Below are 144,179 nucleotides of genomic sequence, written 5' to 3'. Positions count from 1 at the left end.
CTATAAGATCATAGAATCTTCTCTTGCTTGATCACATTTGAATAGTAATTGATGCACTTCTGATCACTGGAGATATGCCCTTTAAATGTGCAAGAGGGTCAGCTTGAAATGAACTAAAATGTTTGCCTTTTATAGTGAGATTCAAAAAATAGCCGTTGACACACGGTTCCCAGCACGGTCGACCGTGGTGCGACCATGCGTGCTCCAGTCTAAAATTGGTATCCGTTGTATAGCCGTTTGACTCAGATTTGAACACCACTTTTTGGCACCTTTACTCCTTCTAGCACCTTCAAAAGAAATCAAACATCCTATACAAGTACTATATGCATTAAGTGTGTGAGATTTGGTCTTATTGCATGAAAGTGACTAATCATTCCAAAAGTGGCAAACCCAACATTCTTGGAGAAGTGTCTTGATTGATATTTAGGGAAATTTCAGATTGATCAAGACTTAGTTAGTCACTTTAATGCTCTTGGTTCAATTCTAAAGGCTAGTTACTATATCATTAACTTCCTAGTTTCAATTAATCTCAAGTCATGTTTTATTTGAGTTTAGTTATGGATTAATTGAATAATGTCTCTATAGGATAATCATGAAGTATGTAGAGGCATTAAGGTTAAGTTATTTTTGAACAAGCAATCATACTTAGTTACTTAGACTAGACCAAATAGACAATTAACTATTGTAAACCATTTTACACTTAATCTATTGGAGTAAGTTAGTTACTTAAATTCTAACTAGTGAGCACATGGCAAACATATTAAGTTGACAAGTTTATGAGTATTAAGCATATTAGCAAGTAGCAAGTAATACTCACATAGCAAGAGATAGTTATTCTAAGATCAATCATATAGATACTTGTACAACTTATAATTCAAGCACTTAATAAGTATAATGTGCAATATAACACATTTCATGATTAATGTGTAAGCACACATTAATATCCAACACATGAACAAGGGAAGAGCAATCTCTAGTTGGGACTTGGTGACCATCCTAAATGTATCTAAGTGTGTTTTAGGATTACAAGTCATTTCTAGTTTAAACTTGAGATCATTGTTCTTCATTTAGCCTTAATTAATCACTAAGTCCTTTTTAATAGCAATCATTGTTCTAGTGATATTGGCTTGCGTGTGTTGATACTTGATGATCATAATAAAAATATCTAGATAAGAATTAAGATCAAAAGTTGTTGATTAACACTTATGTGTTATGCCTAATCTTGGTTAACTTGTCATTAAGATGTCATTAGGCGTAATTAATCACAGTTAGTGTTTTTATGACCAAGACTCAATTGAGTATAGAGAGAGCATCTATCCTAAGTATGTTTAGAAAGGTTTCATGAATTATAGATGCCAGGAACTAGTTAAACTTTATTTGGTCAAAATTTGAGACAGAAGAAACTGCGGTCGCACTGCGATTGACCGTGGTGGCGACCGTGCAACTTGTTTTCACAAAACTTCGTTGCAATTCAGTTTGGGGTATCACGGTTGACTATGCAGTCAACCGTACCTCGACTGTGTGTTTGCCTTAATTTTTAATTTCATTCTTTAACCTATGTTTGACTTGGTCGTTTGCAAGATAAAGTATGGATTAGTGACCTTGCGTGTTTTATGTTAAGATGTCAGTCATCACTTATGTGTATGTGTGTGTGTTATCATCAAAACATATTCTTTGGTTAATTACACTTTGGTTAATCATACTTAAGTTTATCGTTTAGTGTATTAACCCACATTCAACCAACACACTCTGTTGATATTATCGATCAACTATGTTTACTACATTTGTGATACTTTGATCCTCCCTTGGATCACTTGTGAAGCGACCCGTCCTAATCTAAAAGGACGAATACGATAACATATGATTCCATTGCGAGGTATTTGACCTCTATATGATACATTTTACAAACATTGCATTCGTTTTTAAAAGACAAACTTTCATTACATCGAAAGTTGACGGCATGCATACCATTTCATAATATACCCAACTATAATTGACTTAATAATAATCTTGATGAACTCAACGAATCGAATGCAACGTCTTTTGAAATATGTCATGAATGACTCCAAGTAATATCTCTAAAATGAGCAAATGCACAGCGAAAGATTTCTTTCGTACATGAGAATAAACATGCTTTCAAGTGTCAACCAAAAAGTTGGTGAGTTCATTTGTTTAACATAAATAATCATTTCCATCATTTTAATAGACCACAAGATTTTCATTTTTAATTTCTCATAAATATACGTCCCATGCATAGAGACAAAAATAATCATTCATATGGATTGAACACCTGGTAACCGACATTAACAAGATGCATATAGAATATCCCCATCATTCCGGGACACCCATCGGACATGATAATTTCGAAGTACTAAAGCATTCCAAATTCCAGAATGGGGCTTGTTGGGCCCAATAGATCTATCTTTAGGATTCGCGTCAATTAGGGGGTATGTTCCCTAATTCTTAGGCTACCAAGCTAAAAGGGGCATATTCAGCTTCGATCCATTCAACCATATAATGTAGTTTCAATTACTTGTGTCTATTTCTTAAAACAGTTATAAAAATAGCGCATGTATTCTCAGTCCCAAAAATATATATTGCAAAAGCATTTAAAAAGTGAGCAAATGAAACTCACAATACTGTATTTTGTAGTAAAAATACATATGACGATATTGAACAACTGAACAATGCAGGGTTGGCCTCGGATTCACGAACCTATATCATTTATTTATATTAAAACATATAATCGTAATCGAACAAGTTTATATATTGTTATTAGTGATATATTTGTTATATTTAATAATTTATAGGTGTCATAAATAATTTAATTAAATATATCTATTTTATATACTTTAGATAAATAATTAGTAAGAATATTAATATAGTTATGTTACATGTATTAAATGTAGTTATTTATAGATAAAAATATTTGTTTGTCGTAATAATAATATAATAATGGTAGTAATAATAAAATTAATAATTTTGTTTAATTTGTAACTTAATTGTTTCTATAATAATATTTATATCTATACTCATAATAATAATAAGAATGTTACTAATATTTAAATGAAAATAATGATAATAATAATAATAATAATGATAAAAATTAATAATAATAATAATGTTAATAATAATTTTACTAAAAATGATAATTTTAACAATCTTGCTAATATTTATATTCCTAATAATGATAATATTGATGATAATAATAATAATAATAACAATAATAATAATAATAATAATAATAATAATAATAATAATAATAATAATAATAATAATAATAATAATAATAATAATAATAATAATAATAATAAGATAATAATAGTAAGATAATAATAGTAAGATAATAATATTAATAAATGAATGAATAGATAAGTAACTACCTCAAAGGAGTAATCCTAAAAAAATGCCCAAGTCCGGGTTTGAACCCGCGACGTCCCGCTAACCCGATAATATCCTTAACCATTACTCCGTATCAGTTTTCTATTATTATTATTAAGATTTTAATATCTTTTAACTTCGTTTTCTGTTTTATCATAATCATAATCATCTAAACGCTTCACCATCATCTTCATCATTCATTTACAACTTCAAATCATAATCATGCGGAAATCATCTTTGACCTCCATCATCACTAACACAACCATCTAATATCATTATCATGAAGTATCACCATCATACTCGTCATCATGCACCATCATACTCCTCATCATGCACCATCATGTTCATCCTAACTTATATCATCATCTAACCCTCATCGTTATGATTTTAACATCATCATCGTCTCATTCCTTGTCTTAACATAATCCCATGTCAGGTAATATTTTATCATGATCATCCAACATCTTACGTAATTCAATCAGAGTCTCAACATTAAGAATATCAATATCATATACCTTATCACCATCTAATCACTAACACCATTGAGTTTTTAAAAAAAAAAATGTACGGCCCAAACCCCAATTACAAGGAATTGGGCTCATGACTAAACTGATCCATCAACAACTTCTCAAGCCCGATATACCTAAGCCTAATAACATGTTACTTTGATTTGAACGAGATATTAGTGGAGTAGTTACAGTAGGACACTTCTTACTCTTTTAATTATTCCCTTTATCATGTTTCCATGAATCACTAATCACAGTTTAATAGAGTTCCGATTCCTTTTTCTTTTTATCATCAAGTGGGGTTTTTCTATATTGTAATTGTCGGCCAAAGGAAAAAGATAACTCGAATCATTGTTTTACGTAAAGTTGTCACTAGTTCCAAGCCTTTATTTATATAAATCATCATCATCGTAGTTGTTTTAGAGAAACCGAAATTAACAAACAGCAGCAGGTTTCGAGCAGTAATAATCGAAGTGGAACAACAACTCAAACAAGGAGGCCGTTTAACTTATGACTCGATCGAAACAGAAAGAAGCAAGGGTTGGTTCTTACAGTAAGGGAACACGTAGCAGCAGTAGTCTGCTCGATCATCAATCCTTAACAGATAAAATCGAAGCAACAACAAAAATGATTGGTTTATGTTCCAATTGCAGCGATGAGGATCATATGATTACTATTACGCACAGAAACATCACCACTTGTAAAAAAACACCCACGAACAGAGTGTTTTTGCAACTTGTACTCCAATTATTGAAATTGGAATTCAATAAGTTTCAGGTTTTAATTTCTTCATGAAAACTTCATAAAATCAAATTTATAATACTCGTAAAGCATCATCTCAACCTGAATCAACAGCATACGATCCAATTTTGATGATTACAAATGCGTTTGACTTTTTGCATATAGCTTTGACCATCAAATTAGTAATCGATTTGATAAATCAAAGCTTGAAAATTCACATAGAGTTTCACTAGATGATACATAACAATTCTGTGTTATTAATTTTTGATGATTGATTCGAAGTTTAGCTCTTGGCTAAACAGATCGTGAACAACTAACCGAATGTATTTTTTTTTTCTCTGGTTGATTCTTCGAATAACATCAGAGATTTAGAGAGTGAAATTGATTGATCGATTGTAACAAATAGATTAGGTTGAGAGTTGTTTTGTAGTGAAAAAAAAATTTTGGGACCGACATATAATCACGGGGAGAGAGGAAGAACGAATCAGGAGAAGCTAGTAAAAAAAATATATCTGATGGTGATAGGGAGCAGTTTATTCGCGTAATTATATATCTGTATATTTATTTAACTTTAATAAATATAAATATATTATAAATAATAATACTTTTACAATAATAATAAGGATAATGATAATTATTAATAATACTGTTTATAATGACATTTATAATAATAATATTACTGATAATAATAAGTTGTATTATATTAGTATTAACAAATATTATAATAATTTTAAATATTTTAGTAATAATGATATTACTAATAATATTAATAATAATATTGAATGAATAAATTAATATTTACACATAATTATTTATATAGAATATATTATTATAAATTTCTATTTTTCCTAAATTACTTGTATTACAATATTTATATAAATATCTATGTATAGAATAATACATATTACATACCTCACTTAAGAATTGTTAATATATATATTCGTTATTAACTTTGTTTAGAATAAAACGAGTATTTCTAAATAATGTGATCAAGTTAGAATATATATATATATACATATATATACATTTTCATATCCAATTAAATAATGGTTCGTGAATCGTCGGAATAGTCAAAAAGGTCAATTGAATATATGAACATAGTTCCAAAGTTTTCGAGACTTAACATTATAGACTTTGCTTATCGTATCGAAATTATATAAAGATTAAGTTTAAATTTGGTCAAAAATTTCTGGGTCGTCACAGTTCCTACCCGTTAAAGAAATTTCGTCCCGAAATTTGATCGAGGTCGTCATGGCTAACGATAAAAATGTTTTCGTGACAAATATGAGTCGATAAATAGAGTTTCATCATTATTGATTAATACAGATAAAATAATTCGATTATTCAAAGAGTTAGAATGAAGCTATCACAAAAGAGTGAAATGAGTAAATAAAGTTTCGTCATAACTTTTGACGTAAATAGGGTTGATTTCCAGAGTTCAAGGAATTTGAAGAAAATCTTTGAAATCTAAATGATTTGATTCTTCGGCTAGTAAGGAAATTAGGATCTCTATAATTAATTGTGATCATCTGCCTCGATTGCTTTGTCGGATACCTCCATTATAAATTCACCTTTTCCGTTCCAATAATTTTCACCACCTCAATACTTTCTTTCATAGTTCATACATCCAAAAGATTTTGAAAATGCTTAATCCCATTCTAATCTTTGATATTTTTCCTAATTATCATTTCTCTCATTCTTCTTTTCAATCTTCCACCAGAAAACTCTGTTTACTTCTACTATTACCTTGGGGGTGATACTATTATTAATTCTACCGTGTCTTTATATTGCTATCTATATTAATATCCACGGTTTTGTAACCTCCGTGTTATTATTGGGCTTTATATTTTCTCTTATATTTTGGATCTCTTTGCCTTTTTATTATCTTCTCATCCTCTAGTAAAGCGAGTAACGGTCCAGAATTTGTAAGTATGGAACTTCGAATGAGCTTAATGTTCTAAACAAGAAGAATGTAATCGCACGATTTGATTTGTCAAATTACCTGAATACCTCAGAAAAGGCCGAATTATCAAAAAAAAATTTCTTGATATGTTAAGAGGTTAAGTAGAATACAAGAGTCGTGTAACATGGCAAATGATGACGTTATGATCTGTGAATCATCACGTTCCATTTAGAAACTCAGCATGACTTACTGTAATATAATCACGTTGATCAAATGTCATTATATTATATTAACTCATGTATCAATTTCCAACACTACTTCAAAATCATTCATAATTCAAACTCGAATTTTAAATAAATTTAGAAACTAAAGTAGTTTCCTTTATAATGTAATATAGATAACACGAAGAGATAATTAATTTCGGACGAGAATATTTATGAAAATATCTTCAGAAATATCGAAGATATTTAGGATGATATTTTGGAATTTCTAAGTTCGATGGTTGATGAAGAAAATCCTTTCGCATGGATTTAGAATAAATAAGGAGCAAGATGTTCGCTGAAGAGTTCATCAGATATAGAATTATCTGAATTCGTTAAGTACAGGTTTAATCCTTGTGATTTGTCCACAGTCTCCTTTATAGTTTGCTCAATCTGTTTCCAGTTCCAACGTTTTTGAGCTTTGCTAACATACTATCCTTTATCATTAAACTTCCGACGATTAAGCTCGTTTATAGTTTTTGTTGCTTCATTCAACTTTTAAAAATTCAGATTATTGATTCGCAGATTGAGTATTTTTCAGAATTTTAGAATGGAAGATCATAATTATAAGAGATAAATGTTTTAGGTATACATATAACTGTTGATGTAGGCATGCTGCGAGTTTTTGAAGTACTGATTGCTGATTCTCGATAATTGGTATGGCAATTCTCATTACCAGATACGGATGAGTATACAATAGGGTTTTAATGAACAATTAATGGTTTTTCGGAGAGATTTAAGCCAATGAGTAATGAAGTTGCTGGTAAGTTTTCTGCTAATGTGGTGGAATATAAACTGTTCCCTGATAACAATGACGAAAAGGGTAATCGTATACATCAATATTATAATAAGACTAGTCCGACTGAAAAGTCGAAATTGACTTGCTGAAGCTGTGACAAAATTGGCTAATTTGAAAAGTGATTGCAAAGTTATTTTTGGTAATAGTAACACTAAAGGAATTTGCACAGCAACTCATTAAACGTTTACTCAGTTTCTGAGAGTTTTTCAGGTGCAATACTATATGCATAAATCTTTCATTCCGTAGATGAAGTACGGTTGGTTCATCCTCTCGATTGAGGTGTTTTCAAGAATCATGAAAGGTTTGAACGCGGATTGTAATCGTCAAGATACCAATGAGGTTTAAGATGAAATCAAGTGGCAAGCTTGAAGAATTGTTTAGTTTCATATGTTATAATCAATATTTTAATTCATTTTAATTGTCCAATATTTTTAGTCCACAGTTAGCAGTCCATAATTGGTAATTCAACAATTTATATATAGTTTAATATATTATATTCGAATTAATTAATACATGTCGTGACCCGTTATATACATGTCTCAGACTCGATCACAACTCCAAGTATATATATTATTTGAGAATCAACCTCAACCCTGTATAGCTAACTCCCGCATTACTGCATATAGAGTGTCTGTGGTTATTCCAAATAATATATATAGATGCGTCGATATGATATGTCAAAACTTGTATACGTGTCCCGATATTTAAAGTGCGTAAAATAAGTAACAGAAATTAAATGACGATAAATAAAATTGCGAGAATATAAATTGCGATAAATAAAATGTAATCAGTTAGCTAGGAATAGTTAGCTAGGAATAGTTAGCATAGATTCTTAACAAAATTTCTCGTAGTTAATTTGTTTGTTTCTAACAAATTTTATTTTGTCCAATGTTTTCTTCATTATGCCACTTGTTGGATTTCTGTAAGTCACAATCCAAATATGAAATTGAATGAAAATGGTTATTCTACGGTGAATGAATACGTATATCTGTGGATGTAAGTAGGATAGTAAATGACTGTTGAATCAGATTCGAAGAATGTACTGTGTAACTTTTTAATGTGAAATTTAAATATTCCTCGAGTATTACCTACCCGTTAAAATATTTTCACCATTAACAGTTTGTACAAAAGAATTTTAAATTACAATCTTTATGAAAATATATTTACATATATATTTTCTTCAGATATAATCATGGATTTAGTGAGTTAATATGATATTAAACTCATTTTGTTTTCGGTTGGAATTAGAATGAATAATATCTAAAACTTTAGAGATTACATAATCGCCATGTCGAACGAAGATAAATGAGGTGGAACGATACGTAGAACGAAGATCATACTCGAAGTACAGATGGTGATATTGAGACGTGTGATGCGGATGTTGCTGTTGATGGTGGTGATGGTACTGTTGGTGTTGCTGATGGTGGTACTGTTTATGCTGTTGGTGCTGCTGGTGGTGTTTGTAGCCTTTGCACCATATTCTCCAAAGCCACCACCCGGGCGCGAAGCTCGTTGACTTCTTCTATTACACCAGGGTGATTGTCGGTTCGGACGAGCGGATAAATAAAATCTAGAATTTGATGTAGTATATAATCGTGACGAGATACTCTGGAAATGAGAGAGAAAATAGTGTTTCGGACAGGTTCGCCGGTAAGTGTTTCAGGTTCTTCGCCAAGAGGGCAATGTGGTGGATGGAAGGGATCACCTTCTTTTTGTCTCTAACGATTGAGGAGGCTACGAACCCATTCCCAATTCACCCAGAATAGATGATGGCTGATTGGTTGATCCATTCCGGTCACACTGCTTTCGGAGCTTGATTGGGATTCCATTTCGAAATCCGAAGGACTTGTACTTATGACGAATTCCATTTCGTACGATTGAATAAAGGATTTTTCAATATAAAATGATTTTCGAATGTCGGATGATATTCTAATTACATAGAATACCTGTATTTAGTACAGAAGATGCCGTAGATTACGGAGGAAATTAAGGAAACGTGTCAGGCAAAGTTTACAGTAATAGATACGATAAGATATGATTTAGCAGATACGCTAAGATATGAATTTTTGTCTATACACTATTCATGCAATCAATGTAGCAAGACGTGTCTAGACTAAGAATGATAAGCAGGTAATTTCTGACAAAAAATGATAAGCAAAACTTTTGACATGCAAACACGGTCGAAGTCCAGACTCACTAATGCATCTAAGCAACTATCAGTCAGACACACTAATGCAAGACCTGGTTCGCTAAGACCACCGCTCTGATACCACATGAAGCGACCCGTCCTAATCCATACGGACGAATACTGAAAGGACCCGTCCTAATCCACCTGGACGAAGTCATCAACATTTGGTCCCATTGCGATGATCGGCTCCAAGTAATGTCCTTATATTGAGCAAATGCATAGCGGAAGACTTAATTCGTACCTGAGAATAAACATGCTTTAAAGTGTCAACCAAAAGGTTGGTGAGTTCATAGGTTTATCATAACAATCATTTCAATATGTTAATAGACCACAAGATTTCATAATCATAAACATAATACACTCGCAAGTGTATGTAAAGCATTCTAAGTGGTTGAGCACTTGGTAACCATACTTAACATTTAATCAACGTCGCATATTCCCTTTATTATGAAATCTCACTACATCGTACCAAGTGTAGTCACCAAAACGAAGTACTGTGCAACCGTTGAATACTGGTCGTCCAGTCCGGTTGGGGTTGTCAGGCCCGATAGATCTATCAACAGGATTCACGTTTACAATACCCATGTAAATAGTAGTTACCAAGCTACATGGAAGTATGCCGGTGGTATAACTCAACGTAGAATATATTTTAAGTACTTGTGTCAATTTCGTAAACATTTATAAAAGCAGCGCATGTATTCTCAGCCCAAAAATATATATTGCAAAAGCAATTAAAAAAGGAGCAAATGAAACTCACTTTTGCCTTGAAGGAATTTAATTCGGCTTGGTCTCCGATAGATATCACGAACCTAACCATATATATAATATATCAACATATTTTCTTTTTAAGTAATCGTTACATATATATATATACTTTTAATATTTTCTTAGTCCGTAGTTAGCAGTCCAATGTTAGTAGTCCACAATTAGTTGTTTAAATAAAATAAATAAAGACCCCATCGTATTCGTATTGATCAGAATTAATCTCGACCCATGGTACCATGTTGTCAAATGACGTGTTGCGTACATAAAGTACCGTGTTGTCAAATGACGTGTTGCGTACAATCATGAGGTCTTATGATTAATCTTCTCTTGTTGTTTACGGGTGGTCCTGAAATATATAAAATCAAATCATAAGTAATTATATATAAAATATCATATTAATTATAAAAGATATGATTAATTTACTTTTTCTCCAAATATTTTCGTAGCTAAACTAGCTTCGGATACCCAATCTTGTTTTAGTCGTAGTTTCTTCATTACAACTCCGTTTTTGTTGGTTCAACTTGCCACTTCCTTGGATCGATCAAATTTTAAGAATATGAACTGAAAATACTTTAGTTTGTATTTGAAATCATAGGTTATAGGTCAAACTTTGGTAAAACTTATGAAAGTGATCATTTTCCATCATAAAAACAACATTTAATGATCATTTTTCTAAAAATACTTACACTTTGAGTTAAACCATGAAATTTTTATGTGTTAACATATTCATAAGAAATATCATTTTTCCAGAACATGAACTTCCAATTCAAAGTTCAAGATGGTTTTTAATTATCCAACCCAAAACAGCCCCCGGTTGCACTCTGACGACGTAGATTCAGTTTTTAAGATGTTCTTTGTAAAACCAAGTTATATTTTGTTAGGTTAGCATATCATTATGATATATTACAGGTCTTGAAGTGTTTTAAAAGTCAAGTTAGAAGGATCTATTTAGTTTGCGAACAAGTTTGAAATCATTCAAACCATGTTCTTGTTGTTAAAATTTTATACCACAAAATAAGATAGCTATATGAATATGAATTGAATAAGATTATGAATAAGGTTACTACCTCAAGTTACTTGGACAAAGTTACTGCAAAAGATAAGAAATAATCTTAGAATCAAAGAGTGGTGGAGTTAGATCAAAAGGTTGGAAGTAAACTTCTTCAAATGGGTGGTTATTTTGATATGTTCTTGAAAGAGTTTTCTTATGGTGTTTAAGGCTTGTAATTGAAGCTAAATGATGGGGAAAATGCTTGGAGATGATCAAGTATGAAGTTAGGAGTATTTTGAGAGAGAAATGAGGGTGTAGGTATGAGAAAATGGAGTGAAGAAATGGTGTTCATTTATAAAAAAGTTTTTAGTTTATAAAGAAAGAAAAGGATTCCTAATTTTGTTTTCTTACTAATAATTCATACTACTTGACAAATCCTAGTTACCTCATATCTAGGGCAGTAATAATGTTGATTAGGATGTTGATTTGATGTGTATATACCAATAGTAAATACGTATAGAAGCTGGGTATGATACGGGTACATATACCCTAGATATACGTATAGAAATCTTGAGGAAACGGAACGAGAATTCAAATATAGCTATCTTTTGTGAATATACTTATATTGTTTTATGTATTTAAGTCCTTAAAAAGTGATTAAATACATTATATATACGATACATGTATAAGCATTATAGATTATAAGTATATATATCAAAGAATGTTACGTATAGTTATCGTTTTGAAAACTTAAGTTAGTAGTTTCAAAATATACTTATAACTCATTGTCATTAGTACACAATGAGATGTTAAACCATCCTTGAATCATGTTAAATATATATAAATACATATATATACACAAACGTATAATTATCGTATGTTATATAGTTCGTGATATCATCGGTCATATTGGACGGTCAAACGTTGTGTAAAACTCTTTTCAAAAACACAAGTCTCAACAATTTGAATTGCTTATCATGTTGGTATGGTTTAATTTATGTAAATATTAATCTCATAAGTATAATTTGGTCAGAAAATTCCGGGTCATTACAAATACGATAACATATGATTTCATTGCGAGGTATTTGACCTCTATATGATACATTTTACAAACATTGCATTCGTTTTTAAAAGACAAACTTTCATTACATCGAAAGTTGATGGCATGCATACCATTTCATAATATACCCAACTATAATTGACTTAATAATAATCTTGATGAACTCAATGACTCGAATGCAACGTCTTTTGAAATATGTCATGAATGACTCCAAATAATATCTCTAAAATGAGCAAATGCACAGCGGAAGATTTTTTTCGTACCTGAGAATAAACATGCTTTCAAGTGTCAACCAAAAGGTTGGTGAGTTCATTAGTTTAACATAAATAATCATTTCCATCATTTTAATAGACCACAAGATTTTCATTTTTCATTTCTCATAAATATACGTCGAATGCATAGAGACAAAAAAAATCATTCATATGGATTGAACACCTGGTAACCGACATTAACAAGATGCATATAGAATATCCCCATCATTCCGGGACACCCATCGGACATGATAATTTCAAAGTACTAAAGCATTTCAAATTCCAGAATGGGGCTTGTTGGGCCCAATAGATCTATCTTTAGGATTCGCGTCAATTAGGGGGTATGTTCCCTAATTCTTAGGATACCAGGCTAAAAGGGGCATATTCGGCTTCGATCCATTCAACCATATAATGTAGTTTCAATTACTTATGTCTATTTCGTAAAACAGTTATAAAAATAGCGCATTATTCTCAGTCCCAAAAATATATATTGCAAAAACATTTAAAAAGGGAGCAAATGAAACTCACAATACTGTATTTTGTAGTAAAAATACATATGACGATATTGAACAACTGAACAATGCAGGGTTGGCCTCGAATTCACGAACCTATATCATTTATTTATATTAAAACACATAATCATAATCGAACAAGTTTATATATTGTTATTAGTGATATATTTGTTATATTTAATAATTTATAGGTGTCATAAATAATTTAATTAAATATATCTATTTTATATACTTTAGATAAATAATTAGTAAGAATATTAATATAGTTATGTTACATGTATTAAATGTAGTTATTTATAGATAAAAATATTTGTTTGTCATAATAATAATATAGTAATGGTAGTAATAATAAAATTAATAATTTTGTTTAATTTGTAACTTAATTGTTTCTATAATTATATTTATATCTATACTCATAATAATAATAATAAGAATGTTACTAATATTAAAAATGAAAATAATGATAATAATAATAATAATAATAATGATAAAAATTAATAATAATAATGTTAATAATAATTTTACTAAAAATGATAATTTTAACAATCATGCTAATATTTATATTCCTAATAATGATAATATTGATAATAATAATAATAATAATAATAATAATAATAATAATAATAATAATAATAATAATAATAATAATAATAATAATAATAATAATAATAATAATAATAATAATAATAATAATAATAATAATAATAATAATAATAATAATAAGATAATAATAGTAAGATAATAATATTAATAAATAAATGAATAGATAAGTAACTACCTCAAAGGAGTAATCCTAAAAAAATGCCCAAGTCCGGGTTTGAACCCACGACGTCCCGCTAACCCGATAATATCCTTAACCATTACTCCGTATCAGTTTTGTATTATTATGATTAAGATTTTAATATCTTTTAACTTCGTTTTCTGTTTTATCATAATCATAATCATCTAAACGCTTCACCATCATCTTCATCATTCATTTACAACTTCAAATCATAATCATGCGAAAATCATCTTCGACCTCCATCATCACTAACACAACCATCTAATATCATTATCATGAAGTATCACCATCATACTCGTCATCATGCACCATCATACTTATCCTAACTTATATCATCATCTAACCCTCATCGTTATGATTTTAACATCATCATCGTCTCATTCCTTGTCTTAACATAATCCCATGTCAGGTAATATTTTATCATGATCATCCAACATCCTACGTAATTCAATCAGAGTCTCAACATTAAGAATATCAATATCATATACCTTATCACCATCTAATCACTAACACCATTGAGTTTTAAAAAAAAAAAAAAAAAACGTACGGCCCAAACCCCAATTACAAGGAATTGGGCTCATGACTAAACTGATCCATCAACAACTTCTCAAGCACGATATACCTAAGCCTAATAACATGTTACTTTGATTTGAACGAGATATTAGTGGAGTAGTTACAGTAGGACACTTCTTACTCTTTTAATTATTCCCTTTATCATGTTTCCATGAATCACTAATCACAGTTTAATAGAGTTCCGATTCCTTTTTCTTTTTATCATCAAGTGGGGTTTTTCTATATTGTAATTGTCGGCCAAAGGAAAAAGATAACTCGAATCATTGTTTTACGTAAAGTTGTCACTAGTTCCAAGCCTTTATTTATATAAATCATCATCATCGTAGTTGTTTCAGAAAAACAGAAATTAACAAACAGCAGCAGGTTTCGAGCAGTAATAATCGAAGTGGAACAACAACTCAAACAAGGAGGCCGTTTAACTTATGACTCGATCGAAATAGAAAGAAGCAAGGGTTGGTTCTTACAGTAAGGAAACACGTAGCAGCAGTAGTCTGCTCGATCATCAATCCTTAACAGATAAAATCGAAGCAACAACAAAAATGATTGGTTTATGTTCCAATTGCAGCGATGAGGATCATATGATTACTATTACGCACAGAAACATCACCACTTGTAAAAAAACACCCACGAACAGAGTGTTTTTTCAACTTGTACTCCAATTATTGAAATTGGAATTCAATAAGTTTCAGGTTTTAATTTCTTCATGAAAACTTCATAAAATCAAATTTATAATACTCGTAAAGCATCATCTCAACCTGAATCAACAGCATACGATCCAATTTTGATGATTACAAATGTTTTTGACTTTTTGCATATAGCTTTGACCATCAAATTAGTAATCGATTTGATAAATCAAAGCTTGAAAATTCACGGAGAGTTTCACTAGATGATACATAACAACTCTGTGTTATTAATTTTTGATGATTGATTCGAAGTTTAGCTCTTGGCTAAACAGATCGTGAACAACTAACCGAATGTATTTTTTTTTCTCTGGTTGATTCTTCGAATAACATCAGAGATTTAGAGAGTGAAATTGATTGATCGATTGTAACAAACAGATTAGGTTAAGAGTTGTTTTGTAGTGAAAAAAAAAATTTGGGATCGACATATAATCACGGGGAGAGAGGAAGAACGAATCAGGAGAAGCTAGTAAAAAAATATATCTGATGGTGATAGGGAGCAGTTTATCCTCGTAATTATATATCTGTATATTTATTTAACTTTAATAAATATAAATATATTATAAATAATAATATTTTTATAATAATAATAATATTAATAATAAGGATAATGATAATTATTAATAATAATGTTTATAATGACATTTATAATAATAATATTACTGATAATAATAAGTTGTATTATATTAGTATTAAAAAAATTATAATAATTTTAAATATTTTAGTAATAATGATATTACTAATAATATTAATAATAATATTGAATGAATAAATTAATATTTACACATAATTATTTATATAGAATAAATTATTATAAATTTCTATTTTTCCTAAATTACTTGTATTACAATATTTATATAAATATCTATGTATAGAATAATACATATTACATACCTCACTTAAGAATTGTTAATATATATATATATTCGTTATTAACTTCGTTTAGAATAAAACGAGTATTTCTAAATAATGTGATCAAGTTAGAATATATATATACATATATATACATTTTCATATCCAATTAGATAATGGTTCGTGAATCGTCGGAATAGTCAAAAAGGTCAATTGAATATATGAACATAGTTCCAAAGTTTTCGAGACTTAACATTACAGACTTTGCTTATCGTGTCGAAATTATATAAAGATTAAGTTTAAATTTGATCGAAAATTTCTGGGTCGTCACAACTTGATCCCTTTCTCTGGATGATCTTCTTATTCTTCATATTGCCATGTATTTATAGTGAATCATCATCATGTGAATGCTATATATGTGAACAACCCATATATACGGCCATATAATTCACCTACCTCCCTTTTTGAATTTAAGCATGCAGACATTTTACTTAAATAAATTATAGCCACTTGCTCCTTTTCTTTCTTTGACTCTTACGTGTGTAATACCTAACATTTATTCAATAATGATAGGCAACAACTAATATAAAATAGAAACCCATGCAAACATCAATTTGACAACATAAATGTTTGTCAACTAATTGGACCACCGTCCAACATATATGACAAAAAAAATTAATAAATAAATTTGTATTAAGTGTAAGCAAAAATATTGCCTTGGCTTCATTTGCGTTGATTACATTACTTCCTGCCTGTAAGTAACTAGAGGGGGGGTAAATAGTTACTTAGTCGATTTTTAAAAAATTTATTTAGCGTTTTGTTGAACTTGAACTTGATATAGTGTGATTTGAAATGTTTGTTCTCCAATAATACTAACAATACAAATATAAGTTAAATTGTAACTAAAAAGATAAGGAAATAGAGAACAAACACAACGATTTATAGTGGTTCGGAAAGATGTTAACTAATCTTCCTTAATCCACTCCTCAATTCTACGAATTGAGATTTTTCTTCACTATGATACTCCAAACTCGGTGGAGTGTCCGGATACAACACTAGTACTTCAATAAGCCGCTCCTTGTGAACTCTTACGCCCCTTTGAAGACTTCACAAACACCTATAGCTCTTACCACAAGATCCTAATGAACTTTATCCTAGTGAAAACACAACTATCCTCTAGATCCCTTTAAGAAGATAGTTTACAAGTAAACTTACAACTTTAAGCTTACAAGTACTCTTGCTAGAATCACTCTAAAAGATTACAAATTAAGTATAAGAATGATATCAGTAAGTATGAGAAAATATGAGTGCAAGAGGTGAGTCTTCAAATGCTTCAAGGCTTGGCTTTTATAGGAAAGAGAAATCTGCCTGAAAGTCATACGGCTCACTGTACGGTCGACCGTGGTTCGACCGTGTACTCCTGACATCTGATTCTTATGGCCGTTTTTGTCGTTTGAAATTTGTCATTTTGCCTTGTTGAGTAGCTGCAACTAGTGGCCAATTACTTCTGAAATTATCCTCATTACCCTTTATGTTTTGGCCATTAGCTTGGAAGTTGACATGAGCTTCAAAGAGGAAAGTCTTCAATCCTTGACCAATTGTCATTAATTACCAAAAGGGGTAATTGCAGATTTTTGTCTCTTGACAAACCATTAACTTCCAAAAATCTTCATCAACCTTCTTAATCACTTGTCATTTAGTTTATGGGAGTTTCTTGCCCTTTAGAATATTGTTACAACTTAATTGAACTAGTTTGAATCTAGTTTGAACATGATGATTCTTGTTACAACTTGACTAGATTTAACTAATTACATACTTGCACAAATAATGATACATAGAACTAATGGGAGAACAACTCTTTAATTGGGACTTTAATGACCATTATTAGTATGTTTAAATGATACTATGAATTGGGGTAAAGGGATATGACACTTGAGTGTTTTAGCCTAAATCAAGCTTGAAATATCATTAAGATGTCATTAGGTGTGATTAATGAAAATTTACATATTTTGGTTGAAAACTCTTTTAAGATCAAATAAGGCAACTATATTAAGCATGTTTAAAAAGGTTTTATAAATTATAGATGCTGGGAACTAGTCAAACTTTATTTGATCAAGATTGGTGACAGAAGGAACTGCGGTCGGGCTGCGGTCGTCCATGAGGTCAGCCGTGGGTTTTCTGTTTTTGAATAACTTGAACTCGTTGGTGCAGGACACACAAGGTTGATATCACGGTCGACCGTGGTACATCCATGTAGCAATTTTCACAAAATAATTTCTTAATTATTGGTCTTTTGCTAGAGATAGTTTAGGCTCATGAACTCATGTCGTCCTACATATGATTTGACTTCTCAGTTTTTGTGTGTCATCATCAAAACAAAGTAATTATCTTTTGAGTATTATGCTTTGAATCTTAACCAGCATTCTCCCCTTTTTTGATGATGACAAACATATGAGTAAGTGTTTAACTATGTAGGTCAACATAAGTGTTAACATCACTTACCATACACTTTCTCCCCCTTTTGTCGAAGCAAAAAGGTTAGTCCCACATGGAACTAAGCGCGCCCTAGAGTAATGCTCCCCCTTAAATTGTACACACTTATCAAGTGTTCCTACAAACAAGTAAAATGGCTCCCCCTCGAACCAATAGTAAGCATAAAGAGTAACAAACGTGATAAGCATAGTAAGTGCATTTCAACAAAAAATTCATAATAAGTGTCTACCCGCCCTTATACTAGTTCTTAACCAACATTAAGTACTTTTAAGGATAAATTCCATTTGTGCATCCGAGATTGTCGAGCTTTCATTGTCGAACGAGAGAATGATCACTTCATGAGCCTCCCAATAGGTAATAGGAATTGTTGACATGGGTTGAGGGATGTGAGAAGCGTTGATGGCGTTAATAAATCAAAAAAGCCGATTAAGATGAATTGAATATGGGAGTGGACGAGTTCCTAGTTCTCGAAGGTAACCCATTCTTTTAGTAGAGAGATGAGCAAGATTTATGGGTTCATGAGTGAGAAGTGACCACATGATGATGACTTCGGTGCCGGAGATGTGAGTAGCGGTAGGTTCCTGACAATAGACATTGTTTCGAACGACATTAAGAAGAAGTTGAAGATCATGGCGAATGTCGTTATCTTGAATGCGAAGCCGTTGGTTGAGATTTCGTTGTACTCCCGGAGTGGTGAGGAGATCTAAGATGGGTTGCAACAGAAACGTAGGGTTAAGTGATCTTAGATCTGTCGAAGGTGTATAGAAGGAACGCCCATCCGAAGGAATTCCCATAATGGTTCCAAATTGCTCAAGGGACAAAGTGTAGGGTGTATTAAAAAGACGAAATGCTACTTGATCGGGGTTGGAAATATCAAGATTAGCATAGAATTCCCTAATGAGAGTTGGATAAATGGTTTCATCAAGTTCAAGAAATGAGAAACAATTGTTATGGTTAAAAAGTTGAGTTAACTCGGGAAACTCGGTATGATGAACAACACGCTCCTCATGAAGTGTTCTAGTCTACATGTGTTGCCTATTGTTCGTGATACGTTGATTTCTCATGTTGGTCATCTCCTAAAAAAACCACAAATTTAGCAAACTAATCAAGTTGTTAAGGTTGAAAATCTATATGCTAAACTTGTGTAGATTAATCCTTGTCTAGGCTCATTTTGAAAATCATGAATTTGAAATTAAGTTGTACTATTTTTCTTTTGAAAATTTAGACAAGTTTCATCATTTTGCTTTATGTTTGTCAAAAGTAGATACTAGTCATGAGATTGACAAGTATCATGATGATTTGTTCAAACATATGTGTGTGTGCATGAGTGAGTTTAAAAATTTCAAAGCATATATGAGTTTTTATGCAAGAAATCACTATTATGACTCATTTTGATAAAACGAAACCTTTCATGACAATTTTACTCATATATTTAAGTAGTTCATGCAAGAAATAAGTGTTCCTATGATTTTTGAAAGAATATAATCAACTTAGTAAAATTGGAAGTAAGTTTTAGATTTTTACCTTGAATAGATTTGAAAGAGTATGGACCACTTTTTGAAGAACACTTGAAGATAGGACAAAAGTAAAATCATAAATTCAGTGGTTAGGGTTTAAGGAGGAGATGTGGTTGGTGGAAAAGTTGTTTGGATATTAAAGGAGTTGCACAAAAGACAAAGAAATTCGTCAGACATCAGGCGGCTCTCATTACGGTCGACCGTGGTTCGACCGTGCGTGATCAAATTTTTTTTTTATGGAACATGTTCCATCATTCCCAACCCATTCCTAAGCAAATTAAAGGTTTCCTTTTTAAGGGGCTTAGTGAATATGTCAGCTATGTTTTCAGCAGATTCAACCTTATCTATCACAATATTACCATTTTGGGCGTGGTCACTAAGGAAATGGTGCCTAATATCTATGTGTTTAGTCCTAGAGTGTAATATTTGATTTTTCGATAGGTCTATAGCACTTTTATTATCACAATATATAGGTATTTCAGATGAGATGATACCGTAGTCGAGGAAGGTTTGCTTCATCCATAGCACTTGTGCGCACGCTCTTCCCATTGCTACATATTCGACTTCGGTGGTAGACAATGCGATGGATGTTTGCTTCTTTGAGAACCATGACGTTAAACAAAGCCCCACGAACGCGCATACTCCACTTGTGCTTTTTCTATCAATCATAGATCCACCATGATCGGAATCCGCAAAGTATATAATATCAATCCCGGTAAACTTTGGATACCATAACCCAAGATGCATTGTTCCCTTTAAGTATCTAAAGATTCTTTTAACGGCCTCTACGTGTGACGTCTTTGGATTCTCTTGAAATCTTGCACATAAGCACACGCTAAACATGATGTCGGGCCTACTTGCCGTTAAATATAGAAGAGATCCAATCATTCCCCTATATTTAGTACTATCAAATGGTTCTCCTTCCCCTTCTAAAGTAAGTTTCACATTTGTTGCCATTGGAGTCGCCATTGGTTTTAAGTTCTCCATTCCAAATTTCTTGAGCATTTCATGAATGTATTTTTGTTGATTGATGAATGTTCCATCTTCTAGTTGCTTGATTTGTAATCCGAGAAAGAACTTGAGTTTACCCATCATGCTCATTTCAAACTCATCATGCATTAACTTAGAAAACCCATTGCTAAGAGATTCGTTAGTAGATCCAAATACAACATCATCCACATATATTTGAATTATAACTAAATCCTTTTCATTCCTTTTGATAAAGAGTGTATTATCAATTTTTCCCATTTCAAACCCATTGTTTATTAAGAATGTTCTAAGTCTTTCATACCATGCTCTGGGGGCTTGTTTAAGTCCATAGAGAGCCTTTTTAAGTTTATAAACATAATAAGGTTTTTCGAAATCTTCAAATCCCGGAGGTTGTGATACATAGACTTCTTCATTTATGACACCATTTAAAAAGGCACTTTTGACATCCATTTAATAGAGTTTGAAATTGTTAGCACATGCATATGCAAGAAGTATTCTTATTGATTCTAGCCTAGCGACATGAGCAAATGTTTCATCATAATCAATTCCCTCTTGTTGGCTATATCCTTGTGCAACTAGTCTAGCTTTGTTTCTAACTACTTTGCCATCCTCATCTAGTTTATTTCTATAGACCCATTTTGTACCTATGATGTTGGTTTCACTCGGTAAAGGAACCAAATCCCATACTTCACTCCTTTGGAATTGATTTAATTCCTCTTGCATGGCTTCTATCCAACTTTCATCTAGTAGGGATTCCTTAATATTTTTGGGTTCTATTTGTGAGATAAAAGCATAGTTGGCAATTAGATTGAAAGCTTGTGACCTAGTGGTTCTAGTGTTGATGTCTCCTATGACTTGATCTATGGGATGATCTTTTATATGTTTAATATCTATTGAGGATACTAGGTTATCCTTACTTGGTTTCAAGTGAGGTCCGTCCTCATTTGTGTCATTGAACTTGACTTGAGTTGGCATTATTTCTATAGCATCTTGTTCAGTCACATCATCATCCTCTAAAGGTTTAGTCTTAGGTGATGGAGGAGTTTCATCAAATGTAGCATCCAGGGATTCTTCTATGACATTTGTATATTTATTTAGAACCCTATATACCTTACTTTCTAACGAATATCCTAAGAATACTCCTTCGTAAGCTTTAGGCTCAAACTTTGTAAGATATTCCTTTTTGTTTAGGATAAAACATTTGCACTCGAATACTCTAAGATGACTTACGGTTGGTTTTCTACCATTTAAAATTTCATAAGGTGTTTTATCCATAGATGGCCTAATTAAGACTCTATTTTGAATGTAGGTGGAGGTGGCAACGGCTTCACTCCAAAACTTTTGAGGTATTGATTGTTCATTCAACATAGTTCGACTCATTTCTTAAAGAGTTCGGTTTTTTCTTTCAACAACCCCATTGGATTGAGGTGTACGAGGAGCCGAGAAGTTATGAGTGATACCATTTAAATCACAAAAGACTCCAAATTGAGCATCATTATCAAATTCCCTACCATGATCCGTTCTTATTGTTACTATGGTAAAACTAAGCAAATTTTGTATCTTAGTAGCAAAAATTATAAATCTTTCACATGCTTCATTTTTATATTTTAGAAATAGTGTCCATGTATATCTTGAAAAATCATCTACTATTACTAAAGTATAAAAATTTCCTCCATAACTTTGAACGGCCGATGGCCCAAATAAGTCCATGTGCAAAAGTTCTAAACATCTTTTGGTAGAAATAAAATTCTTAGGTTTATGACTTGTTTGAACTTGTTTTCCTACTTTACATGCATCACAAAAATGGCTTTCATATTTTAATTTAGGCAAGTCTCTAACTATGTCTTTTGAGGATATGTTATGAATTAGTTTCATGTTAGCATGCCCTAATCTCCTATGCCACAATGTAGTAGTATCATGTATAGATGCGAGACAAATATCTACATGCTTAAAGTCATTCAATTTACATATATAAAGACCTTTCTTCCTAATTCCATTTATGACACTTTTACCATCCTTTATTATGTGTGATGAATTTTTAGTAAATGTCATGGTATATCCTTTGTCACATATTCTTCCTACACTTAGCAAGTTAAAACTTAGGTTTTTAATACGCAACACATTATCAAGTGTAATCTTTTGATTAGTAATGTTACCTTTACCGACGATTTTTCCTTTCACATCGCCACCAAAGATTACATCGCCTCCATTATGCTCCGAGTACTTTGTGAAGAATTCTTTATTACCCGTCATGTGTGTTGTACATCCACTATCGATTATCCATTCCTCATTTTGTACAACACCATTGAGACAAACCTATATTTGATTAATCAATAACTTTGGTACCCAATGTTTGTTGGGTCCGGGATGATTAGCATTAAAGATTCCTACTCTAACCCATTTCTTAACAATTTTAATTTTGTTGTTCCTTTTAGTTTCGACTCTATTTTTAGGGTTTTGATTAATCATTTTTCTTGAAGAACCTTTTATTTCTCTACCACTCGTCTTAACTTGATTGGTTGTGAGGGCCTTTGGTTTTGGTGCTTCCATTACTTGAGATCTAACAAACACTATTGGCTTATGTTTGGATAATTTTGTTTCAAGAGTATTTTCCTTGTATCCTAGTCCTTGTTTGTCACTTGTTGATTTTTGAATACTCAAAATATATTCTAACACTTTACTACTTCCGTCATATTTTGAGAACTTAATTTTATTTTCAAGTAGTTTGTTAGTTTTGTTCAAGACATAAATTTCATGTTTTAAGTCATCACATGTAAGGCATTCTTGTGAGTTAGATATTCTTTCTTTAAGTTGTAAGATTTCTAACCTAAGCAAGTAATTTTCTTCCTTTAGACTTGTGTTTTTGTCACTTACTTTACTACTCAATGTACACAATTTAGCAAAGTTGTCAATATTAAATTCAAAGGAATTTCGAAGTACCTCATTGTCGGGTTGTCCGACTTGCGATTCTTTGTCGTCATCACTAGGAGTGTCAATGGCCATGAGACATGTTTCCTTTCCTTCTTCTTGAGTGTCGTTTTCTTCATCATCCCACGCACCTCCAAGGAAGGCCTTTTCATTCTTTCTTTTGGGACATTCACTTATCAAATGATTTGGATCGCCACACCCAAAGCATTTTCGTACAAACTTTTTCTTGGGATCGAATGGAGTCTTTCTTTGTTCCATTAGAGGGCGAACTTGGTTTCCCGGCCTTCGATAAAATTTCTTGAATGAGCGAACAATAAATGCGAGTTGCTCATCATCATTGAGAATATCATCATCATCATCAATGTCGTATTCATCATGAATCTTAGCCTTTAGAGCGATTGACTTGTTCTTTTCTCTCTTGGCCTTCTCTAACTCATCATCTTTATCAAGGATGACCTCATGTACTTTGAGATTTCCAATGAGTTCATCTAGAGTTAGCTTTTCCGTATTCTTTGATTCGTCAATTGCCGTCACCTTTGGTCTCCATCTTGATGGTAGAGCCCTTAAGAACTTACGAACATATTGCTTATCCGTATAAGTTGTACCTAGAGCTTTCAAACTTGAACAAATATTGTTAAATCTAGTGTAGGCACTATCTATTTTTTCATAATCCTCGATAGCAAATTGTTCATATTTGGTTATAAGCAATTCTACTTTATTTTCTATGACTTGTGGCTTTCCAAGATGAGTAACCATGATACTATCCCAAATTTCCTTAGCACTACCCATCATAAACACCCTCTCATATTCTTTCCTAGGCAATGCATTAAAAATGGTCATTTTAGCTTCATAATTTTTGCCTACTTCTATTTTATGTTCCTTGGTCCATTCCTCTTCAGGGATATATATTTTAGTTTTCTTATCATCACTAAGCTTAAATGGAGCATGATCACCTTTAGTAATAATGTTTCAATAGTCTATATCTTTGGAACGGGCATACGTTTCAAATCGATGCTTCCAATAGCAAAATCCCTCACTTTTAAGAAGTGGAGGTCTTTGCATGGAACATCCTTCACTATAGTTCAAGTTCTCAAATTTTTGTTCCATGATCTTAAACTCTAAAATTTGCAAAAATTAGTTTTTATTTCGAATTAGTAATTTTTGACAAAACGTTTAGAGCAACCGCTCTGATACCAATTGTAAGTAACTAGAGAGGGTGAATAGTTACTTAGTCGATTTAAAAAAAAATTATTTAGCGTTTTGTTGAACTTGGACTTGATATAGTGTGATTTGAAATGTTTGTTCTCCAATAATACTAACAATACAAATATAAGTTAAATTGTAAGTAAAAAGATAAGAGAAGAGAGAACAAACACAATGTTTTATAGTGATTCGGGAAGATGTTAACTAATCTTCCTTAATCTACTCCTCAATTCTACGAATTGAGATTTTTCTTCATTATGATACTCCAAACTCGGTGGAGTGTCCGGATACAACACTAGTACTTCGATAAGCCGCTCCTTGTGAACTCTTACGTCCCTTTGAAGACTTCACAAATACCTATAGCTCTTACCACAAGATCCTAATGAACTTTATCCTAGTGAAAACACAACTATCCTCTAGATCCCTTTAAGAAGATAGTTTACAAGTAAACTTACAACTTTAAGCTTACAAGTACTCTTGCTAGAATCACTCTAAAAGATTACAAATTAAGTATAAGAATGATATCAGTAAGTATGAGAAAATATGAGTGCAAGAGGTGAGTCTTCAAATGCTTCAAGGCTTGGCTTTTATAGGGAAGAGAAATCTGCCTGGAAGTCATACGGCTCACTGTACGGTCGACCGTGGTTCGACCGTGTACTCCTGACATCTGATTCTTATGGCCGTTTTTGTCGTTTGAAATTTGTCATTTTGCCTTGTTGAGTAGCTGCAACTAGTGGCCAATTACTTCTGAAATTATCCTCATTACCCTTTATGTTTTGGCCATTAGCTTGGAAGTTGACATGAGCTTCAAAGAGGAAAGTCTTCAATCCTTGACCAATTGTCATTAATTACCAAAAGGGATAATTGCAGATTTTTGTCTCTTGACAAACCATTAACTTCCAAAAATCTTCATCAACCTTCTTAATCACTTGTCATTTAGTTTATGGGAGTTTCTTGCCCTTTAGAATATTGTTACAACTTAATTGAACTAGTTTGAATCTAGTTTGAACATGATGATTCTTGTTACAACTTGACTAGATTTAACTAATTACATACTTGCACAAATAATGATACATAGAACTAATGGGAGAGCAACTCTTTAATTGAGACTTTAATGACCATTATTAGTATGTTTAAATGATACTATGAATTGGGGTAAAGGGATATGACACTTGAGTGTTGTAGCCTAAATCAAGCTTGAAATATCATTAAGATGTCATTAGGTGTGATTAATGAAAATTTACATCTTTTGGTTGAAAACTCTTTTAAGATCAAATAAGGCAACTATATTAAGCATGTTTAAAAAGGTTTTATAAATTATAGATGCCGGGAACTAGTCAAACTTTATTTGATCAAGATTGGTGACAGAAGGAACTGCGGTCGGGCTGCGGTCGTCCGTGAGGTCAGCCGTGGGTTTGCAGTTTTTGAATAACTTGGACTCGTTGGTGCAGGACACACACGGTTGATATCACGGTCGACCGTGGTACAGCCGTGTAGCAATTTTCACAAAATAATTTCTTTATTATTGGTCTTTTGCTAGAGATAGTTTAGGCTCATGAACTCATGTCGTCCTACATATGATTTGACTTCTCAGTTTTTGTGTGTCATCATCAAAACAAAGTAATTATCTTTTGAGTATTATGCTTTGAATCTTAACCAACATTGCCATCAATCTCTACCAAGCTTTCAGTAACCAAACACAGTGAAGTTTAAGGTTTGAAATCTGAGCCGTTGATGGAATCTGAGCCGCGACCACCGCCATCTCAGTTTGATTAGAAACCACTACTCGTTGATGGTTCGATTTTAAGTCTTTTTCTTTTTTAGATCTATCAATAACCACCACCGTCACCGCCGATCGGGTCAATTGCAAAATCTCCGCCGTCACGATGATGATTAGACTTTTGCTTGTCAGAGCAAAAATGGTATGACATGAAACTGATGGAGTGTTTGATATTAATTTGAGTTTTTAGATCTATTAGATTTGATCATGATTTGGTAATGGTGAAGGAGATATAGAAGAATGAAATTGGAAATAGATAAAAAAAAAAAAAATGAATGAATGAAATGGGATCTGTAAAAAATACTGTATAAGTTTTAAGAGAAAATTAGAAAATTACATTATTTAAATAAAAATGATTGGAAAGACAAAAATACCCTCACATGTCTCACACATGGGATGGGATAACGGAAAAATTGGACAGATTGTTGACGGAGGGACGACCGGAGTTACAAAGTAAAAGTTCAGGGACGACGCCGACAAAAAAAAGGTTTAAGGATGACCTAAGAAGACTGGATACAAGTTTAGGGACGACGAGAGTAATTTTGTCTTTTCCGTGTGAAAAAGATAATATAAATAAAAAATTTCTTATGATGAAATTTGTTAGTAAACAACCTTACACAAAGATGGGCTTGGTTTAGGGCTTATTATATTTAAATTTAAAGGCCCAAATGTAGTAAGACCTTATCCAAAACTCCAAAATAACGAGCATAATAATAATAATGTGAAAATACTCAAGGGACCATTTCTGCACATTCTAAAAGTGATACAAAAGTTACTAGCTTTGCCGCCAGTTAGGTCCACAAATTTTATCCTTCCATTCTTCGATTGCGGGATACATTTAGGATTACTTGAAATTGGTACAATTAACATCAATGGCGAACCCAAAATTTAAGGTATGCTGATGTTAATGCCTGTAGCCTCTACTAATGACCTTATGACCACTTATCCAGAAATTGGTTAATTGCTAAACCCTAGTTTTTGTTGATTTTGAATATTTAGTTAATTTGTTTTGTTTCAAAAATGTTGAAGGATGCGAAGATAATTTTAGGTTCATCTTCAATGGCTCGTAGGGAAATATTAAAGGAGATGGGATATGATTTTACAATTATGGTGAGTCACCTACTATTAAAATATTCATTTATTTATTCTGCATAAAAATTGATTTAATTTTAATTCAAGTTTTTTTAGACTGCAGATATTGATGAGAAGAGTATTAGGAGGGAAAAACCAGAGGATCTGGTTGTGGCTCTAGCTGATGCTAAGGTCCTTTTTTTTTCTTTTCTTTTAATTTCCAAGTATTTATCTGTTTAAAGTTGAAACAAATGCTATGATGATTTATGCTTCATTCATTCATATGTTACACTGAAAAGAGGTTATCTTTCTTTTAATTTAGCTGCTAATAATCACTTGGGGTCATAATCAAGAGGGAAGCACTTTTTTGGGTGAAAGGGGAAGCAAATTATTTTTTTTTATTTTTTCGTTTTATGAAAAAACTTTGTTCACGAACATTATAGATTAGATGAAAATATGAACATTTAAAAGAGAAACTTTGTGATGAATGTCATTATTTTGACGGGAAAACGCTCGAAGAAAAAAATAAAAACATTCAATGCAATGAATGTTTTGCTGCTGAGTTTATTTGCATCGTTTTGTTTTTATCTTGTGTGAAGTGTTTTTTTGAATTTAGCCCGATTTAGAGTTTAGGGTTTAGGGTTTTGGGTTGAGGGTTTACTCCGTAAACCCTCAACCCAAAACCCTAAACCCTAAACCCTAAACTCTAAATCGTTCGTGTTAAAATATTCAATCTAAACCCTAATTTCTAAACCCTAAACCCTAATTTCTAAACCCAAAACCCTAATTTCTAAACCCTAATAGCTAAACCCTAATTTATAACCCCCTAATTTCTAAACCCTAATTTCTAACCCCTTAAAAAAAACTCAGCAGTAAAACATTCAATGCATTGAATGTTTTTATTTTTTTCTTCGAGTGTTTTCCCGCTAAAATAATGACATTCATCACAAAGTGTCTTTTTTAAATGTTCATATTTTCATCTAATCTATAATGTTCGTGAACAAAGTTTTTTCAAAAAACGAAAAAAAATACTTCCCCCCAAAAAAGTGCTTCCCTCTTGATTAAATCTCTAATGACTTGAATGATTGGATCAATTTTATGAACATTAGAATGATTTGGCTAGTTTATTTGCGCCATTGATGTATTTTGTTTGTGTGTCAAACTTGTAGTCAACTTCTATCTGATAGTGGAGTAATTTGTTAATTGTTCTTATATCAGTAATTTATTTATTACATAATTATCAGGCTGATGCCATCATTGCAAGGCTTGGAATCACTGGTCATAAAGAGGAAAATGCACACCCAACACTGCTCATAACAGCCGATACAGTATGCTTTATTTTCGTCTCTTGTTTCATCAATCTGTGTTTATACAAGGCTTGTGAAGTCTCACAAGAAGCATGGTGCATGTTAAGATGTTAAAAGTATCTGAAGAACAGTAAATACTAAATTGTTCATCATTAATACATTGTGCGGTGTTCCTTAACTACATTTTATTCAATTTGGAGGTGGTGGTGTATGAAGGGATGATTCGAGAAAAACCATCAAGCAAGGAAGAAGCTCGTCATTTTGTCAAAGGTTTGCTCATTTTTCCTGTTAATAAGTACTTAATTTCAGAAAACATTGAATTAAATTTACGTGTTATCTTGTGGTGTGTTACACAGGATATTCAGGTGGTTGTGCAATCGTTGTAGGATCTGTAGTAGTAACTAACCTTACCACAGGGATCAAGAAACGTGGATGGGATAGGTCGGAGGTATTCATTTTCTGCATTTTCTGTCTCTACATTTCCAATAAAAGATCAAAGAACAATCTATTAAAGGTTTTTGAAAAGCCAATTATAATTGAGTTTCTGTCAGAAGAATGCGAGGTCTTAAATTTTCTTAATCTCTATACATTTGGCTGATTCTTGTTGCTGTGATGCAGGTCTATTTTCATGATATACCTGATGAGGTCATCGATAAACTGGTAATGTGAAAGTAAACAATACTTACCTTCAATATTGACTGTTACCTAAATCTTCTAAATACCTTCAATGTTGACAAGTTAAATGAATGCAAATATCTGTATGCTTTGTAGTTATTTTCCATATCAAAACATTCCTTTTTTTTTTGAAAGGCAACTCACACACCCAACACCTATTAATCCATCAATTTGCTTATGACGGGGCTTGAACCCCAACCTCTTTGGTTGAAAGGCTCCGCGAATACTGCTAGTTTATAAGCCCTTTGGTCGTTTCAAAACATTTCTTGAAAAGTAAACATGCCAATTTTTCATGGTAAATGATAGATTTAACCCTTTTGTGCACCAATAGAAATGTTTTTGCTGGAGGATTGATTTTGGTTGGTGTGGTAGGTAGAGGAGGGGGTAACGCTCAATGTTGCTGGAGGACTGATGCTCGAGCATCCACTAACGGCTCCGTTTGTTGATACCGTGGTTAGTTCCTTTAATATCCGACCTCAATCAACATATGTACATGTATATGTACTTCATATAATAGTACAGTACAACTTTTAAAATCCGGTTCCCTTAACTGTAGATTGGAACTGCTGATGGTGTTATGGGACTCTCTAAATCTCTTACCGAGAAGTTACTTGAGGAATCTCTCGAGTCATCATAGCTGCACAAGTGTAACCCTTTCAAAAACCACGAATATGAGCAGTCATATGTATATTAGCTAATGGCTTATTACCATGAAATTTGAATACAGGCTGGTTAACTTTGTCATCTTCCAATGTACTTTCAAAATCCATTTCATTGATACTTAAAAGCACTTGGACATCCTAACTTTTCTTAAATATATCAGAATTTGTAATTCTATTTTAATATATATCAGTAAATACTAAATTAAATTAATAAACATTAAATTCAGATTCAGATGAAATATATAAGAAAATTGTAGCTTAATTAAACAAAGTTTGACGTATGATATAGATTACACATTATCAGAAATTTAATCAAAAAAGTTTGTAGTAAGGAAAGGAATGAAAGTAATCAAGTATGGTTAGATGAATAATTAGTTGCTACGGATACGGAGTATAATATTTTTATTAGCTAATCATTATCTTTATTCACATGTTTGTTATGAACGGACCCAACTTAATTTGGCGACTTTTTTAACAGGGTAAAAAGGTCATTTAAGTAAGTATTTCCGCGTTTAGAAAACGAATTACAATTGGACTAATAACCTGTGGGCAAGGTACCCAGTTTCTGGAAGGGGTAAATTTGGAAACTCCAAACTTCAAACTGCAATAAACAAACAAGTTAAATACAGTATAAATTCAGAATCATCGTAAAAAATGAAATAAAAAAAAATTCAACGATGACTCTAGGATTGATAAATGCGAATCCAATAGTACGTGAAAAGAAAGAAAGAATCAATCGAGTGACAACAACAGATGCTGCTGTGAATCATCATCATCATCATGAAGCAGCCGTTGTTGATGCTCTTGATATTTATGATATCCTTTTTTTTTTTTTTTGTTGAATATATTGATATGTGAATGATTCTGTATCGAGTTGTTTTAGCTCCGTTAGTTGTTCACAATTTTGATTTACTAAATTGCTGGTAATTTGTGAAATTTGAAATATATATGTTATTTGAAGTTATAAAAGTGATCTTTGACGTTTAGATAAATTATGTGAGGGATATAAGAGATCCGGAGCATCCGTATTCGTTGGAGCAGCTCAGTATACTTTCTGAGGAATCTATCACCGTCAATGAGAAGCTCGGCAGAATACTGTGAGTTTTTGTTATATATAAATCAATATTGAATTGAATTTATTGATTGTTTAGCATAGCATGATTGTCGTAGAGTAAATATTTTATAAGTAGAAGTTAAAATATGCATCGGCTAATATTAAATACGGAGTATATTTATCTCTCTCTTTTTTTTTGGTAAATATTTTATAGAAGTTTAAATGTACGGCTAATATTAAATACAGAGTATATTTATCTATGAGTATGTTTGGTAAGGATATTTTTTTGAGCTTCTAATTTTTATGATAAAAAAACTCTTATCTAATGAAAAGGTTTCTTTGGTTAAAAGAGCTTAAAAATTTAAATTGATGGAAAAAGTTAGAAGCTAGAAGCTCCTAAACTAGGTTTTCAGTTTACTTTTTTCTAACAGTTTCAGCTATTCTGTCAAACACCTAAATGTATATAAAAAGCTACCAGCTATTATGTACTCCGTATAAGCTATCAGTTATCAGCTAGATTTACCAAACATACCCTCTATAAGCTCACTAGAAGCACAATTAGGTGGCATGAAAGGGTCCGAAACGATTATATCGAGTATATTTACGTAAATCAGTTTGATTTTCAGTTCTTTTGATTAATTCGGTTCAGTTTGTCCGGTTTTAAATTTCTGAGAGCAAAACTGAAAACCGAATTGAAATTTAAAACTGAGACCGAACCTCAAACTGCATTTGAATTCGGTTTAGTTCCGTTAAAGGCGAAAAACATTGGTAAATCTAGAATCGAAACTCAAATGGGTATGAAATTTGAGTGGTACTTCGTAATTTTATTTTTCAAAAAATGAATATTAGACTCTTAATATTAAAACATATGGGTTCATATCTTTAAATTTAATAGTCCATATTCAATTTAAGTCGTACTTTGTAAAAATATTCAAAACTAGTGTGGTCCTTGAACCCCACACCCTTCTCACTAAATTCGCCCCTATCGCAAAACCAACAAAATCATAATTTATCCCAAAAAAAAAAATCATAAAAATCAATTTTTAATTCGACAGTTGATGATACCGACTTCAAAATTGCAAAACCGAAAACCAGAGTGAAAACCAAATTCAGACTTGTAAACTAAAACGAAACTGAAGTGAAATTCAGTTTAAGTTTATTTTGGGTTTTTAGTTTTCGGGTTAAATGATTTAATCCGAGTATTTAACACTCCTATACTCGCCCTCTCCGAATTGGGATTTCTAAAGTGACCATACTCCATTATTAGATTCTTATTAAACCATGGGGTTTGTGGACAATAGTGTTTTCATTTTAGGATGGCTCTATTTATCGAGTCAACAGCAAACGTCGATTTATTGGCGACTTGACTGTCGCTTAGAACCTAAATTGAATTCCAGACAGGTTTAAAACCCATGAAAATTTGATTCTTCCGCTTTCATGGCGTCTCACACTTTTTTTGTTTTTGTTTTTAACCTACTTATTGGCCGGAGATCCATTCGGAAGCAATATCTCTATTCATAGAACATTGAGATGGAGGACTTTCTCTACTCTTAGGGTGTGTCACTCTGGGTGGAGAAATGACTTCTCTTTATTCTAGGATAGGGGAAGGACCCTCGTACCCCTCTCTTGTGGGATTGGGTTTTGTTGGGGTAGTGTTATCATTTTAGATTTGGATTTTAGGGAAAATAATATTGTAAGCTTAACAGCATGTAAAGTCAGATGCCTTTGAATCACTTAGTTTATATAATTCAGTTTTTTTGACACAGTTTATGAAGGATACTTGATAATGTTGTGGCATATGTTGGTAACAAATTGGGATATAATCTTTTTTGAATGTGGCACATTGTTGATATATACTTTATTTACTTGCTGGTAGGATAAGTTTCACTCCAACAATTCAGCACTGCAGTATGGCAACTGTAATTGGTCTATCCCTCAGAATTAGACTCAAGGATTGTTTCCCTCATTTCAAGGTCAGCCATCTCAAGCTTTTACCCGGCCCGAATTACTCATATTTTAAAATGTTTCTCTTATGTTGAAATAATAAGGTCAAGTATGGGAGGCAATATTAGGTGAGTTCTATAGTCAACAAACACATGCAAAGTTGTGTTTTGAAGACTTTTGTGCACAAATTATTTACCATGATGCCATTCTCTTCTACTATAAATACATGATCTTGCAAGCTTCAAAATGCATCCCAACACATTCTTCCTTCATGTGTTCTAGTAGTCTAATAGAGAGTTTGTGAGATATATCTCCTAATTACAAGAGATATAAAACTTGGTACTTATCCTTGTAATTAGAGCGAAGTGTAATTCCTATTATTCATATTAGTGAAACGTTTCTTTCCTTGCCCGTGGTTTTTACCCTATTGGGGTTTTCCACGTTAAATCTTGGTGTTTCTTTATTGTCATTATTTCAAGTATTACTAGCAGGTTTGCTATAATTCGGTGTCGCTTTTATCAATAAGTGGTATCAAGAGCTAAGGTCTAATATCTAGTGTGTATTAATCTACTTATCGTATGCTCTGTGGTTGCCACGGGAGTGGATCGTCCACATCAGAAAATAAGTAAGATTATTTTCACTCGGTAAAAGTCCTTGGGTGTTATTTCAAGAAAAATAGTATTGTCGAAAAGAAGATTGTAATTATAGCAATGTCTACGAAATTTGAAATTGAAAAATTTAACGGGAGTAATTTCTCGTTATGGAAATTAAAGATGAAAGCTATCCTGAGAAAGGATAAGTGTTTGGCGGCCATCAGTGGACGTTCCGCTGAAGTCACTGATGAAAAATGGGAAGAGATAGACGGCCAGGCTATCGCAAATCTTCATCTGGCACTAGCAGATGGCGTTTTGTCTAGCATAGAAGAAAAGAAGACGGCGAAAGAGATTTGGGATCACCTCGTAAAATTGTACGAGACCAAATCACTCCACAACAAGATATTCCTTAAGAGGAAACTTTATGCGCTACGCATGAATGAATCTACTTCAGTTAATGAGCACATTAATTCTTTGAATACTCTATTTTCTCAACTCGCTTCGTTAAGTTGCAATATAGAGCCAAAAGAACGTGCTGAACTTTTACTTCAGAGTCTACCTGACTCGTATGATCAACTCATTATTAACTTAACCAATAATGTTCTCTCGGAGTATCTAGTCTATGATGAAGTTGCGGCTGCTATTCTAGAAGAAGAAAATCGGCGCAATAACAAGGAGGACAAACATGCCGGTTCACGACAAGTGGAGGCCTTGGTGATGTCAGGAGAGAGATCAACGGAACGTGGCCCAAGTGGGAGTCACAATCATGGTAAACCGAAGTCTAAAAAGAAGAAGACCTATACATGCTACAATTGTGGCAAGAAAGGTCACCTGAAGAAGGATTGCAGGAGTTTAAATAACTCAAATCCTCAAGGAAATATTGTAAGCACTTTAGATGATGGGACTGCTTTGGTTAGTGAAGCAGTGGTAGCAAATGAAGGCAGAAAGACATTTGTTGATGTCTGGTTATTTGACTCGGGAGCTACTTTTCACATGACCCCTAGAAGAGAATGGTTCAAACAATATGAACGTATCTCAGGAGGATCTGTATACAGTTGCAATGATCATGAACTAAAGATCATTGGAATTGGAGATATCATTCTGAAGATGCACGATGGTACAGTTCGTACTATTCAAGGTGTACGACACGTGGAGGGTTTGAAGAAGAACTTATTGTCTTTAGGACAATTGGATGATCTTGGTTGTAAAATGGTGATACATGAGAAGATCATGATAATCAAGAAAGGCGCGGTTGTACTTATGAAAGGAGAAAAGGTGGGTGCTAATTTATACATTCTGAAAGGCGAGACGGTACAGGAATCGGAAGCATCTGTTGCTTCGAATAGTTCAAGTGATAAAGTTGCTATGACATGGCATCAAAAGCTTGGACACATGTCTGAGCAAGGTATGAAGATTCTTGTTGAAAGAAATCTTATTCCTGGTCTTACAAAGGTATCGCTACCTTTCTGTGAGCATTGTGTAATCAGCAAGCAACATCGCCTGAAGTTTAACACATCAAATTCTAGAAGTAAATTGATTCTAGAATTGGTTCATTCTGATGTGTGGCAAGCACCAGTTCAATCCCTAGGAGGAGCAAAGTATTTTGTATCATTTATTGATGATTACACTAGGAGATGTTGGGTGTACCCAATTAAGAGGAAAGCAGATGTGTTTGAAGTTTTTAAAGTTTACAAAGCGCGGGTTGAACTTGATTCTGGTAAAAAGATCAAGTGTTTAAGGACGGATAATGGAGGAGAATACACTGGTGATGAATTTGATAAGTTCTGCAAACAAGAAGGTATCAAAAGACAGTTCACGACGGCATACACTCCTCAACAAAACGGAGTGGCAGAGCGGATGAACAGAACCTTGTTAGATAGAACAAGGGCGATGTTGGCAACTGCAAGCTTGGGGAAATCATTCTGGGCAGAAGCGGTCAATACTGCCTGTTACGTGATAAATCGGTCACCGTCAACTGCAATTGAGTTGAAGTCACCGATGGAGATGTGGACTGGAAAACCAGTTGATTATTCAGACCTTCATATATTTGGAAGTCCTGTGTACGCAATGTACAATTCTCAAGAAACGACAAAGTTGGATCCGAAGTCCAGAAAGTGTTTGTTCTTGGGGTATGCTGATGGAGTTAAGGGGTATCGCTTGTGGGACCCCACTGCCTACAAAGTAGTCATCAGCAGAGATGTTGTCTTTACAGAAGACAAAGATCTTGAAGATGTTAGCACGTCAAAAGAAACTATACCGATACAAGTGAGTAATGAATTTCATAAAGATTCTTCTGAAGCAGTACCAGAGCACGATGAAAATCAAGTAGTCGTTGATGAAGCTCCAGCGACTCGTATTTCTAATCGGGAAAGGAAACGTCCAGGGTGGCACTCGGATTTTATTATGGAAAGCAATGTTGCATATTGTCTTCTAACAGAGGAAGGAGAGCCAACAACTCTTCGCGAGGCACTGAATCATTCAGATGCATCTCAGTGGATGACGGCTATGCAGGAAGAAATTGAAGCTCTTCATAAAAATAAAACATGGGAACTTGTGCCATTGCCAAAAGGTAGAAAACCTATTGGAAATAAATGGGTGTATAAGATCAAGCGAAATGGCGATGATCAAGTGGAGCGGTATCGTGCAAGACTGGTGGTTAAAGGATATGCTCAGAAAGAAGGTACGGACTTTAATGAAATATTTTCTCCTGTGGTTCGACTTACAACAATTCGAGTAGTTCTAGCGATGTGTGCTACATTTGATTTGCATCTAGAGCAGCTAGATGTGAAAACTGCATTTCTTCATGGAAATCTTGAAGAAGAAATTTATATGCTTCAACCAGAAGGTTTTGAACTACAAGGAAAAAAGAACTTGGTTTGCAGGTTAAAGAAATCTCTGTATGGTCTCAAACAGGCGCCGAGATGTTGGTACAAGAGATTTGATTCTTTCATAATAAGCCTTGAATATAACAGACTTTATGCAGACCCTTGTGCATATTTCAAGAGGTTTGGGGACAATGATTTTGTCATTTTGCTGTTATATGTAGACGACATGTTGGTTGCAGGCCCCAACAAAGATCGTATTAATAAGCTGAAGGCTCAATTGGCTAGGGAGTTTGAAATGAAAGACTTGGGTGCCGCAAACAAGATTCTAGGGATGCAAATTCACCGAGACAGAGATAATAGGAAGATTTGGCTTTCTCAAAAGAATTATTTGAAGAAAGTCTTGCAGCGCTTCAATATGCAAGATAGTAAGCCAATCTCAACCCCACTTCCTACTAATCTCAAGTTATCCTCCGTTATGTGTCCTAGCAGTGAATACGAGAGGAAAGAGATGTCTCGCGTACCGTATGCATCAGCAGTGGGAAGTTTAATGTTCGCAATGATATGTACAAGACCAGACATTGCACATGCAGTGGGAGTAGTTAGTCGGTACATGGCGAATCCTGGTAAAGAGCATTGGAATGCGGTAAAAAGGATCCTTAAATATATCAAGGGAACCTTAGATGTTGCATTATGTTATGGGGAACCGAAATTTATTGTCAAAGGGTATGTTGATTCAGATTATGCAGGTGATATCGATAAAAGTAAATCTACCACTGCATATGTTTTCACACTTTGTGGTGGAATAGTAAGCTGGGTTTCAAAACTGCAGTCAGTTGTGGCGACGTCAACAACAGAGGCAGAATATGTAGCAGCTACTCAAGCTACTAAAGAGGCAGTATGGTTGAAGATGTTGTTGGAGGAACTCGGACACAAACAAAAGAATATCACTCTATTTTGTGACAACCAGAGTGCCTTGCATCTTGCAAGGAATCCGGCATTTCATTCAAAGACAAAGCATATACGAGTTCAGTATCACTTCGTTCGTGAGAAAGTGGAAGAAGGAACCGTGGATATGCAGAAAATTCATACTGACGACAATGTGGCCGATTTTCTAACAAAGTCAATCAACCGTGACAAGTTTATTTGGTGTCGTTCCTCATGCGGCCTAGCGGAAACGTAAGCAACATCATTGGCAAGGAAGGATTATCGTGTGAAGATTGATTGAGCTTCAATCAAATCTTCAAGTGGGAGATTGTTGAAATAATAAGGTCAAGTATGGGAGGCAATATTAGGTGAGTTCTATAGTCAACAAACACATGCAAAGTTGTGTTTTGAAGACTTTTGTGCACAAATTATTTACCATGATGCCATTCTCTTCTACTATAAATACATGATCTTGCAAGCTTCAAAATGCATCCCAACACATTCTTCCTTCATGTGTTCTAGTAGTCTAATAGAGAGTTTGTGAGATATATCTCCTAATTACAAGAGATATAAAACTTGGTACTTATCCTTGTAATTAGAGCGAAGTGTAATTCCTATTATTCATATTAGTGAAACGTTTCTTTCCTTGCCCGTGGTTTTTACCCTATTGGGGTTTTCCACGTTAAATCTTGGTGTTTCTTTATTGTCATTATTTCAAGTATTACTAGCAGGTTTGCTATAATTCGGTGTCGCTTTTATCAATATCTTACTCTTCCCTTGTTAACTACATTAAAAGTGTTTTGACTATCACTTCATCTGATGGTCACTAATACGTTGCGGATCTGTTGTTAATCTTTATATCTTTTGATGATGGAATGGAATATTACAGGTAGACATCAAAGTGGCTCCTGGATCTCATGCTGATGAAGAAGCAGGTAAAAGCTTATGCTATTGCTATCAATAGTTATTAATTTTATTAATCATGTGCTCAATTAGAAAACTTGATCTGCATACAACTCTCTTTATTATCCTGTAAATTAAGGATTCGTTTGCAGATCTAAAGAAATAAACTAAATTATGAATGATATTTATGTTACCGCACAGTGAACAAGCAATTGAATGACAAGGAAAGAGTAGCAGCAGCCATGGAGAATCCTAACCTTCGGCAACTTGTTGACGAGTGCCTTAACTCAAGCGAGCTCTGATCACTCTATCTACTCTAGCGTACAGTAAGCTTAGTTTGTGGCACATGTTTCAGATATTAACCAGTATGTTTTTTTGTTTTCATCAATGAAATGTGTCCTTTTTGAAAACTCCTAATTATCTTTTTCATGAGCGTCCAAAATCCTGTAATATTCCATCTGGTATTGAAAGCTCGGTTTTGTTCACAATTAGTGTTTTACAGTATGATTGTACTTTTAGCAATATGTAGCATTTGAGCCATGAGATGAGTACATGTGTTCTGTAACAATTGAAATGTTATTATAACCAATGGTTTTCATACTCTGTCCTTTTGATAGTTAATTAAAATGTTGGTATATTTCAAATTTAACACAAGTTAATTTTTAAGACATGCAACAATTCAAAACTTAGGACAATAATAAAAGAGAAAAACATTGTATAGTTCACCTTCAGATCAGAAACAACTCTTATTATAATGATCAATGGTTTTCATACTGTCTTCAGATTCAAACAAAATCTATCTACTAAAGAAAAAACCTATATTTCTGTTTTTGCTCCATTAACTCTTCAACAGGTAGAAATAACATAACATCAAGGAGGGTGGCACAATCTGATCAATCTTCCCCTGTTACTATTTTTAATAAATTCAACTAATGTTAGAAAATTGGAAACATCAACTGCAGATCAGACTTTTTAGCAAAACTGAGGAATGGTTGCAGAAAGTCAGATATAAACATCAACTGCAGAGCATAAAAAACCAGAGTTACATCAATTTGACCTCCTCAGTCATAATGTAAAATTGTAACGAAAATTGGAACTAACAAACATCACCCACTTACTATGACAAACTGAGAAAAGCAACGAGGAATTAGTCACTCGCTCGGTCTATGTTTGACGCAGAGTTGAGGTGCATAAGTACAAATTGTGGTACCGAAAGCAATGAATATCTCCCATTAAGTCTTCAATGCGCCTATTTATGTAATCGAATTGCTAAATCAACCTATTGTCATTACCAACAAATTTGTAAAGCCGGGGTATTTCAACAAATAAGCAACTACATTCTTTGATGCTTATACACCATTTATCCACCTATAATTAAGATTCATTGAAAGTATGCTACTTCAAATATTCAATTGTAACACAATAAGAACCTGGTGCTACAATCATAACGGTGGACTTGAGCACCTTTCTTTTAAAAGGGGTATGTTATGATAGCACATCCATATGTCCTGAAGGTTAAGAGACTATCATTACTTGTATATGATTAATACTTCACAGTGCAACTTTAAACCATTTGAAATTGACCAAAATAGATCCAAAAATTGGGTAGAATGAGCACCGTACTGCCATTAACACAATTAAGAACTAAATATCCAATACTTGAAAGCTAAAAAGTACAAAGATGGAGTTCCATTCAGAAAATTGTATTATACAATGAATGAACACAAAGCTTTGTAATCAGAAGATGGATAGCATGATAAAATGAAACTATAGACAATGTAATGACTTGCACTTTTCAAAATGTAGTAGTATATAACCTTATTGTAGACAAATGCTAAAATATTGATTAAAAGCGTGCAAACAACATAATTATGTGAAACTATCATAAGAATTGGAGTATATATATCGTAGTAAGACCAAACTGTTAAACGGTGGCATGTCATATTGTGGATTTACAAACAATGACATATAACTATGTAATAAACGTATATGGTAAACAGATTTGGGATTTGTTATATAGAGAAATTTTGTACCTTTTGTTGGAAGCTTCGACGAGCCCAACACACCCACTATAGAGGACCTAGATTATACTTGACTCACTACACCAACACTTTGACGTTGGTTAGCCTTTAATTTTATAAATCCTTAGTGCACAATGTACTTAGGCGACAGTGTCGACCATATATCTTTAGGCGGTATAACCGACCATGTATTACTTAGGCGGCAGAGCCGACCATATAATAAGAACAACAAAAGTGCACTAAGAACTTAAACACAAACTAAGGCTTGATCGGGAAACTTAACAAAAACACTTATATTAAATTTAAATTACAATTACAATATTACTTACAAGCTTTCTCTTCTCTACTTTCGCTAACTCACACTCTTCTTCTCTTCTTCACAACTCACTTCTTATTTCACTCTCACAACTTTCACTTACTCACACTCTACAAATGAAATCCTCACCCTTATTTATACTACTCCATGGAAGTTTCTAGAAACTAGATATTTCCATGGATATATATAAATATCTAGATATTTTTATACATATAAATATCTAGATATTTCTTACACACATAAATATCTAGATTTTTCTTTACATTTTAATATCTAGATATTTTTCATATACATATTAATATCTAGATATTTTACCCATATACATATACTAATTCCATATTATTCTAAATTTGCATTGTATTTTAACACTCCCCCTCAATGCAAATTTTCTTCCAACGATGTCTTGCAGACCATTCCAAGTGCTTCTCTGAATTTTGTAAACTTCGGTTTACTTAGGCTCTTGGTGAATATATCTGCAACCTGTTCATCTGTCTTTGTTGGCATCATCTTGATCTCTCCTTCAAGGACCTTCTCGCGAACATAGTGATAGTGCACTTCTATATGTTTTGTTCTCGCATGAAAGACTGGATTTTCTGCTAGACGAATAGCTGATAGGTTATCGCAGAAAAGCTTTACTTGATAATCTGTTGATTGATGAAGATCTTCCATTAGTTGCTTCAACCACATAATTTCTTGTGTTGCTGATGCTGTCGATCGATATTCTGCTTCAGTGCTTGACAAGGATACTGTTGGTTGTCTCTTGCTGCACCATGATATTACTCCCGATCCAAGACTAAACATGTATCCAGTTGTTGACCGTCGTGTATCATAGTCTCCAGCGTAATCGGCGTCACAATATCCAGTCACGTGACATTCTTTTGTTTTCTTGTACAAAATGCCAAAGTTAATAGTGCCTTTAACATACCTTAAGATGCGTCGTACAACATCAAGGTGAGGCTTCTTCGGATTGCTCATGTATCAACTAACCACTCCAACTGCATAAGATATGTCTGGCCGGCTTAGTGTGAGATAAATAAGACTTTCGACCATCTTTCGATACATGGTAACATCTTGAAGACTTTTTCCTTCATCTGCTCGTAGTTTTGTATTCGGATCCATCGGAGTTGAGATAGGTTTGCAATTAAGCATTCCGTACTTTTGTAAAAGATCTCGCGCATATTTCTGTTGTCCCAGAAATAATCCTTCTCTTTTCTGCTCTATTTCGAGTCCAAGAAAATGTTTGAGTTCTCCAAGCTCCTTCATATGAAATCTGATAGACAGATTCTCTCTTGTTCTTTGAATCTCCTCATAGTGATCTCCTGTGATGATTAAGTCATCCACATATACTAGCACTATGACTAGTTTTCCTTGATCTTGTTTCACAAATAAACTAGAATCTGAAGGAGCAACTGTGAAACCACTTTGTACTAAGAACTCGCCAATCTTCCCGTACCAAGCTCTTGGAGCCTGCTTCAAGCCGTATAGTGCTTTCTTTAATTTGCAGACATGTTCAGGATGGATCTTGTTCTCAAAGCCTCTTGGTTGCTCCATATAAATGTTTTTGTCGAGTTCTCCATGTAAGAAAGCGTTCTTGACATCCATCTGCCATAACTTCCAAGATTTGCTAGCTGCTAAAGCTAGTAGAACTCGAATTGTTGTGATCTTTGCCACCGGACTAAATGTTTCTTCATAATCCAGCCCATATTGTTGAGAAAAACCTCTAGCAACAAGTCGAGCTTTATACCTTTCAATGGAGCCATCTGATCGAGTCTTCACCTTGTAAACCCATTTACAAGATATTGGTTTTACATCTTTTGGCTTTGGAACTAAACTCCATGTCTGGTTTTCTTTTAGTGCATTAATTTCTTCTTCCATCGCTTTCTGCCATTCTTGACTTTGTGCTGCTTCTTCATAAGTGGAAGGCTCAATAGGTATTGATTCATCCACATGAGCAGTATTGGCATACCTCGGATTAGGTTGCCTAGGCCTTGTTGATCTCCGTAATTCTTGCACATGCTCCTCGGCATCCATTTGGCTTGGACGAACCTTTTCGGATGTAGATTGATGTACCCCAGTTTTCCATGGACTCGTTTCCTTAGAGTACGATCCATCTCCTTCTTTAATTGGATCCGATATGTGCTCTTTATGTTCTTCTTTCTCTTCTGGACCTTCTTCTAATCCATGAGATTCTGGAAGCTCTATCTTTTGAGGTGACCACCATGAAGAAGCTTAATCAAATACCACATTTCTTGTAGTATGACACTTTCCAGTATTTGGATCACAACATCTCCATCCTTTTCTTGATTCATCATAACCGACAAAAATGCATCGAATTGCCTTCTTATTAAATTTGCTTCGTAGATGATCTGGTACGAAGACGTAACATACACATCCAAAAACCTTGAGATGGTTGACGGTTGGCTTGATCTTCCATAATTTTTCATAAGGTGAAATATACCCCAACTTTGTTTGTGGGAGTCTGTTAATCACGTACGACGCCGTCCTCATACATTCGGCCCAAAATCTACCTGGTACATTCTTACCATGAAGCATACTTCGACAAGTTTCGGCAAGGTGACGATTCTTGCGTTCCGCCACTCCATTCTGTTGTGGAGTATTGGGGCAAGTTAATTGCCTTCTGATCTTGTGCTTCTCAAGATACATATTGAACTCAGTCGATAAATATTCTCTTCCATTATCTGTGCGTAAGCACCGGATCTTAGTATTGAGCTCACTTTCTACCTTGTTCTTGAACTCTTTAAACTTCAGAAAAGTCTCCGACTTCTCCTTCATGAAGTAAACCCAAACATATCTTGAGAAGTCATCAATGTATGTCACCATATATTTCATACCTCCAAGTGATGTTTGTTTCACTGGGCCGAAGACATCTGAGTGTATGAGCTCTAGTGGTGTCTTGGACTGATGCTCTGACTCCTTGAATGGCAATTGATGAGCTTTGCTAAATTGACATCCAGCACATATTGTATCTGTTCGGATATCAATTTGAGGAAGCCCATTTACTATGCGTTTCACCATCATGTCCTTTAACTTATTGTATCTCACATGCCCAAGACGTTCATGCCACAGATCAGCCGTCTCATTCTTTCGAGTCTTATCCACATATGCTGTTTCAGCAGATAGTACATAAACTGACTCTATTCTTCTTCCTTGCATAATTGGATTGCCAACCACCTTCACTCTCTTGAATACGGACACATCTTCTGGTCCAAAGAGCACATAATTCCCTTCTGCTGTCAATTATGGTACTGACAGTAAATTCTTCTTTAGGCCAGGGACAAGATACACCTTCTCGAGTTGGAGCTTATGAGAGTCGCCTTCATTTGGAATTATTGTCTTTCCAATGTGAGAAATAGACAACCTTGAATTGTCGGCTGTCAACACGACTCTCTTTCCTTTGTAATCCTCCATTTCTTGCAGCTTCGTCTCATCATTGGTCATATGATTTGAGCACCCAGAATCAATGATCCAATCATCTTTGTAGTTTATTTTTGACTTTAAGGTTGCTGCAAGAGCTTGATCATCCATGTCAGCTTCAACGGAGAGTCCTGCTTCTGCATCCCATGTTTCCTCATTAATGGTTGCTTCGAATGTGACCTCTTTCTTCTCATCTCTTGCGGCGGCCACATTTCCTTCGAAAGTTCGCCTTCTGGGGAATCTACATTCTCGAGCAAAATGACCCTTCTTGCCACAATTGAAGCATTCACCATTCTTTCTCTTATCATTTTGCCTGTATTGTTGGCGATGATCTCTTCTTCCTTGTTGAGCTCCCCGAGCTCCCCCTGAAGTGTTGCCTTTTGACTTTGGGTGACTCTTCCATCCATATGTCTGACTTTCTTTCATCGCATCTTGTCTTCGAGATGTTGCTTTCTTCTTATTGGTGAAGAGTGCATCTTCTCCGTCTTTTATGGTTACTTCATTCATCTGCTTGGCTAATGCCTCTTGATTAGCCAATAAATTCTCCAGCTCTATTAATGATGGTTGAGTAGGCCATCCTCTCACAGCGGCTATAAATCTATTATACTCGGATCTTAAGCCATGGATGATAATTCTCTTCATCCTTGCATCACTCACTTTCTCTTCAGGAGCAAGCTGAGATATCTCACGGCAAATAGATTTCACCTTGGTGAAATACTGAGAAATAGATAGACTTCCTTGTGAGATACCTGCGAGCTCATTTTCCAAGAGCTGGAGTCGTGCTTCATTCTTCTTTGAAAATAATTTTTCAAAAGTTTCCCAAGCTGCCTTTGGTGTTTTCTCGTCACGGATGTGCTCCAATAGATCCTCCTCGATTGTAGTCTTCAATATAAATAAAGCCTTTCCGGCCTTGATGTTCCATTTTCTCAAGGCTTCGGCATTTTCTTTCGGTGGAGGCGTTGTGTCACTGCCAGCAACTATTTCCCATAAATCCTGTCCTTGTAGGTAGGATTCTATACAAGTCCGCCAATAACCATAGTTGTGGTTATTGAGACTCTTGATTCCACCGCTCGTACTTGCAAGATCTGCCATCATGACGTCCAACGTCCAATAAGCTTGGTCCCAGACCGATGAGCTTTCACAGTTCCTAACTGTGCTCCGACAGAATCTCCCGTAGAGCCTTGGTGAAAACAAGTCAATGTAAACGTCCAACGTTTACCGATGAGTACCTCCACTAGCAATGGTCCCAAACGACCCGCTCTGATACCAATTGTTAGAAGCTTCGACGAGCCCAACACACCCACTATAGAGGACCTAGATTATACTTGACTCACTACACCAACACTTTGACGTTGGTTAGCCTTTAATTTTATAAATCCTTAGTGCACAATGTACTTAGGCGACAGTGTCGACCATATATCTTTAGGCGGTATAACCGACCATGTATTACTTAGGCGGCAGAGCCGACCATATAATAAGAACAACAAAAGTGCACTAAGAACTTAAACACAAACTAAGGCTTGATCGGGAAACTTAACAAAAACACTTATATTAAATTTAAATTACAATTACAATATTACTTACAAGCTTTCTCTTCTCTACTTTCGCTAACTCACACTCTTCTTCTCTTCTTCACAACTCACTTCTTATTTCACTCTCACAACTTTCACTTACTCACACTCTACAAATGAAATCCTCACCCTTATTTATACTACTCCATGGAAGTTTCTAGAAACTAGATATTTCCATGGATATATATAAATATCTAGATATTTTTATACATATAAATATCTAGATATTTCTTACACACATAAATATCTAGATTTTTCTTTACATTTTAATATCTAGATATTTTTCATATACATATTAATATCTAGATATTTTACCCATATACATATACTAATTCCATATTATTCTAAATTTGCATTGTATTTTAACACCTTTCCATTGTCCGCGATAGTTAATCTTAGTGTTTAGCAGACTGAGTAATACTGTTGCTGCAGATTGCTTGTGGCACACAGGCACATATTCTAACAAAACAATCACAAAGACACACGAACACAAACCACACCTGGGAGGAGAACCCGACCAAGAACAACGTCGTCGTGCGTTCTCCTCCCAAACACCAAAAAATATCTTTTTTATTACGACCAGGTGTGACCTGCCATGTGAGCTCACCCAACATGGCAAAGGCCAATTAACGGACAACTATATACATACTGTTCCTTAGTTAAAATTACATCTACAGTAATAACCTGGTAGCATACTTCGTACTGCAATTCTCACATCATTAACATTAACATCAAGGTTACACAACAAACACATCAAATTCACCTCTGCAATTCAAAATTCGAGAACTTGATTACACGGAACAGAGCTCCGTGTAATGAAGGATTAAAAAACGATTACTATTAAAATTAAAATACTTTCTATCAATAAATGAAGGATTCTATAAACTGATACAAACTTCCGATGATCGTAAAGGCTCGAAAAAGTATACAATCTCAAAAGACCTAAGATCTAACCAGTGGCGGATCCAGGAATATAAAATACTGGGGGAAAAAAATTTGCAACCGTGACTATAAAAAACGAAGTTTACTATTATAATATACGGAGTAAATAAAAAACGGCTTAAATACGACAAACAAAAGTGCCAAAAATAGTGGTAAAACAACCACACAAAACTACCCAAAAAACTGCACGAAAACTACCCAAAAAACTACATTGTTCCTTTATTGAAGCACATCTTTTGAAAACATTGAATCACATCTTCATCTTTAACATTCGCCAGTGCTTCTCCTTCAACCACACAAATGATGTCTAACTGATTAATCATACATCATATATATATATATATACAAAATACACTTGCCTTTAAAAAATATACGGAGTAATAGATAACACAAAAATGAACCATCTAAATAGGTACTCCAGTTCGGAACTATCACTCAAACATAATACATGAACACAAAATCCTACACATTTAAGAACATATCATTCATTCATTCGCAAGTCAGCCTTGTACCTATCTTCGAACATACACACAAAATCACAACTACACAAGTTAATTTTAACCTAGATTTTGAAAACCCTAAATTAATTAAGTGAAAAAATCACCTGATTTAGTTCAAGGAAGTTATTGAGACTAGAAATTTAGTGGTAATTGGTGAATATCTCTCACATGTTTTGCTAAACATATGAACTCTAGAGTCTTGAATTTGAAGAATGGGAGCCAAGTTAGCCAACGACAACGCAAGTTGTTGCAGCTTCCAGGAAGTAAAAAGGTATGGTTTTTTGGGCCTAAAATCTAATATGGATCATCAATCTAATTTTTAATGGTCATGGACTTTTTGGACCTGGGTCAAATAAAAAATTTAAAATTTTTAACACTAAAAATTGATGGGCCATAGGGGTCATCCGACCCACCTTGACCCTACACAAATTCGCCCCTGGATCTAACTAACTCAAACCGAGCCAAAACAAGAGCGGTAATACCAGAGGCGGAGCCAGGAATCTCAATTGAGGGGGGCTACGTATATTTTAAAATAGTATTCAAATATTAAAATACGATATTATATATCTAATTAAATTATCACACGTGATAGCTTAGTGCTTGTGCCCCTCGAAAATTTGTAAGAGGTATCAAATTTAAATTTTAAATATCCAGAAAAGAAATTGAAAACGGTCGCGGATAATCCAGTTTTGTTTAGACCACCTACATGGTAAAATAGTGTCCTCTATTATAATTCTAAAAAACACCATTTATGAAGAAGTATCACAATTTTTAAAAAATCAAATGTCCAAATTTACTTTTATTTAGAATAAATAAAAAAAATTAGTTTGAAACTAAATATGACTTACTGACAAAAATTATTGCTTTAAAGTTGTACATATATACAAATTCACTAACAACTTATTCAATCTATATTCTATAATATGTCTTCTATCTTTAAAAAGCAATTTAATTTACAAATTCGATAAAGAATATATGTTAAACTACTCTAAACAATTTGATTTTCTAAAATCTTTAACCGATATTCGATGTGTTAGATTGGTGTTCGATGTGGTGGTTATTGATTATTGATATTTTGACTATTTAATAAATAAGATTAATGATGAATTGGGGTTAAATTGATATACTATCAATTCAAGAGGCTAAGATAGTATATAGTATAATAGTTTAAGGACTTAAAATGAAAAGTCTAACAAAAGTTCTATCTTCTTCCCGATGACTTTTCACTAAATCCAACTGCGATTCTCAATTAAAATCTCCACAATCGTTTTTTCTCCATTGAAAATACAATTATATATGACATACAGAAACACGATTAGGGGAGGCTTGGCACCCCAAAGCCCCCCTACTAGCTCCGCCGTTGGGTAATACGAGCAAGCACAAGCAACAGGGGCGGACCTATGAAGGGTCAGGGTGGGTCGCCCGCCCCCAGTGGATTTGCAATTTTTAGTATAAATTTTTTCGGTTTTTCGATTTTGACCCCGGTGGAATTTTTTTTTTACCCCAAACCCTTCATATTTTGTCCCAAAACCTTCATATTTTGCCCAAAAACCTTAGTATTTTGCCCAAAAATCTCTGAATTTTGCTCAAAAACCTCTATATTTTGCCCAAAAACCTCCATATTTTGCCCAAAAAAATCTCTACGTTTAGAAAAAAAATTCGCCCCCGGTGAAAAAATTTCCTGGATCCACCACTGACAAGCAAACTAAAAAAACAATCACAACCAGACTAACGACGTGAATACCCTAAAACACAACCCAATAAGTTAACCTCAACAAACTAATAACGCAAGAGATCAAAAAAACGAACACAACTAAGAGGGGCCTTTACCATTCTTTTTGTCGGGACGTGACGTTATTCCCTCGATCTTATTAATATGAACCCCTTTACCGCATCGAGATGGAAATTTGTAGGTAATAACGTTCGACGAGTTACTTCTAATAGTACTAGCACTTGTTAACATTCAACTTGTGTAATAGACACGTTTAGTAATAGTAATATAGTTGAGGGACGTTAAAGCAACTTACTCAAATTAGCACATACAAACAATGCATCATGAATTAATAACTTTTGTTACGTGCAAATGAGAAGAAAAAATTAAATGGGAACCAGATCAGAGAAAGATAGAGATATAGAACGTCTTATACCACTAGCGAGATTAAGTGGTGGCGGCAAAGGATTCAACGATGGCGATTCCAAGTGTTCATCGCCGGCGGAATCTACTCCGGGATCTTCTTCCAGATCTCCGTCTCACCGTTCCGGCAAAGAGGTCTCCCATTTTGTGCTTCTCCCTTCCTGTGGTTTGTATTTTCGTATGATCTGACAATTTGCGTTATCTTGGTTTCATTTCATGCGTGCATGATCTATTTTTTTAGGTTTTAATATTGTTCAGGTTAGAGTGTCATCATTAAGTGTCTTTGGATGGAAATGATATATATGATTAGGTGTAAAAATACCTGATTGCAATATGATTGTGAAATGGGATATGATGATTACATTTTTTTCATAAAAGGCCAATTAGTAAGTAGTTGTTCCTGTCTACATTTTTTTTCTTTTGGCTAAAATAACGATTACTATAAAATATAGGAACTTTCATCGAAAGATGAAAGAACCAGATACAACCGTAAAAGGCGCTCCCTACATTTTCATGGTGTGTTATAGCCCTGTTTTATGAGTATTTAATGGCTCCCTTGATTCCAAAACCATAAGCTGCATGCACTTTAAGAACTCAATAGTAATTCAGTGGTCGAATCTACTTTTTGATTATAACAAGTTGGTGGTAAATGATCAAGATCGATGTAGATTTGATTTAGGGAAATTTCAATGACGAATAAGTTGAACCCAGAGTTTTTATCCTCTTCTTGTATAACAACACTGCATAATATAAAGAACCTTTTGCTCACGTGTTGCAGAATGCTACTTGCCTTCCTACATAAAAAAACACCTTCTTTATGCTGTTAAGGCTTAAATGTGGTATCGAATTTGATGGATTTCTTATACTATGTGCAGGCGTTTGTCAAAGTCATTCGTAGTTGGGCCTCAAAAAAATTCATGACTGGATGGTTTGTTCTCAACTGTTTTCTAATATCATACTCCAATAATAATACTATCATTACAAGTTTCTATAATATGAATTTGATTCCATATGTTTATTATGCAGTGTCATTTTATTTCCGATTGCCATCACATTTTATGTGACTTGGTGGTTCATTGATTTCGTCGATGGATTCTTCTACCCAGTCTATTATATTCTGGGAATTAATACATTTGGTTAGTCCATCTTCTTTAGTTTTAATATTAGCCCATTTTGTTACAACAGAAAAATAACTACTGTATTTTTTTTATTTATTTTGATCTTGTGGCTACTTAACAGGTCTTGGATTCGTGATCTCCATTGCGTTCATCTTTTTGGTTGGCGTGTTCATGTCATCATGGTTAGGCACATCGTTACTGAGTTTAGGGGAGTTTATAATACAAAAGATGCCTTTCATGAGCTATATTTACGCTGCTTCTAAACAAATTAGTTCAGCAATTTCACCAGGTGATGGTTCACAAGCATTTAAAGAAGTGGCAATTATAAGGCATCCAAGTGTTGGAGAATACGCAATCGGGTTCATAACGTCGAGTGTTATCCTGCGTAAAACTACAGGGGTTGAAGAGTTGTACTGCATCTATGTGCCAACAAACCATCTTTATATTGGAGACGTAGTTCTTGTCAATACGAAAGATGTTATGAAGCCTAACATCTCAGTTCGCGAAGGTATAGGTAAGTATATCCTAAATCAGACCGAGTGATTAAAATGCATTAACTTATACTGAATTGAACTACATTTGACATTGATTTTGTGACAAACGGACAGAGATTGTGATATCGGGAGGCATGTCGGTACCACAAATATTAACCACAACAGGATCCCGAACGACTTCGGCTCCAAGAAGTGGGAAGTATGCTGTTCCAGAAGTATGACGTGAAGCGCTTAAGCAAATACTACATCTTCATACTCTTGAAAACACAACTGGATTATATATGGTAATAGAAACAAGGTTAACATAGCCTTGGTAGCTTAGGGATGCTTTTGATGAGTTAATTTGTTGGTTGTAAGTTTTAATTAATGGCATTGTATTGTTTGTAAATCAAAAGAGAAACAATAAATTTAAACAAATAAAAACAATGTTTTGCTTCTCTCATTTTCCTTTTACTGATTTCTTCGATTTGGATTCTGACACTTTGATGATAACAAGAATTGAGGGTTCGCGCGTTGCTGCTCTAAGGTTTATGCGATTTTAACGCAAGCTATCGATTTAGACGACACATTTTACAATCACATGTTCCAAACCATTTATACTCTTCATGATCAATTGTACTCTTACCCTTTCATACGCCCTATCGTTTTCTTTGACGCCTGCCAAGATTTAAAACCATAACACTGTGTAACACAACATAGCAACTAAAAAATGACAAATGACAATCACATGTAGGTCCTTTCAACTACTTGAGAAGATCCTACGATCTTCTTGACATACAAACAACCAACGACAATTGAAACGATTGTACACAACATGGAAACCACTAGTGACTACTCTAACAAAAATACAAAAAACAATATACATCAGTTGTTAAAAAAATTCTGCGATTTTAACGCTAGCTATTGATTATGCACCTGCTATTTATCAAATAACAACCCAAATTCTGGTCTATACTAACATCATATAGCTAAAAGTAGTTTACACTATCAACATGAATCAAAATGAAAAGTAAAGACACACACGTATTCCAAGAGTAACAGGGTTCACTGAAAGGTTCTGATGCATCCAATTCATAATCTTCTTAATAAGCTACAAAAGAATAATCATATAACAAAAGACTTGTATACATATAAACATATACATATATACTCTAAAAATATAATAGAAGAATGATTTTAAAGATACCTCGTGGGAAGCAATAAGTTCTTGCTGCTTGTAGACATTCTCGAGATCAAAGTTTTAAAGAAAAAACTTAAATTCAAAGTTTTAAAGAAAAAACGTAAACCTTCGCTTTCGGTACCAGGTAAGCCATAAGAGATGCATCGTTGCGTGCATTCTTGTCAATCTGGAGGATATCTCTAAAACAATTTCAAATGTAATCAATAAGCAAAATAACATATAGTTCTTCATTTATTTATATTTATGAGATTAAATTGTGTAGATCTTACCCTTCCATTTGTAAGGGCAAGTAGGCACTATAGTATCAGCTTCCATTGCCCATGATAATGGATTCCACATGAGCACTGAAAATATCATTATTTGGCTCTCCTAAAATAATAACCAAATTAAACAATATTTGTTTATAAAACAAATAATTGTCAAATTTACAGGACAATTTAAAAAAATTTACTTTCTTCTTTCAAATACCTTCTTTTATTCAAGCTTGTTATCTACACTTCACAAACTACAGTCTCCAAACTTCCCTATTTGTCCATAATCAATTAAACCATGGATAAAGAAATGAGTAAACACTGTTTAACATTTATAGTATAAATCGAACATAAGATGCTAAGACTGAATAAAAACGCACCAGAATCATACATTCTTTGTTTAGTTTCAGAGATGTCATCCGCTGCAGCAGCACTTTCAGAATCACGGAGATCAACTCTAACCAGTAGTATTTCTCTAGAAGTCAAACAAATTACCTAACAATTCCAAATCGACTCATTTTTTTTTTTTTTTTTTTTTTTTTGTTAAAAAAAGGGTCAAAATTGACAACTATCATGCAGAACTTGTTTACTCTTATATTTTCATGTATATGATCAATTTAAAGGTCCAACAACTTACGAAACCAGCTCATGTACACAATATATCGTATTTTCCCCATAGACGAAAATATAGGTTTAACAGCTTTGTAAGCTTCCTCTAGGCCACCAACCTGAAAACAGTATACAATAGATTAGGTCAGGGGTTATTTAGGTTCTAAAAACGAATATCTTTGATCAAATTGATATTATCGATTTATGGCTTTCTTTTAATAGTAGAAAGTAGAAGTAGATTTCAAAATACATGACCCTTCTGAAAATATCTTTGATCACTGTTTTACCCACTTCGACCCTCTATATTATATTAGTACAAATTAACATGTAATGAATAAAATCTGTAATGGATACACATGTAACCAATAAAATCAGTAATGAATAAATCTAAACAACTGTAAACGATCAAACATTTAAAAATGTAATATGATTGAATTAGTAGATCAAGTATGTGTATCCGATGGTTCACGTACAAGTAGCTGTTATTTTCATGCATATGTTCGTTAATTATAATACATGCAAGTCTCTCACCCAGGTTTACCTTGGTTGAATGCTTCCTGTATGCAGTTACAAATTTCCTGATGCAGTTTACATAAATAGTTAAAATCCCAATTTAGTATTTGCACAAAAAGAAATACATAAATAGGGAAGATAAATTAACTTATATCATTCGAATTATCGAATAGGTTTTAATTCTTATTGCACACAAAGAGCCACTTTGCTCAAACCTACCACTACACCTTTCATCAATGTCAATAAGTTTCAAAGTCAATCAAAGAACTCACCAATCATGTTAGATCCAACTTAATGGTTAGAAACTACATCAGCTTCTTCACGAAGACCCAAGGAACACTGAATGTTAACAGTTATTACAATTATTGTTGATCATGTAAATCATATATTAGTTGACCGTCATCATAAATAAGTAAAACTAATATTTTGGAGTACTGGGGTGTACCAAGAAATGTGGTATAGAATGCAGACATCCTACACTGTACGAACTGTTTGAAAAATAGAATATGTTATACAATGATGGTTACACGAAATATATCTTACCATCTGTACCTCATGTTGAGCCTTTCCGATATGGCCCTTTCCTCCCTTTCTTCAAATTTGGCCTGTAAAATTGTACTAACAGAAGCATCAAGCCAGTATTTGCAATACTGTATCTATAATCATACACCCATATATACAACATCAATATACGCACTACGCCATTATTATTCACAAATTTAACAACAAAATCCATAAAAATGAAAACTTTGTAAATGAAAGTTTTAATTTGAATGTTTATGGAAATGAGAAATCTATTAAAATGATGAAATGAATAATACGAAAAACACTCACCTTTTCTGTTCGAAGTATCAGAAACATATAATAACAGCAGTAATAACAGCAGTAAGAGTATCATACCCTGTTGCAGCTGATGCAAAACTAACTCCTGTTTGTATGTGATTCAAGCTCACTTATGATACTTTGTACAACCTGAAAAACAAAACAGTTAATTTAATAATTAGTATAGAAACCTACTATCTAACTATATTACATTATTACATAAACCAATAAACTAAACTTAAATCACAACAGATAATGCCTTTTGCCAATTCCGTCAATAATCGATTTTTTTTCCAAATCCCAGTAGCAATATTTATTTATTTTACTCATCCTCAATTTCAATTTTTTTACATATCAACAACAGATAATGGCTTTTGCCAATTCCGTCAATAATTTAGGTCAAGATTGCTAGCTCTATGTACACTTCTATTAAGGTATAATCAAATCTAATACTAATAATAATAATACCTTTTCTAGGGATTTTGGTTTTTCCTTTATCCTTTGCTCCATCACACAGATTTGCATTTCTGCCACAATAAATGAATCAATCAATTTGTTCATACAAAAAAAAAAAACCTCCTTCAAACGATTAACTGGGATTTTAATTCATTCAGAGAATTTTTTGGTATATCAATCAATGGTGAAACTGAAAACTTTTAGATCGTTCAAAAAAAAAAAGATAATAATAATTAATAATAATAATAATAAAATCAAGGACAGAATAGATTCAACAGAAAACTCTTTTCGATCGATCCTATAGAAACACACAAAACTTTATAAAGTTTTGGGGATCGATTTCATATGAATTAAAGGAACGTACCAGTAACCTTTCCCGATTTCCATCTGTGAATAGTCTCTAACCAACAGTTCCATAGTGAAGAGTCTTGATCGAACGATCGATTTGAGGTTACGGTTAAGGTTAATGGAAATAAGATAAGATTGAAATTGAAAAGGTAGCGTAAGGCTTACCTGACTGACTTGTAGAATTGTTTGATGAATTAGGACACCCTGCAATGAAATCACAAAAAATCAGGCCAAAATAGTTATAAAATTAGATGAAATCAGGCCAACAAATCAGGCAAAAATATCAAAAAATCTGTATGTAACTAATTAACAATTGAGAAAGAAGGAGAAAGGTGAAATGAGAGTAAGATTAGATGAATGAAGAAAGGAAAGGTGAAATGGTAGTTCCTTTAGGAGTAGAAGGTATGGGTGAGGGGATGGAGACAACTGACATCTGGTTCACAGAAAGTTCGGCTGAGAAGGTGTGGAGTGTGGAGATACCGTGTTTTTTTTTACTTAAAAACCCAAAGTGTATGAAAATGGTGTGTGTAAAGTGTGTGCAAATCGTGAACGGTAAAAAAAGCTGACGTGGACTAATGGGAAGGCAGCAAATTCGGCTGCTATTAATATGTGTATAAATATTATGTTTTGTTAGCAATAGCCATCAAACATCTCATAAGTTCAATTTAATAACATCAGTATATATAGGCAAGGAGCAATAAAATACTTTGAACTTTTCATTTTAAGACACTGCAATAAAAGATACAATAATAATCATACATAACAATTCCTTTCCTGTTTTACCAAATGGTCTATTACATGGTAAAATAAGATCCAAAATTACCATTTCTCGCCAAAAGGTCTAACATAGCATTCCAACAATAGCCCAAAACTTCCAACAAACGGATTGGGTCCATGAAACAGGAAAAACAAAACACTCATTAATCCGATTAGGGATAAGTACCCATACACTATGCTGGCCTTTCACAAGATCGGCCACGATCTGTTGGTAATTTTAGTGTCATCCAACGTACATTTTAGTTAGTTGCGATTTACTTGAATGCAGGTGTTAGCTAGCTATACTTATCAACGGGTTCGGAGAGTGTGGAGTACACGCCCGTAAAAGTTGGCTACTAACTGTCGCGCAAAATGCGGGGGTCCAAGGGGGCAGCGCCCCTGGCTGGGAGTGGGATTGAAGTCCACATAAATCTTCCAACGTGAGACGCCCAATTCCCTTCTAGTACAACGCTAGAAGCTGAATTCAATGAGGTAAGCTTACTTTTTGAAGATTGAAACACATAGAATTTCTGATCCCAAAGTATGTGTTTAGACCTGCAAGTTAAGTTAGGTTGAAGTTATTCTTCTTAATAGTTCTTTTGAAAACTTGCATATGTAGGTGCAAGATGTAAAAAGACTACCTATGTGAACATGAAGTTTTGCCGCTTCAATGGAGCTTTGGACTTATCTGCCAATATGTTCACTGAAGGATTGAGACACATGGCTTATAATAGTGTCAAGATTGTCTTAGGGATATGTAAGAAACTGATGTGTGTAGTATTTTATAGTTTTCATATGAGTTGAAGGGTTCAATTTCTGAAACACCATGATTCTCGAATCCTCGTAAATATTATACTGAGTGAAAATTCAATTTCTGAAACATTTTCATTTATGCATTGGTTTGTTCTGTTTGTTTAATTATTTTAGTAAATCAAGGATTACACTAAATGGGGGGATTTGTTGGTGATTTTAGTGTCATCCAACGTACATTTTAATTAGTTGCGATTTACTTGAATGCAGGTGTTAGCTAGTTATACTTACCAACGGGTTCAGAGAGTGTGAAGTACACACCCGTAAGAGTTGGCTACTAATTGTCGCGCAAAATGCGGGGGTCAAGGGGGTGCCCCCCTTGCGGGGTCCAAGGGGCAGCTCCCCTGGCGGGGTCCAAGGGGCAGCCAAGGGTTATAACAGTTTTTCCCGCCTATTTATGAAGGGTTACATCCCTTCAATATTAACTGTTTTCATATACAGTTTTAGACATCCGTTTTGGATTCATTATGCATTCATCAACAAACACAAAACACACACATACTCCCTAACAATTTGATCAGTGATTTCGTTGCCAAAAACACTGATTGCGTTCTTGTCTTATCTCTGTAAAGATTTCTTGCAACCAAGGCAATCGTAGGGTCGAAATACTTTATAGAGAAAGTGAATACACGATTCAAGAACGAATCTAGGCAGTCAATTCATACCCGATTTCTAACATGATCAAGGTCCACAGGTTCAACATTACCCTCCCGATCCTTGTCACGATGGAGGCCACTACGATCATGACCACGGTCACTGCTGTCTCGGTGTCGGTCCCTATCCTTATCCCTATCTTCCCTATGTCTGACTTCCTGCCCTGATCTCGCTGGTTCCTATCTTCCTGGACCCCCTAGGCTTGTCATGAGATCGCTCATGGGACTTTTCACGTTCCCTCTCCTTTACCCTATCATTCCTTTCCCTGAATAATCGCAAAAATTAACAATCATCATGGTTAACACATTACGAAAGCCCATAATTTGTTAAAAAATCATATATCACTAGGAGTATCACATGTCCCGTTCTTCAAGTGCTTTTGGTTCTGCAGATCGAGCGCTCCCCCCCCCCCAAACCACCCCCCCCCCCCCCCCCCCCCCCCCACACACACACACACACACACACCCCACCGGTGACCACACCACAACTTCTGTACCAGTTTATTTGTATCTCTTGTGCATCTGAACCCACCTACATTCACATAGGTCTGCCCTTGGGTGGATGTGAAACAGATTAATAACGGGGATCCCCCCGGTTGTTGTTGTCTGACAATCATTTATAATCACACTAATAAGTACATTGACTACCACAAGAACTAGCTAGTATGATAAATGCAAAATAATTATTGAATATATTTCTGTTCTTTTTTTTTTACAATCAGAATATTAAAACACAATTTTGACCTAGCTTATTCACATCATGAAATATATTGACAGGCTTCAGGGCATTATTCAAGCGCAGCACAAATGAACTATTATGGTTTATGACAATTAAAACAAAACTTAATTTGACATTATGATTGAACAATGAATGCATTTAATGAAAACAAAAGTTAATATAAAACTTAATAAACCCTTGTAAGAACTCCTGAAAATTAAAAAGACAACTAACTTTTATATACTAATCTATAATGAGAAAGAAAGATGGGGCAATGACTAAACCAGAAAACACCTGATAAAAATAAAGATTCTCAACTTAAATTACTCCCAATTAGACAATGCTTCCTGTTAGTAATATGTTTGATAATAACCATATCGCTAAAATCGTGAAAGCTTCAAAACCCATGTAACAGTCTGCTTCTGAATCGCAGTCCACAAATGCAACTATCTCATGTCCAACATCATAACATGAACCGACTTCTATTATCAAGCCTCCTTCCATCAGCTTGTTTATATGCAGCTACAAATCATGTAATAAACCCATTAAAATAATAACGTTGTGAGAATGTTGAGAGGCAATTTGACACCCTCTGAACACGTTTGGGTTGAAGTTGGTAGATTTTCATTTATAAAGGGCCAAACAAGTTAAACTACAAGAGTTAACCATCAAAGGAAACAAGTCAACCGGAATAGAAGTTATTCAAAGTTTGCCCAAATGCACGAAACCTACTAGGTGTTTTATTAAAATAGTTAATTTATAGCTAGTAATAATATTTGAAAGAAAGCACACTATGCATTCATAAATTTAATAAGGATTATAAAGTGTTCATACATTGGCTGATTATGAAAACAAGCCCATTGTTTTGACCCTTTTGATTTGTTACCCAACCCAGCCCACCCTCTTGCCACCTTTAATATTGAGAAGGGATGCACAAATAATAACTGACAAAATAATACCTTTCATGTCACATGCATGTACTCGATAAATGCATGTCCTCGAGATTTGTTTGTATTTTTATCAGCAATCAAACGAACCTGAAACTCTTAAATGTTGCAATAGCCAAAGGCATAGTAATATAAATTCCAACAGAGTAATATTATATTATGCTTTCTCAAATCAAGCATGTGCAGTGTCAATGAAAAAGTTAGAAAATCAATATAATCCTAAAGCAATATTTCTCAGATGATTGATTTTTGAACTTTACAAATTCATTTAGGTTAAGGCAGACAACAGGAAAAAGATGCAGGAAAAAGATGCCAATATACCACAAAACCAAACCTCTTACCGAACAAAAGGCCATAACTTTGAGCCCCTTTTCAGGGTACTCTAAAAAACCTACCCGTTTGATAGACCCATATGCCTCAAACTCCCTTTTAATTCTGCACTCAGTTGTCTCGTAGTTCTGAAAGTATAATAACATCATGTTAGATAAACAAAGCTGAATAACAGCAGTCAGCAGGTCAAAAAAAACATATAATGCAATATAATGTAGTATTACTTACGAGCCTAGCTACAAACAGTGTCTTGTATGGATCTCCAGATATTTTTTGGGCTCACTGTTAGGATCATCTGCAAATATCAAAAATATTCCACCGATTGTTAAAATAAGGCTACATGCCAACAACTCACTGATCAAATCAATTTCCATAGCATCATTTTATACTTTAAACAAAATAATAGCAATTCATTTAGAGCAGAAAGAATGACCATTTTAGAGATTGCATAAATTTTTTTTTTAATACTTACCTTTACAGCTTCACCGAATCACCACATATGAAAAAACATGAGACAAAAATACAACCAAAAAAAAAAAAAAACCCAATAAATGGTAGCAAGTAGTTTGTGTCACTTTAGTTTTAATGTTACTGTATTTCGGTAACAAGAGAACTCCATTACAAAACAGGTACATCAACCAAAAGACAATCACATATGATGAAATGCTATGCACATATATATAGGGAACTTACTTCAATAGCTTACAGGAGTTTCTCCCTTTTGAATAGGTTGAGCATATTCAGGATCAGTGTGCACAGCAAAGTTGCTCTTAAACTGAAAAATGCCTTACAAACAAAAACACAAACAATTAGAGCCTCCAAATAAAAACTCACCGATTACAAATGTATACAGTATAAAATACAACATATTACATATATAAAATACCTGTATATGGTGAACATTTTGTCTTCTCAAGTGGTGGCTTATACTCCAATCGAGGTTGTGGCTCAAAAAGTTTCGATAGATTATTCGTTAATCCAGTTGGATGACTCTGCCCAATCTGCATGACGCACAATATCGTTTCGAAAACTGAAAAGCATCTCCTATCACCTCCACTTAATAACTAAGCTAAATGATGTAATAACAAATTCTAGATCGGATGCCTAACTACAATCCTACTATTTTTCAATTTTAAATGCATCAAAGTTAAGCTCAAATAGGTTAATCAACTAAACTTAAAGCACGATAAATTATAAAAGCAATTACTTTAACATTTAAACTACAACAAAAATTAGGTCTAACTCATAAAGATACATACCAGCTTCATTTGCATAAGATTAGCACGATTCTGTTGTTTCGTACGAGCCTGAACAGCCGCGTTGTTGTTGCGCATAAACGGATCAAGGTAATCGCCCATATTTACCGTTATCAAATAACAGAGTCTTAGGGCTTCGATGTGAAATCGGTAAAACTACCTGATTGGTAGTTACGGAAGCGGAGAACGATTTCAACTAGTCGCGGCTACCTAATTTATCGATTCAGCTGAATGTTCATTGTACCGTTAATTTAGTCAAACGTCAATCCATCCATTTTTATATTCATTTCGGTATAGTAGATAGAAGGTGCTAAAAAAGCTGGCGCTAAGGTTGAACTTAATTTTCTTTTAAAGGTTTTGTAAGACTTGTATTAGTGCACCGTGATCGGGCTTGTATTGGTGTCATCACGCCCCCATAACCTCGCTATGCGGCGTGATCGGAGCAAAAATAGGGTGGCGCGATGGGTTCATCACTTGCAGGTGATGGTTGAGGTTGCGAATCAGATGTTGCCAAGTGAAAAACCCAAACGGTTACATGATCGTTTGGTACTTTTTTTTTTTTTTTACTTTTATAAATACCTTAACTTGTATACCATTTTTCCACACACATTTCATTCTATGTTATTAAACTTTCTATTCTATACTTTCAAAAAACAAAATGGTAAACGCTTTGTTCAGAATGTTTGATATTTGGGATTTTAATGATGAAGAAGATTTGGAGTTTTTACGAGCAATTGCCGAAGAAATGGATGCTGACGAGGCTGAAGAAGCTGCGAACAGTGAACGTGTTCGACAGACTAGCGCTTATATTCGTAGAGATCGTGAAGAAGCAGGTAAAACTTTACACAAACAATATTTTCAAGATCATCCAGTATATCTTGATCGACAGTTTAGAAGACGTTTTAGAATGAGTAAAGATTTATTTTTACGCATCGTCAATGATATACTTAGTTATGATGTAGAACTTTTACCAAGTTATTTCGAATTTTTTAAACAAAAAAGAGATGCTCTTGTCCGACTAGGTTTTTCTACAATTCCAAAAGTTACATCTGCGTTGCGTCAATTGGCGTATTGTACAACAGCAGACATGTTTGACGAATATTTACAAATGTCGGAAGGTACATCAATAATATGTCTTAATATGTTTTGTAAGTGTATTTTAGAACTTTATGTTGATGAATATTTGAGGAAACCAACGAGTAGCGATATAGCTCGTTTGTATAGCGCTTGGAAAAATTGTCCAATTGCTTCAATAAATTGTGTAATTTCAACATTGAATTCGTTCAAAGATGCTCAACAGAGATGCTCAACGGAGTTCTCTGCATAAAACTGTTGCTTTAATAAAGTTGTATTGAGCATAGATGCTCTGTATAAAGTTGTATTGAACAGAGATGCTTTGTTTAAAGTTGTATTCAACTATTGCTTTATTAAAGCTGTATTCAACATTTGTTTTTAATTCAAACATTGGATTAGTTCAAACAAGTGATTCTACCCCTATAAATACAACTCCTCATTTGTTATCAAACCACACCTCATGCACTTACTTCTCTACTAATTCTAAATTTTATAAGTTCAAAATGTCTCAAATGAATGTTATGCTTCAAGTTAACTATGGTGGGGAATTCGACCGCGAGGTCAAGAATTACTCCACCGTTAATTCTGAACAAAGGGAGTATTGCATGAATGTCCGAAATTATCCGTTGTCCGAAATACTTGATTTTCTCAAAGAGGGCATACCTCTTGCATTCTCACAAGTGTGGTTCTTCAAGAAACCCAATGTTCCAGCCAGTCTTCTTACAGATGAAGAAGACTGGACCATGCTTGTGGGTCGAGCAGTGACCCGCAACGAAATCATCAAGTTGTATATCGAGTTCCGGGATGAGAGCGAAAACATTGTGTCTGATGAAGAGGACTACATACCCTTCGGGCCACAATACGACACAGATGGCAAATTCTATTCGTCTGATTCTCCTAATCTCAATGATTTCTAAATGTTTTGTTGTATTATCGTTGTTTAGCTTTATTATCGTTGTTATTGTGTTTAATCTTTAGTTTAAAAAAATTGTAACCGTGATTTTGTTTTAATAAAAGTGACGTTAAAAAAATTAGTGATTTATATTTATAATAATAATAATAATAATAATAATAATAATAATAATAATAATAATAATAATAATAATAATAATAAAATGAAAAACTAAATTAAAATTAACTCATCACATAACCATCACACCATGACTCCATCACATTTGCCAACTCAGCACTATACCCCACAAAAACTCCATCACCCCCTAACCCCATCACCATTATATATGGTCTAAAGTAGTTGAACGTCTGGAACTACTGAGCCTATCTATAATTTCTATTAAAGTTCTAAAATGATGATGTAATAAATAGTCATTTCTTAAGCATAAAAATAATTCAAAAAAAAAAAAATTTAAAACATCTTTAATGATGTCATTATTTTATATTAATTTAATTAAAAATAATAATACAAAATCTTTTATAAAAGGAAATACTAATCTCTCCTAAATTATATAATTTTTTTACAGATTCTGTATATAATAATTTTATTTTAATTTTCTAAAAAAGTTTCAAAAGTCATTTATTATTACTAATAATTATTATTAAAAATATAAATACTCAAATTTGAGCAGATTTTATTATTATCATTATCTATTTTTATTATAATAATTATATTATTAATATTTAAATATAAATTCTGTTTACGGGATTAATTACGTTACATATGTATGCGAAAAAAATGTCTCTATATATTTATAAAAACAACGACAAGTTTCTTAGTCAAACGGGTCATTAAAATAAATGATTTTAACATTTGCATTCTCTTAATACCTAAAACATGTCATTAAATTTTTTCGTTTAAACAAACCCGTGATTTCACGGGTATTTCACTAGTAATTATATATAGACTTAAATAAAGTACTCAATTACAAAATATAAAACAAGTGATAAAGGGTTATTTCAGTAATTCTATTACCATAAACTCTACTTTTTTTAGAAGATTATAAGTTAGGGTGTTTGAGTTGGTTTGTTTAGCTCAAGAGTTTATGTTAGGGTGTTTGATAAAACTGAATGATTCAACATTGAATGTTCATAATTTGAATGATTTATAAATTTACTTCTTAATGAAAATAAACTGTTTGATAATTGAATGAACATTGTGAATTAGGTAAAATTACCTTATTAACGTGTTACATGAATAAAAAATTCAATATACTTGCTCATTAAGTGTTTCGGATATGATTTGACGAGGATATCATAGAAAATTTAGGTAGTTAATTGTTAAGAGAGCGTTCCAACTATGAATGGTTTAGCAATGAATGATAAACCATTCAACATCACATGTCATTCAGATGTTAGAAACAAATGCGTTGAATGTTAAATGGTTCAGCATTCAGCGCTGAACCATTCAATTAAAAGATAAACAAACACACCCTTAGCTTGAATAGTGGATAATCATTTTAAAAAATGTTTTTGTAGCTTCTTTGAGACAACTAATATGTAAGTTTGATTGTTAAAAATTCGGTAAAATGGTTAGTGTGACAAATGAGCTTATTGTGTTATGAGCATGTCTTGTTAGCTTAACCAAACAACTCGTTAGTTATATTAACACTTAAGGTGCATTTGATTGCGTTTTAATTAAATAGTTCACCATTAAATGATAACTATTTACCATTCAGGGCATTTATTTGTGAATTCTGATGAAAAATGATATTGAACCGTTCAACGATTTGAACTATTCAAAGTTAACCCTTCATCACATTCATTCCCTTTAACATCATTCTTAAATTATATTCATACTCGTAAAACTTATAAAAAAAACATTTATATTCTTCGATTATTTCATTTTGTAATGTTAAATGTTAATACATTAATTTTACATAATTGATAGAGTTTATTCAGAATGATTATCAAACACGTTATTCTCGTTCATTACCAAGTTCAATCAGAATCTTTAAATCATTCAGATTTAACTAATTAGCGGTTAATCATTATATTTTATCGAAAACACCATTGGATTGACGGCTTAGAGTGTTGCCGAGAAAAGTTCACATATACTCCGTACAAAGACGATCATATATGTGTAATGTGTACATGAGGATCCAACTGCTATAAATGGTAGACATTAGTTCCTATGTGCATATCAACCTCACATGTAGCAGTGCAACAACAACAGTTTTGTTAGCCCTTAACAATTTTATAAAACTATAAGTTTATAACGTCTATCCATAGGGTCCAGAACTACCTAACTCACTACTCGAATATTCCTCGCTCGACATCACCATTTTCTTGAATCTCATCATGTCATCATTGTAGGCCCTTGTGTCGTAAGCTCTTGATTCACTCATGTCTAATGTGGACCCTTGTCTTGTTGGCTTCTCATCTAAACCATCTAAAGATGCATTTCCTTCTAATGCTCGTGCAATCTATTAAAATGAAATAGGACATTAGATCATTTATATACATTTGTCTTGTATATATATGTCGAGGACATAGGCTACAATTAACTAAATACCTGGTTCATCTTAGGACGTCTCTTAGCAGAATGACGAACACTAGCTGCAGCACAAGAAGCCATACATGCTATCTCATTACGATCATAGTTATTGTTCAGGCGTGGGTCCACAAGCTCACTGTAATCTCCATCCTCCTTTGCCTTAGCAATTAGTGGCCTCGCCTGTTTTTAAGTTTCACTAATTAGTGAATTAGTCTAGCAGTGACACTTGAATAATAGGTCAAATGGGGTGTATCTCTAACGGGTCAAAATGTAGAAGAAGAAAAAATCGAAAAATGAAACATGTCAAACGGGTCGAATGTAGCCAAATATACAAGTTCTATGCAGTGGCGATTGTAGTATATAACCCGTGGGGTCACGGGACACCACTAGTTTAAATTTTTTATGTATAAAATACTCTTTAAATTGTATTGGACACCACTAAATTTAGCTACAGGACCCCATATATTTTTCGAATCTATAGTTTTTCCTTTATACTAAATTTAACTACTCGGATCACATATAATTTTCGAATTTGTGATTTTTTTAGGTAACAACCACTAAAATAGCATTCAAATATAATTAAAACTGAAAAAAAAAAAAATTAGGACCCCATTGAGTTATGATCCTGGAATCGCCACTGGTTCTATGCATAAAACATCAAAGATCATTATTCGAGATCTGGGATCAATATTGAAGTGATGATAAATTTTGGCTTTAAATTGGGTCAACTAGACCTAACCTGATCCGTATATGAAATTTCTCATTTTTGACCCAAACCTAGTTTGACCCATTACCAAACTCACCCATTTTGCGACCTCAAATAGAATCACTAAAGTCAAGAGCTTGAAAAAAGTTAGCTACTAACCCAATCTACCAAACTTTCTTCCATGTACTCGGTTGTGGGATCAATTGGCTTTCTTCCAGTTAAAATCTCCAGCAACATTACCCCGAATGAGAAAACATCTGACTTATCTGATAGCTTCCCACTTGAAGCATACTCGGGAGCCAAGTACCTAGTAATGATTCAATTAACTTAAACTAAATACTTACGAAAAGTAAAACTATGTTAAAAATTAGGTAGGCAAAAGGTAGAAGGTTTTTCTCTATTCGGGCTACCCTGGAGGGCGAGTAATCCGACCCCATACTCTATGTACGCAGCCCAACAGGATTAATCCCTAGCTGTTTCCAACCTATCCCTTGCCACCACTAAATATTCGTCTTAGACAGGATTTGAACCTGAGACCTCTTGCAAGGAACTCAGAGCCCTAACCACTGGGCTATTTTGTGATGGTTTATGTTCAAAATAGTGAATCATAATATACTTACCCGAAAGTTCCCATCACACGTGTCGATACATGAGTGTCATTTTCAGTTGTTAGTTTAGCCAATCCGAAATCAGCTACCTGAGTTCATTGCATTCATGTTACACCATAAACACTTAAAAGATATCACAAAATATTTTTAGTACTTACCTTTGCTTCATACTCATGGTCAAGTAGAATGTTAGCAGATTTAATATCCCGATGGATGATACGGGGATGACCTGCAAGTTTCCAAGAAATCTTTAGTGAATTTACCAGAAGTGGCAATTTTGACCCATTTGAATTAAATGGGTGAAAAAGCTACTAAAAATGAGTAATTCATGCGTGTTTGTATCGTACAATCTTCATGAAGATAAGCAAGTCCTTTAGCAGATCCAAGAGCAATGCGCATTCTAGTATGCCAATCCATAACAACTTGACCCTTTCCTACAAATTAAAGTTCAATTTCATGATGCATTCGGACCATGCACGAATAATTCCTACAAAAAACATAAAAATTTTGCCTTGTGTAACTAACTCGTACCGTTTTAATTTAGTCAACTCATATTAAAATCAAGCCAAGAGTTGAACTTGAACTCACCATGAAGATGAAACTCCAATGTGTTATTAGGAACATACTCATAAACAAGCATTCTCTGCTCATCACTTATACAATATCCAACGAGCGAAACCAAATATCGGTGGTGGACCCTACTAATAATCTCGACCTCCGCCTGAAACTCCCGTTCACCTTGCCCGCTGCCCGACTTTAAACTTTTTACAGCAACCACCTGCCCGTCGGGCAGTACCCCTTTATGCACGAACCCAAACCCCCCTTGGCCTAAAAGATTGTACTCAGCGAAACCTCCAGTTGCAGCTGCAAGGTCATCATATGTAAACGGGCTCTTGCTTGTTGCTAGCGGCATGTTTGGGGATGCCACCGACATTCGACCCCCAGAGGATACGTTACTAGGATTCATTGGCGGTGGTGGGGGCATATGCCCCCACCCATTGCCGCCAACTTTGACCACATGGTCCGGTTTGTAGTATGGTCCACCTGGACCTACTCCTGGGCTTTCTTCCCGACTATAGTAATGTTTTTTCTTCTTCCTATTGCATATAACGCAAACACATATTACAAGACCTAGAACCACTAGTACAACAGCAACTACTCCACCGATGATAATAGGCATATAGTTTGTACTATTATCTGAGATTGAGTCTGAGCCGTTAAGCGATTTTGAAGCTGATTTTCGGCTTGAAGGGGCGGTGGGACCCGGTGCTACTTTGTCAGAAGCATTGCCACGCGCCGGGGCCACGTTAGGAGGAATGAGAGGTGATTCTCGTGACGGAATAGTGGCGGGTGGCGGCGGTGATGAGACTTTCGGCGAGGGATTTTCTTTTTTCTTTTTAGATGGTGATTTAGGAGGTGGAGCGACGGGTGATGGTGGTGACTCGGTAGTTGGTGGCGGTGAATCGTCGGTAGGAGGTGGCGGCGGCGGTGGTGCATCGGAATTCGAAGATTGGGAGTCATTATCGGAGGTGGAACTTGGAGATGGGGTATCGGGGGCTGGAGCAGCCTCTGAGGCCGGAGCCATATGTTAAGATGAACTTTTTCCGGCCCTCAGAAACAGAGCAATTCGCGCGAAAATTCAAACGCTCATTTGAAATTTCTTGTCACAACAGTTTTTTGCCACCCCTGTAACAAACTCATAAATCCTTAGAAACTTCTGAATCATAAACCTGTTGATAATTTGCAATGACAACAACTTAATGTTGAAATATATAAATCTAAGGGAATCAAAATTGAAACAGGGGATCACCGAATACAGAAAATTAAGATTAAGATAAAAATATTATAAATCAAAAAACAAGGAATTTTGATTAGCAAAACACTATTCTTAAAATTCCTGCAAATATGCAAGTTTCCTATATAAATGAAGATCTGCCTAAAAAACTTTTCCTTAGGGTCCTAAATATTTGTTTTATGTTTTTAACAGTCAGAATATTCAGGATGAATTATGGTTAATAAAGTTAAAAGATTGTACCTTGATGAAGGATCTGCGACAAAAGGGAGAAAAAGAGAGATAATTGTAATTTTAGAATTTCGAAAGAATTTCGAAAAGTCATCGGTATCTTTCCCCCCTATTACCCTCCTACAAACATGGATGCTTTTCTCACTGATACTAATTTGTTAGACAATAACCTCACATGTGTCATTTTTCAGTTTCTTAACAACAATCAAAACACCACATTCTATAAAAAAAAAAAAAAAAGGTTATAAATTCATCAAATTAGTTAAAAGTAGCTGATTTAATGAGATCATATTTGAAAAACTGATTCACCTGTGACTTAGCATTGCTATAACAAGAATTATAGTAAAATAGAAATGAGAAGAGACAAATCCTTGATGTAAAGTGAACAGTCATCCATGGAGGAAATTGCGCATATTAGTATTACCCTACAAAGTGTAGAGATGACAAAATTGGTGGGTAATAGGGTAGATGGTTAACGGGTCAAACTAATATTCTTTTAGCTTGGGTTGGAACGGGTCAGTCAGGTTTTTAGACCCAATACTACAGGTTGTTCCTTGCTGTTGATACTGCTATTCCTGATGACACATTGACACCAATCAATATAAGTAATTGGTCAAGTGGCGCAACTTGCCCGATTTTAGTGAGACAAGTTTAAAGGCTGAAAACTTGTTGTGGCCATTCGTAGACAAGATCAAGAAGTATTATAAGATACTGGGACGTCGCGAGTTTAGGTGGGGAAGAATGTCACAACCCATTAATTTTAATGACCCAACCCACTAAAGCTTATGGCCCAATTTGGAGATTTCAACCCAAGATTAAGGTAGGCCTAAGAATTCCATGGAAACTCTCTAGAACTTTCTTCCTTGGAATGGCATAAAAGCTCCATGGATAACTCTAGAATTATGTAAATACTTGAAGGTTCTAGTTGAATTAATCGTAGTCATTGATTTAGTGTAATCCTAGCAATTCATTTTGTAAGAGGAGTAGTATAAATAGGGGTGGCCTTATTTGGCACTAACACACCTCAAAAATCTTCTATTCTATCTTGTAAAACATTATCAACCAATATAAGTATTTTCTTTAATTCCACTTGTTTTATATTTATTTTCTCTTTTGGTTACTTGAATCCTTATAAGGTTCGAGTAAGGCTGACGTAGTAGAGACTAAGTGTCACAAGTAAGCTTATCGAGATAAGCCCGTGACACAAGGATGCCTTCCGCACATCGCGTTGCGGGGGCAGTGGGAAGGGGGTTTTACCGCCCATGCCCTCGGTTTTGGCCGGGTTTTCTCCTGGGTAGCAGTTGGGGGCGGGTTATGCAACTGCGGAAGATAAATGCGTGAGTAATTTAGTCCCCCTGAGTGATCTCAAACAACTTTAAAAAAAAATTAAGTACTATGTTAGTTTCTTTGGAATATAATAAAGATTAAAAATCAAAGAATTTAAGTGAGAAGAATATAATGGGATAATGAATGCCTTGATTTTTTTAGCGGCGGTGAGAAAAATGAATAAAATATTCACCATCAATAAATAGTAGTTTACCTCCTTTAATGTAAATGTAGTTACTTCAAAGTAATCATTCCTACAACCCTTAGTTTAGGGTAATAAGAAATGACACAAAATTATTGATGGTAGTTAACATTTATAATCTTGTGCTAATTTGGATGGCTTGAGAAGTCTTTATCTTCAATGGTCAATTTACATCCCGATCAATTGTCGTACGGAAACTTCAATTTAAACGTCTTTCTTTGGGCATCTATCCTCAAATGGTGCACGATTTGCAAGCGTACGTATGGGAACAAAATCCGTTTTTTATATGTCAAATAGGATCTTTCTTTGTAATGTTCTTGTATTGTTTCTTGTTTTTCCTTTTTTTATGCAATTGATTCCGATACTTTTCATTGTTTTGATGAAGTTATCGGGTTGCTTTCTAATAAAATTTTCATCTTTCGCCGTAAAAAAAAAAAAAAAAAGAAATGACACACAATTTTTATTTTTAATCATCATCATTACCCCTAACTAATTCATAACCGTAACAAAATTATCGTTAACTCATTTGACCGGAAACTATACTGAAAACAGAAATCCTAATCCCCATTTTCAATTCTTCATCTTAATACGCATTCTTTAAAATTTCAACTTTCATCATTTGACAATTTCAACTTTCATTATTTGATAAGTAATCATGTCAACATTCGCATATTGTCCCGCCACCATCACCATTGTTACCATACTTGTAACATTCATCCTTTACGCTACCGTTATTAACAGAACTTCCATTCTTCATTTAACGCATGTCGGTAAGAACAGACAAACTACATTCGCTAATTCTACCTATTTATCGGAAGTCAATTATTCCAAGAATTTCAATAGTGATCCCTATCATCACGTTCATACGCGTCTTCATGTATATTTGTTTCCATGTGTGGACCTAGTGTTTAAAAATTGGGCTAAGCTTTCACCGACTCCTGAAAACTACTTATACAGGGTGACTAATTCTATATTTTTTTGTCCATATCATATCACCATTTGAGTTTTTTTGTTATCATCTAAGTTTCTCCTATATTTTTACATATAAAAGCACCCCATCGGTTCGAGATGCCTATTGCTTAGGGATTTTACAAAACAATAATGATCCAACAACTCTTTTAGGAGGTATTTTAGTTTCACTAAATGTGGTTTTCTGCTCAAGTATCTTATTTTATTATTTTATTCTTATCAAGATAGGAAAATGTTTAATGAAGTTTGTCTGTTTTTCAAGCCATCATTATGCGCAATACATTGGTTATGCATAACCGTGAAAATGAGGAGATAGGTTTTTAAAAACCAATTGCTCTGAGCTATGGTCTACTCTTAATTATTCTGATTCCGCTTCTGTTAAGAGGATAGATCATACCTTTCCAGGTACATTAAGTTTGTTTCCTGCCATAGTTTATCATAGTTTTTATAGTTGTGTTTGAAGGCGGCTCTACATATGCTTATATTTATCTTCTCCAATTCAAAGTAGAGATTATTGCTTAAATATTATGACGGGTGAATAGTACTTTTTCACTAATCACACATCTTTTTTTTTTTGTAGAGTCAAAGGTTGAAAGCATAACATTTCGAATGTCTCTTGAACTTGATTATTCAGAGTTGAAGCCCCTAATTGAAGTTCTTAAACGGCATATTGCAAAGCAAGTGAATGTCCACATGTCTCAGGTATGTTTCAGGTTTTAACTCCTCCAAAATTCTTCTTATCAAGTCAATTATATATTAAGCACTAGTATATGCAATTGATGTTTTCTCAGCTAAACTTGCAACTTTTTACATCCGGGGAAAAGGGATCTTACATAATATGGTCTATTACTCCTACAAAACCATTCACATATATGTCAAATTTAACAGCTTTCGTGAGTTTTTTTTATAACAATATCTGTTATAATGTTAATCTTGTGTTTACATCATACATCATATATCATTATCTTGTTGTTTTTTTTCCACCTGACAGAAAATAATATCTCGGCTAGTTTCTGATAATATAAACCTCCCCAGAAACTTCGAAAAACATCATATAAGATTTTTGTTAACTGGAACAGCGTCACACAGGTATACTATTTTGCTGTTTTATATTATTGAATTCAGAAAAATACACAAACACTTTATTGAATTTTATGCGCAGGGAAAGGTTTCTGCTTCCCATGCTTATGCTCATAATATCCATTTTTGAGTATAGTACTTGGATGTTTTAGTTTTTTATATAGCGGTGTTGCACCCAATGAAACCAGATAAATCCCAACTTGACTAACACGTGAACCTACGATGATTGTGATCAACGTTTCTACAACAACATCAATTACACAAACTGGCAATTGATCAATTTTTTTGTTAGTGTTATAAAAGTTTGTGGTAGAAACTTCCAAAAGAATTGTAGATATCATATAAACCTAGATGTTGTAAATCTAGATGATCATAGTAAGAATAGCCAACAAGTCCAGGTTGATCATATTTTGTTGGTTGCTGTCAGGTCAAACTATTACTACTGGGTTGAATTAGTATATTACTTTAGTATTTTTTACATGTGTGTTTTTTTAATGACTTGCTAATATTGTCTTTTGGAATAGGAATAGGCATTTAAACATGTGTCAAAAGTTTTGCATAAAATATTAACGTGCTTTGGTGTTTAACTTTGATAATATATAGGTCATCACAAATAACTTTTTTTTAAAGATAAACTCACACACACCACTACACGAATTAATCACAAATTATATATACAAATTGTCCTAAGCAAGGACTTGAACCCTCAACCTTCTGGTTGAAAGCGTCACATCGATACCGCTGGGCCAATGGCCCTTTGGTGGTCATAACAGATAATAATCTATATAAAGCTTCCAAAAAATAAAATGAGTTAAACGTGTAGGCAAATACATATTTTGTAAAAGTAATACTATGTAAATTTCAGTATATTATACACCAAATTTATAGATAATGGCATAAATGTAATGATGGGTTGATCTCCTATATAACATTTAGGTTTTTTATATAAAAATTACCAATAACTTATACTTTGAGTTATCTCTTTTTAAGATAGGATAATATTTAACTGAGGTATTATTTTTTTTCAAGGGATCATAATGCGGAATACTTTGGTTATCCATGACCGTGAATATGATGAGATTGGTTTCTTGAAACCAACTGTTATGAGCTATGGTCTACATTTAATTTTTCCGATTCACCTTCAGTCCCATTGAATAGCTCTCAAGGTACAGTGAGTTGTTTTCAAGTGAACATATTCCATCACAGATTTACTTGTGTTTGAAGCTTAACTAGATAAAGTGTTTATTTTTATCTTCTCCAATACATGAGTAAAAATAATGACCGAGTGAAGGTAACCATTTCATTAATCACATTTTTACATGGTCGAACGTTGAAAGTATAACATTTCAAATATCCTTTTATAATATTGATTACTTTAAGTTGGAACCCCAAATGACAGTTCTTGCACATCATATTGCAAAACTGCTGGATGTCCACACATTTCAGCCTTTCAGGTATGTTTCTGGTTTCAGCTCATCTTAAAATTTTCTTGAGTCAATTAAGTATTAAGCTATAATTGCAATTGTGGTTTCAGCTAAACTTAGAGCTATTAACTTCTGGGATAACTGGATCTTATACACGATGGTTAATCACTCCAATTGACCCGTTTGAGTATATCTCAGATTTTACAGCATCGGTAAGTTATCTAAGAATATATGGAATAATGTTAATCTTTTGTTTATATCTATCTACCCTGATTTCGTTGTCTTACTGTTTTTTTTTCTATCTACAGAAGATAATTTCTCGCCTAGTTAGTGACGATATACACCTTTCAGGAAGATATAAAAATCATAGTATTACATTTTTGTATACTGGAAGTGCACTGTACAGGTATACAAATTGTAGTAGGTTGTTTTAGATTATTTAATTCTAGAAAAAACATTCACTTTAACACTTTTGAATTTTGTGTGCAGGGAAAGTTTACGGCTTTTCATGTTTATACTCAAAATATCCAGTGCGATTATCATACTTGGATATCTTTTTTTTGTTTGTTTGATGGCGGCGTTGCACCAAAAGCAGGATTAATCCCGAGTGATATATGTTGACCCATTTAACCCTTAATCCAATCCAACGAGGTTTTTGTTTGAAGCTACTTCTGTGTAAAAAATTGCATTTTTGGTGCTCTTTATCGAGTATATTTTATAGTGTCTAGAAAAAAATTGATTTTGTGTAGGTGTATCTCTTAGTTGGTCTTTTGGATGATTTTAGCACCATTTGGTTAGGTTGAAATGTCTTATAACGTTGAGTGAATAACATCTTACACAGTTTTCAAGCTACTCAACCATTAACGGGTATGTATGACCATTAACGAGCGTGGTCTTAAGAGAGAGTCACATTCAACTTATACATAGTACATCTTTTGCTAGATGTGTAAAAAACTAAAAACTTGATCACATAAAATGAATCAGAAGAATTCTGCAAAAGTGAGACATACATACCTTTTGTGATCTTTCAAAACAACAGATGTTACGACACACAATGTTATATTAAATGGGTCCAGATTACTAGTAAACCACAAAAGTTATCAAAACAAATAAAAATTTTATGCTTAAGAAAATAAAGTGCACCTGTTTTTAGCCAACATGATATTATTTATTGGTTAATTGGGTCATGATTACCACATGTTACTAATTTAAGAAACTAGTACAGATCTTGGCACACTCATTTACAAATCAAACATATATAAACGATTAAAAAATTATGGTCACGACCATTAAGTACGGGTCAAGCTATCCTTTCAAGCTACTCAACCAAATAATCAAAAATTATTTTGTGAATATCTTTCTTTTATTGAAACCGAGTTAGCACCAGACATATATCATCAAATAGATCAAACACTCTATTGCCTCAGAAAATGAAGCAAGCAAAATAAAATCACAACAAAATTAAAACCCTAATCAATCAAACCCCCTAACTAAACAATCTCAAACCCAACACTAAAAAAATTGACTAACAAGTGAATAATAGCCAAAACCCTTTCTTATACAATCTTTATCCGGTTGATAGGTCCAAAGAAGCTTACCATCAATAGGGGTTAAGTTTTCATCATCGAGCCGCTTCCATGTTTTGATGGACTTGACTGAACCCCACTCACCATTTAATAACTTTCTCAAAGAAACCTCAACCATCCTAGCCCTTCTTGACCATCCAGCCTTCCCATAACCATGATATCCAGATCCACCACCATAACAAAGATTAATCCCAGCTAATTCCCCGCAGAAATCGTTAAGATGATCATGACCTGTGAAAACAGCCTTTACATCAAATTGTTCAACTAACCTTGTAAAAAAGCCCGAATTCACATAAGCAGAGCTAATCCCTGATGGAAAATCGTGTGTACTTTTAACTTTTAGATGAACGCAGCGGACAGTTAAAATAATAATCTTTTATTATTTTATCAAACATTCATAAAAATTAAATAATCATTTACTTAATAAAACATGCACACGATTAAACCGTCCCATTGAGATCCAGTTACACCACTATTATTTGTCAAAAATATAAAATCACAAGGTGAGTAAAACGATATATCTTTCTGAATTGATGTCCACATGAAGGTAGAAACGAACACCTTTTTGAAGAGAAACCTACGACCAAAGAATATGATCATCTCTTTGGATAGTCCACTACACTTTCAGACAATGTCAACGGATGCTAGTCCATACCCAAATAACTTATTATAATAATCATATTATCATAATATCATAATACATAAATAAATAATACTCCCGTATGATATATGCTCTTTTGTTTTCGAATAACACGAACTTAAACATTAGAAAAACATGATACTTGGTTTTGCGTGCGGTAGTGAAAAGAAGGTTTTAAGAGTTGTTTTTGATTTCTGTCTCATAACCCTTTTTTTTTTTTTTTTTTTTTTTTTAAAGAACGAAAAGAGAAAAGCCTATATATATTACTCCGTATAACTTTAATCAACCGACTCACAAATTGTAAAACCGCGTACCAAAAAAAAAAGAATCTATATAATTTCCTTGTATATCAAACGTAAAGAGCAAATAGCATATTGTTTCTTCTATTAAAACAAGATACGGACAATAAATCATCATCATATGATTATATTGAAGATACGGAGTATATAACTTAATTAACAAAACTTGTTAACCAAGTTAATAAAATTTCATTTACTTATAATTAATTAATTTATATTAATTGATTACTCAATTAATATAATTAATAACTTATAATTAACATTTTAACTCGTCTCGTTACTTGAGTAATATATATACATCATATATATATTTTAGTTGACATCTAGGTGTATATATGTGTGACCCCGAAGGCTCAAATGAATTTAGCCATATAGTTATATGTTGTACCTTGCACATTAATCCTACAGACTCCCACTTGTGCATGACACAACATCAAGAGCTATACAAACAATGGATACCGTCTAGCAACAGGCCATTGTCCCTAAATTCACGTGAGGGTAGTTTCTCAGAACTGTTTATAGTAAGTGTTAAATGACATTCGTCCCTTTGTTTCAGATACTTTAGTTAAACTTGAGTAATGGATCATTAGTCATTCTCAATTGTTTAACAATTTTATTTCTCGATCTTTGAACTGAATTAGATCACCAAACTAATTAAGTATCATCTTAATTACATCTGGGTGTGGCCACACAAATGTCTTATTCATTCATCGAGGAGCTCAAAAGTATCTAACTCCAAACATTTTGGAGGAACAAATCCTATGTTGCATAAACGTGTCTCTCACGAGCTTTACATTATACCCAATAATGGCCTTTATTACAGCCTTATTCAGGACAACGTTTAACCATATCAAAGTACAATGTTTCACACATCAAAACAGGCGTGCATCTCAAGTCTAAGGACATAAAGACATAATCACTAAAATATTCACTACTGACAACGATCCATGTAGTGATATCTCGGTTGGGTCATTCCAATATTCATCATCAATGAATGCATATGAATTTTGGTCTCAACAAGTTAATTATTCATCATCAATGAATATAACCAAAACTTCACATTAATCTTAATTCATGTTATTCCCATAACATGACCGATTATGGAGATTTTGAATAATCAACAATTATTCATGGATTAAACATGCTAATATAGAACACAGTGATATAAATGAAAACGATCATACCAACAGTATATCAATTCATTAAGATAAAACTGCTTAATGTTCCAATAAATATCCAAATACTAAATTACAAATGAAAAAGAACAGTAGCATAACGAAGTCCAATATTACTAGCATGGTTATCATGCTTGTTGTGCATCATGGGCTTCGTGAACGGGTCAGCCACATAATCATTTGTATGAACCTTAAGAATACTAATTTCATTCTTCTTAATGACTACATGAATGTAGTCGAACTTTTGAAGAATGTGTCGGATACCTTTATGTACATGTGATTCTTTCTCAAGTATAATAACACACGAACTATCACTGTACATTATCATATAAGATTTGACATTGGTAACTTCCTAATCCGGAAAGCTTCCTAAGAAGCTTCTCAGGCAGCAATGTATTCTGCTTTTGTTGTAGATTGTTCAACCGTGCTCGGCTTTGAACTCTTCCAATCAACTGTCTTGTCCATCATGACAAAGACACAACCTGACTGGGATCGAGAATCATCTTGATCAGTTTGAAAGCTAGCATTTGTATAATAGTTAATACTCAACTCCTTTTTCAAACTACCGTAAACCAAGAACATATCTTTAGTTCTCCGCAAATACGTAAGAATGTTCTTAACAGCCATCCAATGTTCTTCACCTGGATTCTGTTGATAACAACTCGTCAAACTTAATGCTAACGAGACATCAGGTCTAGTACATAACATAGCATACATTATGGATCCTATAGCCGAAGCATATAGGATACCTTTCATTCATCTTATCTCATCAGGTGTGATAGGACTTTGAGACTTGCTCAAGATTATACCCTTTTGCATGGGCAATGCTCCGCATTTTAGAGTTCTGCATGCTAAATCTACGCAAGATTTTGTCAATGTATATACTTTGAATCAAACCAATAAGCCTTTTAGATCTATTTCTATAGATCCCAATTCCAAGAATATAAGTAGCTTCTCCAAGATCCTTCATGGAAAAACATTTACCAAGCCAAGACTTGACATCTTGCAAAGTTGGAATGTCATTTCCAATAAGTAGTATGTCATCAACATACAAGATCAAGAAGACTACTTTTCTCCCACTAGCTCTAATGTAAACACAGGGCTCATCTCCGTTTTGAGAAAAACCAAACTCTTTAATTTTTTCATCAAACTTGAGATTTCAGCTCTTGGATGCTTGCTTTAATCCATAAATGGATTTTAGAAGCTTGCATACTTTATTAGGATGCTTAGGATTCACAAACCCTTCCGGCTGAACCATATATACGTCCTCGCTTAGGTCGCCATTTAAGAAAGCGGTTTTGACATCCATTTGCCATATTTCATAATCATGAAAAGCAGCTATGGCAATGAGTATCCTAATTGATTTAATGCTCGCGACTGGTGAAAACGTTTCCTCATAATCAATTCCTTGAGTCTGAGTATAACCTTTTGCCACAAATCGAGCGTTAAAAGTGTTTACATTACCGTCCATGTCAGCCTTCTTCTTGAAGACACATTTACACCCCACTGTTTTGCAATTGGGTGGAAGATCAATCAAGTCCCATACTTGATTATCTTTCTTGGACTGCATCTCTGCCTTCATAGAATCTCGCCATTTGTCATATTTTGGATCTGATATGACCTCACCGTAGCTAGAAGGTTCATCATAATCCCCTAGATGAGGTTCATCTGAATTAATCAAAAGATTTAGCCTCTCAGGTCGATGAGGAGTTCTATTAGATCTACGAATTACAGGTGCAACACGTTCTGGCTTACCAACAGTGTGTTCAGCTTCAACGTGCGGTTGGCTAGTGCCTTCAGAAGGTGTGTTACTTTGTGATTCTTGAATTTCTTCAAGATCTACTTTACTCCCACTGACTTCTTGTAAGAGAAGATCTCTTTCAAAGAATTCAGCAGACCGAGCAGTAAACACTTTGTTTTCAGCTTGGTAGTAAAAGTAGTAACCCATTGTTTAATTTAGGTATCCCACAAAGTGACATTTGATACCTCTGGGTTCTAACTAGTTTGAAGTGTCGCGTTTCACATACGCTTCACAACCCCAGACTTTCAAATAAGACAACTTGGGACTTTTCCCATGCCATAGCTCATATGGTGTCTTTTCTACCTTCTTGGTTGGAACCATAATGAGTATGCCTGCAGCAGACTCTAGTGCATATCCCAAAAAGACTGTGATAGAGTAGTCAGACTCATCATAGATCGAACCATATCAAGTATTGTTCGATTCCTCCACCCAGACACACCATTGAGTGTGTGTAAGATGGAGTGGATTGTGAGACAATCCCACAATTCATGTGGTCTAAAAACTCTTGACTCATATACTCACTTCTTCCATCAGAGCGAAGTGATTTTAGTGGTCTTTCCAAGCTGATTATCTACTTCATTTCAGAAGACTTTTGAACGTTTCAAAAACTTCATGTTTATGTTTCAGCAAGTAAACATAACCAAATGTGCTATAACCATCAGTTAATGTAATGAAGTAAGATTCATCATTCTAGACATTGCTCTAAAAGGGCCACATACATCAGTATGTATTAGTCCTAAAAGATCTTTAGCTCTTTCACCTAAATCAGAGAAATGAGCCTTTGTCATCTTTTCATATAAATATGACTCGCATACATCAAATGACTCATAGCCAGTTGATTCCAAAAATCCACTAGAATGGAGTTTTGAAATGCGTTGTTTGTTTATACGTCCAAGACAACAATGCCATTTATAGGTATTATTCAAGTATTGCTTGAATCGTTTGGCGGTACAAGTATACACAGAATTCTCAATTGAAATCACACTACGCATATCAATTTCAAAAATACCATTACGTGGATAGATATTAAAATAAAATATTATCCTTAGAAACTAAAACACAAAAGTGTGTAAATGAAAGTTCAAAACCAACATTTTTTAAACTATGTAGCTCGTAATACTATGAGCGTAATGCCATTGTTTCAACAAAACAATGAGGTCACTTGGAAGAGCAAGTTTATAGGAATCAATATCTGCAGCAGATGCCCAATCCCCATTGCCAACTCGCAAATCCAGTGTGTCTTTCTTCAGTTTAATACTTCTTCTCATTCCCTTCATATTGTTACAGATGTGAAGGCCACAACCGGTAACAAAAGTTCAAGAATCACTAGAAGAGAATATATAAATGTATATGAATATACTTGATTGCTAGTCTCACCAGCCGTGCCATTTCTTAGCTTAGATTGGAAGATAGGATAATTCCTTCTCCAATGGCCAACCTTTCCACAATGGAAACATTCGGTGTATTTTGAGAGGTTTTCCTTCTTGGAAGGTGGAATATTCTTCCTAGCAAATGATTTGTCATTTTCCTTGCACAAAGTATTTGGCTTATTCTTTTTCACCCTACTATCCTTTTTCCCCTGCTCATCGAACAACATCCGATAAGAATTTTACTGAATAACATCAACTGTCTAAGCAAGAGGATTGAGTAAGGGTTCTTTAATTTTCTTCAACTTCCCTTAATATTTGAGAACAGTTCTCTGGTTGCGGTGTCACTCTAGGAAGTTCGAACAATTGAGTTTATCCATCTCCAACAAAGAAGGAAGTGTGTTTTGGTTTACGTTTTTATTGTTTGACATCTACAACATAGATAAGATTCAATTTAGTATTTTCGATATTGAGCTTTAATAAATTAACTACCCAAGTTTTTATACATTTTTAAAAACAATTAATTTACGAAAGCCTAAGATCCACATAGAGGTTCCATAGCCACATCTGTTGATCAGCTAGCAGTTATGGAGTCTATTGGTAGGTAGCGGGTACCAATTGCATTACAAGTGCAACTCTTAGATCTTTATGGGACCTAGAGATATATATAGTCCAACAAACCACTATTATCTACCGGCATGTTTGTCCCATCCTTGCCTCGAACTCAGGTCTCACCGTGAATACGATTAAGTCATCCAATTTGGAAACAGTGGAAATTCACGCTAGTCTCACTAGATCAAAAAATCCACCTCGTGGCTATAATTCAGCCTAGTCTCACTAGATCAGAAAAATAACAAGGAGTGTTTGCAAGCTCATTGGATGGCATGACTTAAATTTGACGGGTATTTTATAAAAAATTTATGTTAAAGAATAATGCATGCACACAATATTCGTTACACTATTTGTTAAAAATTATTTTAACCAATTATATATATCGATCGTGTATTATGTGTACAGTTTGTTATTTTATTTCTAGTATAAAAAAAAAAATACACAAACGTGTATCGTTTTAAAACAGTTTTAAAAGATGTCGCCCATATATATTATTTGAGTTTCAAAAAACAGTTTACTTTAAAACTCGTTAGAGTTTAACTTTTTAAAATCATCAATTTTAATCTTTGAAACTCGTTACCGATTTTATTTGATGTTTTCATCAAAAACATTTAGTATATATTATAATCAACAATTAAATATAAATGCGTAAGATAAAATACAACCATGCATATGTAACATCCCGCGTTTTTCCGTTAAATTTATTTTTAACACCGTCTTTTTTTTTTAAATAATATCTTTCGCTATTTAAATTCCCAATTTCCGTTGACTAACGTTTATAATATTCTCGTTATTTAATTATAACATCACTCGTCTACTCGAGCGTTTTTTTTTTAAAATATTCGTTTGGTTAAATCCCGCACCCGCTTCTAAACTCGAGGGACTAAAATTGACACGGGGCAAACTAGTTGACTAGGTCAACTAGTCCACCCCAAGCACCACCATTCAATCCCTCCATCTCTCTCTTTCTTTCTTTTTTTTCTCTCAAGAACACAAACATAATTCATCATCTAAATTCGGATCGGGAAGCAAACTTCAAAACAAATTACATATTCGTGATCCTCTCATCATCCTCTTCGATTTGGTACCAATTTCATCCATTTTGGGTAACATTTCTAAAACACTAAATTTCTCTAAATTCGTTTTATATACTTGAAATTGTGTTGGTTAGTGTCTATGGCTCGTGTCTAGCATGAATATATGATTTACTTGCTCGATTTGTTGTTTTGAGTAACTAGTTTGAACATTTGAAATGGGTTTGCTTAATCCTTGATTTTGGATGAGTTAATGTTGTTAGATTGTTAAAGTGCATGTTTTAATTGTGTTACTAGTATCATTAGCCACATTTTGATGTGTAGGTTGATTAAGAAAACTTCAAAAACCCGATTAATGATTTTGTGATGTTTGACTAGGGTTTGATAGTTCTTGACATGAACTTTTGATGCTTGAATGCCATGGAATGTTAATTGTTAGTGATTAGTTGTAATGTATGCTTAATTACCTTCGAAACGGCATATCGTATGTGTGAATTGGATTTCCGAAACTTAAAATGCAATTGATGAACTTGAAACTTTGAAAATGGACTTTTAAACGATCACTTGACGAGAAATCGGTTATGGAAAATGTTGTTTTTGTTTGATGAAACATGTTTAGTTGTGTTCCTTGTCAAAAGAGCTTTCCAACGGTATAAGATACGCTTCCTAATTGTTTACGGTTTGAGTTTTGCGTTTGTTTGAAATTTTACCAAGCCTTGAACAAGTGAAACAGGCCAGGGACCAGGCCACGGCCATTGTCGCGCCGCGGAGCAATTTGTCGCGCCGTGGCCCAAAGGGTGATTTTAGAACAGGTTTTTCAAGCTTTCTGACCTTCAACATAGGCATTTGTCGCGCCGCGGAGCAATTTGTCGCGCCGTGACAATTGCCTGTTTCATCCGAACTTCAGCAAACTTGTTTTGGCCATAACTTTTTGACCGTAACTCCGTTTTCGATGAATCAAATATCGTTGGAAACGTAATAAGATTTCCTTTCTAATGGTAAGGTTTTGAAATGTCAACTCAAACTTTATTACAATCGTTCTAACATGCTTTTATACTTGATTCTTGCATGAAACTTGACAACGTGATTCACATGCTATACTATTCGAGTCGTAACGAGCCATAGGACTAATTGAACACATTTCACCCAACCATGTGTCGTAACCGGTTAATTGATACAATTTACTTGTTTAGGTCAAGACTAAGCAACTTTCATGCACACGTTTACTTTGTGAAGTACCTTTATACTCGTGCACTCGAGGTGAGATCATAGTCCCACCTTTTCAACAACTTTTTATACTTTTAAATTATGGGCTGAGAAACATATACTTTGTTACATTTTGTACTACTTACTTTTATACTTTGAACACAAGTACAAGGAAAACAAACATTCTACAGCGAGTTTAGAACAAAAATCCTCAATTCGATTATCATTAGTTACACTTGCCGGGTGTAAGCGAGAACTTATGTTATATGGCCATATGGGTTGACAACCCTCATCTTTGACGGTTCGCTACCGTCTACGGATGAAATATATTTTCGAGAATCAGTGTTTGTTCTAGCACTAAGTGATGGGGTATACAATGGAAGGAATGTTAAGCTTTGATAATTGGGTGCTCGCGAACCAACTTTTGGAATGCAACTTTTGGATGATCAATTTATGGAAATACTAATTCTTGTGGTTCAAAATATAACGTTTACTAATACACCTATGATTTCACCAACGTTTTTCGTTGACAGTTTTCTATATGTTTCTCAGGTTCATACATGGCTATTTGATACATGCTTCCGCGTACATTCATACTTGCTTGGGGTCAAGCATACATGCATACACTCTGATTTCTTGCTTGGAGTCAAGCATACATACATACATACGCTAGTGATAGCACCTTTGGATTCAAACTTTTGTTTACATACTTACGCTATTTATAGCAACTGTGATTTTCAACTTATATTATGTCGCCAGTTATGTCATTTATACTTTACAATTTTTGTAATCTTAGACTTGTTGTCGAACGGTTTTGAAAACTAAACTTGCAAGTCTTGTACCTTTCAAATGAATGCGACATAATTTTGGTCAAACGAGTCTCATATAGGGACTACGACCACGCAACGGGACCTAAGTAGCGGCGCCGTCAATAACGGTTTTGGTCGGGTCGTTACAGATGGTATCAGAGCGTTGGTTGTAGAGAACTAGGATGCATTAGTGTGTCTAACAGAGTCGTTAGGACGCATTAGTAAGTCTAGACTACAACCGGATAGTTAATCAATGCATTCTGACATACATTTGCTATAGATAGCACTTACTTGACTACTTGTGCATTATACTTGAATCATTCTTAGGAAAACTTTTTAATGGTACCCAACCTTCATTGTACGAACTCGTATCCTGCCACTTTAGTTCGGGAACTCTGACTCCTTGGTTGTTATTTCCCCCGTCTCATCTTACTATCCATGAATATTGTAAAGTCACTGTCACTACTCTAGATGAGTATCGTCATCACCATTTATCGCTACGGTTGCGTATTACTTGTTATCATGACTCGTTACTCTTTTCATACCTAAATACAATATTGTCTGACTCGAACCACATTGACGTGAACAATCAACTATACACTTCCCTCGGGGAACGCATCTTCAGAGTTGCACCAATTCTTTCGATTTAATACGAGTCACGTTTGAGACGTCGTTACATTTTGTTCATTTTAGATTTTCGCGATGACACGAACTTGAATCTATAGAGTGATGTGGGAATGGAGGTATGAGTTAGCGTAATATAACGACACTCGACCAACGTGGTTATATTACGGTAAGACATACCAAAGTTCTAGTGACACGTGATGGTGGTTAGACTCGATCAACCTAAACACCACCATGTGCCATGTACATGACTTCATCTTTTCAGGTTTGGACATCCGAAAACTCCGAGAATATTTATAACAACCATACCGGGGACACACCTTCAATTATTGTCAAATTATATTTATGCTTCCGAATGAATTACCGATTCCATTCGACTTCAACCGTATGTCACACGGGTATATTAGCTCGTCCTCGCGCAGTCTTATTGACTAACTACAATTTGCTCGTTATGCTCACATCGGGGCGGAAACTTCTTTTGCATCACCCTCGTACTTCCGGTTCAGGAGGTCCTTATTCTAAATTCTCAATGGAGAGCGACTCTTCACGTCATACAAGTATTCGCCGCGAGGGTGGATAGTCCTAACAATCGTTTTCAAAACCCGATAAGAACTTTCCCCGACGAACGTTTTTGGAAACCGATAAACCTTCCGCGACGCGAATTTTCTTGAGAAACTTGTCCTAGCTAACGTTTTCAATTCCTAGCAAACTTGTTCAATATGCCTTAGGGAAATATACCCCGTTTCGGATTGAGATCCTCGTTTCACTTCTAGATTTTGGAGTACCTTACAAAAAGCCTCGGGACCGCGTTTAGACATGAGTACCGCGTACCATCCACAACCCGACGGACCGAACAAACATGCGATATAAACCTTGGAAACCATAATACAAGTTTGTATTACCAACTTCAAATTTACTTGAGAAAAGTATTTTTCTTTAGCTTAATCCTCGTACTACAATGATTTTCATTCGAGTTTTAACGTCACCCCTTTTGAAACCACATGTGACCGGAAACGTCATTCTCCTTTGTCGAACCAAGTAAACGATGATCAATTCACCAGGGCCGAGGTTATTCATGAACAACCGAGAAAATTTATACATATTCAAGCAAGACCCAACGCTACTCGTAATCACCAAGAGCTACGCCGATGTTAAACGTAAACCTTTCTAATTCCATGGGGAACCGCGTAATATTAAAAGTCGCACCTTGAGGAGGTGTAGTCCGTTTCGGGAAACATAGAAAACAAAATTCGTGATATTTTAATCCTTTTGAAATCTTGGGGAGTTTTGGACCCGTTGCTAGCCGTTTAGATTTTCCGACCCATTTTGAGTCTCCGTTTATCCTACATTCGATGTATCAACTCAAAGACGTGTTTTGCGAAACGAGAACTTGTTATCTCCTTTGATGAACTCACTATCGACGATAAACCTCACTTCCTAGGAGGACCGATTGAAACCATGAATCATGGAAGCCAAACCTTAAAACAACATATGATCCCGACCGTCAAAATTCGTGGAAATACTCAAGGACGTACCTTCACCTATTCGTAGAATTTACAACGCAAGATCTCGAGTAAGATTCAACAACTACTACTTCCAACTAAATTTCGGGACGAAATTTCTTTTGAGGTGTGGATAATGTAACATCCCGCGTTTTTCCGTTAAATTTATTTTTAACACCGTCTTTTTTTTTAAATAATATCTTTCGCTATTTAAATTCCCAATTTCCGTTGACTAACGTTTATAATATTCTCGTTATTTAATTATAACATCACTCGTCTACTCGAGCGTTTTTTTTTTAAAATATTCGTTTGGTTAAATCCCGCACCCGCTTCTAAACTCGAGGGACTAAAATTGACACGGGGCAAACTAGTTGACTAGGTCAACTAGTCCACCCCAAGCACCTCCATTCAATCCCTCCATCTCTCTCTTTCTTTCTTTTTTTTCTCTCAAGAACACAAACATAATTCATCATCTAAATTCGGATCGGGAAGCAAACTTCAAAACAAATTACATATTCGTGATCCTCTCATCATCCTCTTCGATTTGGTACCAATTTCATCCATTTTGGGTAACATTTCTAAAACACTAAATTTCTCTAAATTCGTTTTATATACTTGAAATTGTGTTGGTTAGTGTCTATGGCTCGTGTCTAGCATGAATATATGATTTACTTGCTCGATTTGTTGTTTTGAGTAACTAGTTTGAACATTTGAAATGGGTTTGCTTAATCCTTGATTTTGGATGAGTTAATGTTGTTAGATTGTTAAAGTGCATGTTTTAATTGTGTTACTAGTATCATTAGCCACATTTTGATGTGTAGGTTGATTAAGAAAACTTCAAAAACCCGATTAATGATTTTGTGATGTTTGACTAGGGTTTGATAGTTCTTGACATGAACTTTTGATGCTTGAATGCCATGGAATGTTAATTGTTAGTGATTAGTTGTAATGTATGCTTAATTACCTTCGAAACGGCATATCGTATGTGTGAATTGGATTTCCGAAACTTAAAATGCAATTGATGAACTTGAAACTTTGAAAATGGACTTTTAAACGATCACTTGACGAGAAATCGGTTATGGAAAATGTTGTTTTTGTTTGATGAAACATGTTTAGTTGTGTTCCTTGTCAAAAGAGCTTTCCAACGGTATAAGATACGCTTCCTAATTGTTTACGGTTTGAGTTTTGCGTTTGTTTGAAATTTTACCAAGCCTTGAACAAGTGAAACAGGCCAGGGACCAGGCCACGGCCATTGTCGCGCCGCGGAGCAATTTGTCGCGCCGTGGCCCAAAGGGTGATTTTAGAACAGGTTTTTCAAGCTTTCTGACCTTCAACATAGGCATTTGTCGCGCCGCGGAGCAATTTGTCGCGCCGTGACAATTGCCTGTTTCATCCGAACTTCAGCAAACTTGTTTTGGCCATAACTTTTTGACCGTAACTCCGTTTTCGATGAATCAAATATCGTTGGAAACGTAATAAGATTTCCTTTCTAATGGTAAGGTTTTGAAATGTCAACTCAAACTTTATTACAATCGTTCTAACATGCTTTTATACTTGATTCTTGCATGAAACTTGACAACGTGATTCACATGCTATACTATTCGAGTCGTAACGAGCCATAGGACTAATTGAACACATTTCACCCAACCATGTGTCGTAACCGGTTAATTGATACAATTTACTTGTTTAGGTCAAGACTAAGCAACTTTCATGCACACGTTTACTTTGTGAAGTACCTTTATACTCGTGCACTCGAGGTGAGATCATAGTCCCACCTTTTCAACAACTTTTTATACTTTTAAATTGTGGGCTGAGAAACATATACTTTGTTACATTTTATACTACTTACTTTTATACTTTGAACACAAGTACAAGGAAAACAAACATTCTACAGCGAGTTTAGAACAAAAATCCTCAATTCGATTATCATTAGTTACACTTGCCGGGTGTAAGCGAGAACTTATGTTATATGGCCATATGGGTTGACAACCCTCATCTTTGACGGTTCGCTACCGTCTACGGATGAAATATATTTTCGAGAATCAGTGTTTGTTCTAGCACTAAGTGATGGGGTATACAATGGAAGGAATGTTAAGCTTTGATAATTGGGTACTCGCGAACCAACTTTTGGAATGCAACTTTTGGATGATCAATTTATGGAAATACTAATTCTTGTGGTTCAAAATATAACGTTTACTAATACACCTATGATTTCACCAACGTTTTTCGTTGACAGTTTTCTATATGTTTCTCAGGTTCATACATGGCTATTTGATACATGCTTCCGCGTACATTCATACTTGCTTGGGGTCAAGCATACATGCATACACTCTGATTTCTTGCTTGGAGTCAAGCATACATACATACATACGCTAGTGATAGCACCTTTGGATTCAAACTTTTGTTTACATACTTACGCTATTTATAGCAACTGTGATTTTCAACTTATATTATGTCGCCAGTTATGTCATTTATACTTTACAATTTTTGTAATCTTAGACTTGTTGTCGAACGGTTTTGAAAACTAAACTTGCAAGTCTTGTACCTTTCAAATGAATGCGACATAATTTTGGTCAAACGAGTCTCATATAGGGACTACGACCACGCAACGGGACCTAAGTAGCGGCGCCGTCAATAACGGTTTTGGTCGGGTCGTTACAGATGGTATCAGAGCGTTGGTTGTAGAGAACTAGGATGCATTAGTGTGTCTAACAGAGTCGTTAGGACGCATTAGTAAGTCTAGACTACAACCGGATAGTTAATCAATGCATTCTGACATACATTTGCTATAGATAGCACTTACTTGACTACTTGTGCATTATACTTGAATCATTCTTAGGAAAACTTTTTAATGGTACCCAACCTTCATTGTACGAACTCGTATCCTGCCACTTTAGTTCGGGAACTCTGACTCCTTGGTTGTTATTTCCCCCGTCTCATCTTACTATCCATGAATATTGTAAAGTCACTGTCACTACTCTAGATGAGTATCGTCATCACCATTTATCGCTACGGTTGCGTATTACTTGTTATCATGACTCGTTACTCTTTTCATACCTAAATACAATATTGTCTGACTCGAACCACATTGACGTGAACAATCAACTATACACTTCCCTCGGGGAACGCATCTTCAGAGTTGCACCAATTCTTTCGATTTAATACGAGTCACGTTTGAGACGTCGTTACATTTTGTTCATTTTAGATTTTCGCGATGACACGAACTTGAATCTATAGAGTGATGTGGGAATGGAGGTATGAGTTAGCGTAATATAACGACACTCGACCAACGTGGTTATATTACGGTAAGACATACCAAAGTTCTAGTGACACGTGATGGTGGTTAGACTCGATCAACCTAAACACCACCATGTGCCATGTACATGACTTCATCTTTTCAGGTTTGGACATCCGAAAACTCCGAGAATATTTATAACAACCATACCGGGGACACACCTTCAATTATTGTCAAATTATATTTATGCTTCCGAATGAATTACCGATTCCATTCGACTTCAACCGTATGTCACACGGGTATATTAGCTCGTCCTCGCGCAGTCTTATTGACTAACTACAATTTGCTCGTTATGCTCACATCGGGGCGGAAACTTCTTTTGCATCACCCTCGTACTTCCGGTTCAGGAGGTCCTTATTCTAAATTCTCAATGGAGAGCGACTCTTCACGTCATACAAGTATTCGCCGCGAGGGTGGATAGTCCTAACAATCGTTTTCAAAACCCGATAAGAACTTTCCCCGACGAACGTTTTTGGAAACCGATAAACCTTCCGCGACGCGAATTTTCTTGAGAAACTTGTCCTAGCTAACGTTTTCAATTCCTAGCAAACTTGTTCAATATGCCTTAGGGAAATATACCCCGTTTCGGATTGAGATCCTCGTTTCACTTCTAGATTTTGGAGTACCTTACAAAAAGCCTCGGGACCGCGTTTAGACATGAGTACCGCGTACCATCCACAACCCGACGGACCGAACAAACATGCGATATAAACCTTGGAAACCATAATACAAGTTTGTATTACCAACTTCAAATTTACTTGAGAAAAGTATTTTTCTTTAGCTTAATCCTCGTACTACAATGATTTTCATTCGAGTTTTAACGTCACCCCTTTTGAAACCACATGTGACCGGAAACGTCATTCTCCTTTGTCGAACCAAGTAAACGATGATCAATTCACCAGGGCCGAGGTTATTCATGAACAACCGAGAAAATTTATACATATTCAAGCAAGACCCAACGCTACTCGTAATCACCAAGAGCTACGCCGATGTTAAACGTAAACCTTTCTAATTCCATGGGGAACCGCGTAATATTAAAAGTCGCACCTTGAGGAGGTGTAGTCCGTTTCGGGAAACATAGAAAACAAAATTCGTGATATTTTAATCCTTTTGAAATCTTGGGGAGTTTTGGACCCGTTGCTAGCCGTTTAGATTTTCCGACCCATTTTGAGTCTCCGTTTATCCTACATTCGATGTATCAACTCAAAGACGTGTTTTGCGAAACGAGAACTTGTTATCTCCTTTGATGAACTCACTATCGACGATAAACCTCACTTCCTAGGAGGACCGATTGAAACCATGAATCATGGAAGCCAAACCTTAAAACAACATATGATCCCGACCGTCAAAATTCGTGGAAATACTCAAGGACGTACCTTCACCTATTCGTAGAATTTACAACGCAAGATCTCGAGTAAGATTCAACAACTACTACTTCCAACTAAATTTCGGGACGAAATTTCTTTTGAGGTGTGGATAATGTAACATCCCGCGTTTTTCCGTTAAATTTATTTTTAACACCGTCTTTTTTTTTTAAATAATATCTTTCGCTATTTAAATTCCCAATTTCCGTTGACTAACGTTTATAATATTCTCGTTATTTAATTATAACATCACTCGTCTACTCGAGCGTTTTTTTTTTAAAATATTCGTTTGGTTAAATCCCGCACCCGCTTCTAAACTCGAGGGACTAAAATTGACACGGGGCAAACTAGTTGACTAGGTCAACTAGTCCACCCCAAGCACCACCATTCAATCCCTCCATCTCTCTCTTTCTTTCTTTTTTTTCTCTCAAGAACACAAACATAATTCATTATCTAAATTCGGATCGGGAAGCAAACTTCAAAACAAATTACATATTCGTGATCCTCTCATCATCCTCTTCGATTTGGTACCAATTTCATCCATTTTGGGTAACATTTCTAAAACACTAAATTTCTCTAAATTCGTTTTATATACTTGAAATTGTGTTGGTTAGTGTCTATGGCTCGTGTCTAGCATGAATATATGATTTACTTGCTCGATTTGTTGTTTTGAGTAACTAGTTTGAACATTTGAAATGGGTTTGCTTAATCCTTGATTTTGGATGAGTTAATGTTGTTAGATTGTTAAAGTGCATGTTTTAATTGTGTTACTAGTATCATTAGCCACATTTTGATGTGTAGGTTGATTAAGAAAACTTCAAAAACCCGATTAATGATTTTGTGATGTTTGACTAGGGTTTGATAGTTCTTGACATGAACTTTTGATGCTTGAATGCCATGGAATGTTAATTGTTAGTGATTAGTTGTAATGTATGCTTAATTACCTTCGAAACGGCATATCGTATGTGTGAATTGGATTTCCGAAACTTAAAATGCAATTGATGAACTTGAAACTTTGAAAATGGACTTTTAAACGATCACTTGACGAGAAATCGGTTATGGAAAATGTTGTTTTTGTTTGATGAAACATGTTTAGTTGTGTTCCTTGTCAAAAGAGCTTTCCAACGGTATAAGATACGCTTCCTAATTGTTTACGGTTTGAGTTTTGCGTTTGTTTGAAATTTTACCAAGCCTTGAACAAGTGAAACAGGCCAGGGACCAGGCCACGGCCATTGTCGCGCCGCGGAGCAATTTGTCGCGCCGTGGCCCAAAGGGTGATTTTAGAACAGGTTTTTCAAGCTTTCTGACCTTCAACATAGGCATTTGTCGCGCCGCGGAGCAATTTGTCGCGCCGTGACAATTGCCTGTTTCATCCGAACTTCAGCAAACTTGTTTTGGCCATAACTTTTTGACCGTAACTCCGTTTTCGATGAATCAAATATCGTTGGAAACGTAATAAGATTTCCTTTCTAATGGTAAGGTTTTGAAATGTCAACTCAGACTTTATTACAATCGTTCTAACATGCTTTTATACTTGATTCTTGCATGAAACTTGACAACGTGATTCACATGCTATACTATTCGAGTCGTAACGAGCCATAGGACTAATTGAACACATTTCACCCAACCATGTGTCGTAACCGGTTAATTGATACAATTTACTTGTTTAGGTCAAGACTAAGCAACTTTCATGCACACGTTTACTTTGTGAAGTACCTTTATACTCGTGCACTCGAGGTGAGATCATAGTCCCACCTTTTCAACAACTTTTTATACTTTTAAATTGTGGGCTGAGAAACATATACTTTGTTACATTTTGTACTACTTACTTTTATACTTTGAACACAAGTACAAGGAAAACAAACATTCTACAGCGAGTTTAGAACAAAAATCCTCAATTCGATTATCATTAGTTACACTTGCCGGGTGTAAGCGAGAACTTATGTTATATGGCCATATGGGTTGACAACCCTCATCTTTGACGGTTCGCTACCGTCTACGGATGAAATATATTTTCGAGAATCAGTGTTTGTTCTAGCACTAAGTGATGGGGTATACAATGGAAGGAATGTTAAGCTTTGATAATTGGGTGCTCGCGAACCAACTTTTGGAATGCAACTTTTGGATGATCAATTTATGGAAATACTAATTCTTGTGGTTCAAAATATAACGTTTACTAATACACCTATGATTTCACCAACGTTTTTCGTTGACAGTTTTCTATATGTTTCTCAGGTTCATACATGGCTATTTGATACATGCTTCCGCGTACATTCATACTTGCTTGGGGTCAAGCATACATGCATACACTCTGATTTCTTGCTTGGAGTCAAGCATACATACATACATACGCTAGTGATAGCACCTTTGGATTCAAACTTTTGTTTACATACTTACGCTATTTATAGCAACTGTGATTTTCAACTTATATTATGTCGCCAGTTATGTCATTTATACTTTACAATTTTTGTAATCTTAGACTTGTTGTCGAACGGTTTTGAAAACTAAACTTGCAAGTCTTGTACCTTTCAAATGAATGCGACATAATTTTGGTCAAACGAGTCTCATATAGGGACTACGACCACGCAACGGGACCTAAGTAGCGGCGCCGTCAATAACGGTTTTGGTCGGGTCGTTACAGCATACATACACATACATAGCCTAGCCCAAAAATCCTATGTTTGATCCTATGAGCCGACATGGGATCAAGAGGTCAAACTAAGGACAATCAAAGCTCCCACTTGATTCAAGAACCAAGTGAAAACGTGTCGAGCACCATCGTTGTTAACTTGATCCAATCGCCATCTACTAAGCCAACTCCGTGTTGAATCTTTATCTTCAATCTTCATCTTGTTACATTTATTTAAAATTGAAAAATACAATTAATCTAATACTTTTACAATTTGAAATAAACCTAAATACAATACTATGAAATAGAAAATAAATAAAATACAACTCCGGCTTCTTTGGCCTCCAAATAAATCAAAAACAACATGGCATAAAATTGCCGTAACCAACAATCACAACAATCATACATTGGTCGGGGCATTATGGGCTATGTATGCAATCACAATTTAATAACAACATTATTAAACATACATATGGCTTGTCCATGGTTACAATGCATGTGTATAACCATGGAACAAATTAAATATTAAATAACCAACAATTATCCAAGCCATAACTATTAAATTCAAAATTTAAAGAGTGAATTTCTTCAGATCTTATTTGTGCGTTATGAGGTAATCAACAAAGTTGACTTTCAAAACCATAAGGTTTTGACTTTTACCAATACACCACAAAGCTAAATCTAATAAAATCACGCGACAATTAAGATGGTGTAAAAGCGGCTCATGATACCACTGATGGAAAATCGTGTGTACTTTTAACTTTTAGATGAACGCAGCGGACAGTTAAAATAATAATCTTTTATTATTTTATCAAACATTCATAAAAATTAAATAATCATTTACTTAATAAAACATGCACACGATTAAACCGTCCCATTGAGATCCAGTTACACCACTATTATTTGTCAAAAATATAAAATCACAAGGTGAGTAAAACGATATACCTTTCTGAATTGATGTCCACATGAAGGTAGAAACGAACACCTTTTTGAAGAGAAACCTACGACCAAAGAATATGATCATCTCTTTGGATAGTCCACTACACTTTCAGACAATGTCAACGGATGCTAGTCCATACCCAAATAACTTATTATAATAATCATATTATCATAATATCATAATACATAAATAAATAATACTCCCGTATGATATATGCTCTTTTGTTTTCGAATAACACGAACTTAAACATTAGAAAAACATGATACTTGGTTTTGCGTGCGGTAGTGAAAAGAAGGTTTTAAGAGTTGTTTTTGATTTCTGTCTCATAACCTTTTTTTTTTTTTTTTTTTTTTTTTAAAAGAACGAAAAGAGAAAAGCCTATATATATTACTCCGTATAACTTTAATCAACCGACTCACAAATTGTAAAACCGCGTACCAAAAAAAAAAAGAATCAATATAATTTCCTTGTATATCAAACGTAAAGAGCAAATAGCATATTGTTTCTTGTATTAAAACAAGATACGGACAATAAATCATCATCATATGATTATATTGAAGATACGGAGTATATAACTTAATTAACAAAACTTGTTAACCAAGTTAATAAAATTTCATTTACTTATAATTAATTAATTTATATTAATTGATTACTCAATTAATATAATTAATAACTTATAATTAACATTTTAACTCGTCTCGTTACTTGAGTAATATATATACATCATATATATATTTTAGTTGACATCTAGGTGTATATATGTGTGACCCCGAAGGCTCAAATGAATTTAGCCATATAGTTATATGTTGTACCTTGCACATTAATCCTACAATCCCTTCTTGTCTTACACCTGTAATGCTTAAAGAATCCAAATTTGCATACTCGGGCAATGGGATATGAAAATATGCAAGTCCAACAGCATATGGTAGATTCTCTTTAGACGTTTATTGGAACCAACTCTGTTGAGACGGTTTAATCCATCCGTAGCCAGGAATAGCAGAAGGGAGTGTTGAGTAATCTCCACTATCAAGAAAGTATAAGTTTAAAATCGAGTCGTTAACATAACTCGATCCTTCAGCACCATAAACTTCAAGATTATAATTCCCATAACCATCAATATCATCAAAACCACTTGGATTTAACTGTGATAAAGTGTTTTCCATTCCAACAATATGCTTCATAACATTTTTTCGTGACAAGGTTGATTCTTGATCATGATTCCCTAAGACTGCAGCCCACGGGATTTTCGAATTTATAGCAGGGGAAAATGCTGCATTTAAGGACTTAACTGCATCTGTGGCATCAGGTCCGTAGATATTATATCCGGTGAAAACAATTAGGTCTGGTTTCTCAGCTTCAATCAAACGGTAAATGAATTCGCTTGTCATGTGATCACTACAATGTGCAAACTGATTTGGTAATACATCCTCGCAAGGAGTCATCCAGCCATCAGCAAAGTTCATATCAGTCACTTGCAGAATCCTAAATTTGCCATTCTCTGGATTGAACCGTAACTGTTTCGTACCACTACCATTACTTGACGTGATTAGACTTGAAAGCGAGCACAGAACAAGGAAGATAATCAACATAATTCTCGACATCTTTACATTGAATGAACTCAAAAAGAATATGGCAGTCTTCCTGAAACGGATGCAAATACGTGTATATAATAAGATGCCGTCTATAGTTATTTTGTTTAAATACAAATAAGGCAACAAAAAAAAAAAAATGAGTACAAATTCATCAATAATAAATTATCGTTAAGTTAAATCAATCGAACAATTTTATGTAAATATTGATATAACGTTCTGTTTAAGTACGAATACAATCAAAAGATCAGATCTCGTATAATGAATATGATGGTGAAATCAAAGTCGGTTCATAAGGTCGAACAAACGTAAATATACAAAATAACAAACACTGAAAAAGGAAAGGTAAATCTGTAACACCCAGTGGCGGTACCAGGATTCTAAAAAGTCGGTCAAAGGTCAAAAGTCAGTCAAAGTCGGAAAAAGTCAGTCAAATTCGGAAAAAGTCGGTCAAAGCCAGTCAAAGTCGGTCAATTTTTTTTTTTTATTATTTTTTTTTTTTGTAATATGGTTAATAATGTTTATTGTAAATATAGTTTATATTTTAAGATACGATATATATAATATTATATATAAATATATATATTTAATAATACTATTTTAAAAAATCAACATTAGTCAACGCCTGTTGCGTTCGACTCGTCGTTTTTTAGGCATGGTCGATGCGTCCCCGACTCGTGTCTTTTACAACTTTGATATTAGCCCATCACTTAACGGAATTATTTAACTGACGTCAATAATTAGACTGGCGCTGAACACTATATGTACACAACCTCAAATTTTTAATACACAACCAAATCAAATTTTTAGATCATTTTACCCTTTCTTACTTAAACTTACTCCATATCACACATTTTTAGGAAGGGTAAAATGGTCTAAAAAATTGATTTGGTTGTGTATGAAAAATTTGAGGTTGTGTACATATCACTCCCCCTTTTAAAACCATAGGAACTAAACATAATAATTTTAAAATTAGGGACTATCGGCATAATTTAACTAAAATCACAGGGACCATTGGTATAATTTACTCTTATATTTATATATTGTATTTTTTTTTTTTTTTTTTTGTTGCTAAAATAATGAAAGTTTTTTCATCAATCGCTAAGAAAGACAAACAAAGATACAAACGAAACAAAAGTACTGCAAGGCTCGGTGCAATAAACAAAAGTACTAAAACGATCCTGGAACACAATCCAATACAAGAACCTAAATCTAACCAAACAACACATCGATCACAAACTACCCAACAACTGATTTACCTTTCCGAGTTATGATCGACTTAAAAACAAAATCGTCACCCTTCAGTCGATTAAATTTCCTGTCCGCCCGATTTTCAATCGCATATGAAGAAACCTTTGTCGAGAAGCTACCAATCTTAATACCCGGTACGGAATAAGGGATCCAACCTTCCCCCTCATGACCTTTAATAAAGCTAATGTCCCGATCCACTTCAACACCATCAACATCGGGTCCGTTCTTGTCCACACCATCAATGGCGAGTCTAGGTTGTACCCGTGAGGTCACGGGACACCACTAGTTTGAAATATTTAGGTAGAAAAATACTCTTTAAATTGTATTGGACACAATTAAATTTAACTATAGGATCCCGTATATTTTTCAATTTTATAGTTTTTCCTTGAAATTGTATAGGATACCACTAAATTTAACTACTCGGACTACATATATTTTTCGAATTTGTTATTTTTTTGAAAGTAAACGACCACTAAAATAGAATTCAAATATAAGTAATACTGAAAAAAAAAATCCGGGACCCAATTAAGTTCTGATCCTAAAATCGCCACTGCACACCATCCTCCTCCTGAACATCATATGTGGAACTTGGAGATGGGGTATCTGGGCCGAAAGCCTCTGCAGCCGGAGCCATATGTTATGAACTTTTTCCGGCCCTCAGAAACAGAACAATTCACGCGAAAATTTTAATGTTCATTTGAAATTTCTTGTCACAATAGTTTGCCATCCCTGTAACAAAGTCATAAATCCTTGGAAATTTCTAAATGATAAACCTGTTGATGATTTGCAATGACAACAACCAAATGTTGAAATACATAACAAAATCAAGATTGAAACAGGGGATCACCCCATTTATCTTTATGATGAAACTCCATATCTTTAATTTAATAGAAAATTAAGATAAAGATGTTATAATTAAATATTTATCATGATACAAAAAGAGAGATGAGAGAGAGTGTGAGGAGAGAGAGAGCGAGGCACACTAGGGCTGGGTTCGAAGAGGAATTGAAGGGAAGATTTCAAACCGATTTTCCTAGGCTAGTTAGAAATCGATGGACATCGTTCATGTTTTTCAATTACCCCGATAGTTGGAGCATGACAAATCTTTGGAGAACCTTCAAGAACCTTCAAGGCGTATGGTAATCTTAAAGACATCTACTTGGCAAAAAAAAAGATTAAGGAATGGGCAGAGGTTTGCGTTTGCTAGATTTGGTGATGTAAGGGACGTGAATAGGATGTTAGCTGGCTTTCCAAATAGGGTTTTCAAGGCATATGACAAACCACTCGGTGGCAGAAGACCCCAGGATGGCAGGTGGCCACAGGGCGATAGGAGACAAGATGCAGATGTTGATAGTTGTTGGAAAGCGAGTGCTTTTTTTGGAGATGAAGCGTCTAAAGGTGGAAGAAGGCACAATGGTGGTGGCGACCTTTCGCATAACGATTTAAGATTCATAATTAACAAGAATAAGGAAGATTTGAGAACCAAGATAAACTCAAGCAAAGGCAATAAAGATAAGCTGGAGCAGAAGGATGACAAAGATAAGCAGGAGCAAAAGGGGCAGGATGACAAGGGAAAGGGTAGCAAGGGTGGAGAAAAGTTAAAAAAGAAGGGGGTTGATTATGAAGAGCTTGATGAAATAGCTGTATCCATTAAAAAGGGCGATTGTAACCTGGACTTAATCGGAAAATGCATCGTGGTTCATCTCAAAAGGTTCGATATCCTTAATCAGTTCGAATCTCTGTGTAGGGCAGAAGGCATGGATGAATTCTCCATCAAATACATAGGTGGATTAGAAGTTATAGTGGTTTGCAAGTCCCCTGATTATGCTGATAATATTGTTAACTCGAAAAGCCATACCATATACAGATGGTGTGACAAAGTAGAGAAACTCAAACTAAACTATTGGCCATCGGCCGGTAGGCTAGTTTGGATTGATATTAATGGTGTCCCGGTAATGTGTTGGAATGAAACGGTGTTTTACGAAATTGCTGCGAAGTGGGGGAAAGTCATTGAAATGGAGAATTGTTCGATTACTTCGGATAATCAAAATCTTATCACTGGTCATGTTTTGATACATAAAGGAGACTCGGATCATGTCCATGGTTTGGCATCGATTGTTATCGATAATCTCACCTTTGTTCATGCGTCAGTTAAAGAAAACCCTAGCAGGCCTATTCAACTGGATATAGAAATTCCTAGCAATGGAGATCACGGTGATGCTGACGAAAAGAACTCAGATAATGATGATAATAATTATTCCGATGACGATTATGTAGACGACACCTTCGCATCCTCAGATGAAGAGACACCGTTCCCAAAGGTTAATCAAGATAATGATCAAAAAATAGATGAAGATGAGGCATCTCCGGTAAGTCAAGATGGCCGGAATCATCCTACATGTGAACGGCCAGTGGAAGATGAGGAGTCTGGGTGTAATGGTGTAAACAACTTCCAAGAAAATAATGATGATGGCATGCAAGATGTTCCACGCGTTGGTGATTCCCCAAAAGTCGTTTACGACTGTAGGATTAATATCGAGGGTTCAATTTCCAAGATACATGTCACTTGCAGCTCTAGGGATGATAGAAGTAGGCCTAGTAACCGAGATGAAGTTAAGGGCCCAGATGAAGTGGGTCAAGAAAAAAACAATTGTTTTAGCCCAATAAGAAGCTGCGAACTAAACCTGGTAAATCCCCCTACACCATACTGTAGTCCCCCCTGTATTCCAAATAGCTTCGATAGATCCATTGGTCCTGATGAGCATAGTAATCCAAACGCGACTAGTGGGCCTACCCTCCCACAAACCGGTGCACAGAACAATCCTGATGGGCCTGAGAAATCCGACCAATGTAAGCCCAACACACAAGAGAGTTTTAATCCTGCAAACACATTTGGGGGTAATCGATCTCAACATCAGAAGGAGGAAAACACTAAAATTAAAGGTTCTAAACGCTCCAAAAGCGTGTCCAACAAAGACTGTTGTCTGACAAAATTACGCAATTGGAAGGCATCTTCAAGGTTGTTGAAAGTGAAATCGGTAGCAAGGAACACTCAGACAAAGGATGCTCCCATGAAATCCACTTGTACATCTTGTGCCAACAACAGGAGGGGACAAAAAGTACACTCGACAAGCACTAAGGTCGATAGAAAAAATTCGAAACCTACAAGGCAAGCTTCCAACTCCGGTAATTCATCCTTTTCGATTTCGAATGATGGACTTAAAGAGTTTAGCAACCAATTGGGGTTAAAGTGGGTTGAAAAACCCACTCATTAACCTCTAACCCCTATCTCTCTATTTGTTTTGTCTCAGTTTTATTATGATTATCATGTCTTTCAATATCAGGTGGTTTGGGGTAGGGAAAGAAAGCAAAATTGGGTGGTTTAAATCGTTATGTCGTAAGGAAAAACCGAATATTATTGTCCTTCAAGAAACTAAATTGCACACCGTTGATCTAAAGTGGATTCGTGGCCTGTGGGGAAACAATAATTGCAATTTCATTCAAAAGGAAATTATCGGTAAATCGGGGGGGGGGGGGGGCAACTAATAATCTGGGATACGGATTACTTTGATGTATCTAACTCGTTTACCTCTGATTTTTGCATTGGTGTTCGTGGGATATGGAGAAATTCGGGTGCCGAATTTAACGTGATCAACATCTATGGTCCACATGATGATCCTAAAAAGATACAATGCTGGACGTTTTTAAAAAATTTAATTTCGGCTAATCCAAATCAGGCTTGGGTTTTGGGAGGGGATTTCAACGAGGTCAGGAACAAGGAAGAAAGATTCAACTGTCAATTCATTGAAACCCGAGCTAAGTTCTTTAATGATTTCATCGATTCGTCTAAATTAATGGAGATTCCGATGGGTGGCAGAATATTCACCAGGGTGAGCGATGACGGTCTTAAATTCAGCAAGTTGGACCGTTTTCTCGTTAATGAGCCGTTTCATAATCTATGGAATAGTTTATCAGTGGTGGCGGTAGACCGAGGGCAATCTGACCATTGCCCAATCATCATGAAAGACGACATCAAAAACTTTGGTCCAAAACCAATAAAGGTGTTCGATGCTTGGTTAGAGATAGAGGGTGCAGAACAAATCCTTAGAGAAACATGGGAAGAACATGGTGGTGGTGGCAATCGTATGGACTGCCTATTGAGAAACAAATTGAAAAAAACCAAACTTGTGTTAAAAGAAAAAAGTTCGCTTATTTTTGGTAATCTAGACGGGGATATCGAAATGCTTAAGTCACTCGCTAATTATCTTGAACTCAAAGCAGAAATGGGGCTTTTAAATGAAGAAGAACGGGCTCAATGGTTGAATACTAGAAAAGAGTGGTTTCAAAAGGAGAACGTCAAGGCTAATATGCTAAAACAAAAAGCACGCATACGGTGGATCGTTGAGGGGGATGAGAATTCTAAGTACTTTCATGCAACAATCAAAAGAGGATACAACAAAAACAACATTCGGGGATTAATCATCAATGGTTCATGGTGTGAAAATCCCGATGATATCAAGGAGGCGGCTTTTAATCACTTTAAGTGCCTCTTTGAAGAACGTTCGGTTCCTAGACCTAGCCTTGCAAACCTAAATTACCCTTCACTCTCGGATGATGAAGCTAATTGCTTAGAAGCCCCCTTTACCGAAATGGAAATTGTTGAGGCGATAAATGATTGTGGGAGCTCGAAAGCACCCGGGCCGGATGGTTTTAACCTAAAATTTTTCAAAAAATTTTGGGACATTATTAAGATCAATGTCATTAATGCCATCACTTGGTTTTGGGAAAATGGTGTATTTTCTCGGGGGTGTAATGCTTCTTTTGTCACCTTAATCCCGAAGAAGAATGACCCGTTGCATCTAGGGGACTACCGACCCATCAGTCTTATTGGTAGTTTCTACAAAATAGTGGCAAAGTTCCTTTCTAATAGGCTTAGAAAGGTAATTTCGAGACTCATCGCCTCGGAGCAAAGTGCATTTGTGAGAGATAGATACATTTTGGACGGGGTTCTTATAGCGAACGAATCTATTGAGTATCTAAAAAATCATAAGAAAAAGGGACTCATTTTTAAGGTTGATTTTGAGAAGGCCTTTGATAGTTTGAATTGAGATTTCCTCATAGAGGTAATGTCATGTATGGGTTTCGGGACGAAATGGCGTAATTGGATTCTTTCTTGTCTAAAATCGGCAAGTATTTCTATACTCATTAATGGATCACCGACTCGAGAGTTTTCTATGGGTAGAGGAGTTAGACAAGGGGACCCGCTCTCCCCTTTTCTCTTCATCCTTGCCGCGGAGGGCCTAAATTTACTCACTAAAGTCGCGGTCGATCGAGGGATTTATAAAGGGGTTGAAATTGGAAGAGATAAGATTATGATCTCCCACTTGCAATATGAGGACGACACGATGTTTTTTGGAGAATGGAGTAATTTGAACGCACGAAATCTCTATAATTTATTAAAATGTTTTGAACGGGCTTCGGGATTGAAGGTTAATTTTCATAAAAGCCGTCTTTATGGGGTGGGAGTGAATTCGTTTGAAGTTGAAGAATTAGCTAGGCGTATGAGATGTTTAGCCGGTACTTTTCTTTTTATATATCTTGGTCTTCCTATTGGGGCAAAGATGAAGCGGTTAAATGATTGGGCTCCGGTGATTGACAAAGTTAAGAAACGACTTTCGGATTGGAAAATGCGGACGTTGTCCTTCGGTGGAAGATTAGTGCTTATTAAATCGGTTTTGAGTAGTCTTCCCTTATATCACTTCGCTCTTTTTCGTGCCCCGCCTTGTGTGCTAAGCCTCCTCGAGAGTGTGAGACGTAACTTCTTTTGGGGCGGGGATTTTTCGGGTTCCAAAATTTCTTGGGTTAAGTGGGATACGACTTGCTTACCTTATGGGGCGGGAGGGTTGAATATTGGTTCCCTAAAAGGCAAAATCCTTGCCCTTTTAGGGAAATGGTGGTGGAGGTTTAAAACCGAAACCACGAGCCATTGGGCTAAAATCATCCGAAGTATTTATGGAATTGACGGTGGCCTGAGATCGAGGGATGGGCGTGCCCGTCCCTCGGCCTCGGGAATTTGGAATAACATTATTCTTGCAGGGCTTCAAATTAATGATCTAAACATTTCCTTTGTGAATTCTTTCAAGAAAGCAATTGGGGATGGAAGTTCTACGTCATTCTGGGAAGAAATATGGTGCGGTTCAGATAGTCTCAAAAATGTATTCCCTAGGTTATACATGCTTGAAAGCAATAAGCAAGCTTCGGTCAGAGAACGGTTTCATGTTTCAGCAAATTCGGTCACAGCAGTCTCGAGCTCAAACCCCCAGACAGCAGCTTTTTCGAACATCATTATCTCCTCTTGGTCAGCTCCAGCAGCAGCTTCCTCTCGTCTTCTCTGTTCTACAGCAACAGCAGCAGCAGGTCGTCGTCCAAGCAACACATCAGCAGCAAACGTCACTGTAGGGTCAGTAGCAGCAACTCTCGGGTCAGAAGCAGCCCTCGGGTCAGAAGTGTTTCGTTGGGAATGGATTCGTACTCCGACAGGTCGAACAGCAAACGAGCTTTTGGAACTAGAAAACTTACTTCGTTCAATTTCAATTGATTTCAACGTGCAAGAATCATGGAAATGGACACTCTCAAGCAAAGGACTATTCACTGTTAAAAGACTTTCGAGTATCATCGATTCAAAGATCCTAAACGCACCCACTCAAGCTCCGAAAAAAACACTAAGAAATAATCTTGTGCCAAAGAAACTTGAAATTTTTGTATGGCGCGTTTTGAGAAAAAGAATCCCGGTTAGGGTCGAGCTTGACCATAGGGGCATTGATCTTCATACGGTTCGTTGCCCGATTTGTGATGGCGATGTCGAAACAGTGGAACACTCGTTATTCAATTGTAGCCTCTCTAATGATGTTTGGAATCGTGTTCTAAAGTGGTGGAACTTGGGAAATTATAACTCGTCAAAAGGTTTCGAGTATCTTCAAGGGAAATCCTCACATTCCATGTCTTCTTGTGGCACCAAAATTTGGCAAGGAGTTACATGGATTTGTGTTTACTTCCTTTGGAGAAACCGAAACATGAAGACTTTTCAAGATAAAAGTTGGTGTGCACCGGTGATATTGAACGAAATTCAAGTAAAATCTTTTGAATGGATCTCACGGAGGTTGAAGGGTAAATCGCTTAATTGGCTCAACTGGCTTTCTAATCCTTCTATTTATTTAGATTGTTAGTCTTGTATATTCGAGCGGGTTGCAATCTTTGCACCCTATAATAATTGTAGCGTACTTATGATCGCAGCATCTCGTGTACTCTTTACTGTGTAATAAAATTATCTTGCTCTTCAAAAAAAAAAAAAAAAAAAAAAAAGATAAAGATGTTATAAATCACAAAAAACAAGGAATTTTGATAAGGAAAACACTATATATTCTTAAAATTCCTGCAAAAATGCAAGTTTCCTATATATTTTGACATCAAGATCTGCCTAAAAGCCTTTTCCCTGGGGTCCTAAGTATTTGTATATATTTTGACAGAATTTTGAGGATGAAATATGGTTAAAAGTAAAAGGTTGTACCTTGATGAAGGATCTACGACAAGGTGAGAAAAAGAGAGATGATTGTAATTTTAGAATTTCGAAAAGCTACCCGTATCTTTTCCCTCCTATTACCCTCCTACAAACATGGATGGCTTATCCAACTGATACTTATTAGTTACAAAATAGCATCACCACTGAACTATTGGTTGAGTTGTAAAAAGCCTCAGTTGTTTGTGGGCCTGTATCATTGAAAGAATAGGTGAACGTTCAAATCCTGGAGGGGGGGAGGGGGGGGGGGGTCGAAAGGTTGTGACTCTGGTATCCTTCACTCTGTGTGAACGGGTGCGTGGGTGGCAAATAAAAGGATTCGATGCCGATATTGCCGTTCTAAAAAAACAAAATAGTGTCACATTTGTCCCTTTTCAATCTCTTAATAACAAAATATAAAACACCATTATATTTTAGACTTTGGCATATCTTAATGTTGTTAGAAAAAGGGTTATGAATTGATAGTCTCTGATTGTCTTAGAGTCCATTGATCACCAAGGGCATCACCATCATAGTTTCAGTAGCCGATGGTCAAGTTGAAAGGCTGATTTACCTGCAACTTGGCATTACTAAAACAACAATTATTGGGTTGGAATAGGTCTGTCACGTTTTTTGACCCATAACTACAGGTTGTACTTTGTTGTCGATACCGCTTTCCTTGATAACACCAAATAATATAAGTATGTAATAACCATCAATCAAGTAATGTAAGCTAAAGTGAGACATACATTATACATACCTGTGCTTTTGTGATCTTTTAAAACAACAGATATTACAACACACAATATTATATTAAATGGTCCAGATTACAGTAAAGCACAACAAAGTTATTATAGCAAATGAAAATTTTATGCTTACTTTGGTATCTAAGAGAATAAAGTGCACCTGGTTTTAGCCAACATGATATTGATCAATTGGGTCAACATTACCATATGTTACTAGTTTAAGAAACTATTACAGATCTTGGCACACTCAGCTACAAACTAAATAGTAAATATATACATATATGGTCATGACCATTAACGGGTCAATCTATCTTTTCAAGCTACTCAACCAAATCACAAATTGTTTTCAGTATCTTTCTTTTATCGAAACCGAATAAGCACCAGACATAACATCTTCATCATCAATATAGATCAAACACTCTATTGCCTCAGAAAATCAAGCAATCAAAATAAAATCTCTACAAAATTAAAACCCTAATCAATTAAACCACCTAACTAAATAAACTCAAACCCAACACTATAAAGTCTAACTCTTCATTGAAATTTCATCAAACACTTTTAGCATTTAACTATTAGCACTGTTGAAATGTAAGAGACTGTCACAAACTTGATTATCTCTGCAATTGTTGAATGCTCATAAAGAGAAATAGATTGAACCATGAATCAATCAAGTGGCTAATAATAAAAACCCTTTCTTATATTATACTTATCCGGTTGATAGCTCCATAGAACCTGACCATCAATAGCAGTTAAGTTTTCATCATCGAGTCGCTTCCATGTTTTGATGGACTTGACTGAACCCCACTCACCATTTAATAACTTTCTTGAAGAAACCTCAACCATCCTAGCCCTTCTTGACCATCCAGCCTTCCCATAACCATGATAACCAGATCCACCACCATAACAAAGTTTAATCCCATTTAACTCCCCACAGAAATCATTAAGATGATCATGACCGGTGAAAACAGCCTTTACATCTTCTTGTTCAACTAACGTTGAAAAAAAGCCCGAATTCACAGAAGCAGAGCTAATCCCTTCTTGTCTTACACCTGTAATGTTTGACGGATCCAAATTTGCAAACTCAGGCAACGGTATATGAAAATATGCAAGTCCAACAGCATATGGTAAAAGCTCTTTAGACGTTTGTTGGAACCAAAACTGTTGAGACGGTTTAATCCATTGGTAGCCAGGAATAGAAGGAACTAATGAGTAGTCTCCACTATCAAGAAAGTATAAGTTTAAAACCGAGTCGTTAACATAACTCGATCCTTCAGCACCATAAACTTCAAGATTATAATTCCCAAAACCATCAATAACATCAACACCACTAGGATTTAACTGGGATAAAGTGTTCTCCATTCCAACAACATGCTTCATAACATTTCTTCGTGACAACGTTGATTCATGGTCATGATTCCCTAAAACTGCAGCCCAGGGGATTTTCGAATTTATAGCAGGGGCAAATGCTGCATTCATAGACTTAACTGCATCTGTTGCATCAGGCCCGTATATATTATCTCCGGTGAAAACAATTAGGTCTGGTTTCTCAGCTTCAATCATACGGTAGACGAAGTGGCTTGTCATGAGATCACTACAATCTGCAAACTGATTTGGTAATACATCTTCGCAAGGAGACATCCAGCCATCAGCATAGTGCATATCAGCCACTTGCAAAACCCTAAATTTGCCGTTCTTTGGATTGAACCGTAACTGTTTTTCGCCATTACCATTACTTGACGTGATTAAACTTAAAAACGAGCACAGAACAAGGAAGATCATCAACATAATTCTCGACATATTTAATATGGCAATCTTCCTAAAACGGATGCAAATTGTTATTTTGTTTAAATACAAATAAGGTAAAAACATGAGTACAAATTCATCAATGAGAAATTGTCGTTAACCTAAATCAATCAAAAAAATTTATGTGAATATTGATATAACATTCTGTTAAGTAAGAATACAATTAATAGATCAGATTGTAAAATGAATATGATGGTGAAATCAAGGTCGGTTCATAAGGTCGAACAAACGTAAAGGAATAGTGGCAAAGTAAAGGAAGAATTGTACAGGTGGCAGAAAGTCAACAATTAGGACGCAACAAAATCGTATGCATTAGCGAGATTGGTGGGGCCAATACTTAAATTTACCATGTCTAGTCTCTAAAATTATAGAATTTGCTATTAAGGACATATTTTTTTAGGGGACCATGGCACCCCCTGCCCTACATAAGCTCCGTCGTTGACCGGTGGTGACGATGGAGGCGGAGCACAGAACAAGAGGATGGCGTATAACCGTATAAGAATTGTACAGGTGGTGGCCAACGGTGTGTATGAGAGAGAGTAAATACGGACAGAATCTCTTTTAATTTAAACATTATAAGGAGCAATATCTCTCCTAATTAATATAGCTTAGTCCTTAATGATGGATGATTTCTAAGATTTGATCACAACCATTCATTTACACAATTAGCTAACAAAAAAAAAATTAATTAGCTAATCATTCATTAAAAAGACTATAATACCCTTTAATTAAATTATAAACTACAACACATGCCATTTAATCAAAATACCCAACCAGTAATTGATAAGAGTCTCACGAACTAATAATACATACATCCACGAACCCTAATGTTTTCAACTTCAATCGATCGTACATGTAGTTAGTTAATTAAACATCAATCATCGTTTCATCTACATTTTATACAACAGCTACCATTGAATCAAAAAATTTAAACGGATTTCTGACGATCAATTTAAGCTCTCTGGATCTATTCAAGCTTTTGATTTGAAGAAAGTACAAGTGTAGATACATCATAAACATCATCGTTTATCTTCGTCTATGGTCAATTTCTAACCCTAACATCTTTTGATTTGAGATCCGTCATTGATGTTATGCGAGGTGTATATGAAATAGCTTATATTTTACTATGAAAAACTATTAAATACGATACAATTTTACACAAGATATTTATTTATTTATAGAATGGATATACTTAAACCTTGCTACAACACTTATAGGCAGTGTACCTAATCGTACAGTAGTGTAGTTTTTAGTAAGTCCGGTTCGTTCTACAGGGAACAAAAATCTTTAAACAAAGCTTAACGCTATATTAGTTTTATTTTATAAAAATACAAATATATATATAAGTAATATTATTATTATAAAGGGGGTTTTTACCTTTTAATGACCGGTTTGTCGATTTTAAAAACTTAAGTCGCAGTTGAAACCTAATGTAAAATATTAAAAATAAATACAAGACTTAATTTAAAGCGTAAAATAAATAACGATAATGAAATTGCAATAAATAAAAGTGCGATAAAATAAAATTGCGATAATTAAAAAGTACGATAATTAAAAGTGCAATTAAATACAATAACAATAAATAAAAGTGCGATAATTAGAAGTGCAATTAAATATAAAATAAAGGAAATTAAATATGAAATAAAAGAATTATGCTTATTTAAACTTCCGTAATCATGATGTTTGACGTGTTAATTTTAGTTTTATGCCCATGGGTTAATTGTCCTTTGTCCTGGATTATTTAATATGTCCGTCTGGTTTTTGTCCATAACAGTCCATCAGTCATAAATATAAAGTGCGAGTATCCTCGTCAAATTATCCTTATACCCGAAGTCAAATATTCCAACTAATTGGGGATTCGAATTGTAACAAGGTTTTAATACTATGTTTAATAATTACACCAGGATATCGACTGCGTGTAATCCAAGGTTTTAATACTTTGTTAACAATTACGCCAAGTGTCCTTGTACATAATTTTACCCCTGTTTTAATAATTCCATAGACTATTAATCCATTCACGTGTCCGGTTAAATGAACGATTATTCGTACATATAAATACCCCGTCTATCGTGTCCGATCGAGTGTATATGGTTATTTATAGGGACGTCCAATTATAAATCTTTATATTAAAATTAACAAACTATCATTTAGTTAAACAAATATAAAGCCCATTAATAGCCCATAGTTTAATTTCCACAAGTGTCGTTCTTTTGTCCAAACCCCAATTATGGTACAAAGCCCAATTACCCAATTTTAATATTTTTAGCCCAACATCATGATTACTTCGGATTAAATAAGCATAATAATAACTTAGCTACGAGACATTAAATAAAAAAGGTTGAATATAACTTACAATGATTAAAAATAGCGTAGCGTTACACGGACAGAATTTCGACTTACACCCTTACAACATTTGCTAACATACCCTTATTATTAGAATTAAAATTAAAATTAAAATTAAAATTAAAATATAAATTATAAATATAAATATTACGTATAGATATAGAGAGGATGGATATATGATATTAAAAACGATCAGAATGTGTTGCCTTTTATAGGGATTTTCGAATTTGGATGTTCCGCAACTCGCGGCATTTTTGCTCTTCAAACTCCGCGAGTCGCGGAGTTTGAAATTCCAGCTCACTCCAATTTGGATCTTAGTCTGCCGACGGTTTATTATATAAATATAATATATATATAATTTATATAATTAATTATATATTATATTATATTATATTTATATACATAGTTAACTTGTAATTTTTAGTCCGTTGCGTCGAGCGTTGAGAGTTGACTCTAGTCCCAGTTCCGGATTTTCGAACGTCCTTACGTACAATTTAATATCTTGTACTTTGCGTTTTGAATCTTGTACTCTTGTAATTTTGAGACGTTTCTCATCAATAATTGGAACCTTTTTGATTGTATTTTGTACTTTTGAGCTTTTTGGTCGTTTGCGTCTTCAATTCGTCGAATCTGTCTTTTGTCTTCACCTTTTATTATTTAAACGAATATCACTTGTAAATAGAACAATTGCAACTAAAAGCTTGTCTTTCTTGAGGAATAATGCTATGAAATATATGTTCGTTTTTAGCATTATCAAATATTCCCACACTTGAGTGTTACTTGTCCTCAAGCAATATAGTTTTGAAATACTAGAATCACTTCTTTATTCTTCACACTTTGTACATCGGTGATTTCTTTACGGCGGTAAAAACAATGGTAGTAACGATGTGGTTTACAGTCTCACATGACTTATGAAAATTTAGATCCATTAAGGAAATTGGATCTTTATAAAAACATTTGATCTTTTTGAAAATTAAATCTAGCTTTTACCCTAGATAAGTTTTCCGGAATAACCCTTCACCGGTGTTTGCAAATTGTTTTTATGGGTTTGGTGGGTTTCAGATTTGAAAATTTTAGCTCAAAACTTGCGGTTTTGTGTCACCCACTTGCTAACCTTGTATTAGGAAAGCAACACGTCCAGTTTACTTGTCCCGTATATTACCTTTCGGTAAACTACCGTCCGGTTGTAAAGGAAAGCGTTGAACAAGCAACTGTTAAGGCAATGTCCCCTGACATGCTTTTAATTATGGTCTATAACGTGTCGGACGCAATTACTATCCTTTGTAGGAGTAATAGTAAAGCTCACCCTTATAATTTTTCGGTCTGGCACAAGGTCCTGTCTTTGACCATGCTATGCAACCACCGTTCTTACGGTTGACACCCGATTTGGTTCAGGTGACCTAATGAATTCCAGGTGAATTCCTAGGATTTTACGTTCAATGGTAATGAACGCATTGAAAATGGGTTTTCAGAAAACAAATCGGTTTGTAATTTTGATCAAAATATTTTCTCGTTCAAGCTCGAGTTTAGATATAATTGAATTCCATGAGTTTGAATTCTCAATCTTTAAGGTCAATCTCAAGGATTGAGTAATATTAGTCTTAAAAGCTGATTTTTGATCTTTAAGGAGATTATCCTTTCTGGGGATCTGATTCATTAGTCTTATCCAGCTAATTTGCACGGTGTCCCTCCCATTGTACGAGATAAATCCTTCTCATGGTTAGGATAAATCTGACCACTTGGCGACCCTGTTTGATGCTGAGGTCCGTGGATTTCCTGCTGATTTTAGAGATGACTTTTCTAGATTTTTCGTCAACCTACAGCTGGTCTAGAAGACAACTTTATGACCTAAATCAAGAAGCGCGTTTCTTTTTCGGAAGACTTTACTTCCTTTTAAATGATGGAATAGATTCATCGTGTAGATCCATCTTTCTTACAGTAAATCGGGTAAAACTGTTTAGTTTAGTCCAAAGCAAAAGTATCTTTAATTATTTGTTACAGAAATATGTGACATATGTTTAAAATAACTTGGTGAATTTTCCCACACTTGGCTTTTATTTTTCCTTTTTGTTCTCCTCTATTCCATTTTAAATGAATTCTAACATTTTGGTTTGTTTCTCAATTTATGTCCTTTCCGAGGTAACAATAATTTTGGTGTTAAGACCTAGTTTTATTGTTCATAAATATGTATAAACATGATTTTGAGTTCATTTAATTGAAAATTTTGAAAAATTTTACTAGAATTGGGTAGTCAGTATATAAGACTAGGGCTGTTCTTTGTTATCAGAGAGCACTAGATTCTAATACAACTACTGCTTTACTAGTATTTTTAATGGTAACCAAGTGTTTAAGATAAAAATTTTAAAAATCCGAAAGAATTTAACCCCTTCCCACACTTAAGATCTTGCAATGCCCTCATTTGCAAGAAATCAGTAACAATTTAAATTATTGAGGGTGATTAGCGCAGAAAAATGATTAAATTTTACCAAAGTTTCCAAACATATTGTTGTTTGTGTTGAATGATAAATGGTGCACATCATTTGTTCATTCCGTCTTGTTGTTACATCACATTTATTTTTCATCTTGTCGTCAAAATTAGTAGCTTTTGCTGAACTTAATGCCAGTCTTTGAAAATGCGTTGTTTTACCCTGTTGTGTACATAAGATAAACTGCAAATATATATACATATTTTTGAAGTTTGGTATATTACCCCACATTCAAAAATTATTAAAATCTAAAAATAAAAGTTAGAAAATTATAAAAACTATTACAATATCAACATAAGTGCTTAAATGTAGTAATATTACAAAAATAAAATAAATAAAACTAAATAAACTAGGGTTGTTACTGATACCAGTAGGGGTTCCATGCATAACCGTATGTGTTATAAAATGCTTCAGCTGGGTTATAAGTAGGATACATTGGTTGCATCTCTATAGACCAGGGAGGGAATATGGGCGTTGGAGTAGGAATATAGTTTCTACCTACATGTTGGCAATGAGCTATGATTTGGTTTTGATGAACTTGCCATTCTTCAAATTCTCGATGTCTAGCATTTTCATACTCTTGTGAAGCTATAAACCTTTGCATTTCTGTCATTTCATTTCCCCCTCCCACATTACCTGGCTGTTGATTTCTCTCAACCTGTGGATGTCTTCCATTATAGGCTACTGCGGCGTTATTTCGCCTCTTCAAAACTTTAGCACCATGATATACATTTAAACCAATTGTATCGTGGGGTTCTGGTTCTTCGATTAATAATCCCCCCCGACTTATATCCACATTGAGATACTCAACAATTAATGTAATAAATATACCACCTCCTATTATACTGTGCGGTCTCATCCCCTTAACCATAGCTGATAAATAATAACCCACACAATACGGTATACTTACAGCGCTTTGTGGGTCTCGAATACACATGTGGTAAAACAAATCCTGTTCATTTACCTTTTCCTTATTCTTACCTCGTTGTGTAATCGAATTGGCTAAAAACCTGTGAATTACTCTTAATTCAGCTCTATCTATATCCAAATAAGAGTAATTTTCCCCTTTAAATCGGTGATGGCTAGTCATTTGACTCCATACACCATGGGTATCAAAATTTTCATCAATTTTCCTACCATTTAGTATCAACCCTCGACAATCGGCAGATGCTAGCTCCTCAGGCGTATATATACGTAAGGCCTGAGCCATGTCTAGTAGAGACATGTGGCGCATCGAACCTCCTAACAAAAATCTAATAAAAGAACGATCGGTTAAACTAGCTACCCGATCATTTATTTCTATACTACACAATAATTCTTCACACCATACTTTATATACAGGTCTACGCATGTTGAATAATCGTACCCAATCGTTAAAAGTAGAATTACCATACCTCTGAGTAAGTAATTCTCTAATTGGCCCGGCCAATTCTACAGCTTCTAACGGTTCCCATTCTATTACCCTAGGTACTTCAACAGCTTTAGAATGAAGAGTATGCAAGCCCCTTTGGTATTTTGGATAATCTATCCAACATCTGTCTAATCTCAAGTTCGGGTGCAAATTTTCCACGTGCATATCTGAAAATGTCATAACTGGATGAAGTATATCTTGTTTGTAATAGTTATCAACCTCCTGTTGTTCTGCATTCTCAGGAGGAGCATTGCGAGCTTGGGATGAAGATTCACCACTTTCAGTCTGCAAAACACATCAAACACAATTTTTGTGCATCCAAATATGCATTAGTGTCAGCAAAATAACAACTTAAAACAATCACAATAACATGTTAAATCAAAATTAAACTTATACACATTTTCACAATTTTTCACAATTCTACACTTTTCCAAATAAGCACATATGAAAATGTATACAAATCTCATAAGCATTTAACTTAAATAACATGTCAAAATAGTCATTACTAACAATTAAACAAGTCTCAATTGGCAAATGTATCAAATAAATCAAGTTCATGAATTTTCGCCTAAAAAGTCCACTTTAATCTCTAAAAATCATGTTTAGGATCAAAGTTTGGATCATTTAACTACCTAAACATATTACACTACTTAATTTAGCAACAATTCATGAAAAATATCGGCCATAACCTGTTTATATCAAAAAGCCCCAAATTTGCTCAAGAACACAAACCTTAAATTACTCAAAATTTGAAGTTTAAGGCTTCTAATCATGTTAAATAGCATCAATCTAGGTTATACAAGCATAATACATAAGCAATTTAAGCATAATTACACTAAAAAGCATCAAAATCAAATTGGGTATAAAATTGCTCAAGAACACTAATTTTCGGATTAAATGGTGTTTAGGTGTAGAAATTTACCGTTTTCCTTGAGTAATTCCTTGATAGCATCCTTCTCAACATGATTTTAGTAAAAAATATGATGAAAAATGGTGAAAAATTTCGATTTTTAGAGTGCTTTTTCGGGATTTTTCGCAGTATATTTTGGTGTGGGTGGTGTGGACTGATCAGTTCCAGCGTTTTTATTTTTTTCTGTATTTTTGGTCCTCCGCGAGTTGCGGTGTTTGACCCTTACAAACTCCGCGAGTCGCGGCGTTTTTTTTTATATATCTTTAACTTATAAAATAAATATAAAATAAATTTAAAATTTTGTTTTCCTTGGTTTTTAGGACGAGGTCGTTTCGGATCGATGTCCTAGTCCGTCCCTTGACAAAATTTTAAAATTTATCTATTTAAAGCGCAGTTTTTTAAAAGCAAAGATTTTTGGGTTTTTTTAATGTTTTTGGCATACTTTAATTCAATAAGATTAAAAATAATGATAATAAAAGTTCTCGTCCCTCCCTCGGGTAAAGCAATTTCGGTTCAAAGACCTAGTCTTCAACTTACGACGAATTTTAAAAATCATATTTTTAACTTAACGAAACAAAGTAAATTTTTGTTTTTAAATTCACACCAAACTTAAATTTAAAATGCATAAAATTAAAAATTCATATTTTAAAAATTCACACCAAACTTATATTATATATTTTTTTACATACAAACTTATATTAAAAAGATTAATTTTTCAAATATTTACAATTTTAAAGAAGTTTACAATATTAATTTAATTTTTATATATTAATTTTAAAAACATGGTAAAAATAAAATTAAATTTTTTTTGTCTTTTATTCCACTTTAATCAATCAAATATTATCAAAAATATGCGCCCTCTTTTCGGTAAAGTAATTTCGGTTCCATGACCTAATTTAACTCATGACGAATTTTTGAAATATTTTGGGTTGATTGATTAAAAATATTTATACCTTAAGAATAAACGTTAAATTTTGCAGTGATGAAATAAATTTTTGTATGATATCAATAATTTCGGTCGCAAGACCTAATTTCATCGAATACCAATTTAATACTTTATAGCGAACAAATTAGCGTTTATTATCAAAAGGTTAAAAATAAAAATAAAAATAAAAATAAAAACTGTACAAACTTACCTGTGAAATAGATTTCTTAGTGATATACTCTAGCCCACTCATAAGATAGTCGGACTAATTGGTTTTCCATGGCTACATAGGCGTAACCTCGAGCATTTAATGTTTTTTTTTCTAAACATATGAACGGTCCATCTCTGCATAAAGTAACAAATTCGGTGTTTGAATAGGTTTGATTATTTGAACATTTACCTTCGTGTGACCATTTTCCGCATTTGTGACATTTTTCAAGGTGTCGTGCTCTTCTTTTCACTGCGGATTTTGATTTTCCTTTACCAAATTGCGACTTATTATCTTCGCATCTGGATTCTTTTCTTACTCCGTCCAATTTACCTCTGATTAATGATACTATTTCACTTGGAAGTGTGTCATTATTACGTTTAGTGATCAAAGCGTGTAGCATTAGACCATGGTTTAGTTCACAGGAAGTCTTCATTTCGTAAAAACCTAAAAAAAATAAAAATTCAGAATGGGGGGAGAAGACTAGTTCTTTAGGGTCTGCTAGGGAAAGACCATTCAGGTTCCATTTTCGAGAACTACACGAAAACAGAAAATCTAACTCTAACAGAAATACATATTATCCTTAAAAGACTTGATTCTCCCCACACTTAGTTAGCTGTGGTATCGAAATTGTGATTAACTTCGTTGTCAACTTTCATCGGACCATGTATGTAATGTTTAACTCTGTGACCATTAACTTTAAATTCAATCCCATTTGAATTTATTAATTCTACTGTTCCGTATGGGAAAACTCTTTTGACTATGAATGGTCCATACCATCTTGATTTCAATTTTCCAGGAAATAGCTTGAATCGTGAATTGAAAAGAAGAACTCTGTCTCCTTCTTTGAATTCTTTTGAACTTCTGATTCTTTTATCATACCATTTCTTCGTTCTTTCCTTATAGATTAACGAATTTTCGTATGCTTCTTGTCTTAATTCTTCTAATTCGTTTAATTGACTTAACCGTAGACGTCCAGCTTCATGTAAATCAAGATTAAATGTCTTCAAAGCCCAAAATGCTTTGTGTTCAATTTCTACTGGAAGATGACATGCTTTTCCATAAATGAGTCTAAAATGTGTGGTTCCAATTGGAGTTTTGTAGGCTGTTCTAAAAGCCCAGAGTGCATCCTCCAACTTAATGGACCATTCCTTCGGATTTGTTCCTACGGTTTTCTCTAGAATACGTTTTAAAGCTCGGTTGGTATTTTCAACTTGTCCACTTGTCTGTGGATGATATGCAGTGGAGATTTTATGAGTTACTCCATATCTTTTAAGAACTTTCTCAAGTTGATTATTACAAAAATGAGTACCCCGATCACTTATTAAAGCTTTCGGTGTTCCAATCCTTGCAAAAAGACGTTTTAAAAAGTTGACTACAACTCGTGCATCGTTAGTTGGGAGAGCTTGTGCTTCCGCCCATTTAGATACATAATCAATGGCTACGAGAATATAGAGATTATTATGAGATTTTGGAAATGAACCCATAAAGTCAATACCCCAAATGTCAAATACTTCACATACTTGAATGACATTTTGTGGCATTTCATCACGTTGACTTATTTTTCCGGCCCTTTGACAAGCATCACAGGATTTGCAAAGAAGGTGTGCGTCTTTGTAAATTGTAGGCCAATAGAATCTAGCATCATAAACTTTTCTTGCTGTGAGTTGAGGCCCATAATGCCCTCCTGTTGGTCATGTGTGACAATGGTTTAAGATTTGATTGGCTTCATCTCCGAATACACATCGGCGTATTATTCCATCGGGACAACTTTTAAACAGATGTGGATCTTCCCAGAAATAATGTTTTATATCACTAAAGAATTTCTTTCGTTTTTGGTACGATAATCTTTTTTCAAGGAATCCACATACTAAGTAGTTTGCATAGTCTGCAAACCATGGTATTTCATTATAATCTATTTTCAATAGATATTCATCAGGAAAGTTGTCTTGTATGGCCAATTCATTTAGAACTTCTAATTCGGGATTTTCAAGACGAGAAAGATGATCAGCGGTGAGATTTTCTGCCCCTCTTTTATCTCGGATTTTAATATCGAACTCTTGTAAGAGTAAGATCCAACGGATTAATCTTGGTTTGGCATCTTGTTTCGAAAATAGGTATCTAAGAGCAGAATGGTCGGTATAGACCACCGTTTTTGCTAGAACGAGATATGAATGAAATTTGTCAAAAGCAAAGACAATAGCAAGGAGTTCTTTTTCAGTAGTTGTGTAATTTGTTTGTGCTCCTTGTAACGTCTTACTAGCATAATATATAGGTTGAAATCGTTTTTCAATCCTTTGTCCTAAAACGGCTCCCATTGCAAAATCACTTGCATCGCACATTAGTTCAAACGGTAGATTCAAATTCGGTGTTATCATGATCGGTGCATTAGTGAGTTTCTCTTTAAGAATATTAAAAGATTTGATACATTCATCTGAAAAGATGAATGGAGCATCCTTTTCTAGGAGTTTATTCATAGGAGTGGCAATTTTAGAAAAATATTTTATAAAACGTCGTTAAAAACCGGCATGCCCTAGAAAACTCCTAACTCCTCTAACATTGGTGGGATGTGGAAGTTTAGCAATTACATCTACTTTAGCTCTATCCACTTCAATTCCTTCCTTTGAGATTTTATGTCCAAGAACGATGCCTTCTTTAACCATGAAATGACATTTCTCCCAATTAAGAACTAGATTTGATTGTTCGCATCTAATAAGCATTCGTTCCAGATTAACTAGACATGATTCAAAAGTATCACCGAAGACTGAAAAGTCATCCATGAAAACTTCCATGCATTCTTCTATCATGTCGTGAAAAATCGCCATCATGCACCTTTGAAAGGTTGCAGGGGCGTTGCAAAGTCCAAATGGCATGCGTTTGTAAGCAAAAGTACCATAAGGGCACGTGAACGTGGTTTTCTCTTGGTCCTCGGGTGCTATTGGAATTTGAAAATATCCGGAAAAACCATCAAGAAAACAATAGTAACTATTTCCGGCTAATCTTTCCAACATTTGATCAATAAAAGGTAAGGGAAAGTGATCTTTTCTGGTGGCGTCATTTAATTTTCTATAATCAATACAAACACGCCATCCTGTTACAGTCCTAGTAGGAATAAGCTCATTTTTCTCATTTGTGATAACAGTCATGCCACCTTTATTAGGCACGCATTGAACGGGGCTTACCCATGGACTATCAGAGATTGGATAAATTAAACCTGTATCTAGCAGTTTAATAATTTCTTTCTTAACTACATCTTGCATATTAGGATTTAGTCTTCGTTGGCATTGCACATACGTTTTATGATCTTCTTCCATAAGGATTTTATGTGTGCAATACGAAGGACTTATTCCTTTAATATCATGAATCTTCCATGCAATGGCTGGTTTATGAGCTTTCAACACAGAAATGAGTTGTGATTTCTCATTTTCAGTAAGAGAAGACGATATTATTACAGGTAATTCAGATTCACCATGTAAATAAGCGTATTCCAAATGGTTTGGAAGTGGCTTTAACTCTAATGTTGGTGGTTCTTCTATCGATGATTTATATCGATATCTGTCTTCTTCTTTTAGCATTTGAATTTCTTCTGTTGTTGGTTCATATCCATTAGCCATTAGTGTAGCTAACATTTCAGTTTCATCAATTGGTTCAGTTCCTTCTCCTAAAGAACATTCTCCCGTTCCTTGTAATTCTGGAAATTCTTCTAACAATTCTGCATGTGAATCTATAGTTTGAATATAATAACATGTATCATCTGCAGATTGCGGTTGTTGTATTGCTCTATCAACTGAAAAGGTAACACTCTCGTCCTCTATACTTAGGGTTAGTTTCTTACCAAACACGTCTATCATTGCTTTAGCCGTGTTTAAGAATGGTCTTCCTAATACGAGAGGAACTTGAGAATCTTCTTCCATGTCCAGAACAACAAAATCTACTGGAAATACTAAAGTACCAACTTTAACTAGCATGTTCTCCATTATCCCTATAGGATATTTTATTGATCTATCGGCTAGTTGTATACTTATTCTTGTTGGTTTCAATTCTCCAAGGTCTAGTTTAGCGTATAGTGAATACGACATTAAATTTATACTAGCACCTAAGTCTGCCAATGCTTCTATTGAACTAAGACTACCCAGAAAACATGGAATTGTGAAACTTCCTGGATCAGATAATTTTTCTGGTATCTTATTCAACAGCACTGCTGAACAATTAGCATTCATAGTAACGGCTGAGAGTTCTTCCATTTTCTTTATATTTGTTATTAGATCTTTCAGAAATTTAGCATATCTAGGCATTCCTGAAATTACATCAATGAAAGGAAGATTTACATTTATCTGTTTAAACATATCCAAGAATTTGGATTGCTCGGCTTCGAGTTTCTCTTTTTTCATTTTACTTGGGTAAGGAAGTGGTGGTTGGTATGGTTTAACATAAGGTTTTGTCTTAACCATGTTATCTTCATTAACCTTTTCAACTACCGGTTCTTTTTCCTTATCTTGTTCAGGTTGTGGTTCTTGTGGAGTAGGAATAGCTTCATCAGAAGTTACAGGTATTTCAGGTAGTTTAAGTGTTGTACCACTTCTTGTGGTAATGACTTTAGCTGTTTCATTCCGGGGGTTTGCATTTGTATCACTAGGTAAACTTCTCGGTTTTCTTTCACCTATTAACCTTGCTAGATTACTTACTTCTTGTTCCAAATTTTGAACAGAAGCTTGTTGATTTCTAAATGCTTGAGCATTTTGTTCATTAGTTTGTTTCTGAGATGTGAAAACCTGCGTTTGAGTTTCAACTAGCTTCGTGATCATATCTTCTAAATTCGGCTTTTTATCATCAGTTTGTGGTGGTTTGTTTTGAAAATTAGGTCTTTGCTGATTGTAAGTATTATTGGATACTTGTTGATTGCTAGGACCTTGTTGATTGTTGTATGGAATATTTCGATTATAATTCTGGTTTTGATTGTAAATTGGTCTTGGCGGTTGATAATTATTCTGATAATTATTTCCAGGCCTTTGGTTTAGATATGAAACATTCTCTCTTTGTTCCATTGTTAATTCAATACTGAGACAATCTTTTGTCAAATGTGGTCCTCCACACTGCTCACAACTAATTCGTATTGAGTGAATATCTTTAGTCATCTTTTCCATTCGTCTCTCGACAGCATCTATCTTTGCTGAAATGGAATCTAAGTCATGGCTAGAATCAGCTCTAGCTGCTTTAGATGATCTAACGATATCTTTTTCTTGGTGCCACTCATGTGAGTGGGAAGCAGTGTTATCAATAATTTTGTAAGCATCAGTTTCGGTTTTCTTCATAATAGAACCACCAGCTGCAATATCTATGTCTTTCCTTGTAGTGATGTCGCATCCTTGGTAGAATATTTGTACTATTTGACAGGTGTCTAAACCATGTTGCGGACATCCTCTCAATAACTTTCCAAATCTTGTCCACGCCTCATATAGAGTTTCGTTTGGTTTCTGTGTGAACGTAACAATTTCTCCTTAAAGTCTTACGGCTTTAGATGCTGGAAAGAATTGTTTAAGAAAATTTTCAACTAAAACGTCCCATGTATCAATCGCCCCTTCAGGTAACAATTCCAACCAATCTTTGGCTTCTCCCTTTAAAGTCCAGGGAAATAACATGAGATATATCTGTTCATCTTCAACTTCTCGGATTTTAAATAGTGTGCAGATCCTATTAAAGGTACGAAGATGTTCATTTGGATCTTCCTTCGGTGCACCACTAAATTGGCATTGATTAGTCACCATGTGTAGAATTTGTCCTTTGATTTCATAATCTGGCGCATTAATGTCAGGATGAGTAATTGCGTGACCTTGGCCAGTGCGTTTAGCTCTCATTCGGTCTTCCATACTTAAAGGCTCTAGATTTTCCATAATTGAATTTGTTGAATCTGAATCACTAGAAGATTCTGATTTAATGGTTCGTTCCTGTAACGACCCGGAAATTTCCGACCAAATTTAAACCTTAATCTTTACATATTTCCGACACGATAAGCAAAAATCTGAAATTCTGAGTCTAGAAAATTTTGAAACGATATCCATATATTCAATTAACCTTTGCCTATTCCTGACGGCTCACGAACCACTATCTGTGAATAAATACATAGATATTTAAATATATATATATATATATATATATATATATATTAATTTGAAATAGGAACTTATATGATTTAATCCATTTGTATAAATAAAATAGTATATGGTATTATTATAAAAACTATCATTTATTATTATTATTATTATTATTATTATTATTATTATTATTATTATTATTATTATTATTATTATTATTATTGTTAGTATTATTATTATAAATATGAGTTTAATTATTAATATAATTATTAACTACTAATATTAAGTATAAAGATATAAATACAGTTTAACTAAATACAAAAGCATATACTGAATATAGATAATGTATGTAAATAAAATTCAAACACAGATACAAAGACATATATAAATACAAGATATATATATACATACGTACAAAATTTTACATAAACATAAATACAGAAATTTAGTATGTATGCTGTTGTCTATCATTTTCCAAGAACTGTAGGTAATTGATCCTTGTTTATTTGGTTGTACAAATTATGTTTGAATTTTACATCAGCTTCCAAAAATCAGTTGTAGGATTTTAACGTTTTCTTTCTGGTTTATTCGTAAAGGAATGATCCTGTCGACATATTCTCACCCTTAAAACCATTTAAATCACCACCCTACCATCATCTTCGTAAAAAACACAAAACGAGAACCACCTGAAACTCATCACCCACGTTGCATTTTTTTTGTCGTCATGAATTCATGTTAAAACAACCCATTTGAAATCATCACACTCGTGTTTCTATTTTTATTAAAAAGAATCAAAGTCACCACCTCACGGTCATCACCAAATGTTCTAAACCCATTAAGTATCTATCAATGAATTAAACCCCTAAACATCAAACTTATTTATATAAATCACATATACTTACATGCTGGGGATGAAAACCCGAACACAACCTTGATCTTTTCTCTGTGTAAATCGACTCAAGATCATATCCAACCCATATGTACAATCGTCTTTTTGTTTCTAATTCGATTCAGCAAACTATACTACAACCACAACCACTTTCTATTTCGAGACCCACCTCCATAACCACTAACACCATCTTAAATCATCGCCCTACCGATAAATATTACCTTCTTCTCCTTCAGCTCATTTTTCGTCACTACTACAAACTGTTATATCCTTATTTCTATTATGAAACCATACTTTGAATAAATTGATGTACCTACTGATAAATATAAATCCCACTTCTGTTTAGCATCAACGAAAGGAATTAAAGGAAAATATAATCACCGATTAAATATTTGGCCATTTGAAAGTGGTGACCATTGTTATATAATTATCAACCTTCTCAACAAATGTTAGTGCTTGTGGGGCAATATAAACTTTGTGGCCAACAAATTGAGCATATGTTAGTGTTTTTGGTCTCAAGTAAACCCCACCAATTATTTCCCACATAAACGTAAAAGAGATCCTAGACAAAGATTGGAACCGAATATGATTAAAGGTATATTTGGGCTCGCCAATGGACTGTCATGTTCCTATCATATCAAGTCGTATAATTCAAGTGTGTTGGGCCGATTGAATTTTTATGGATTGAGTTGTTTTGACACACAAAATCCATGAACAACTTACAGCTATACATATATATTTTCTTCCATATATTAGATTCATGTGTTAGCTAAGATACAAATAAGGATTTGGTTAGATATATGAGATGATGATGATTAGGATGTTGAAGATGATATTATTATGATTATAATATAGTGATGGTGATGATAGTTAATGATGGGGTTTAGAAGTTAAATAATGATGATTAAGATAATATAGATAAAGATGGTGATTCGATTGCAACTAATTAAGTATATGATTTCGGTTTCTTTTACGATAAACAAACTGAAATCCATTAAATTCTGCTACGTGGGCCATGCTAATCAGGTTTAGGAAGATGGGTTCCAATTATTGGGCCTAACAAACAAGCTCATAAAAATTAAACGAAGGGCCTGTTGGGCCGACGTAATCTTGGGCTAAAACAAGAACTCACGTTATATTTTTTTTAAGAGTTATTAGTATAAGATTGATGATACCGGTTGATGACGATATGGATAAGGTGATGATGCTTATTAAGATGAGCTGAAGATGGTACATGATAGTATGATGATAATGTAGAATGATGAAGACAAAACGATTTTTCATATTAAATAATTAGGAGTGCGAGTTTATTCAAGAAAGTAATAGGGGTTCAATGGTTGGTGGTATGGTTGTTAAGTGAGCGGTCATGGGTTCGAGCCCGAGAAGTGTCAGCTATTCTTTTGGGAAGCTTATTATTTCTCTTAAGGTAGTATTCTTGTTATTTTTTTTTATCATCATAATTATAATAATTATTATTATTACTATTACTAACATAATTATTATTATCATCATTCCTATTATTATTATTATTATTATTATTATTATTATTATTATTATTATTATTATTATTATTATTATTATTATTATTATTATTATTATTATTATTATTATTATTATTATTATTATTATTAGTATTATTACTATTCTTATCATTAGTATAACTATAATTATTATTATTATCAATATTATTTTGTCAAATAACTATTAGATATATAAAGATATATTTACTACATATAACATAATTATATTAATATTTTAGTAATAAATATTAATAAATGAAACCTATTAGGGTTTTAATGAAACACTTAATTAAGATAACAATTATATCACTATTAATATGTAAATTCGTTCGATTACAAATATATATGTGTTAATATATATATGAATAATATAGGTTCGTGAGTCCGAGGCCAACCTTATATTTGAACAATGATGATATATGTATTTTTACTACAAAATACATTAGGTGAGTATATAGTTCCCTTTTAAACTCTAAATATTTTTGGGCTGAGAATACATGCGCTGTTTTTATAAATGATTTACGTTATGGACACAAGTGATCAAAAATAAATTCTACGGTGAGTTGTACCATGGCATATTTCTTTATACTTGGTAGCTAATATTTACGTGAGGAGCGTAAACGCGAATCCTGTTGATAGATCTATCGGGCCTGACAACCCCAACCGGGCTGGACGACCAGCATTTAACGGTTGCGCAGTACTTCGTTTCGTTACTACACTTAGTACGGTGTAGGGTTTATTTAAGAGTATGCTGCTGTGATTTAAATGTTAAGTATGGTTACCAAGTGCTCAACGTCTTTTCTATACATGAGGAGTGTATAATGTATAAACTTTAAATCTTGTGGTCCATAGTTATAACGCTGCTAGCATCAAACCTATATATCTCACCAACTTTATGTTGACATTTTAAAGCATGTTATTCTCAGGTACGAATTAAGTCTTCCGCTGTGCATTTGCTCATTTTAAGGACATTACTTGGAGTCGATCATCGCAATGGAACCAGATGTTGATGATTTCGTCCAGGGGGATAAGGACGGGTTGTTACATGTGGTATCAGAGCGGTGGTCTTAGCGAACCAGGCCTTGCATTAGTGTGTCTGACTAGTAGTTGTTAGGATACATTAGTGAGTCTGGACTTTGACCGTGTCTACATGTCAAAAAGTTTTGCTTATCATTTCTAGTCGGAAACCATCTGCTTATCATCCTTAAGGAATTGTCTGCTTATCATTCATAAGTTTAGACACGTCTTACTGCATTTACTGCATTGATAGTGTATAGACAAAATTCATATCTTAGCGTATCTGTTACTATAGAATTGCCTGACTCATGTCGTAAATTCCTCCGTAGTCTACGGAATCTTTAGTACTATATATATAGGTATTCTATGAAGTTAGAATATCATCCTATATTCGAAAATCAGTTCATCTCAAAATCCTTTTCATTCACCAAATTGACCTCTTGGCGATGGACTTGAAGCACTTACCGGCGAACCTGTTCAAGAAACCATTTTCTCTCTCATTTCTAGAGTATCTCGTCACGATTACATACTATCCCATATTTCGAATCTTGTTCATTCGCTCGTTCCAACCGCCAATCATTCCGGTGTACTAGCAGAAGTTAACAAACTTCGCGCTCGTGTGACGGCTTTGGAGAATATGGTGCGAAGGTTACAAACCTCAGCAGCAGCACCAGCAGCATAATCAGCATCACCATCATCAACGCCGACAATACCCTTATTGCCCCCAAACCACAACCGCGCCGTAACTCTCAACATCACAATCTGTAACTCGGATATCAACCTCACACACCTCAATAACCCCATCAGTACTTCGAGTATGATCTTCGCTTTACATATCGTTCTACTTCATTTATCCTCGTTCGACATGACGATTATGTAATCTTTAATGTTTTAGAGATCATGTAATCTAGTAATAATGATAAATCAAATGAGTTTAATATCCTATTGACTCATTAAATTCACAATTACATCCGAAGAAAATATATATGCAAGTATATTTTCATAAAGATTGTAATTAAAAATTCTTTCATACAAACTATTAATGATGAAAATATTTTAACGGGTAGGTAGAACCCGAGGAATATTTAGATTTCACATTAATAAGTTACACTGTACATTCTCCGAATCTGATTCAACGATCATTTACTATTCTACTTACAACCACTGATATACGTATCCGTTCACCATCGAATAACCATTTCCATTCAAATTAGGATTTTGACCTATCAGAATCCAATAAGTGGCATAATGAAGAAAACATTGGACAAAATAAAGTTTGTTATAAACAAACGGATTAACTAATTGAAATATTGTTAAGATTCCACGCTAACTGTTCCTAGCTAACTGTTCCCAGCTAACTGATTAACATTTAATTTATCGCAATTTACATTCTCGCAATTTTATTTATTGTTATTTAATTTCCGCACTTTACATACCGTCGGGACACATGTACAACAATACGTCGGATTAATTCTGAGACAACACGTTGTGCAATGGGTCATGATATATATTTATTTATTTTACGCACTATAAATAACGGGACACGTATGCAAGGTTTCGACTTATCATATCGACCCATCTATATATATATTTCGGAACAACCATAGACACTCTATATGTGAAGGTGGGAGTTGGCTATACAGGGTTGGAGTTGATTCCAAAATATATATATGGTTTGAGTTGTGATCAATACTGAGGCCGGTACACGGGTCACGATACGTATTATTTAATTCGAATATTATATATTAAAATTATCTATGAATTTATTGGACCATTGGACAATTGGACTGCTAACTTTGGACAATTAAAATGAATTAAAATATTGTTTATAACATATGAAACTAAACAATTCTTCAAGTTTGCCACTTGATTTCATCCTAAACCTCATTTGTACCTTGACAATTACAATCCGCGTTCAAACCTTTTATGAATCCTGAAAACACCTTTACCGAGAAGATGAACCAGCCGCACTTCATCTATGGAAGAAAAGATTTATGCACCTGAAAAACTCTCGAACCCAAATTCATAGTTTAACACGTACCTGTGTTGAATCCTTTATCATTTATTAGCAAAAATAACCTTATGACTCCTTTTCAAAGTAGCCAACTTTGTCACAGCTCCAGCAAGTTAACCTCGACTTCTCAGTAAGACTAGTCTTAGTATAACCTCGATATATATACGTTATTCTTTCGATGTCGTTGCTGGAGAACCTTTATTATTCCGCGACATAATCCGTAAATGTACCAGCAGCTCCTCATCTCTTTAGCGGAATCCGCAATCAGTATTTTGAAAATCTCGCAGAACTTCTCCCGTTATATTTACAAAGTCTATCCCTAAGAATTTTATACTCCGAACGTGAAATTTCTGAAAAAAACACCCTGAACTACGAACTAGTTCTTGAAGTGCTGATGAAGCAGCAAAAACTATACATGACTTTAACAGTCAAAAGTTTGACGATAAGGTACAGTGTGTTGGTAAAGCTCAGAAACAGAGAAGGAAAACGGATTGAGCAAAGTATGAAAGAGGCTGTGGATAAATCACAAGGACTGAATCTGTTTTCAAAGAATCCAAATGATTCCGTGCCTGCTGAAATTGTTAGCAAACATCTTATTTCTTATTCTAAAACTTCACAGATAAATCTTCTTCATCATCCATCGATCTTAGAAATTCCAAGATATTCTCGTATGTTTTATTATAAGTATCCTCCATATTTCTGGAGATATTTTCACAACTATCCTTATCTGAAATCATGTATCTATCCGTAATATCTGCGTTACAACATAAAAGAAACTGTGTTAGTTTCTAAATTCTGAAACCTCCGAGTATAAAATATGAATGTTTTGAAGTAGTGTTGGGAACTGATACATGAATTAGTATAATATAATGACAATTGATCAACGTCATTATATTACAGTAAGTCATGTTGAGTTTCTAATGGAATGTGATGATTCACAGTACCATCATCATGTGTCATGTTACACGGCTCTTACATTCTATCTAATCTCTAAACATATCAAGAAAATATTCTCTTGATGATTCGGACTTTTCCAGAATATTCTGGTAACTTGACAAATCAAAATCGTGCCACTATCATTTCTTTCTAAGAGCATTAGCTATGTTCATTCTGAATCTCATACCTACGAATTCCGGACCATTGCTCGCTTGACTCGAGGACGGGAGAACTAGAAACACTATAAACACAAGAGTATATTAGAAGTAAATAGATTCTTCTGGTGGTAGATGAAAAAGAAGAATGACAGATGTAAAAATTAAGAGTATATCAAGGATTAGAATGGGATGGAGCATATTGACGAATGACTTGAAGTAGGAATTAAAGAGAAAGAATGGAAGATGTGAGTTGTGAAAAATAAGGAAATGAGGGAATGAATTTATAGTGAAGTATCCGACAGAGAAATCAAAACAGATTGCCACATTAAATCGAAGAAGATCTTGATCGCCGAAAAATCAAATCTTATTACGCAAGATTTTCATTAAATCCCTTAAATTCCGGAAATCAATCATAACCACGTCATCAGTTAAAACGATATCATATTACTCATTTCACTCTCTTTTGTGATAGCTTCGCTCGTACGTTTCACATGATCGAAATGTTTTATCTATATCTATCAATAATGATAAAACTCCGTTATTACCTCATATTCGTCATGAAAACATTCCTATTATTATTTATGACAACCTCTATCAAATTTCGGGGACGAAATTTATTTAACGGGTGGGTACTGTAACGACCCGGAAATTTCCGACCAAATTTAAACCTTAATCTTTACATATTTCCGACACGATAAGCAAAAATCTGAAATTCTGAGTCTAGAAAATTTTGAAACGATATCCATATATTCAAAGACATATATAAATACAAGATATATATATACATACGTACAAAATTTTACATAAACATAAATACAGAAATTTAGTATGTATGCTGTTGTCTATCATTTTCCAAGAACTGTAGGTAATTGATCCTTGTTTATTTGGTTGTACAAATTAGGTTTGAATTTTACATCAGCTTCCAAAAATCAGTTGTAGGATTTTAACGTTTTCTTTCTGGTTTATTCGTAAAGGAATGATCCTGTCGACATATTCTCACCCTTAAAACCATTTAAATCACCACCCTACCATCATCTTCGTAAAAAACACAAAACGAGAACCACCTGAAACTCATCACCCACGTTGCATTTTTTTTGTCGTCATGAATTCATGTTAAAACAACCCATTTGAAATCATCACACTCGTGTTTCTATTTTTATTGAAAAGAATCAAAGTCACCACCTCACGGTCATCACCAAATGTTCTAAACCCATTAAGTATCTATCAATGAATTAAACCCCTAAACATCAAACTTATTTATATAAATCACATATACTTACATGCTGGGGATGAAAACCCGAACACAACCTTGATCTTTTCTCTGTGTAAATCGCCTTAAGATCATATCCAACCCACATGTACAATCGTCTTTTTGTTTCTAATTCGATTCAGCAAACTATACTACAACCACAACCACTTTCTATTTCGAGACCCACCTCCATAACCACTAACACCATCTTAAATCATCGCCCTACCGATAAATATTACCTTCTTCTCCTTCAGCTCGTTTTTCGTCACTACTACAAACTGTTATATCCTTATTTCTATTATGAAACCATACTTTGAATAAATTGATGTACCTACTGATAAATATAAATCCCACTTCTGTTTAGCATCAACGAAAGGAATTAAAGGAAAATATAATCACCGATTAAATATTTGGCCATTTGAAAGTGGTGACCATTGTTATATAATTATCAACCTTCTCAACAAATGTTAGTGCTTGTGGGGCAATATAAACTTTGTGGCCAACAAATTGAGCATATGTTAGTGTTTTTGGTCTCAAGTAAACCCCACCAATTATTTCCCACATAAACGTAAAAGAGATCCTAGACAAAGATTGGAACCGAATATGATTAAAGGTATATTTGGGCTCGCCAATGGACTGTCATGTTCCTATCATATCAAGTCGTATAATTCAAGTGTGTTGGTCCGATTGAATTTTTGTGGATTGAGTTGTTTTGACACACGAAATCCATGAACAACTTACAGCTATACATATATATTTTCTTCCATATATTAGATTCATGTGATAGCTAAGATACAAATAAGGATTTGGTTAGATATATGAGATGATGATGATTAGGATGTTGAAGATGATATTATTATGATTATAATATAGTGATGGTGATGATAGTTAATGATGGGGTTTAGAAGTTAAATAATGATGATTAAGATAATATAGATAAAGATGGTGATTCGATTGCAACTAATTAAGTATATGATTTCAGTTTCTTTTACGATAAACAAACTGAAATCCATTAAATTCTGCTACGTGGGCCATGCTAATCAGGTTTAGGAAGATGGGTTCCAATTATTGGGCCTAACAAACAAGCTCATAAAAATTAAACGAAGGGCCTGTTGGGCCGACGTAATCTTGGGCTAAAACAAGAACTCACGTTATATTTTTTTTAAGAGTTATTAGTATAAGATTGATGATACCGGTTGATGACGATATGGATAAGGTGATGATGCTTATTAAGATGAGCTGAAGATGGTACATGATAGTATGATGATAATGTAGAATGATGAAGAAAAAACGATTTTTCATATTAAATAATTAGGAGTGCGAGTTTATTCAAGAAAGTAATAGGGGTTCAATGGTTGGTGGTATGGTTGTTAAGTGAGCGGTCATGGGTTCGAGCCCGAGAAGTGTCAGCTATTCTTTTGGGAAGCTTATTATTTCTCTTAAGGTAGTATTCTTGTTATTTTTTTTTATCATCATAATTATAATAATTTTTATTATTACTATTACTAACATAATTATTATTATCATCATTCCTATTATTATTATTATTATTATTATTATTATTATTATTATTATTATTATTAATTATTATTATTATTATTATTATTATTATTATTATTATTATTATTATTATTATTATTATTATTATTATTATTATTATTATTATTATTATTATTATTATTATTATTATTATTAGTATTATTACTATTCTTATCATTAGTATAACTATAACTATAATTATTATTATTATCAATATTATTTTGTCAAATAACTATTAGATATATAAAGATATATTTACTACATATAACATAATTATATTAATAATTTAGTAATAAATATTAATAAATGAAACCTATTAGGGTTTTAATGAAACACTTAATTAAGATAAAAATTATATCACTATTAATATGTAAATTCGTTCGATTACAAATATATATGTGTTAATATATATATGAATAATATAGGTTCGTGAGTCCGAGGCCAACCTTATACTTGAACAATGATGATATATGTATTTTTACTACAAAATACATTAGGTGAGAATATAGTTCCCTTTTAAACTCTAAATATTTTTGGGCTGAGAATACATGCGCTGTTTTTATAAATGATTTACGTTATGGACACAAGTGATCAAAAATAAATTCTACGTTGAGTTGTACCATGGCATATTTCTTTATACTTGGTAGCTAATATTTACGTGAGGAGCGTAAACGCGAATCCTGTTGATAGATCTATCGGGCCTGACAACCCCAACCGGGCTGGACGACCAGCATTTAACGGTTGCACAGTACTTCGTTTCGTTACTACACTTGGTACGGTGTAGGGTTTATTTAAGAGTATGCTGCTGTGATTTAAATGTTAAGTATGGTTACCAAGTGCTCAACGTCTTTTCTATACACGAGGAGTGTATAATGTATAAACTTTAAATCTTGTGGTCCATAGTTATAACGCTGCTAACATCAAACCTATATATCTCACCAACTTTATGTTGACATTTTAAAGCATGTTATTCTCAGGTACGAATTAAGTCTTCCGCTGTGCATTTGCTCATTTTAAGGACATTACTTGGAGTCGATCATTGCAATGGAACCAGATGTTGATGATTTCGTCCAGGGGGATAAGGACGGGTTGTTACAGTTCCTCAACAATCTCTGTTTGAATGATTGGTGGTTCCGGAGGAAAAATTAATGGTTCAGGATCTATGAATCGTCCCTGAATATTCTTCGGGTTCTCAATTGTGAGGTCGGGTTCAAAAAATGAATTATCGGAAATTTGAATTGGAGTACTTGGTCGACTGGATGACGATTCTAAAGAAAAATCAACGGCGGTAATATTTGCTAAATGTCTTGATCTAGTTACAGGTGGTGAACGTACAAAAGGTGGTGAACGCCTTGCTCGGTGCATTCACTGAATATCCTATTAGTTTTTAAAAGGAAAGAAAAATTATATAAGTTATCCAATTAATAGACTTTTCTGATTTTGCCCACGTTTCGAATAGCCAAAAGATGCAGCAGAGGGGCAGGATTCGTTTGGTCTCAATATAATTGAGGACTGTTTGGCTCCAATAACCCGGTCCACGTACAAATCCAACTATTACTACGAACCAGAAAATTTTGATGTCTATCAATTTAACCACTTAAAATAAATTTTTCGTAATTTTAAGAAATTTAGATAAGAAGTAGAATAAAATCTATGTCCTAAAACTAGAATAGCGAGAAATAAGAAAGAAAAAGAGCGCGTCGAAAAAGGTCGAAAAAGAAAAGATCGAAAAATAAAAGGCGTCGAAAAATAAGAAAGAAAAAGAGTAACTATAAAACTTAAAAACACTCGACTAACCCAACCTTATTACTATCACTAACTTAAAATTATAATCGCAAATTGAGATTACTAATTGGAGTGATAATTGATACATAGGTAAAAGGCGTCGAGAAATAAGAAAATAGCGCGTCTAAACTTAAAAAGGAACTAAAAACTAAAAACTAAAAGTTGCGTCTAAAAATATTAAAGCTTACAAGTAAAACTATATCCCAAATGGAAATAACTTAAAAAGGTACTAAAACTTAAAAAAGCGTCGCAAAATTCTAAAGCACCTAAATCTTAGTCTAAAGAAAAAGCACTTAAGGGATTTTACGGCAAAGCCTAAAAATCTAAAGGTAAAAATAAACTACGGCAAAAATTATATTTAAAACTAAATACGAACGAAAAAATATAAAAATTACGCTAAAACAAATAAAAAGGAACAAAATATAAAAATATACTAAAATTTGTAAAAAGTACAATTTTTTTATAAAAATATTATTTTTATATTATTTATTTTATAAAACTATTAATTTTATAAATTAATTAAACTAATTAAACTAAATATATAAATTAAATTTAAAAAACTAACTAAATAATAAATTAACAAAACCTAATTAGGGTTTATGTAACGACCCGTCAAAATCGCTATTGACGCGGCACGTTAATCATTGATTCCACAGTGAGGTTTTGACCTCTATATGATACGTTTTGATAAAATATTGCATTCATTAAAATAAGTGACTTTCTAAACATAGAAAGTTATAAACATGTGGGCGAGTGCTTAGGTATAAGCAAAACCCCGAAATACATAAGTCTTTAATTTACAGGTTGACATCACAGTCTAGTTATTTATTACACAACGCAGTTTTATTTTGAATGCAATAAACTTTGTACAAAGCATGAGAGACTCCATGCAGGCAACAAGCACATCACAGCGGAAGCATTCTAAGGACCTGAGAATAAAACATGCTAAAAAGTCAACACGAATGTTGGTGAGTTATAGGTTTAATTGCTCGAGTCATAAACATATATAAAGATAGACCACAAGATTTCATCAAAAGTTTATCAATAGATTCTACGTAATAGAGCACCCTGGTAACTAAACTTAACGCTATAGTGATAATTACCCCATTCGTTTTAATACACGCAAACCAATGTGTCTTAACCTCAAATAACATACGTCCGTTAAAAGGCTAGCGCTCTAGCTCGGACGGGGATGTCAAGCCCTATGGATCCATATACGATTATTCGCGCCCACCAGTCCACATCCTATGTACTGGCAGCTACTAGTTACCAAAGCTAAGGGATTTCCGGTTTAACTCAGTGTAGAATTAAGTATGTACTTGTATCCATTGAGTTTAAAATAAATTGCATGTATTCTCAGCCCAAAAATATTTAAAGCATTTAAAAAGGGATCTATAACTCACAGTTCAATATTGTGATTCAATATTGTAGGAAAATAGCGTAGACGTAATGATGGTAGACGACTGTATGGTTGACCTTGGATTCTAGAACAATACCCCGAACAATACCCAATATTACCTTAGTTTGAAACGGTTTGAAACCCGAATTAAAATACCCTCGTAAATACCTTATTATTATTAAACTTAAATTATAATATTAAAATTATAAATATCTTATCGTTTACAGAAGGAAGAAAAGAAATTGGGGTGAGTAACTCGTCGAACAAACTGGCGTATTTATAATACTTTTTCATTTACTGTAGCTCATGCGATCGTATGAGTTTTCAGTGTTTTTGTCATGCGATCGCATGGCGTTTTGTTTCTAGTTCGTCGACATCAAATAGTGCTACTGTAGCAATTCACTGTAGCAATTCACTGTAGCAAAGTCAATTTTACTGTAGCAATTCACTGTAGCAAAGTCAATTTTACGGTAGCACTGTAGCAAAGTACGATTTCACTGTAGCAAATAGTGTTTTACTGTAGGAAAGTCGTTTTTACTTGTACATATACATATATACATACATATAATTGTTCATGAGTCGTCGAAAGTAGTCAAAGGTAATTGAATATATGAAACAGTTCCAAAATTTTGAGACTCAATCTAACAGACTTTGTTTAACGTGTCAAAATAATAAATCGTATAGAGAATTGGTTTAAATAAGTCGAAATTTTCCGGGTCATCACAGTTTAATTAAAAATTAGTAATAATAATTACTCCGTAATGATGTTGTTAGGGTTTCTGTGTAACCCGTGTCAGACGGCTCCGCGACTTGCGGTTGGCCCGGTTCAATATCTCCGCGACTCGCGGAGGTTACAGGTTCACGTGCACCAGGTTCAAATTTCGACAGGTCAGTTTTTTATTTATATATATATATTTTTTCTTTTCTGTTTTTAGTATTTATATAAAATATTTATATTAATTAAATAAAAACTTATGTTTTTTTTCGGTTTTTTAAAATTTTTTTATATGTTTTAAATAAACACAAAATATTTAAATAAAACTTATATTTTTATAAAATTATAATAAAGAAACTTTATAAAACTTAAATATTTAACAAACTCTTAAAAATATTTATATTTTTGTTTTCTTTTTATATTTTCGAATATTTAAAACGTATTTTTACAAAAGCGTATTTTTTTTATAAAAGTAAACTAAAAATAAATTTTTTTTTTCTTATATATTAGCGTTGCGCTTCCGGCGTTTAAGCTAGATTTTAAGTTCCCCTGCAGCGGCGCCAAAAATACTTGATGTTTAAAGCTAAGGGGTATAAAATACTATTAAATTTTACAAGAAAATACTATTAAATACGATACAATTTTACACAAGATATTTATTTATTTATAGAATGAATATACTTAAACCTTGCTACAACACTTATAGGCAGTGTACCTAATCGTACAATAGTGTAGTTTTTAGTAAGTCCGGTTCGTTCCACAGGGAAAAAAAGTCTTTAAACAAAGCTTAACGCTATATTAGTTTTATTTTATAAAAATACAAATATATATATAAGTAATATTATTATTATAAAGGGGGGTTTTTACTGTTTAATGACCGGTTTTTTGATTTTAAAAACTTAAGTCGCAGTTAAAATCTAATGTAAAATATTAAAAATAAATACAAGACTTAATTTAAAGCGTAAAATAAATAACGATAATGAAATTGCAATAAATAAAAGTGCGATAAAATAAAATTGCGATAATTAAAAAGTACGATAATTAAAAGTGCAATTAAATACAATAACAATAAATAAAAGTGCGATAATTAGAAGTGCAATTAAATATAAAATAAAGGAAATTAAATATGAAATAAAAGAATTATGCTTATTTAAACTTCCGTAATCATGATGTTTGACGTGTTGATTTTAGTTTTATGCCCATGGGTTAATTGTCCTTTGTCCTGGATTATTTAATATGTCCGTCTGGTTTTTGTCCATAACAGTCCATCAGTCATAAATATAAAGTGCGAGTATCCTCGTCAAATTATCCTTATACCCGAAGTCAAATATTCCAACTAATTGGGGATTCGAATTGTAACAAGGTTTTAATACTTTGTTTAATAATTACACCAGGATATCGACTGAGTGTAATCCAAGGTTTTAATACTTTGTTAACAATTACGCCAAGTGTCCTTGTACATAATTTTACCCCTGTTTTAATAATTCCATAGACTATTAATCCATTCCCGTGTCCGGTTAAATGAACGATTATTCGTACATATAAATACCCCGCCCATCGTGTCCGATCGAGTGTATATAGTTATTTATAGGGACGTCCAATTGTAAATCTTTATATTAAAATTAACAAACTATCATTTAGTTAAACAAATATAAAGCCCATTAATAGCCCATAGTTTAATTTCCACAAGTGTCGTTCTTTTGTCCAAACCCCAATTATAGTACAAAGCCCAATTACCCAATTTTAATATTTTTAGCCCAACATCATGATTACTTCGGATTAAATAAGCATAATAATAACTTAGCTACGAGACATTAAATTAAAAAAGTTGAACATAACTTACAATGATTAAAAATAGCGTAGCGTTACACGGACAGAATTTCGACTTACACCCTTACAACATTTGCTAACATACCCTTATTATTAGAATTAAAATTAAAATTAAAATTAAAATATAAATTATAAATATAAATATTACGTATAGATATAGAGAGGATGGATATATGATATTAAAAACGATCAGAATGTGTTGCCTTTTATAGGGATTTTCGAATTTGGCTGCTCCGCAACTCGCGGCATTTTTGCTCTTCAAACTCCGCGAGTCGCGGAGTTTGAAATTCCAGCTCACTCCAATTTGGATCTTAGTCTGCCGACGGTTTATTATATAAATATAATATATATATAATTTATATAATTAATTATATATTATATTATATTTATATACATAGTTAACTTGTAATTTTTAGTCCGTTGCGTCGAGCGTTGAGAGTTGACTCTAGTCCCGGTTCCGGATTTTCGAACGTCCTTGCGTACAATTTAATATCTTGTACTTTGCGTTTTGAATCTTGTACTCTTGTAATTTTGAGACGTTTCTCATCAATAATTGGAACCTTTTTGATTGTATTTTGTACTTTTGAGCTTTTTGGTCGTTTGCGTCTTCAATTCGTCGAATCTGTCTTTTGTCTTCACCTTTTATTATTTAAACGAATATCACTTGTAAATAGAACAATTGCAACTAAAAGCTTGTCTTTCTTGAGAAATAATGCTATGAAATATATGTTCGTTTTTAGCATTATCAGTCATTTAAGTTATTAAGTCATAAAAGTTAACATCAAATTGAAACGGTTCTGTCAAATTCAAGCTTAATTAATGATTCTCGAGTGTTAGGGTAATGATTTAGATCAAATTTTATGTAGAATTTCTTTCCTAAAAACATCTAAATTCGAATTTGAATTTAGGAATTTTGCGTTCATTATGTTTTTAGCTGCAATTCTTCATGAGTTGAATCTGATTCTGTATGATTTTAGTTGTTTAATTTCTCGAATTGGATTGCTGGAATATTAATATGTATTAAGTAAATCTTGATTGAATTAATTCATGTACAAAATTTGATCTGATTGCTACTGTATTTCAGTTTATGATGTTCATCACTGTTACTCTTCATTGTTGAATTTGATGTCATGAGTATATTTGTAGTTAAATACCGGAAGTAAGTTTTTTTGGTATATGTTAATGCTTGTGGATTGTTAGAATTAAATTGAAACAAATAATTTTCTAATTTATATCTTTGCTTGTAAACTAGAATTACAGCTCACAAAATGTATGCAAAATCTATTTAGTTTATGCTACTAATTTGATTTGTGCAAACTGGAATTACAGCTCACAAAATGTATGCAAAATCTATTTAGTTTATGCTACTAATTTGATTTGCAGACAATACAGTTGCCAACACAACCCATATATTAAAGCACCAAAGACAAAAAGCCACATGCTGTTATGCTCCGAGCACAAAAAACTTTGGTGTTGGTGGTTAAGTTGGGTAGGCCACCATTCGTGCGGGTGTTAGGTGAGCTTAATTTACCTATCTTTATTTCTTAGCATGACAAAGTATTATTAAGAGTGTGTACCTAAAATGTTGGAAATGTAACTAGAGACCTTAAAATGTAATTTCTAAAAGTATGACTTGTAAACTAACGATTGAATTTCATTTCATGTCATTTTTGTATGATATTTATCCTCTGACTGTTAACTAGCTGATGTAACCACACATCTTTTGGTATTAGACAGGATGCTCAACAAGAGTTCATTTATCTTGTGAAGTGGTTCAAGTTACACACCACATGCTTTCAGTGAGCCAATGGGTTCGGTATGTTTTTGCTTCTTTCTATAACCTATATGTTTTTGGTATCATTTTTTCACCTTCAGATGGATTATCCACATGTATGATGCTTTTCAAGCACCTGATAAACCTATTATTTTGACTCACAGTACTACTATGATATGTATGTCGAATATTTACTTTGTTGTCGTTTCTTATGTGTTTTTGTGTGGATATAGTTGCCAACACAACACATTCTGTTTTCAATAGAAGTCAAGTAGGTAACGATTTTTGCTTATATAAAATTTATGGCTCATTGACTATTTGCTTTTACAGGTTGCATAATGGAGGGGTCGAGTGGGTTGGGATAAACCCTGAACATCCAAATTTTTATACATTTTGAGATAACGCGTCTCTTTTGAAGACTAAATCTACTTTGGTTAAGAACGTGGATACAACTCTTTCTAAATATCAAAACTATCTGTACATGCATGATGTGGGCTTCTTGTAGGAGCAATAGTGACGATGCAGATGGGTTGAGAGCTATTGATCTTCTGTATAACAATGCATTTGTTACTAGCTGTTTCAGAAAAAGTCGGATAAGAAATCTTATGAGAATTTACCACTATTCTGGCCTTTTGATTTTGGGACTGATAGTGCTCGATTTATATATATTTTCCTTCGCACTATCGGGTTAGTTTATATCTATTTCGGTTGATATTTAAAGATAAAACTTAATATTTATTGAAGATTGAGTTTATGGATCGAGGATGATAGTGGAAGTGTGTTTGATGATTTTCGAGTGTTTCAGTGCTAAAAAGTCATGTATAAAGTTTCAAGTTCGAGCCGAGGTTTACGTCAAAAGTTAAAGTCATATTTTAAGCTTAAAATGGAGTTTCAGTGCTCGCTATCGCGAGAATTTGCCTCGCTATCGCGAGATTGATGTCGAGCTGTTTTCGAGAATCAAGAAATAAAGACACGAACGTGAAAAAAAGTTGGAAAATAGCCTCTAGCGATCGCGAGGAATATGGGCAACAAATCTCGCGTACGCTGGTATATAAATAAATTTGGGCCGGTGTTTGTTATTAAAATGGGTATGTGGTTTTGTGAATCAATTTGGACCATACATTTATTTGAGCCAATGTAGTCTAGCCGACATTCAGAGACAAAGGAGCAAGGGAGATTAGTTCTTGGAATTTATTTTTATCAATATCATACTCCGTATGATAAATTCTATATAAACTCGATATGCGACAGACACAAGGATTATTAGGTTAGTTTTAGTTGGATATTTTATTGGTGATTAAGGAGCCGCAGGTGGAACCCCTTTTGGGGTTTGTTTCGGTCGAGCAAGAAATCAGAGAAAAGAGGCAAGAGTCACGAAATTAAGCAAGGGAAAGATAAGCAATTGTGGTGTGCTACAATAAAGAGAGGACCATCTCTTAATTTGTTTTGTTCGACAATCAAAGACAGGAGGAGACAAGTTTGGTACTTTTATTTTTTATTCATATTATTGTCCACTTTTAATTCATAGCTTGAATTTGTTTATGAACACATATATTTCGGTTACTTTGAATTAATTATTTGTGTCTATGCAAGTAATAAATTATTTATGCTTAATTTATTTGTGTTTGTGTTCAATTCTAATTATGAACTAAATTCCTTGTATCCACCTAGATGATTGAACCTATGTGATGGATTGCTTATTTTTATGATTTCTACATAATTTTTATTATTCTTGATTGTTGGTTTTTATTACTCCCATTGATTAATCTCTCAATTGTATGTTTCATTGATTAATTAACGACAGTTAAGTGATTGATAGACTTGCTAGGTTATGGACACATGATTTAGTATTCGTTGAATTGTATAAGGGACACCAAACTACAAGTAAACGATAGCAATTGACCCATTAATTGAGTAGGTAATAGTGAAGCTAAAAAGGGACACTAATTTATCCTTCACTAACTGACATCTTGAGTGATTATTTAATTGATTGTGTGCTTGGTTGAAAGATCCATTGTTGGTTGAATTATTCGAATTGAACCCGTCACATAGGTTATTTATTAGTTAACGACAGTTAATTGACGATTAATAACTTATGCTTCAACACCTTGTGTGATCTAGACAATTGTGTGAATACGTAGGGACACCGAAGTAGGAACATAATTGGGGATTGGTTTGCGTTTAGTTCTTTCAATCGTGAGGTTACATAGGGACACCGAAGTAGCCTAGATTTTATGAAAATAAAACTGGACTGAGTCACATGATTTATTTGTTATAATTGAAGCAATTCGGATCCTAGGGAATAGATTCTAGGTGGATACCCTTGTCTCATCTGAATTTCTTGTTTATATACTTTGCGTTAATTAGTTTTAAATCAAAATCCCCATTTTTACAATTTAAATCATTAGAATAATTATTAGTTTCTAAAATCTTAAACACTGCTCTCTGTGGACGAATTCGTAATCATATTACAATAAGATTAGGTGTGTCTTGCGCATATCAGGGACCCTCAAGAAGAAGGTACTGTTGTTTCTATTCCAATATTTTCATGTTATTACTATACTTTTGTATAAGCTACTACTCACAAGTAGGTGAATTATGTTGTCTTTTTTGACTAGGTATAAATTATCGTGACTATAAAGCACAATAGTGGTATCTGTTATATCTATTTAATGATTTAATGATACACTGATAACAATATTTTATTAATTAACATTAAAATTCTAATATTTGGTTTTTGAATGTAGTTGAAATTAGGTGGCTTATCAGAATCGTAATATTGTATAAATTTAATTCTTCGATTTCATCTCGACACTCAGTAGTCGTAGTTGACTATAGACCTTCACGAGTTACTTCATTCCCATTTTTATAGGAACTTCTGTACATACTAAGTTGCATTGATCCATTTTACAATGAAACTCTTTGTACTGCTTATTCGTCTTCATGTGCTTATTCGTTTTTATTTCCCCTGCTTACATAAATCTACGATTGATGTCATTTGGTGCAGGTGATCTTTTTTAGTTCAGGTGGGTCATGTCACAAGGACAATAATGGCTATGTTTGAACAATAAAAAATGCATAGGTCGTGTAAAATGTGAAACAGTCAGGATAAAACCAGGGCAAATGGGTTTCGCTTTTTTGCATTTTCAGCAGTTGGAAGCTCGAAGCAACGCCAACAACTTATATACTGTTCAGGCACCAACTATCGACCCAGTACAATTGGTGATCATGTACCGAACACTGATGAAAGAAATATGCTTGCAAGAATGCTCAACCGGTTCAGTAAGTTGCTTTAACTCAGATTTGAGTATTTATCTTATACGTTGTAGTTTTTGTGTATAACATGAAATCAGTTGTATGCTCAATAATTCTAGAGCATTTTTCTTAGTTCAATAGTTGCTGGAAGTAAATGACACATTTTATTAACTATCTTCAGCTAGAATTTTACACCAGGTGGTCATTGATTAATTTTATGGAAGTATGATGGATTTAACACCAACTTTAAACACAGTTAGACTTTCGTTGTTATAAGTTTATTATTTATCATAACTGATATTAACAAAAATTTAAAAGCTCTTTTTCAAAGTTGATTAATTAATGTACTTAGTCCATAAGTTACAGTATCTGAAGATAGTGTTCTCTGCATTCATGAGCTACAACTTTTGAATACATCTTCTCTAATAAATCAGATGACTTTTTCCTTATATTTTTTTCTCGCTATTTTGGTGCTGGTGTTTTGGTGACTTTAGTAGTTGTTTTGACTAGGGAACTTTGAAACAGTCTGAGAAGTATACAGAATTTTATCGAATGAGCGTAGTATCATAGATTCATAGGAATGTATTGTTCTTTTACATGTCTATTTAGAATAGTTCTCTATTTTGCAATAGAGTCTTTTAATTTATTAATGTGGGTTGTTTAGTTACAAAAAAATGTTAGATTGTAAAGTGATGTTATTCTGAAAATAGAACATTGTATGCTTGTGTTTGACAAGATATAAATAACCATTTATATAATGTACTAATACAACCATGAACATATATATATATATATATATATATATATATATATATATATATATATATATATATATATATATATATATATATATATATATATATATATATATATATATATATATATATATGAGGACTAGTGCCGATGGTCTTTTTTGCAACTAATAATGGACCCAAGATGGGTAAAACATATTAGTTCATATAATCATGAAAGTCTTTAGAATTATTAGAAACAGTTTAAAAAATTAGGAAACTAAGTTTTCCGATGATTCCTTCCTATATGTAGGAATTCATTTTTTTTTTTACCAATTTGTTGCAGTAGTCGTGTTTACGTATAATTGGTTTGACGACATCTTCGTACTTTTTTGTTTTCATTGGTTGTTAGGGGCTACGGCTATTGGATTTGAGAATCACTGTTCCGATATCCTATTTCAGGTTGGAGTATGAGAAAAAGATGGAGAAATTGTTACACTCATTGCTAAGCTCATTCCAAAGTCTGGTTGTGAGGTTCGTGTGTTTGTGATTGTATTCATCGTGTCACAGCCTACACTGAATGTCTTAGTGATTACTATTATAGAAGTGGAAGCTTTAGCACATATTTAACTTATTTATCGTTGTAGGCTGGAGCATATGGATTGTTACAATGGTAAAGGTTACATGTTGCTTTTACATTATTAATTGGTATTTGGTCCTTACCTAATTATACAATAGCACTTCTAACAAACAACCTAACAATCCTATTCAAATAAAAATGTATGAAAAACGTGTAGGGAAGTTGGAGCAGATGGGAAGAAGATTCATGAACTGTGGGGAAAATAGCCTTCTTTTTTTGGGTTATATAAAATTGGTGGATGGATTTTTTTTGGTTGTGGAGCAATGGGAAGAAAACGTTTTGGAATTAAAAGGCCCAAATCACTGGAATTAAGAGGCCCAGTTACTGTTGGGGAGTTACTGTTGATGAACAGTGGAGAAATTTGCTCAAATGTA

General features: G+C 34.1%; 7 protein-coding genes and 2 long non-coding RNA genes across 14 annotated transcripts; 3 read left to right on the top strand and 6 right to left on the bottom strand.

Annotated features, from left to right (window-relative positions):
- The first annotated feature begins 27,975 nt into the window (after window positions 1-27,975).
- Window positions 27,976-30,886, top strand: LOC139896537 (uncharacterized). Its single transcript, XM_071879186.1, has 9 exons — window positions 27,976-28,047; window positions 28,184-28,264; window positions 28,343-28,417; window positions 29,470-29,553; window positions 29,733-29,802; window positions 29,889-29,980; window positions 30,151-30,192; window positions 30,580-30,660; window positions 30,764-30,886. Exons 1-9 carry the CDS (start codon window positions 28,027-28,029, stop codon window positions 30,842-30,844), a joined length of 627 nt encoding a protein of 208 aa, XP_071735287.1. The 5' UTR covers window positions 27,976-28,026; the 3' UTR covers window positions 30,845-30,886.
- Window positions 30,887-31,523: 637 nt separating this feature from the next.
- On the top strand, window positions 31,524-39,423 carry LOC139896536 (protein AE7-like 1). The gene is made up of 5 exons (XM_071879185.1): window positions 31,524-31,687; window positions 31,863-31,966; window positions 33,800-33,896; window positions 39,099-39,144; window positions 39,314-39,423. Exons 1-5 carry the CDS (start codon window positions 31,547-31,549, stop codon window positions 39,412-39,414), a joined length of 489 nt encoding a protein of 162 aa, XP_071735286.1. The 5' UTR covers window positions 31,524-31,546; the 3' UTR covers window positions 39,415-39,423.
- A 455-nt stretch (window positions 39,424-39,878) lies between these two features.
- LOC139896535 (uncharacterized) lies at window positions 39,879-47,176 on the bottom strand. Of its 2 annotated transcripts, none has more exons than XR_011776268.1 (3): window positions 46,825-47,176; window positions 40,223-41,145; window positions 39,879-40,131 (listed from the first exon to the last, which is right to left on the bottom strand). It is a non-coding gene; the product is annotated as an uncharacterized lncRNA (long non-coding RNA). The 2 variants fall into 2 exon arrangements; XR_011776267.1 differs by having other exon boundaries at window positions 40,231-41,145.
- Window positions 47,177-49,998: 2,822 nt separating this feature from the next.
- LOC139896534 (protein LIKE COV 1-like) lies at window positions 49,999-51,864 on the top strand. Of its 2 annotated transcripts, none has more exons than XM_071879183.1 (5): window positions 49,999-50,166; window positions 50,907-50,959; window positions 51,058-51,167; window positions 51,271-51,663; window positions 51,758-51,864. In XM_071879183.1, the coding sequence occupies exons 1-5, from the start codon at window positions 49,999-50,001 to the stop codon at window positions 51,862-51,864; spliced, it is 831 nt and encodes a 276-aa protein (XP_071735284.1). The 2 variants fall into 2 exon arrangements, with proteins under 2 accessions (XP_071735284.1, XP_071735285.1); XM_071879184.1 differs by having other exon boundaries at window positions 50,084-50,197.
- A 2,111-nt stretch (window positions 51,865-53,975) lies between these two features.
- Window positions 53,976-56,248, bottom strand: LOC139896533 (uncharacterized). Of its 2 annotated transcripts, none has more exons than XR_011776266.1 (3): window positions 55,487-56,248; window positions 54,469-55,168; window positions 53,976-54,261 (listed from the first exon to the last, which is right to left on the bottom strand). It is a non-coding gene; the product is annotated as an uncharacterized lncRNA (long non-coding RNA). The 2 variants fall into 2 exon arrangements; XR_011776265.1 differs by having other exon boundaries at window positions 53,976-55,168; window positions 55,487-55,545; window positions 55,839-56,248.
- A 429-nt stretch (window positions 56,249-56,677) lies between these two features.
- Window positions 56,678-61,539, bottom strand: LOC139896532 (U1 small nuclear ribonucleoprotein 70 kDa-like). 3 transcript variants are annotated; one of them, XM_071879182.1, is made up of 8 exons: window positions 61,296-61,539; window positions 60,923-61,037; window positions 60,730-60,822; window positions 60,265-60,331; window positions 59,719-60,164; window positions 59,078-59,281; window positions 58,054-58,307; window positions 56,678-57,133 (listed from the first exon to the last, which is right to left on the bottom strand). In XM_071879182.1, the coding sequence occupies exons 1-3, from the start codon at window positions 61,392-61,394 to the stop codon at window positions 60,731-60,733; spliced, it is 306 nt and encodes a 101-aa protein (XP_071735283.1). In that variant the 5' UTR covers window positions 61,395-61,539; the 3' UTR covers window positions 56,678-57,133; window positions 58,054-58,307; window positions 59,078-59,281; window positions 59,719-60,164; window positions 60,265-60,331; window position 60,730. The 3 variants fall into 3 exon arrangements, with proteins under 3 accessions (XP_071735283.1, XP_071735282.1, XP_071735281.1); XM_071879181.1 differs by lacking the exon at window positions 56,678-57,133 and having other exon boundaries at window positions 57,870-58,307; XM_071879180.1 differs by lacking the exons at window positions 56,678-57,133; window positions 58,054-58,307 and having other exon boundaries at window positions 58,861-59,281.
- Window positions 61,540-65,539: 4,000 nt separating this feature from the next.
- Window positions 65,540-68,713, bottom strand: LOC139900216 (proline-rich receptor-like protein kinase PERK15). Its single transcript, XM_071883008.1, has 7 exons — window positions 67,717-68,713; window positions 67,476-67,562; window positions 67,287-67,357; window positions 67,141-67,217; window positions 66,680-66,827; window positions 65,833-65,994; window positions 65,540-65,743 (listed from the first exon to the last, which is right to left on the bottom strand). The coding sequence occupies exons 1-7, from the start codon at window positions 68,711-68,713 to the stop codon at window positions 65,540-65,542; spliced, it is 1,746 nt and encodes a 581-aa protein (XP_071739109.1).
- A 6,951-nt stretch (window positions 68,714-75,664) lies between these two features.
- On the bottom strand, window positions 75,665-96,636 carry LOC139900215 (probable inactive purple acid phosphatase 29). The gene is made up of 2 exons (XM_071883007.1): window positions 95,994-96,636; window positions 75,665-76,047 (listed from the first exon to the last, which is right to left on the bottom strand). The coding sequence occupies exons 1-2, from the start codon at window positions 96,634-96,636 to the stop codon at window positions 75,665-75,667; spliced, it is 1,026 nt and encodes a 341-aa protein (XP_071739108.1).
- A 9,906-nt stretch (window positions 96,637-106,542) lies between these two features.
- Window positions 106,543-108,482, bottom strand: LOC139896531 (probable inactive purple acid phosphatase 29). The gene is made up of 2 exons (XM_071879179.1): window positions 108,423-108,482; window positions 106,543-107,992 (listed from the first exon to the last, which is right to left on the bottom strand). The coding sequence occupies exon 2, from the start codon at window positions 107,971-107,973 to the stop codon at window positions 106,852-106,854; it is 1,122 nt and encodes a 373-aa protein (XP_071735280.1). The 5' UTR covers window positions 107,974-107,992; window positions 108,423-108,482; the 3' UTR covers window positions 106,543-106,851.
- Window positions 108,483-144,179: the final 35,697 nt, after the last annotated feature.

Source organism: Rutidosis leptorrhynchoides, chromosome 3 (assembly GCF_046630445.1).
Source record: "Rutidosis leptorrhynchoides isolate AG116_Rl617_1_P2 chromosome 3, CSIRO_AGI_Rlap_v1, whole genome shotgun sequence".
Classification (NCBI taxonomy): domain Eukaryota; kingdom Viridiplantae; phylum Streptophyta; class Magnoliopsida; order Asterales; family Asteraceae; genus Rutidosis; species Rutidosis leptorrhynchoides.
Note: the sequence above shows the minus strand (reverse complement) of the source record. Positions and strands in the feature narration are given on the sequence as shown.

Bases quoted from the DNA above. Each gene is read 5' to 3' on its own strand.
- LOC139896537 (XM_071879186.1), top strand. From the start codon at position 28,027: ATGGCGAACCCAAAATTTAAG. The intron at 28,048-28,183 runs GTATGCTGATGT...AAAATGTTGAAG, and splicing joins TGGCGAACCCAAAATTTAAG to GATGCGAAGATAATTTTAGG. The intron at 30,661-30,763 runs GTTAGTTCCTTT...CCTTAACTGTAG, and splicing joins CTCCGTTTGTTGATACCGTG to ATTGGAACTGCTGATGGTGT.
- LOC139896536 (XM_071879185.1), top strand. From the start codon at position 31,547: ATGACTCTAGGATTGATAAATGCGAATCCAATAGTACGTGAAAAGAAA. The intron at 31,967-33,799 runs GTGAGTTTTTGT...ACTTGCTGGTAG, and splicing joins GAGAAGCTCGGCAGAATACT to GATAAGTTTCACTCCAACAA. The intron at 33,897-39,098 runs GTCAGCCATCTC...GGAATATTACAG, and splicing joins ATTGTTTCCCTCATTTCAAG to GTAGACATCAAAGTGGCTCC.
- LOC139896534 (XM_071879183.1), top strand. From the start codon at position 49,999: ATGGGAACCAGATCAGAGAAAGATAGAGATATAGAACGTCTTATACCA. The intron at 50,167-50,906 runs GTCTCCCATTTT...TACTATGTGCAG, and splicing joins CTCACCGTTCCGGCAAAGAG to GCGTTTGTCAAAGTCATTCG. The intron at 50,960-51,057 runs GTTTGTTCTCAA...TTTATTATGCAG, and splicing joins AAAAAATTCATGACTGGATG to TGTCATTTTATTTCCGATTG.
- LOC139896532 (XM_071879182.1), bottom strand. From the start codon at position 61,394: ATGGGCGATTACCTTGATCCGTTTATGCGCAACAACAACGCGGCTGTT. The intron at 61,038-61,295 runs GTATGTATCTTT...TGCGTCATGCAG, and splicing joins ATCTTATGCAAATGAAGCTG to ATTGGGCAGAGTCATCCAAC. The intron at 60,823-60,922 runs GTATTTTATATA...TTTGTTTGTAAG, and splicing joins AAAATGTTCACCATATACAG to GCATTTTTCAGTTTAAGAGC.
- LOC139900216 (XM_071883008.1), bottom strand. From the start codon at position 68,713: ATGGCTCCGGCCTCAGAGGCTGCTCCAGCCCCCGATACCCCATCTCCA. The intron at 67,563-67,716 runs GTGAGTTCAAGT...TTTAATTTGTAG, and splicing joins ATTGGAGTTTCATCTTCATG to GAAAGGGTCAAGTTGTTATG. The intron at 65,744-65,832 runs GTATTTAGTTAA...TCATTTTAATAG, and splicing joins GACGTCCTAAGATGAACCAG to ATTGCACGAGCATTAGAAGG.
- LOC139900215 (XM_071883007.1), bottom strand. From the start codon at position 96,636: ATGTCGAGAATTATGTTGATTATCTTCCTTGTTCTGTGCTCGCTTTCA. The intron at 76,048-95,993 runs GTTGGTTCCAAT...ATTTTCCATCAG, and splicing joins GATTAAACCGTCTCAACAGA to GGATTAGCTCTGCTTATGTG.
- LOC139896531 (XM_071879179.1), bottom strand. From the start codon at position 107,973: ATGTCGAGAATTATGTTGATGATCTTCCTTGTTCTGTGCTCGTTTTTA.